Source organism: Emydura macquarii, unplaced genomic scaffold, assembly GCF_026122565.2.
Source record: "Emydura macquarii macquarii isolate MOO-44397 ecotype Brisbane River unplaced genomic scaffold, CSIRO-AGI_Emac_v2 contig_3603, whole genome shotgun sequence".
Taxonomy (NCBI): Eukaryota; Metazoa; Chordata; order Testudines; family Chelidae; genus Emydura; species Emydura macquarii.
In genome coordinates, this window is record NW_027133740.1 from 10,425,991 (window position 1) to 10,570,169 (window position 144,179).

The following is a 144,179-nucleotide window of genomic DNA, read 5'->3' on the forward strand; positions in this document are numbered from 1 at the left end:
GAGCTTCTCATATCAACAAAGCTTCTGCCATTTGTGGAGGTGGCTTTATTATGCCAATGGGAGAGCTCTCTCATCAGCACAGAGCGCCATCACCAGACATACTCCATCGGTACAGCTGCGCCATTACAGCCCTGTACATGTATGTAGACATGGTCTCAGAGTTCACCCATTTTATTTTTTCTCTCTGCCTCCTCCTCTGCTTCTAATTGTTTCTATTATTTCTCCTGCCTTCTTCCCGTTTACTCCTCTAACCTAACCATCTCCCCCTTCACACCCTTTTCTGGTAAAAAGTTTGGGCAGCTAAAGAAGAATGAAAGTGATAAGCAGCAATCAGAGTCTTTCTCTCCTAATGGTTTTAAATTCTCCAGTGACACTTGATTGCTTTTATTGGCCTAAAGCAAGAGGGCACCTAATTACAGTTCTCCAAATAAGGCACAGTGCAAACTGCACATTTAAATGTCTCTGATGTGCTGCCAATGTTCCAACAAGGGGAATCCACAAAAAAAAATCTCCTTTAGGCTAATGTAGACTTCATGTCTAGAGGTGTGTACTCCCAGCAAGGGGTGTGTGATCACTTGGGGAATCGATCCCTTTCTCTCTTCACCGCCCCCCCCCTTTTTTTTTTCCTTTTCACTTAAGCAAACTCTCAGAACCACAACCAAAGAGGACACATACTCCTTTTCTGGGCAAAGAAGTCGAGCTGCATTTTGATACTTGATACTGTGTTCTGACACTTTCCTGAGTATACAGTCAGAGTGTGGACAGCCCAGGACTGGGGGATATGTTTTGAAAATACCACCCCTTTGGTGCAATCGTCTCTGTATAAAAGGGATCGCATTCACTGTTTTGGGAAAGTTCTATGACCTGTGATATACAGGAGGCAAGACTAGATGATCATAATGGTCCCTTTTGGCTTTGAAATCTATGAATTTGGATTTTCAGAAGTGGTTTTTTTTTCCTTTCTTTTTTTTTTTTTTAAATTAACCCAATAAATAAATCCTCTCTGACAGGGATGACTGCACAATGTCAAGAGAGAGGGTGAGTCCATCAGAGACAGCAATATCACCTTCCCATCAATTTGATGTTGGAATTTTATCAAGGGATTCCCAAGATCCTCCTAAGAACCAAGCTGAGTCCTGAACTAGTTTTCTATTTGCATGCATCTGCCTCATTAATTTTCCAACTTGTCATTAAACTCTTTGGACCAAATTCATGCTTAGTATAAGGCCATGTCAGTACATACTGCTCTGTAGCAGTGCAGCTGTACTGATACAGCTACACTGTTGCAGCATGTCTGGTGAAGACACTATATGCCAACAGCAGAAAGCTCTCCCATCAGCATAAAAAACCCCACCTCCATGAGCAGCATAGTGTTGTCCACACAAGCGTGTATGTCAGTGTAATTGTCACTCGGGAGGGGTGTTTTTTCACACCCCTACGAGACATAAATTATGCCAACATAGGCTGTAGTGTAGACATAACCTAAATCAACTTAAAGGCAGTGGGATTACAGCAGGGATGCATCTTTTCCATAGCCAATAATATATGAATTCATACAACATGCAAGTTGAGGTTCCAATAGTAATGTTAATTAGACCCAGTTATCCATCTTGTACATTTAGCATATCTATTTTGTCATGCAGAGTCATTTATTAAGAATGCTATTGAGGCTTACCCGTTCCTTCAAGGCTAGGGATTAAGGGAACTCCCATAGGCATTGAACCTCAGGAAGTTGAAGTGCTTCCTAGAGTTCCAGAGTTTCCAGGGGAAAGGTGGCTGCTGTGCTGGGAATTCAACATGTGCTCCCCTAACACAGAGGACCAACTCTTTTGCCATGTGTGGAGGGTATGACCCATTCATCACCAAAGCAGTTCTTTGTGCTTAAAATGAGTATGCATGAGTGTTTGCAAGATTGGGGCCTTGGATTGTCTCTCTGTCTATAGTGCACAATGGGCTTTCAAACTTGATTGTGTTCTTTGGGTGCTACTGCAATAATAATAATTAGAGCTGAACTAATAATTGGCTTTTTTTTTTTTTTTTTTTTGTTCACGCTGAATGAAAGACCAAAAAAATTTCTGTTTTGAATCAAGTTTTGATTTTCGTTTGCTTGCTTTTTAAGAAAATTGTTATGTTGTCTGATGGTTATTTACCCTTTTTTATTTTTAAACAAATTAGCTAAATTTCGAATGAAACATCTCAAAATGAAAAGTCAAAATGTTTCACTTAGAAAATGTGTAAATGAGCTGTTTTGCCTTTTTTACCCTGGCCCAAAATGGCCCAAATTCATGAGTGACTTTGTTCGCTTAAAAATTTTATTTTTGGCGAAAAAAAAAATTGCCTATATAAATAAAAATTCAACCTGCTCTACTATTACTACTGCAAAAGGTAATAACAGAATAAAAGTGCTTGAAATTATATGCAAAACTTTTCTAGATTTAATTTTTTTTTAAATGACCTATAGACAGACACCAGGCATGAAATACTTCAGTCCAAAGTGTGTGTGTTAGAAAGAAAGAATGTGCATAGGTTCCCCTATATGTCTCCATATAGGAAAACTGAGGCACAGAGAGACAAGGTGTTTCAGCTTAAGTTACATTGCTAGAGCTGGGACTAGAACCCAGGCCTCCCAACTTCCTGCCCCTTGCTGCAAACACAAGTAATCATTGTTTCAGAGTGTTAAATAGGTGACTAGACAATGAACCATCTTCTACTTCTAATTTTAAAATGACATAAGAGGACCAGATTGGTGATGCAGAAAATGGAGGGGGACTAGATTGTGCTGCGGGCCACAGCGTTAATTGTTGCCACATATGCATGCAGTACCCAGACTAAGATTTCTTCTCTTGCCTGTTCTCACTGTGCATAGGGTTCTTCAGGACTGACTGTAGGAAAGTGGTTAACCATCTTCTTTTCTCATAAGCCATGATCCAGACATGATCATGCTCTATCTGCTGAACTAAGCTGCCAATGTTTGTTTCAGTGCTACAAACATTACAACAGTGCGTAAGGGCTCTAGTTGGCACAATGTAAATTAAAGCATATCAGTCATAGGTGCCACATTAGTGATCACATTGGCACTTCAATCTTGATCCAAAAGTGTCACCACACCCAAATAGTCACTGTTGCAGGTACTTGAGTAAATGCAACCATAGGGCTTACCATAGCCGATAACTGGTTTTTAAAGGTGTTAAAGCTGTCTACACTATCTTTTAAAAATGTATTCATTAAAGCATACTAGCTAATAACTTTTGAAACAACCTAGTTTCCTACTTTAGATATACTCATGGAATTCCAACAGTTCCACTCTTAATTTCCTAAAACCAAATTAGGGCACAGCAGCGTCCATGTTGTTCCAGTTCTCAGCTTCATCAATTTCTCAGTTTTTTTTGTTGTCCCAGTTTATCTGTAGCTGTAATCTTCCCATTCCTGCAGCTCAACAGTGCATCTCAACCCGAAATCCTGGCTGCTGCTCTCCTCTCTAGACTTGCAGAAATACTCAGCTGGGGATTCTGAGTGGTTAGCCCTCTTTCAAGTCCTCTTTTTCAACTCCTGCTGTGTTGCTCATGCTGTCAGATGGCACAGACAATGTCGTCTAGGAAATTGATCCTGCAAGGTAATAGCACTGTGCTCCAAGTCAGGAAAGCGCTTTGTCATATGCTTAAATTGAGTGCAGGGAGTATACTGACACGCTTAAAGTTAAGCACAGGCTCGTGTGCTTTGATGGATGGTGACCTAAGTGATAAGTATCTTGCAAGATCAACCCTAGTTCAGCTAAAATTAGCTATACATCCAAACAGCTCTAGGGAGCAAAAATCCAACTTTTAGGCCCCAGAGTAGAGCGGCCAGTGACGGACAGGGGACAAAAACCGGCCCTGGCATTTAAAGCACATGGGCTCAAGTTCAGGCTCTGCCCTCTATACTCCCCCTCCGCCAAACACACAGCAGCCCGACCTGCAAAGTTAATTCAGTGCCAAGACTGCGACCCTCGGTGCCGGCTCGGGGCAGCCCAGTGGGGGGTGAGCAGATGGCCCGCCAAGGGACGGGCGCATGGGTCTCTGGCTGACTCCTGGGCAGGGAGCAGTGGCTGGGGCGGGGGCGAGGAGGCACACGGCGGGGGGGGGAGGAGGAACCTGTCTGGCAAACAGCAGCAGTGAGGAGGGAGGGGCGCTGGGAGCAGTGGTGGGGGAGGAGAAGAGGAACGGCAAGCAGCGAGGAGGGAGGCAGGGAGCAGGGGCGAGGAAGGAAGCGGCAAAGCAGAGCGCTGCTGCAGCAGCAGCGAGCGACGAGTCTCGTCTCTCCACACGGCTTGGGAGCGGGCAGGCTCCGGAGCAGGCGGCAGGGCAGTCACACAGGCCGAGAGGCGGAGCATGCGGGGTGGCCAGGCGCACGCTGCATGCATGCCTGCCCGGCGTGCTGCACTTTGTCTTTGCTCCGCGCAGGGCCCTGGGCGGCTCGGGAGGCGGTGTCTGTTACTCCTCAGCCACTCCCTGGGAAGGAGCCCGAGCAGGGAAGCTGAATAGCAGACACCACCGGGCGCTTCTGCCTTCCCAGCGGCGAGGGCAGGGCAAGGGGCCGGGCCACCATGGTCCCTACTTTCGGCGGGGGTGGCCCTTAGGGTAGGCTCAGCCTGCCCCCGCCTTTAGTGGCGGCTCTTTTCCGGGCCTGTGATGCAGGCTCCCATGCGGCCCAGCTGCCCTTGTGGCATTTGCCAGATGGCCAGTCTGCCCCTGAGAGCAGCAGGTTACACTATTTACTAATCCAAACAAAGCTACTTTGAAAGGCCATCTTGTGATGTGGAGAGGTACATGTTAGAAGCACCTTTATAGAGCTCATACAACTAACACACTGGAAGTGTGTTACAATAGTCCACACAGACCGCAAGTCAGCTTCCAATGTGTTACATGTACTGCATGCAGCATGCAGTGTGTGGTGTGTTTTAACCGAATGGAGCAGGAGTTTCTGTCTGAAATTTGATTTCAAAGTGAGACTCTGTAGATGGGAAAACAAACAAACAAAAAACTTCACTTTTCTTCTCAGTAAGAAAAACAGGTAAAACTGTTTCCCCTACAACCATTTTAGTGCATTGCCCCCAGTAAACTTTCATCTTTTTCCTCACTCTTTGGGTATATACTGTGTCTTATTACTGCTATTATATTAATAGTAATGTCAATAATTTACAGGTGATTCCTAAAAAAAAGTTTTAATGGTCAACATCTTAGTAGTCACAGTGTTGTTGCAGCTGTGTTGGCTCCAGGCTATTAGAGAGACCAGGTGGATGAGGTAATATCTTTTATTGGACCAGCTTCCCTTGATCTGAGAGAGAAGCTTTTCAGTTATGCAGAAGCTCTTCCTCAGGTCTGCAGAAGGTAGTCTGATGGTACAGCTAAATACAAGATCAAACAGATAGATTAGCATAAATAGATTAACTTGCATGTTAACCTGCACAATACTTTCGAAAGATGAACCTTGGAACTTAAATTTATAACTTTTCTCAACACTAAAAATCATGGTCTTAATAAAAATGCTGGATTTATGGCTTATTACAACAATCTGTAACCCACTAATCCCCCTTTTGTCCTATGACTATAGTGGTGTTAACTGGCCACTTCATCTTGAATGGCCCCTTAGCATGTATGCTAACTACTTATGCAAAACTATCTGATCTTGCTTTTAACTGTGACACTCTTGAGTATCTTTCCGGGACCCGAGGAAGAACTCTGTAGCTTGAAAGCTTGTCTGTCTCACCAAATTGATCCAATTAAAGATACTACCTCAGCTCACCCACTTTTACAGTGTGATTTTGAAATAGCTCCTTTGCCACTTACGGAACATTAAGTGGTTTATACTGTAATTAAGGTGAAATGATTGATAAGAAAAATGAAGTTTAGATAAAAACGAATTGAATGGTGCAGCAAAAAACTGCAGGAATGTCAGTCACCTGGCAAAATGTCTTGTCATCAGGTTGTTGCTACTCTTCTACTTGTGTATGGTGACATGAGTGATATCTCAGAGAAAATGATTATTAATTAACTAGCCATTTCCTGGCTGCAATGTTCATGCAATATCCATGGCAACCATTTTCAGTGCAGAGATTTTACAATTTGTTTGTGAATATGTATGTACCTTCCACTGATATACTAGTTAACAAATAATGAAATACACTGATAGGGGCTCAGTATAAAGCTGGAGTTTTCAAGTTTGAACCTTCAGTGCTACAGGACCAACCAAGAGCAATGCACGGATGGTGAAACAAAGGGGTATTGAGGTAAGTGCTTTTATTCATGGTTTTCAAGTTTCATGAGATTCAAGAGATATATACCAACGAGTATATATCACCCAATAGGATTTGTACTGTAAATCCTCATTTTCAACTTCAAGTTCTTCAGACGTTCAGAGCTGCAATATCGTGTTTCGTTTTGTTTTCTTTGACAAAATCTTTAACAGTACTCTAGATTTCAAAATGCTGAATGTTGCTTTGCAATGTTCCTGATTGACATGTTTGCAGAAAGGGTTAACTGAGAACTTCAGACAAGAACATTTGGATTATAAATTCTTTGTTGTATTGAAGAATATTTTAAATATATGGTTTTCAATATAATAAAACAGTTGTAAGCTGAAAATCCAATATTCCCTGGGAAGCCAACAATGGTTATGATATAGAAAATGTCTGGGAAACCTTAGGTAAAAGTGTAAAATATTAATATATTGTGGAGTTTATAAAAGTATCTTTGTTTGATTAATCACCACACTGAAAATTATATATTGAATTTTATCCTAGCTTTTATTTCCCTTGAAGACTGCTTGTGTTTTGAGACTGGTGTTTCTAAATGAGTTAATAAACTCTCTCTTCGTTCCTATGACTGTGAGGTTTTTGAGTAGCAGGGGAAGGGCAGGGCAGGTTATGTGGATTGGAGGCTGCTGCAGGGAGGGGAAGAGCATCAAATTTAAACTGTTCTGATGTCAGAAAGCTTTTCCCCAGTACTGCTGATTATTGAAACACCTATATAAGTGTTTTAGCATAATGAGCAGTACTATGCTATTTCCACTGGCAAAACAGCATTTTGTTCTTATTTTAACTAAATAAAATTAAGTTATTTCTCTGTATTTAAGCCAGTTTTGTCAGGTAAAATGCTTTTAATCAAATGAAAAATGCAGTTACTGTTGCTGGTGTATTGTTCTGGAGTCTGAAGATTGGTTTTAATGAGTTTTATTGCTGGCATACAGTTAAACATTAATGGTACCATGTTCTTCACATGAGATTAAGCAGTTGGTTGTGCAGCCTGAACACTTCAACAGTAAGGTCTGGTCTACACTACAGAGTGTCCACTGCATTTTCTCAGAATTACACCAGTTATCTATAGACACTGGCTTCATTCACAAATGTCCCCTGACATACTGATATGTAACTTACACCACCTTTTATGTCACCGTTGAGCCATTATCATTATTATTTCCACTATATGTGGCAGTATATAATAGAGCTCTTCAGCATTTTTTGCTGATAATTTTTACAATAAAACTTCAATTTTTGTGGAATGTTGGGTGTTTTTGTCCAAAACAAAAAAAAAAAGTCGAAAACCAAAATTTGATGGGATTTGTTTGCTGAAAACTAACAACAACAAAAGTTTCTGGTTTTTCAAGGAAGAGCTGAAAAGTTTAACAGAAAAACGTGGATGAATTTTTTAAATTTTTTTTTTTTTGTTTCCTAGAAATTTTTCACAGAAAATTAAATACACTTCCCAACCAGCTTTTATAACTTATTCTGTTTAATGGATTTGAACATCAGAATATTACACTTTGTACGTGAAGTACAGTTATATTTTAACACCTTTGGGCAAAGGACACATTTTTAAAGCAAACATTTGCTAGCTCCTTACAAAAAAGCACATTCCTGAACCTATCTTCATTTGATTTTTTTTTTTTTACCATGGTGTTTACCTGTGTCTAGATGGGAAAGAAGAAGTTCAGTGGATTAGAAATCTCCCTGATTGTCTTGTTCTGTTTGGTGGTGATTGTAGCCTGCATTCTGGTTGCACTTGTAGCAACAGGACATCCTGGACTCCAAGGTAACAGATTTTATTTATCATGATTATTGTAGAACTCAAAGTCCAAGCCAGGAATAGTTCCTGAATTTGAGTTGCTCGAAGAGGGGATGGATTAGATTTGACTGATAAAACGAACCATGACATTGACTCTTAGGTCAGTCCCACTGAAGTCAATAGGAGTCTTTCCAGTGGGCAGTGGATCAAATAGACCAAATTCAAGCATGAGAGAGCATGTAAAAATGTGTTTATATGGTGGCCTTCAGAAAATCAGTGCTTTTATGAATAAACTGTAAACTCTTTGAGCTCCAGATTGCGTCTTCCTGTGTGTTGGTCATGTCTAGCACAATGGGGCCCTGATGCTGACCTAAGCACAGTGGTTTCTCCCTTTTTACAGATAATGTAAATATTTATAATGAATTAAAAAAACCTAGAAAGATTAAGGATTTAAGACAGTTAAAAGTAAATGCAATTCCTCTCCTCCCAACACCCTAACCTGTGTATTCTTTCAAGTTACTTTTTTAATGAAGAAAAAGGGGTATTTCAGTATTTTGAATAATAACTAATACTCTCCAAAAGAGGGAGAAAATTCAAGAGCTCTTCATAGTTATATCAGCGAACCACTCCATGGAATTGCTCCAGCCCATATTCTCTATGAATATGTACTATGTAGGAATGAAACATACTTCAAAGATTTTGACCCATTCGATAACTGTATTGATAAGATGCATTAATATCATATCAGATGATTAAGTAAAGTTTGGGCCTTTGATGTAAGTCCCAAAGCTTTATACTTGTAATTAATTAGTTATACTATTTAGAATGACTTGTAAACCCTAATTTGTAACTAAGTCCCAACTGATTTATTTTTTCAGTGAGATTCTGTTAAGAGTGGAAGAAAACTTTTGTCTTTCATCATACTTTATTTCAATGCACCAATAAATTAGAAGAAAATTTGGTTTATAGGGAGGCTGGTACTCAGAGCCAAATGTGCAAAAAAAGAGCTTCCATTTTGACCTGGTAACATTTTGCATGCACAATCACGTGCATGTGCATATCGGGTAATAAAGCCCACAGTTTGTACGTGCAAATGGCGGTGTGTATAAAAGGAATCTGATGAGTCCTAACACAGAGTGAATATGTTCAGGTATCAGGCGTAGAGCTGCTCAGAGAGGCAAATATTTGCATTTATTTTTATCAGCTTTTGGACCTGAACATATCAACCTGGCTCCACAATTAAAAAAAGAAATAAACAAACAACCCCTCCTTCCACATGTAAGGCTCAAGCTGGGGTAATATTTGCAGGCCTCTATGTTTTGGTTCCAAAATAAATAAATAAACTGAAAATAAAGCCACAATTTCCAATGGGAATTTGCAATGCTCCTTCTAGGACCATCTGACAGTTGAGGCTCCTGGACTCCCGAAGTTAACAAATGACTAGAGCTCCACAAAGTTAGTTATAAAAATCTTTGTGGAATATCTTCATACCCCTAGAATATTCTTGTCTCTGAGGATGCCTAAACTCTGGATACTGTGTAAGGAAGCATACACAGGATAGGGAGCACATATAAAAGCAGCAGAACAATATCATGAAAAAGTCCCTCTATTTTTAATACTGGGTGAATTTTAAGTGAAGTGATGTGTGATAAGAGTTAGAAGACTTCTTTGAAATTTCATCACGTTCTGCCTTTTCGTTTGCGGCCATAACATTTAAAAATGTCAGGCATACTTAGAAGAATTCTGTGCTATCTTACACCTCGTGTAGTTATAGACACCTGAAAAAAGTTGGTCCCAAATACAATTAAATCATAATGGCAGTGTTTTATATCTACTTTGGTTAGATGTACATGACTGCAGAAGTTTTAAGGTAATGGGGAATCAGGCCTTTAGATATAAATTATTTTAAAATTGTAATTAAGCTATTTCTATAATTCAACACTATTAATAATAACAATCCATTCATTTTTTTAACAGACTTTTCTCCAGACTGTCCAGCATTAAGCTTATCAGAGAGAATTGACTGCATTCCAAATCAAGTGGCAACAAAGGTCTGAAACACATACATCATGTTAATTTAGAAAATGGGCCATATACAATGAAACTTGAGATATGACTGCAAAACAACCTTGTGGATACAAAGAAAACTCAAGCCTGTAACATAGAAGCTGAAGGGTGGGATTTTCAAAAGCTCTCAGTGATGACTTAACTCTGCTCCCTTTGAAATCTGGGAGTTTTGCTACTGATGTCAGTGGGAGCAAAGGTAGATCAACAATGGGTGCTTTGGAAAATCCCACCCATAATAAATAATACATAATAACAAAGATGCTCTGCTGAAACCATTCATTCCTTCCTTATCTGACATTTACATATTAATATTTATAATGGCACAGTCCCTGGGTTGGCTGCCCCACTGGAAAGTAAAACCCTCTTTCAGTCCCCCGCTCTCTCCCCTTCCCCGAGTGCAGCCCTTTCAAGTGGCAGGCCACTTCTCTTTGGGATGGGATTCCACAATCCAATCACTCTCCAACAGGGCGTCCAGTTTACACCCCTGCCTGACAACTGTGATACCTAGAAAACCCAATGGACTTGGCACTGGCAAGAGGTTCCCCTCCAGGAGCCTGTAATCAGTAGCAGTATGCAATGGTACAGAAGCAGCTTCTCCAAAACAAAGCATGATTTATTTTGCCAGTGGTCAGATAAAGGGTGTAAAGATAACTCAGACCTATGTGAATAGTGTCTTACATACTCTTGGCATTCTTCTCCAGGCCCCTCTTGACTTAGCCTTGGTATCTCCCTGTTCTCTTGGGGGCCAAGTTACAGCCTTGTTGCTGCAGAACCTGGCTCTCAGTCAGTCTGAGTCAGCCTGTAGCAGCTGACAGCTTCCCTCACCCTCTCTGTAAGGCAGATCTTTTCACAGATCAGGGTCTTTGATCTCCCTCTTCTCACCCTTGACAAAACAATCCTATCTCCAGGTTGGAACTGAGGAGTTCAGGCTGATATTCAGGACTATAAATCTGGCTAATGTGATTTGAGGGGAGACTCCTTATCTAGGCCATTGTTTTACCTTTCCCCGCCTCTCTTTTTAACAATGCTTTGATCTCACTCTGCATTCAGACACAGTAGTGTCACACAGATACAATGAGGGGCATGTGAAATTTATAAAGAATAATGCAAATATTTCCCAGTTCTCCACAAGCTACATATGAAATTTCTGAATCTTTCCCGGTCATCAGATATCACGCAGGGCACGAACAAAGCTTTTCCCTCCCTGTTTATCATGCTGCTGCTTGCCAGAATAGTTACCTTGTTATGTTTCTATAACTTAGCTTCTTTATGAGAGTAGGTTGTTGGCCTATCGCTGAACTCCCAGCCTGGAGGACCAATGAGCTGTTTTTCATCTAGTTCCTACCCTTTGACCTATCTGGCTTGGGTGGCCCTACCAGGAGCTAAACCTCCCACTCCCCTAGCTCTGAGCCATTGGAACATACCATCTTCCCTCTGTGTGCTGGCACAGTCCCCAGGGAAGAATATTAACATCTGATTAACTGTTAATCTTCTCTCAAGACGCATCAGATCTGCATCTTGTGTGCCACAGTACAGACAGCCAGGCATGAGGTAAAGAGGAAAATACTATTTTAAAGAAAGAGAAGAGACTTGGTGGCTCAGAGATGCTAATGGTAGAATTGGAATGGTGTTTCCAGATAGGGTGACACAAGTAAAATCATAACTGGAGACTTATGAGGGGAGGGGAGACAGGAAAAGGTAAGACTGGAGAACCAAGGTTAGGAAGAAAGGATTAGGCTTGATTTATATTACAAATGTATGTTGGCATAACTATGTCGCTCAGCGATGTAGCTACGTCGACCAAATTCCTGGTGTAGACCGCACTATGTCAACGGGAGGGCTTCTCTCATCGACATAGCTACCACCTCTCAGGGAAGTAGAATGCCTGTGCTGGGAGAAGCTCTCCCATCAGCATAGGTAGCATCTTCAGTAAGCACTCCAGCAGCTCAGCTTCACTGGTGCGGCAGCACTCCTGCAGCGCTGTAAGTTTGGACAAGCCTTAGTCAGTAACTGCATTTAAATGAAGCAAGCTCAGGGAGAGTTTGAAAACCAACAGAGCAATTTAGATTTAGAGATGGATGGGAAGCTGGAAAGCCAGTGAAAGCAATGGAGCACTAGGTGATATAATCTCTGTTCTGTGGAATCAGATCTATTGGTCATAATGCTGCAGAGCTCTACAGTCACTGTTGAAAAGTATTCTAAAAGGATTTGTTAGATCTGGCTGGGAAACCGAGAAAAAGCACTTTCATACAATTGTTTCCAATTTTTTAATTGAAATTTCATTTTTGTCAAAACTTTTTCATCAGCTCTAACATTTGTTAGGGTAGATGGGCTATCTAATTCTGCTGCTAGTTTCCACTGATATTAGTTTACAATATCACTAGTGCACTATGACCCAAGTGGTCAGTTATTTCTGTAGTAAGAGAAAAGATGTAGATCAGAAACTATATGAAGTTGCCCAAAACTGCTTGTACTTACAAATACATAGCTCTTGGGAGACTATCTGTAAAGAAATTAATTTCTAACAGAGAAGCTATGATATTCGGGCTTATATGCACATGGAGCTAGAGTGTAGGTTTATGCCACTGCATTTTTTTTGAGTTAAATGAAAACATTACTTCACTGTAAAACATGATTATTGTTTTTGTTTTGGGTTACCTGAAACATTTTTTTTTAATTCAGCCACCAAACTGAAAAATTGGTTATTCACACAACCCTACTCATGATTCAGATCAAAAGAGCAGAGTAAAAAGCCTTATTAGTTCACAATTTACTATAAGATTTGGGCTGGTGGCTATTCACCCACATCTTATAGTAAATTGTGAACTAATAAGTCCGTTATTTGGTTTCCTGCCAAGAGTTTGCTTGTGATTGGTCCGTGAACAGATGAGAAAATTTGCCAATTGTCTGAATTATTTATACATTTTTTAAATTTTTTGGAAAAGACCACTGAATTAATAGAAAGCAGATGAACAGTGAAATATTCTGAAGTCAGTGAGTATTTCCTCATTTATGTGGATATCACTGTGTTATTTTGCACAAATTAAACAACAGAAAGTGCTACCTTTTTGTGAACTCTCCATTTAAAAAGTACATTCCACATTTAATTATTAAATTATTAGTGGGGGAAGGTCAAAAAGGTTGGGAGTTAATTTTGGTCCAGAAGTGCATCCAGGTGTTTTGATACTTATCTTGACCATGAGTTAAACTATTGAATCTTCCTAAAAGGGCTAGAAATCTGATAAGAATAAGCTTACTTGAAGTATTTCAGTATGTCCACTTCTGGTCCCAGCTGAAATTTGGAAATGAATACAAAGAATAAAAAAAAAAAAAAAGTACCCAAACGTTTCAGAACCCTAAAAATGATTCCCTTGCAATGTTGTTTTCAGAATGGGTGAAAAGTCCTGATTTTTCTGAACTAATTCACTCATTTCTACCTTGAATCTAGAAAAGCCACTCTTTGCTTCTATCATGTTCTTATCCATTCAGACATCATTATGGACTTCCCCAAAGGGGAGCGTTTATGAATGTTATAACAAAGATTGCTGGTATTTGAACACACATGATGCATGCTTTTTCATCCAGACTGTTGTTTGATGCTAATCAGTGCTGTTTATATAATAAAGTTCTTCTTGCCCCTGTAACAGAGTTTATGTACACTGCGTGGCTGTTGCTGGAGTCCACAGAATGAAACAAGCATACCCTGGTGCTTCTTCTCCAAGAATCATGGGTACAAAGTACAGGGAGATATAAAGCAAACAAAGACAGGTAAGCAGCTGCGTGTGCTCAAGCAGTAAAGTGTCCAAGCAATTGTCAATGTATAGCTTTTAACAATATTTCTATGTATAAACTTTTCCTCCATTGGATGTGATACATTTCCAAAAAATCTGGTATTTTTGTTCTTCTGGCTGGGACTGATTTTTGCCTGTGCTTTGATCTATCTTCAATGGTGTTATTGCAACTCTGACTCCTATCCACCTAGGAAGTTAGGTTCCAAAAAATAAGGGATATATAAAGCATTAGCATGTGTATTAATTTATAAACAACAAATGTAATGGTATCTTCAAGATGTTCATGTAGTCCATTCTGCTTGTCTGCATCAGTTAGCTGCATCATGTAGAGCTAGCCACCGAGGCAGAATCAAGCTGGTCCAGGATACTTCCCATCTATCTTGAACAGGGGGAACTGGGAGGTAGATTGTGCCCTGTTCCTGGGGCTCTGCAATAACACATTGTCCCATATGCCACAGGGTTTGTGGCAAAGCCATAATTTAGCCCTGAGTAACTGCATGACATTGTAGAAACTGTTGTCCTTTCTTACCCAACCCCACTTTGTTATTCTCACTTTTTGCATCATGTGTAAAGTTAAATAGAAAGCTCTCTGGAGCAGGGGCCATCTCTTGGCATTTGTGCTGTAAAGTGCCCTGCACCCTTTTGAGGTTTGTATAAACAAATATTTTTTATATATGAACCTACCATGTAGATCTTTATAGTACATGTAATGATTTTTATAATAAATCTTTCAAAGAATGCATACCAAATTCATTAATCCTTAGGGATTCTATAGCAACTATGAGACATAGATCTTGTTTATGATAAAAGGTTTAGAAATCCTGACCTGAGGAAAGTTTAAAAAAAAAACCCAAAAAACAAATAAACAAAGCATGTTTAGTCTTGGGAAAAGAAGACTTGGAGGGGTGGGAGTTCGGTTCGGGGGGAACCTGATAACAGTCTTAAAATATGTTAAGGGCTGTTCTAAAAGAAGATTGTGATCAATTATTCTTCATGTCCAGGTAGGACAAGAAGTAATGGGCTTAATCTGCAGCAAGGGAGATGTAGGTTAAATATTGGGAAAAACTTTCTAACTACAGGGATAGTTAAGCACTGGAACAGGCTTCCAAGGGAGGTTGTGGAATCCCCATCACTGGAAGATTTTAAGAACAGGCTAGCAAACACTAGACGGTGATGATATAGTTGGCTCTGCCTCAGGACACTTCTAGCTCTATATATTTCTGTGATTCTATGGTGCAATAAAGCAACATTGTAATATTATTCTTTTTTCTTGTTAAGGTTTTGAAGCTAAGCTAACGAGGCTGCCTTCACCTTCCCTATTTGGAAATGATATTAACACTGTCCTCCTCACAGGAGAATATCAGACAACAAATCGCTTCCGGTTCAAGGTTAAATTGTTTCTGATGCTGTTTAAGATTAGTGTTATGCATAAGATTTTTACACTGCCTCGTAACATTGGAGAAGTGAATGGCAGAGGACATTGGTAGTGGGAACATGAAGAGTTTCCTTTTCTCTCTAGTCTCAACTTATTCCAATTCATCATGAAGCCTGTGAGAGTGCTTTTCATACTCAGATGGGGTGCTCTAGTAGTGTCACAGCACCTAACAACACTACAGTAATGTAGGACATGATGGGAAGAACAATACCATATCCGATTGGAATTTGAATAGTCAGTATGTAATTATCCAACCCTGTTTGATAGGGCATTGAAGCTGACACTCCTACATTTGAACAACTTCCACTCCCCCCATTCCACTTCCAAAAAAGCATGGGATCTATAGTCATCACAGGTCATCAGCAGCTTGGATTTCCATCTAATTTGAAATGAAGAACTGGTCAGTGGATCAAAAACAAATGTCTGAGTAATACAGATAGAAACTCCCCATTTATTCCTAAAGCAAAATTCCAGTGTTGTTAAGATTTAATATGGTCTAAGAGATAAATATAAACAGAGCCAATGAAATGATCTGTTAAGAACTGCATCATCTTCAGTTGTACAGGGTCAAGCCTGGTTAGTACTTAGATGGGAGACTTCCAAAGAAAAACTGGGGAACTGTAGTAAGCACATTCTTAGCCCCTTTTTCTTGGGGTCAATACTGAACCAGTGCCCTGACCAGGTATTAGAAGCCAATGAGTTTCTAGAACTGTCATCTTTTGGATGAGATATTGAATCCAGTTCTTGACTACTTGTAGTCATTAATGATCCCATGGCACCATTGAAATACTAAGAAGAGTTATCCATGTAGTCTTAGGCAAACTTCTGGCTAAAGTTCCCTTTGATAGTTTCAATCAGATACAAGTCATTTTTAATTTTTGTCCCAACAATTGCAGACCTGCACCTACACTAGGGTTTCCAGACCATTCTAGAGATCTGCAGGGAAAATCCATCAGCACATGTGGAAAACTGACTCCTCCCACCTCTTGGGGAAGCAATTGGAGATGGCAGTTAGAGCGCTCCCTAATCCCCTCATGAGGGGATCAGGGGAACGGAGGAGAGGGAGCTACTGATACCATTTTTACAAGAGGAGAAAGAGCTCAGCAGCTTAGGGCATCTCTGCTCTCTCTGCTCCTCCTTTCCTGTGAAAAATGGCTTGGCTCCCCTCTGCTCCTGACTCCCCTTTCCTCTTCACTGCAACTCCAGGACTAGGAAAAGGATGAAGAGCCCTTGGTGCTGTGCCCCCCAGGTGCCGTGCCACCCTGCTGCTTCCCATTTGGGCCCACGAGGAAGATGAAGAGCCCCTTAAGTTGCACTTCCCCCGCAGACTGAGGAGGGGGCTTAAAATCCCCTGGGTGGATTCAAGGGAAAGGCATGCTAGGGGGCAAGATGTGTGACTGGGGTGAAGCAGAGACAATGGGGAGCACAAACTTAATTGGTTTGGGACTGGGGGCACAAAAATAATTGATTTGGGGTTGATGGGGCCAGAATTAATTGATATGGAGCTGGGAGGCACATAATCAATTGATATTAGAGTCCTAGGGGTGCATAATTAATTGATGTGGGGCGGGGGCGCAGCATATATAGTGTTAGAGGAGCACTTAATTACTTAATTGGGGTTTGGGGAGAAGCTAGACCCTTTGCACTACCTTGCTTTATGCCAGTGGGTGTGATTTTTTTTTAATGCAGATTTGTGTAATTCTATGCGATTTTTTTTAAAAAAAAGCTGTATTTTTGTCAGAAGTTGGATTCAAATATGCAACTGGGCAGCAGTGTTACAACTGTTTGTTTTTATTTCTGTTGGGTTGTATCTCTTCTGCCTGGTTTCCAAATACTAGAGGACCCATCTCTCTGGGTTACACCAGCTCAGGAGAGAATCAAGCCCAAGGTCATTCCGGTACCATATATTCTAGAACTGTTGCAAAATTGATTGTTGGGTATCTGCAGGAGAGTCTTGTAAACAAAAGACTTTTTCTATTCATTAATAAACCATGGAGGCCCCCAGAATGATAACTTGACCTTACTGTGTTAACCTCAGCCCCTTTAGGATTACAGGCCAGTTTTGTATCAGACTGACTAGGAACAATATGAAAAGTGAAATCATTTTAGAATGAATGCTGCATTCAAAAATATTCCCAGAAGACCATCCTGCATATAAATTTGGATTTTATATAACGGATTGAAAAAAAAATCTGTGGTAGGAACTGGAGCAGGCCTTTTACTTAAAACAGAATCGTAGCTGAAGTCTGCCCTCTGTTGCTCTCACATGACTTCCTCTGAAGTGCATGCATGCATGTAGTCGTGTGCATCCAGAGGCAGAATCTGGACCATAGTGAACAAGATAAACATTTTCCAAGCCATGCAACTTTAAATCCATATAAAGGCTATGGCTGAGATTTTCAAAGCTGCTAAGGGGCTATAAAGGCATAATCCCATTAATTTCAATGGGCTAGATCATCACTCTGCAATCTACCAGGATGGACACATTTAACCTCCTGGTCTTCCCACTACTCCAGGGATTAAGTAAACTGTACCAGGCTGATACTTGGCATGGCATAGGTCACCTGCTGTAGTCATGTGATTATATTGGTTGGCATATTTAGGGGATAGAGCCTAGACTCCTTACCCCCTCCTATCCACCTGCACCATGTGGGCATATAGCACCTCTTCAGAGCCCACTTCCCCTCCAACATTGCACTGCATGGGTAGTCCATGCAAGGGCGTAATGGGGAGCTTTATGGGGCCATATTGGACAATGTAGCCCAATGGGAGTTGTGCCTCCAAGTCTTGTAGGTGTGTTTGAAAATCTCAGCTTTACTATCAATGAATTATTTGTGCAAATTTTCCCTGGACAAATTTAATTATGCTTTGAAATGGCCTTTTAGTATACGTGAGGAGGCCAAAAATTATATTTAATTTCAATTCAGAGTAATGATCTATAATACTGGTAAAATATGATTTTAATTATTCCAGAGAATGCATAGACAATCCAGAAAGATGTATGCATTCAGGTGCTACTGCTACCGAGATTTACTAATGAATATAGACCGATGTTGAATTAACACCAACATAATTAATTACATTAATAAAATCTGTACCATTATAGGCAGAGTTGGTAGTGTGTCCTATAGTTTGCTAGAATCTTCCCAATTATTTGTATCTGCTTATAATTTTACCTTTTCAGTTGTTTCTGAGAATAAGGTTAGAGAGAAATGCATTGTTTTGCCCTTGTTAAAAAAAGTTAGACTTTTTGCTCATACACTCTAGTACCTCCATGGGCTTGAAATTGTCTTTGTGTCAGGGATGTGCTGCCTATTGCTGTTTCTGTGAAATCACCCAAATGTAGCCAAATAATATACCTTTGAAAAATCTTAGTTTTGTATCTACCTAATACAGAATTGCTTAGAGTTTGACAGCTAAATTCTCTGTAGATACCATTTGTATTTAGTATGCTCCATCCCAAGACTTTAGGGACTGAGCAGAACTTTCCCTGCAATTGCTGCTGTCCAGAACTGAGATCCGGGAGACCCTCTGGGCTGTGCTCTTAATGTTCACCTTGCTGGAACCAGCAGTGTGAATGGGGTATAGCCAGATTCAAATGTAGACGGTAAAAGAACTGGCTGGGGAGTGAAGGTGCTAGTGCAGCAGCAGCAGAGACAGAGAGAGTAAATTGGGACAAGAAACCTGGTGGGGCTGGGAATGGAACATTGGCATTGAGAGCTGGTGGGGCAAAGGGCAGGAATTGACTATCTGGGCAAGACACTAGGAGCTGGCGTGGGGGAAGAGTTAAGGCTGTGCATTGGGAACCAGTGCTCGTTCGCTCTCTCTCTCTTTGTCTGTGTGTTGGGAGTAGAGTGCGGTGCGGTGGGGTGGGGTGGGAAAACAAGTAAAGGAGCAGGATGAGACTGGCTGCACAAGGAGACTGGGACAGTAAGCTACTGAATGAGAAAGTGGAATGAACAGTATATGATCATATAGTTAAATGCTGTATCAAATCTATTCATATGAGATCACAAATTAAGGTTGGACAGGCAGTCTTCTCTCTGGCATTTCTTAATTTTTGGGTGCTTGACGTTTTAACTTTAACATTCTTTTAACATAGTTTTTGTGTTTATATATAGTGAATTCACATATATAGTGTGATTCAGGAAAATGTTTTAGTAAGTAAGTAGCAGTTTATATTTGGACCTCTAATAATTTTAATGTGATTGTTTAATCTGTGCAGATCACTGATCCTAATAATCAAAGATTTGAAGTTCCACATGAGAATGTAAAAGCTTTTGGTGGACCTGCAGAATCCAATTTAAAGTATGAAGTCAATATCCTTCAGAACCCTTTTGGTATCACCGTGATGAGAAAGAGCAATGGCAAAATGCTGTAAGTCATTTTTGTGCTTTTTATAGTTAACACTGCAGTAAGGTGTTCACCCAGAAAGCTCAGATCATGTCATAAAATAATACCTGTTAGAGATGGAATGAAGACTCCAATTAGGCCAGCTGTTTCCCTGCCACTGTAGGTTTATTCCCAGTTTGTAGTAGTACTGTGTCCAGTTTAACTAAGGGTCAAATGCCCAGATAAGGAGGTCTGAGGTCTTTGTTCAAAAATATCCACACAACTGCACGTTGCTGACATTCATGTGCATAATGACATTCAATCACACACACAATCTGCGTATTCAGTTGAGTGATTTGAATGGGGAAAGGTAATCATGTATTTTTGCATAGTGATTTCAAGCCTTCCTTTGAGATATGTAGCTATATTATTCCACATTCATCTTTTTTTTTTTTTTTAAATCCAGCCAAAGAATTTTCAGATTTGACCACAAATCTGAACCAGAAAATGTAGGAACAATTTTATGCAACTTCCCATAGCTTTCTGAGCTATATTAGCCTTGGTAGAAAGAATAGTCTGGGCGAAGGTGGTCTCACTGTGCAAAGGTAATGGCTTCTCCCTATGGAGCTGTTCTAGGTTTAAGTGGTCAAGGAATCAAGCTTTTTGTCTCTTGTATATTGTGGCTCCCTATCTAGAGTCAGGTCATCTCTTATTGTTGTCCCTCTTTTGGAGTATCCCCATGAGCTGCTGCCAGAGACAATTAAGAACAGATTCAGCACTAAAAGGAAAATATACTTGTCTGATGGGAGGCCTTCAGAAGGTGAAGTGGACAGGGGCATCTTCTGCCACAGTTGTTCAAATGAAGATGGATGGAGAACTCTTGCCTACAAATGACAGAGTGCCAGTACTGAAAGTAAAATATATTAATTCGTGGGTCAAAGCACCAGTTTCTGTTAAGTGAATGATCAAATAATTCTGTTACAGAGCTCAGCCTAGGAGATCTCCTGAGGGCTTGTCTACACTTAAAATGCTGCAGTGGCACTGCTGTAGCACTTCAGGGTAGATTCTACCTGCACTGATGGGATGGCTTCTGCCATTGACATAGGTAATCCATCTCCCTTTGAGGTGGAAGCCAGGTCAGTGGGAGAATTCTTCCATGGACCTAGTGCTGTCTACATCAAAGGTTAAGTCGGTTTTACTGTGTCATTTGGGGTGTGGGTTTTTCACATGACATAGTTACATCAGCCTAATTTCCTAGCGTTGGCCAGGCCTGAGACCCATTTAAAATTTCTCTCCTGGATGACATTCAGCCAGACAGAGAAGAAGCTTCCTGCCACTTCAGGACATAGGGTTGTAATCAGAATTGATGGAGTTGTTGGGGCAGGAGGTAGGATAGGGTAAGTGGGTAATGCAGGTTACATCCCCTTGTTACAGGGTGTTTTTTCTGTATAGTGAGGGCCGGCAGATATGATGGCTTTTTCTGGCTAGATAGAGTCCTAACTTGGATGCTGTGGTGATGAAGGCTGTATAAGTATCCACAGAAAGTAAGAATTCCTCAAATCTCTTTTAAAAAATACATATAAGATTATAGGCTGGATTGTGACAGTCTTTTATGTCTGTTTGCATACGTCTATCACCATAGTAGTCCCTGACCTCAGGAGATTAGAGATATTAACTAATTACTTGCCTGGGCCCCAAGCACTAAGGCGTGTGGTTTGTTTTAAGTATGTGAGTTATCCACCTGGCTTCAGCAGAGATTACTCACGTGCTTAACTTTAAGCATATGCTTTAGTGCTTTGCTAGATCAGGGCCTGGTTGGACCAACAGGAGACAAGGAAGGGTAGAGGATCATGCCACATTCCACATCAGCCTGCAGAGCAGGCTTCCACACTGGAGTGAGAATTTCTTTTGCACGCAAAGCCATGGGGAAGGGATTTAAAAAAAATGTCAGTCCTTCATTATCTGTCATACAGAACTAAAAAAGGGCAGGAACACAATTTTGTTTCCTTTTCAGGTCACCCTTAAAGTGTCAGAGGATGAGACATCTCTTCTGCCTTTTGTGTTATCTGATATTCAATTGATCTTTAACTATTTTGAGTTGGGTAAAGGCAAATTAAGAGTGGCGGGGGGGGGGGGGGAAGGGGAAGAGGGAGGGGAGACAGAAAGACAAAGATGGAAGCTGCAGAGTTCTAAGTGGTGCTGCAACAGCCTCAATATTTCAGAAGAAGCTATTAGAGCAGAAGCCAGATATGTGCAACCAGCAAAAGTAGGAAATACACTACAAAATATAATATTCATGAAAACATAGCTATTCCCTCAAAAGTTCCACAGTTTTATCTTCAGGAGGAACTAAATGGCCCTGTTTTATATTTTGACAGGTTCATTCAATTTGCAAACCCCTTTCCAGAGTTTTCTGGTTCAACAGTATTACTCGTTTGCTCAGAGAAATATTTTGTCCAATATGTCAAAGGTGCAGGTCCAGCACCATGGAACTTCCGCAGGCAAAACTCCCAGTCAGGAAAGGAATTTTGTTTCCGTAAGGTTTCTGGGACCACATCCTTTGTTTTACATCCACGTTAATTCATTTAATTCTCATTTATTGATTTACTTGGTTTTTTTTATGTTAAAATATTTCACAGAAGATCTGAACAGATAGAAGCCACTAATATACTTGGATTCAGCAAAGCTGCGCTTGGTGCAGGACACAAGAGATGAACATGAAAAGATAACTGCAAACCACTTTTGCACTCCTCTTTTTGTGTTCCTGGCAGTGGACTTGCCCTTGATGTAAATTTTGTACTGTTAAAGGCCAGAAGGGACCATTAGATCATCTAGCCCAGTGTTTCTCAATTATATTTCGCCTCGGCACCCTTGCACGGCTATGTCATACCCTCTGCTGACAAGTCCAGGAAATCTTCCCCTTTTCGGTGGCGCAGTGTAGGCTGGTTTCGGCAGCGTGCTCTCTAAGCTGTTTTCTGCGGCGCCATCAGCTGTTCGGCGGTGCAATCACAGCTGTTCCGCGGCACCATCAGCTGTTCGGCGGCGCGCTCGCGGCTTTTCAGCGGTGCCTGACAGCTGTTCGGCGGCGCGCAATTTCTGTTAATTTCGGCGGCGTGGTTCCGCTTTTTCACGGAACCCTTCAACTCAACACTATTTGAGAAACACTGATCTAGTCTGACCTCCTGTATACCACAGACTATTACATTTCACCCAGATACCCCTATATTGAGCCAAATGATTTGAGTTAAACTGTTGTGTGCCACAGGCAGAGAACAGGAGAGACCAAGCTACCACCAATGCCTGAGGCCTGTGCAATGGCAGAGACTGAATTAGGTGAGATATGCCCAGATGATCCATGCTCTATCCTGCAGAAATAGGTAAAAAATGCCCAAGGTCCCTGCCAATCTGTCCTAGGGGAAAATTCTTTCCTGACCCCAAATCCAGTGATCAATTTGACCCTGAGCATGTGAGCAAGACACACCAAACAAACATCTTAGGCTACATCTACACTACACACCAGTGGCAGTGGTATGTAAGATATGCATAGCTACACACTGCAGTAAAAAGCAAGCTGTGTCCATGCTGTGATATGTAGCTATAAATGTTAGCGAAAGGCTCTGGCAGGGGGGAAGTCAGAGTTCCTTGTTACCTTCCTTGTTACCTCCCCCTTGCCGTACCCTTTCCCTGCTACCTGAATCTCTTCCTGTGGCAGGGAATGGTTCCAGCAGAGGGGAGACAGCTGGATACTACCCTGCTAAAAGTGTAGATGGAGAGGCTCTGTTTGGGTCAGTTGAAATCCATGCAGGGTATATACTTGGGTACATATCCATAGGCTTCAGGAATGTCTTCACTCCACTAGCCTAAGCAGTCCCTCACTGTCTACGTTGCTATTTATGCCCATGCAGTCCCTCACTGTCTACGTTGCTATTTATGCCCATGCTACTTGTGTACCTATTCTACATGCCGCCGAAAGAAGTGTGCATTGAGATGTACCTTAAAGAGGATTCACAGTATCACCCCAGAGCACTGGTTCACTTGTCTGGTGTCCAGCCTTCAGCTGTGTAGCTTCAGGAGCTCAGGACTGCTCTAAACTGTACCTGCTAATCATTGTTCCCAAAAGAATCTGCCCATGTCTTCTCTCCCTCAACATAACCTGTGTGCTGTGGGGAGGTGCACAACTGGCTATGCCAGCCCTATGCCATCAGGGGATTTTCCAAAACCAGGGAACCCTCATCTGCCCGGGTAGGGGAGCTTCCCAGCCCATTTGTGCCACCAGTGAGAGAGGGCTACATCAGGGGCCAGTCCAGCGCTTAATACAATCACATGTGAACCCTGGTAACTGAATATTATGGAAAGTGCTTGTTACAAATAGTTTGAAGCTCTGAATTACTGACTTAGATTGCTGCTTGGCATCTGATATCTAGGAAAAAGCTGGTGCCAGTTAAAATTGACTAGGTGATATACAAATGTAGATAAAATGTTAGAGTTCTTAAGCCTATAAACACATTAAATATTTTCATCCCCCTTATTTTCTGAAAATGAAATTTACTGCCTAACTCTGAAATCCAGTAGTAAGTGTCATGGCTAATGTGCTTAATAAATCAATCAAAGAATGATTACCTGTCAAAACTGGGATGAGTTGGGGTTATCATCAGTTCTTCAACTTTAATTCATTGGCTATTAATCTTAAGCGATTAGTAGTATTGTTTACCCAAGTGAGGTTAAAATCCTCCAAAATGATCAATTCACCACTCTTAAGTGCACAATAGATGGATTTAATATTCGATGAATGGTCCATGACTGCTTGAATGGGGACATGGAGGGGACCATAAATTTAGTAAAGGGGACCAGTTTGGAAAAATCACATGAATTAAACTAGAAGACTGCATACATTTTTCTTTCACTCCTTTTTAATACAAACCACTGCATTTATCAGAAATACCCACAAAAGGCAGGAAAGGCAGTTAAATTTGACTCCTGTACATGATTATCTAAACACAAGCCATTGTTAAAAAAGGGGCAGCTTCTCAGCTAGTGTCAATTGCTGTAAATCCATTGAAATCAATGGAGCTCAGTTAAATTACACCAGATGAGGATCTGACTCAAAATGAAAAAGAAAAAGAAAAATCTTCTTCCCAAAAGGAGGAGGATTAGGAAGGACCAACACTTGTGACTTGTAATTTACTTTTAAAATAAAAATCATTTCAGCCAGTAACTTCCATCATCCTTCATTACGGTAATAAGTCCCACCAATTAAGAACTGAAACTTCATAGGCAAATAACTACCACTGTGGTCCAAGAGGAAATCCACAAGTCACTGGGATAATTTCATTAAAAGTACATATTTTGTTCCTGTGGAATAATTAGTTTACAATGATTTATAAATAAATGGAGTAGATTCTCACTAAAATCATGGAAGCTATGCCAAATTGCACCAGCTAAGAATCTGGTCCATAATGCCCTATATTACTGCTCAGTATTGTTATATTACTATTATTATTATTTTTACTGACAAAATAGAGTAGAGGACAGTCTATCCATTGTACTGACTTATTTATGCATCACTTGTTCTTAACTGCTAATACAAAGCTTAATATGCTTAAGGGGCTGTTAATACCCAAAAAGTACTGCTTTAACTATACCAGTACTCTTAAAGCAGTACAATACCTCTAGTGTGCAAGCAGTTATACTGATATGAATTACTTGACTTATACCTCTTTTTATTACATGCGGAATATAGGGCCTTCAGCACTCCTTATATCTTAAGGCAGGTCTACACTACAAATGCTGTATCGGTGCAGCTGCACTGCTGCGTCGGTGGGAGAGCTTCTTATAGCGTTATCTAAGGTCGATATAACTGCGTCACTCAGGGGTGTGTATTTTTCACGCTCTGGAGTGACCTAGTTATACTGAAGTAAAGGCGGAAGTCTCTTGATGCAGTTGTAGGTTCTTCCTATGTCATTTTGATAGCTGTCAATTCTGCTTTTGTTGTGCATTTCAGTGTTATGCTTGGTCTACGTCATCACCCTGAGGTTTGTTATATTAGTCAGGTCTTTCCTCAATGTATGTCCTAGCCATCTTCACTGAGAGAGATTTTTGACCTTCTGATATTAAGGATTTGTCTAAGGCAGCTATTTATGAAAACTTGGAGTTTAACAGGTCTCCAAGTTTCTGTGCCACGTAATAAGACAGACTTTACGATGGCGTTAAATATTTAAAGCAGTCTCTCATTTTGCCAACTATGTCCCAACAGCTCCCCAATTTTGTTAATGTTATTTTAGAAATAAGGAGGCAAATTGAATTGCTTAGCGGCTGCTTTGTCCAAAAATTGCTAATGGGATTTGGAGCATTTAAATATTAAGGAGAAAATTTTCATTTCATAGTCTGCCCTGAGTAAGGAGCACACCAGGGAGGGACTTCTAACTCTTAGAGCCGTAACTCTGACACCTCACCTGCTCCAAGTTTGTACCCGTAGCCAATCATTTCCCCCTCCATGACAGTTTGGCTGTGCTGGCCAGCACATCGGGGCAGACCCATAGGTCAGCCCATTCCATAGCCCTTGCTGCTCATTCCATGCCCATCTGTGCAGGAAGGCGAATAGCAGCCCATACAGGCTGCTGTCCTTGTTCTTTACTTGGACCTCCTAGGTACATAGTCCATAGAGGGGAATAGGTTCTCTTAACCTCAGTAAGTTAGTTTGTTCCTGGGGCAGCACAAAAACACGCTGCTCTATGCACTGGGCTTATGGCAAACCCCCTAGTTACTGCTAATTTAAGCCTGAGGGGCAGTACTCTTTGTTTCAGATTGTTTTTGTTTGTGTTAACATGTCAATTACATGGGGGGGAAGAACCCTAGAAGGAACAAATAATAAAACTGGCAGGTAATATATGTGTATTAATGGAAACAGCCTGTAGCATTGCCACAGCAGCGCTTCTATGTATTGGTAAGATAATTGTTTTTTTTTTTTTTTTTTTTTTTATTTACGTTGTTTAATCAGGTTCAATACTAGCATAGGACCACTTCAGTATGCTGATCAGTATTTACAGCTCTCAATCAAACTACCCAGCAGCAACATTTATGGAGTCGGAGAACACGTCCACACGCAATACCGTCATGATGTTAACTGGAAAACGTGGCCCATCTTTACCAGAGATGCTTTCCCCAATGGCGTAAGGAAAGATTAATTTTCTTATGTTCTAGGTTTAGCAAGTGGTTTCTGAGAATTAAGAGAGATTATGCATTTCACAGATTTTAAAATTTTGTTAGTTTTTGCTCTCCATGATGGATTGGATATTTCTTAAAAGGCAGTCATTAACAAGGTCTAGTTCAGTTTTTGTCTAGAGACTTGTCAGCCACTCAGTGTGGTTGCTAAATGCTAGGGGTTACTGATGGAAAAAAATACTTGCAAGGAACAGTTAGAAATTTATTTATTTATTTTATTTATTTTTTAAATCTTGAGAATCCGTTGGTAAGTTGATAAACATTAATATGGGTCTTCAGGTTCAACTCCTAAACTAAACAGATAAAAATATGTTCAAATTAGGTGCTCTGTGCAAATAAAGACAATGCATTCTCAGTTTAATGGCAACAAAGCTAAACACATAATAGTAAAGTTGCATTTAGTGACTAAATCTTTGCAAGGTAAGTCATGGATGTCAACAACTATTTGTATTTGTACTTCCAATCTTGATTACTGTCTGTCCTGAAACTTGATTTCCTGAGTACCCATTTTCTAATAATTATAAAAGAAGATTCTTGCTAGCAGCTTTGAAGACCTTCTAGGCTTTGTTCCAGGCTTTATTGACACTGGCACACAAAAGATTAACTGTATTGCATTTTCAGTTTCCTGACCACAATGACTTATTAACTAAAAGACAACCGAATATCAGTGGTGTAAAGTCACTTGTGCCAAACAAGAGGTGTAGATTTTAAAGAAATGATATTCATTTTTTGATTGTCGCTTTTTCTGACCATATATTCCTATGCTCAATCTCTTCTATTCTTTTGTGGATGTAGATAATCACATCTCACTGCGGTGGTGGTAGTTTTTGTTGGTGTGTGTGTTCTCATTACCAAAAAACTTTAAAAAAGGGAAATGTCTGTTAAGGTTTGTAAGCACTCTAATGAACTACAGTTACAAACAAGCAGATTAAGGAGGAGATAGGTGTTGGTATATAGACAGCTTTTAGACATTATGGATCAACAAAACAATATCTATTATTAATGGACTGTTTTTAATAACAAACATATTGATTGCCATATATAAAATCTTTTAGGGACCATAAACTAGGTTATTAATAACTAACCAATGTAACTTTTAATGAAGACCATCAGTCATTATGGCCCCTGTTCATCAAAGTTCTCAGGAAGGTGCTTAATTTTAAGCACGTGCTTTACTGAATCAGGGCCTCTATCGAGTATCCAAACCCATCTCTTTGACCAACAGCCTTTAAGAAAACCTGACCTGTTCGCAATTAGTTCAGATTTTGAAAACTGTGGGCCTGATTCAGCAGTTCTTTTTCAGGCAGAGCTCCCAGTTGACTTCAGTAAAAGTGTCCCTTCCCCCTCTGCACTGTACAAATGGCAGCCATTATTTTGTCACTTAGGCCTGGATCCACAAAGGGACTTAAGCGTTGCAATGTTGAGCAACCCTTTAGCCTGGTGGTTAGGATACTCCCCCAAGATATGGGAGATGCCAGTTCAATTATCTGTGCCAGGTGAATAGAAGGGAGATGAGTGCCATAACTCCTGGACTTTAGTCACACTCACTCTTTCTCTGGCCCAATAAACATTTAAATATTTATTTAATACAAAGTGGGACAACAAGAGAGGCTGAGAAGGGCCCACCTCAGAATATCGCATAGTCCACAGGTGAGGGCACTCATCTAGAAGTGAGTAACCTACCCAGTGGGCTAATGGTTATAAGTGAGATTACTCTTCCCCTTACCTCCAGCTGCTTTTGTGTCGTGAGGTGTGCTCTGAACACATCTACTAGATTGGCCCCCACAGGCAAGATTGGCAGAGCAATCCCTATCTCCAGCTGGTTTGGGAATTGTATTAGGGTTTAGGCAGGAGAGAGAATCTGGATGCCTGTCTGAGGCAGTAGAGCGTCTGCCCATAGGGAGAAACTTAGGTATCTAGGGGACTTCTACAGAGGAAATGTAAGTGCCTAGTGAGTTTAGTCACCTAAAGGGTTAGGTTTTTTCTAGATTACGGTAGTACCTAAATTTGGGCCTCGGGCAACTAAATCCCTTTGTGGATCTGTCTTAAAGGCCAGATTGTTAAGCTGGTTAGGCACCTAAACATGCAAAGAAGTGCCTAGAGAGGGGTTTCCAAAGCACCAATGGGAGTTAGGGACCTAGTGTGATTTTCAAAAGTACCTATCTGAATATTTAGGCACCTAAATACCATAAAAAACATCTGGCTGCAATTCTCAAGCAGAGGCAAGGGAAGGCCAACCAGCGCTGGTTGCAGCAAACCAGGGCATATTGGTGTGTCCATGGCCCATCTCCCACTATCCTATAGGCTACATCAGTAGAACAAATGTAGCAACTGCTGCTTCTAAGCAATGCCTAGGACCAGCTCCGAGGCATGCCTGTTCCTCTACTGGCCTGGTATAATTTCCCAAGGGGTTTGGCTGAATTGTCTTTTGTAGGAAGGGAGAAAAGGAGATTGATGACCAGACTAATAATGTATTGGTAATGATATATGTTACAGGACTTCCTGCCCCCATCCTACCTTTAACACAACCTTTCTGCCTCCTCACTTTTTCCATTAGCTGCTTCCTTTGGAAGCTGGTCAGCCTGGGGGAATTTGGTAGGAGGAGCTAATTACACACATGCAAGGTAGAAGTACTAGAGAGGGGCAAAAACAGAAGTCTTGATATTGTTTTGCAAAACCAAAACCAAGGATAGGGCACATCTCTGCCCCATTACACATTTCAGCGGCAGGTGGATAAATTATTCTGTTTTGGTCCATCTCTACTAATTACACAGCCTGTGATTTGCTTCTCTTGGATTCTTCGTGGGTGGCTCTAGAGGTGTGTGGGAGTCAGATCTTTACTTGTGTTAATCAGCATAAATCCATTGAAATCAATGCAATTACATTGATTTACAATAGCTGGGGATCTGATCCATAGTGTCATTTGTGCTGAGTATTCTTTTGCAGGAGAGATGGAGGATTATAACAAAATATGTTATCAATTCAAAATCTCTTCTTGTTGCTAATGATAGAAGACACAATATTGATAGTAATGTAATCAAAAAGACACAAAGCTCTATTTACATAGAACACATGTAAATACGTATGCCATGTATTGGCATATGAAGTATATGGTCCTCTTGATGTGCACATGTAGCTCACGAAAACATTATTGTGATGCATGCATACTCATCAAAAGGTCTGTCATGTCTGTTTACTTATTTTATCTGCAAGTTTTAAGCGACTGTCTGTGTACTAAATTTCCATTTACTGGTGAATAGAAAACATCCCTGTAAAGGAGAAAAATGCAAGAAAATAGGAAACAAAAATATAGGAACACTTTGGGGGTTTTGTTTGTTTCTTAACACATATGATTAGCAGTTTCAATTTGTATTTTTCAAGGAAACTTCCAAAATGTATCAGTGTTCGCCTATTGGGTTTTAATTTACTTCCTTTCTTTTTCTTTTCTTTTAAGGGCACGCATAACTTATATGGAGCTCAGACATTCTTCTTGTGCTTGGAAGATAACAGTGGAGCCTCTTTTGGGGTGTTCTTAATGAACAGTAATGCCATGGGTGAGGAAGACTTCTCTGTAACTATTTCCAATTGCTACAGTTTAACATTTTTAAAAATTATCTGCTGGATTGCTACACTGTGAACCAAGAGTGAGCAGAATTAATGGTCAGAATCAGGCATGTGTTCTTAGCACAATCACACAAGTAAAACTTGACAAGAAGTTGTCTCATTAAAAGGATCAGGCAGCAGCTATTTATATAATAAAGACAAGGCTGTCAAACGATTAAAAAATGATTGTAATAAATTGCGAGATTATAGTACTCTGTGCAGGTGTCTGCCTATGCGCAGAGCATGGCAGGATCAAGGCCTAAATTGGTAATAGACAGTTCATGAAAGGATCATAGTGTTGCTTTTCATTAGATCACCATATACAAATGTGTCTGCTTATCAGAACTAGCTAAGCCTCTTGAGATTGTGAAGATGCACTGAAAATCTCATGAGAAAAGGCTACTTCACTGGATTTCTAGTGATTCTCTTTTCTTTGCAAAAGCATGTCAAATAAAATAAAATCTGAACATGTCACAACCTCCTTTTGATTTCAAGTGATGTTTTAGGATGTCCTTTTTTCCCCTCCCTGAACTTATTTGCTTATCCTTAATGTGAACATTTCATTGATACTCTGACTGTTTAGCTAATGTTTAAAATTTCCTCTGTAATTCCTTTTCTGGCAGAATTTGCTATCCAGCCTGCCCCGGCAGTGACTTACAGAACAATTGGTGGAATTCTAGATTTTTATGTCTTCTTAGGAGACACTCCAGAGCAAGTTGTTCAAGAGTATGTAAAGGTATGTTGATATCAGATGAGGCAGTACTATAAATAATGTAGGTGCTGATATATTGTAATTATGCTAGAAAAATATCTGTAGCAGTCATTTCACATTTGTTCTGATTATACGCCAATTAAATGTTTTCAGTGCATGCTTAAAGACAGCACGTATCCGTTTGAAAAGAGAGTGCTGCCCTTTGTTCCCTTGCCTTTTTCCCTATGGTGTAGAGATTCCATTAGCAGTGACAAACCACCAGTGCTACTCTAAACCTCTTGTAATGCTAATGTATTTTTTGGTCAAACAATGTTAGCCATTATTTTCAAGGAATGTTCACATATAACATAAAATGTCTTTTGAAAACTCAGTGTAGTTTTAGCCATGTCGCTCCCAGGATATTAGAGGTGGGTGAGGTAAAACACCTTGTCTCTTTTGAAAACTTATTGAGGCAGTGTAGCCTAGTGGATAGAGCTCTGGAACTGGAACTCAAGAGTGCTGGGTGACAATGGGCAAAGTACTGGACTATATAGTCATTCTCCCTGTTTCTGTGGCTCAATTAATGTTTAATTCAATTATTTAATTAAGGTCGAGCACTTCCATAGGAGAGAGAGCGGGAGACCCATATCGAAATATCCCATAGCCAAGTGGTTACAGTACTCACCTGAGAGGTGGCAGATTCCCATTCAAATATCTTCTCATCAAGCAGAGGGGGGATTTGAACTGGTGGCTTCCACATCTCCAGTGTGTACCCTAATCCTTGGAATAAAGGTTATAAGGGAGGGCTGCCTCCTTCTCTTCCCCAACACTGTTTTATGTTGAGCTAGGTGATCTCTGAGCATATGTACTGGATTGTTTGGTCCCAGATGCAAGTTAGGCTAAGGAGCACCTATCTTCCCCTGGTTCATGGGTTGCTATATATATATATATAATATGTGCTCGATATAGACATCTCCCTGCAGCCTGACTAAGGCAATCATCTCTGTGAGAGGGTTGGGGCTTGAGATACACCCCTCCCCTTGACATCTCCTACTGGCTACCTTAGGCGGCTCCTCCCCTACTGTGCTGACTTTGCGGATCACATTCTAAGGCACCTACCACTTCCCATGCGTTGCATAGGGAGCCTAGGTGCTTAACTCAAGCTTTGTGTATTGCAGTACTGTTCCTTGGTGCTGAGTATTGCAGCTCCTAAGTCCCTTTGTGGATCTGGGCCCAAGTTCTATTAACATTACTTATCCACAGTAACACAGTCCTAGAATCCTGACTTCTCATTGGCTTCAGTATTTTTATGTACACTTGTTGCCCTTTCCAGAGTGATATTTCTTCCTTTGTAGTTTGTCTTTATGACTATAGATCTGATATCCCTCTTCAATAATTCAGTGGTTGTTTCTCAAATCATAGTTATTATTGTTATAATTTGTACTGTGATAGTGCCCAAAGGCATAATTCAGGATCAAAGCTCCTACATACTAGGTGCTGTGTAACTACATAATAACAGACATTCTACCCAGAAGAGTTTACAGTCTAGTTTAAGATAGGAAAGAACAAGTGAATGTAAAATAGACTAAAGGCTAGAAGAGGGAGAGGGAAGATGAATACTAGCTATAAGGATTATGTGGTCCCATAGTGCTAGCAATATGCACAACTTCATTGATCCAGATAATTGGGTTTGTTGTTTTAAAAAATAATTATGGAAAAACTTTACAGTTGTAACTGCATAATATCCATTATGGTTTCATGTGCTAGAACTGAATGTATATCAGGGTAATTTATAAGCAGTTTCAGAAAAGTTAAGAACTAGGGAGTCTTGCATTGACAAATGACATATACTAATTGCAAATGCAATGCCCCTATTTTTTACTTAATTTTCATTTCTTAACTTTCAGTTGATAGGAATGCCTGCAATGCAGTCATACTGGAGTCTTGGATTCCAACTCAGTCGCTGGAATTATGGCTCTCTCGATGAGTTGAAAGTTGTGGTAGAAAGAAACAGAGCAATTGATATACCTTATGTAAGTAAAAGATTTTGTTTGGGGATATGGGGTGGTGCTGAAGCAGCTCAGGAATAACTCATAGATTAGGATCTATTTTACTGTCCTGGGATAGTTTATTAAAAGTCTGTTCTGGTTAGCACATAGAAACTGCTGTTAATAGATCTTCTATAGACTTCAGTGTCAAAAACCTTTTAAGACTTTTAATGTTAGATTGATAGTCAAAATGGGGGAGGTTACAGTTGTTGTTCTTTTTATTGCAGTAGCTCAAAAGGTATGTCTATACAGTCTCCCAAGCTGGATCAACAGACTCAGGCTCGCAGGGCTTGTGCTAAAAATAGCTGTGTACATATTTCGGATTGGGCTTTGAAGCTAGGGAGGCGGGTGGACTTCAGAACCTGAGCCACATCTTCAAAGCACTGTCTACACAGCTATTTTTAATGCTGTGACATGAGTCTCTCCCTCCCATGGGGACCTGACCTGGGAGGCTCAGCTGTGTAGACGTACCCTTAGAGGCCCCAGTTGAAATCAGTACCCTTTTGTGCTATTGTAACACACATTAAGTGACAGTGCCTCAAGAGTTTACGATCTCAATGTATGAGTTAGACAAAGTAAGCACTGTTATCTCCATTTTGCAGATGGGAAAGTGAGCCACATGCTGTAGGTAGTGCTTAGTGTACTTGCTGCTCCTTTCTAGAGCAACACAGAAGTGTGTTCCACAACACTTTCCCCATGACCACCATGACCTCGAGATGTCCAACCCTGCAGTGGAAGACACACAGCCTTTACAGTGGCATACTGTTTTGCAGGATACTATTATAAGGGGAAATCTTGAAAGAAAGTGATGGCAGCTAGGCACCTAACTCCCATTAACTTTCTACGGTAGATGGGTGCATAACTATCTTTTGTGCCTTTGAAAATCTCTCCTACACATTTCATAGTTTACATGATCTCTGTGCTGCTTCACAGTCAGTATGAAAATTATCCTAAATTCTTACTGTCTGTTTGTAATAAAATAACAAAAATAGGTTTGCTCCAGAGAAACAGAACAAAATCATATCCAAATACTCAGGCTATTGCTTCTAATTTACAAAATGAACTACATTATATTTCAGGAAATTCAATACACTGATATTGACTATATGGAGGAGAAAAAAGACTTTACTTATGACCAAGTAAAATTTAAGGACCTTCCTAACTTCGCTGTGGACCTACATAACCATGGACAAAAATACATTATTATACTGGTAATGAACTATTTAACTTTAGTGCTGAAACAATGTTATCAGAATTACTTTTATACAGTAATGATTGTATATTATTATATTTTGTGTACATTGTATGTACTGTAATATATCTTTCCTAATTCTGCCCTGCTTCACAAAAATGGAAGATCTTACTATTTCTCTCTTGTGTTTATTTTTATTAGGACCCTGCCATTGCCATAACCCATCTCCTTAATAATAATCCATATCATTCTTATGAAAGAGGAGAAAGCAAGAAAGTGTGGGTAAATGAATCAGATGGAGAAACGAAACTCATTGGAGAGGTAACTAGCTATTTATGCAAGTTACAAATCCTTTTGTCCGTATTATGTGTTGTCACAGCAGTTAAGGTTGGCTCACTGTGTTTGTTATAAACTCCATTTTTTAAGATTTCTTTTTGTAAAATTAGCTGTTGGAGGAAATCTGTTTTACAAAGATGTATCTAAGAGTGTAACTTATTAGTTTTTGTTGATTTTTTTAACACTTTTATGTACACTGTTATGTATTAGGAAAAGAAACTGGGTGCAGGGGAGATTTTTCCGAGGCACAAAGGACAGTTCGGCAGTCTGTTCCTATTGATTTTCAATGGTATCCGGACACCTAATTCCCATTTTGTGCCTTTTGAAAATCTCCCCCCTAACATTTACCTATTTTAATTGCTTATTTTGTACTTGTATAACTCAAAAATGACTTTGACTTAAAGATGATGAAAAATTGGGAAGTAATTAACGAGGTCAGATTCATTCTGTACCCATGTGAATGCAATTTATTGTTACTATGTATTATTTATAGGCAGAACCACCCAGAAGCCCCATTCGGATCAGGACTTCAGTGTGCTAGTTGCCATATAAACATTAATATGTGGCAGTCCCTTGCCCTGAAGAGCTTACAGTCTAAGGCTCCAAACCTTTGTCCAATTCAAAGCGTATCTAAGACAAAGTTTGTTGAAGTAAATTTGAGTCTTTTCATTGACTTTAACAGGCTGATGATCAGGCCCCATGTGTCCATATATATTCCAACATATCTACACACAAGTAAACTTATATACATGCAGGATAGGGGCCAGAGTTTAAAGCCAGACCCAACAAATGGATGTAACAAACAAGTAGGATGGGGGTTAAGCAGGACCAGGGGTAACACTGATAGGAACATGTTGGTACATGAACCTCTGACCCTGCATGAGTAAACCCCCAGTTAGCCTGCTTTAATCCCTCTGCTTGCTTTTCTTCAGCGGTGAAGAAGTTTAGGGAGGTGTCTGGGTGGAAAGGGGCATCCTTGGGTTGGCAGAAAGGTCTCCAAGGGACCATTCCAACAAACTTGAGGTAGAGGAATCCTGTGGCTGCTCTAACTTGAGCTTGGAACTGGTATAGTCTGTGGTGAGCCCCAGAATCAGGGAAGGGAAAAAGTCACTTAGAACTACCTTTGCCTCTCTCTTTCCAACCTATCTCAAGCTCATGCTTAGTGCAACTGAAGATTGAGCCCACTGTGTGCATGGTTCCAACTCATTACATTTTTTGCTTTAAGTTAATAGTAAGCAACTAAATCAGCTACATATCAGACACATCAACATATTTTAAATAGTCTAAAGAAAAAATAACACAACAAACCTTCACAGTTGTTGCACATTCTTTTTGAGAAAGAGGCTATTTTTAAATTGCCCACATAACTATTTACTTGATAGATGGGCCATTACACTCTATCAAGTTGATAATCTGGGTTTTAAAAACTCCCTAAATAGGTATTTATATTACAGACCCTAGTAATTTTGAGAGCTCTTTGAAGCAGTTGAACTAATGAATCACATTTAAAACACCTAACTGGGCATTTACATGAGCCCATAACAGCTATGACATGACGACTCGTATGTTTCTGTGAAACATTTTCATTACTTTGATGAAAAGACAAATATCACTGAAAAAAAATCAAAGAAAATTAAAACTACCTTTCCCCCCAGCAGTTTAAAATATAAATAATATTAATGTTGTGATATAGGCTAGTGACAAGTGTGATGTGAAATAAAGGATTGAATATCAGATTAAACTTGAATTTTTTTTTATTTTGTACTGATTGTGTACTAAACCTTAAAATAAAGTAACTGGAACATTAATTTAGGAGAAATCCTTAATTTAGATGGGTGAAATATATGCTAAAATGTTAAGGAGGAAAAAATTTGAAGTGAGTTTTTCTTGGTTATATAAAATAGTGTAGGGCCTGATCTTGTTCCCATTGGACTCTTGCCATTGATTTCAATGGAAGCAGGATTGAAGGCCAGATATCCAGATTTTGCCTAGAGGTGTAAAACTGGCTAATCAGATTGGTGCCTAACTCCCATTAAAATTGATGTGTTAGGTGCCTAATTTACTTAAGTATTTTGAAAATCCCACTAGGTAACTATCTACACCTTTTGGGTACCTAAATACCTTTGCAAATTTGGCCCGAAGTCCTTGGGATGTACGCTATTCTTATTCTTCCTTATTCTTTGGGAGTTCCACATGCACAGAGTAAAAGTAGAGTATGACTTATAGCAGGCGTGGTCAATTATTTTTTGTGAAGGTCCAAATTTCTTGGTCAAGGTATTGTCAAGGTCCAGACTCTAGAGAAAATAATAATAATAAAAAAACCCAATAATGATAATAAGTAAATAAAAAGAATTTGGGGTCCGTTCAAAAGCATCTGGCGGTCTGGATTTGGCTCTTGATCCATCTATTGACTACCTCTGGTTTATGGTAAGGAAAAACAATTAGCTCAACATCCACATTTAAACTAATGCAAGAACATGGATATTCTTAGATGCTAACATTCTCCCTCACCAACTTAATTCTTGACTCTTGTATTTTAGGAATCTGCTCACAGAGACCAGCACAAAGCAGGTTCAAGTGTTTTTGCACTATTAGAAGTGTACTTCACTGGAAGTGGATTGCCAGGCAAATGAGGCTGAAAAAATATATGTGCACACAGGACATTTACTCTAAACTTCAGTTATGGCACCCATTATAGTTGCTTTGAAATAAGGACTGAGAAAACAAATGCAAACTACTAATCATTGAGTGTAGAGCTTGAAACATTTTTGAAGATTGCAGGGTAATTTTCCCCCCACCTCTTTTGGAGAAGAAAATATTCCATTGATTTTTCTGAGATTCTTTCAAAACTAGATCCAAACATGGTTCAAAATATATACTGGAGAGAATTATTAGAAACTAATGGAAATGTTTGTTATCAAACTAAATCTTTCCTAATGGAAAATCCTGTTTAACCAATTGCTCTCTGCTTTCTTACACTGTAGGTGTGGCCAGGACTGACTGTGTTCCCTGACTACACCAATCCAGAATGTACCAACTGGTGGGTGGAAGAATGTAAGCTTTTTTACGAGAAAGTGGAGTATGATGGGATTTGGATTGTAAGTTTTTTCACACTTTTTTAAAAATGAAGCTATTGAGAGTTTAAGATGAAATATATTTTCTTTCTCATCTCTTTCCATTGTAGGGATGTTCCTTATTAAAAACTAAAATCAAAATAAGATTTATGTCCTAATCTTTTAGCTGGAGAACCAAACGTATTGGGTGAAATCCTGGCTCCACTGATGGCATTGACTTTTGATGGGGTCAGGATTTCATCCAATGTTTTTGGTCTATTTCTATTTACGGATGTTGTCGTGGTGCATATAAAGTCACTTGACTCACCTCATAACTGTATACATGGGAGAGGAAACTTCAATGTTTGCAAAAAACAACTAACCCCCCACAAATATTAACATCATAAATGAGGGAGAGAGAAGGAGATTTCTTGCCCATTTAACAATGCTTCTGAACCTGTGTTATAAGTGTTACAATGCTAACCACTCTTGTTTAATGGTGAACAATAACACTGCATAGAAACATTCTCACCTCTCATGAAAAATGTGGAAGGCTAGTGAAAAATAACCTTTAACTGACCAAACTTGTGTTTTTATACTTACAGTCTAGGAATGAGCAAACCAAGGTCTAAAGAAGTCAATGGAATCTTTCCATTGGCGCCAATGGGTTTTGAATTAGGCCCCAGTTGAGATACAGTACAATTCTCTTTCTCTCACACACACTGAGCCAGCAAAGCACTTCATCATGTGCTTAATTTCAAATTTGTGAATAGGTAAACTGAAGTGTTTTGCTGGAATTGGGGGCCCAGCCGCCAAACTTCGCCTCCAAAATAACCCCTCACTTTGTTTGACATTCAGAAATATTTGATTAATCTGTCTTTGATTATTTCACATTCTTGCATCCTGTTTTATGGTCACAAATGCAAGCAGAAGTTATTACTGGTTATATTGCAGCACCCAAAATGGTGCTAGGTGTTTAGAGGCGCTTATAGTCTCATTTCATGCATGACCCAATGAAAGGACAAAGAAGAAAGAGTGGAAGTAAAAAGCAATCATGCTGACTGTTAACATGTCTGTAGATATGGTACAGAATAGCAGTGCTAGTCAATCCTCTGTCTAAAGAGGAAAATCCTTTTATCTGTTTTTGTTACTCCCAGATTCAGGTATCACTGGAAAGTGGGTTCTTGGAAAAACATTAAGCAACAACTTTAATCTTTCTTTTCCTTCCCCATAACAAACTTGTACACTTCAGAGAAAAGAGTCTGACACATTGCAGTTATGACTAAAGACCTTAAACTGCTGATTTCAAATTAGAATGGTTAATATTGTCTAAATCAGCAGGTGCTATTTCAATTTTTTTGTAAATCAGTTTTTAGCTAAATTTCTACCTGGCAAATGATATAGTTGTTCAAACTGTGAATAGTGTATTTATTTGTGGAGATTCACTGAAAGTTAACACACTGCCATGTTTACAAAGCCCAGAGCTAGACTGACTGGATAATTGCCTATATAATCACTGGGCAAATTCTGGAAACCTATTTATGTCTTGCGTAATTGGGCAATACAGACCTGTCCTACGTGGTACTGAAGGGTTAAAATTCACACGTTCCAAATCCAGATAGGTCAGGGAGTTTCAACTCAGTCCTTCTGCAGTTACTATTTTAGATGTGGAGCTGCAAAAGTAGCTGAGGACCCTGGTGCTCTCCCTGGAGGGGTTCCCCAGACACAGAATCCATGTAAGCACAGGTCCAGTTGTCCTTAGGCAAAACTTACTGAAGTCAGTTAGATCTGGACAAGGTTTGCCAGATTTGACCCCCTGCGTTAGCCTACTGTAGATAAACACCATAGCAAACTTTTCAAACCTTAAACTTCTAACGCTATATTTAAGTTCCTAAACAAAATTGGCTTCATTTTGAAAAATGATGAGCACCTAAGGCTCCCAGTGATGTCAGAGAGACCTGTGGGTGCTCTGCAGAACTGAAAATAAGCCAAAAGCTATATTTAGGTGCTTAAATATGGATGTGGGAGACTAACTTTAGGCTCTTTAGGGTTGAAAATGTTGGCCTATATATCTATCTTAATTAAAAATGGTAATGTGTATGTTCTCTATTCCTCCCCCAGTCTTTATTCAGGTCTCACTTTGACAGGTTATAAAGCCATAGAATGAGATGAGTTCTGGGGGCCCCTAGGCTTGCTAAGTATGATGTTCTCTCTTCTCCTTACATTGCAGCTCAATTCATGTTCTAAGACTCAGGAATTCACAATCTAAAATGTGTTTAATAGAAAATAGATATCTGAGACCATCATCATTCTAATATAATATATAATAGTTTCTGATCATCTAAGACCAAGGTTTTCAAACAGGGGCACGGGTACCCCTGGGAGTGCTTCAGAGTATCGTAGGGGGTATGCAAGAGGATCGGGGTGACCAGCCTGGGCCCTGTGCTTTGGGCTTCACTCCGGAGCTGGCGGGTGGCTGCAGCCTGCCTCCCGGCTGTGCGCCAGATCGGGTGGGAGTCAGGCAATCATGCACCACAGGGGCCAGGCCCCCAGGTGCTGGCCTGCGGGGGGGCACTGGGTCAGCCCTTCACAACGTGGAGCTGGAAGCCTCCTGTGCCCCCCGTCCCTGCTGCGCGTCGTGAAGGGTAGACTTGGCCCCTGGGCGCCGGAGACCCAGGATATGCAACTGGAGTTGGATAGGAAAAACCATGAAGGAGTACTTCAGGTAAAACCTTGAGACCATAGTGGTACAGTTTCTAAAAAAGGTTGAAAACCCCTGATCTAAGATGATTAGGAAAACTACTCTACTTTCATAATTGGAATCAAATTTGCTGGAGATCAAGCTTTGGTGAGTTCCATGAATGGAAAAGACTGGGTAGAAACTGAAGAGGGAAGGATTGAACTATATTTCAGTGTGGGAAGTCGAATCCCATTTGTTTTGGGGCCAATAATTTTTCAGATCCAGGGAGTCATGAGGCAAAATGAAAGAGAACCATGCTGGACAGGCTTGGACAGAAAAAAAGGGTCTTCTGAGCATGACAAAACCAAACTGAACACTTGGCAGCAGCAGCATCGAAAGCTAACTGATTACTGTACTTCATGCGTGTGAGCACATGCGCGCACACACACACAGGTTTCTAGTGTTTCAAGTTTTAATCTGATGCTTTTTATTCTGAAAATGATTTTTCTCCCTTTGGCACTCTATACTATCTTGCTAGTTGGCATTTAATGAGGGAATCGCAATGTGGAGCTGTTGGCAGCCTTTTGGTAGTTCATGGAGAGCACTTGCAATACTTCAAATAATCCACTACTAATGCTGGTGTAAGAAAAGCTGTTTTTATCGGAACATTTCTGTTCTATAAACAGCTGAACTGTTTTTCTGGAAAGCGATACCTGTTCTCTGTAGTAGGACAACAGGACCCAGGCATCTCTCAGTGACTTATTTAGAAATAAAAAGGATTGAGGGACCATTTTCTTTTTCTTTCTTACTTTCAAAATAAGCAAAATTTAATTTCAGGGAAAAAACCCAAACAAACAAAAAAACAAACACGGAACATTTTGCTTTGCATTTCAAAAAGCTATTACAATTTTAAAGTACTTGCTCTTAACCACTACAGGAAACATCCTTTTCTGCTTCTAGGTAACTATATTTTTCTTATTTATTTTTGCTGACTCTGTGGTTACATTGCTCATTTGGGTCAAGTTAGCAAGTATAAATTGTGTTGCTCTTTTCTTGAGAGTACAGACTTTCTATAAAGGATTTGGCCACCAGAATAAAGTTGCTCCAGCATACATTTGCTGTGTTTTTCCATGTATACCTTTTACATAGTGCATTTAGGGGTACATACAAAAACACACAGTGCCTGATGTCACCTAAAAATCATATCAGTCACTAGTTGTAGGAAGTGTTACTGAGGTCATCTTAAACGATCTCTAGATACACTGCAGAATTTAACAGACAATCTCAAAATATCTCTCCTGATCCTGCATCTTTCTCAGACTGTATGGCAGGGAGCCAACACGTGTTGAAGGCACTATACAGATCTGTATATGAAAGGAAAAGATCATATTTCGACTTTGTTTGTTCTTTCGTGTTTCTGCCTCAGGGTTCAATTGTGCCACCTTTATTTGCCATATGTAGTTCTCATGGCTAGATTCTAGTTAGTCTTTATGCAGGCAGAGTGAAGAGACAGGGCAAGGAGCTGTTTCTCAATCCTGATGCAGCTTCAGTAGGGCCATCTAGAATTATACCCTATGCACACCAATGAGAACAGGGCTGTTTGTGGGATGTTCCTCCCAGGTAGGCACTCTGCAATGCATCCATAGATGGGTGGGGAAGGGAGCTGCTGGAGTCACGTCTCTACTCTGTGTGTGGGCCTGTGAAGCTGGCTGGCCGCATAGGTGGGGGAAGAATGCTGTGCCTTCACAGGGGATAGCAATTCGTGATCCAGCCCCAGCACACCAGCACAGGGGGAAAACTGTCATCTGACCCCAGTGGACCTCCTGGAGTAGTGAGATTCCATTCTGTGTGCCAGTGCAAAGCTCTGCTTTAGTTTTATGCATGTAGCTCAATTGATTAAATAGAACTATTGACCTAGTAAAGTGGTCATCAAGGGGTTACCAGGGTTCTTCAAAGTATTATGGGTTGCAGCCATACTCTGTCAGTACCTTGCTTCCTATTAGTGGGTGCGCTGCTTTCCCTGCTCTGTTATGTAGCTGAATAAAGCAGCATGTTCCCAGATTGCAATACTGCAAGTAGAGCGAGCACTGAGCAGTCCTGGTACAAAACAGAATAAAACAATACCCCCTCCCCCTCCAACCCTTGTTAGAATGTGTGTAACTGCACCATCTTCTGGTGACTACTACCATGATTGATTTGTAGTAAACAGAAGGTTGATATGGAGGCAAATTGTTCCCAGTGTAAACTGGACTGTACTGCTTTATGCTCCTTCAGTATTGTGGAGCAGTCCCCAGTGGTTCAGTATCTGTAACATCTTTGTATTCTGTCATCCCTTGAAACCGAGAGATGTTGCTTTTGAGCAGTTTATGAAAAACAGACACTTATTGATAATATACCTTTAAGTGTATGTGTGAAACTATTTAAAGTCACTATCAGGCCCCTAGGCACTGCCAGAATGGTGATGAGAATCAGGCCCTCTATGTTTGCAAAATTGAGCCCTTTTCTCACTTCTTGGATAAGAAAATAAATTGAAGGGGGATGGGCTCAAGAGATAAACCTTACAAAATTGACCTGTTCATTTAAAAGAAAAAGTACAAATCTAAAGGCAATTAACCTGCACACTATTTAACGATTCACAGAAATCTTTCCTTAACATACAGGAACATGTTAATATTTGATCTGGCCACAGTTTTTGTATCTCCAGTTAATGTCATAGGATAGCATAAGATAAGATTGTACATGGCCTGATTTTGACATTGTAGGCACTCCTTTCACACTGGGGTTACTTTATTGACATTAGGTGAGTTGCTTTGTATTTATATCGGCATGTATGTCATATCAGAGTCAGGCCCACTATCTTTTGTATGTTGCAGAACAATGGGGTATATATAAAAAACTTGATACAGTTTGATTCTGAATACTACTTACATAGAAAAAAAAAATTCCTTCTGAATGCCTCTAGTTCACACCCATTAGGTAAGTTGGTGCTCGATTCTTTCAACTGTCTTGTGGGAGGCACTGGAATATAAAGTGTCATTGTGGGACTGGATTTGTCACATCTTGAAGTGAAATATGATATATACATACTGTTTATACCATTAAAAACAACAAGAGTCCTGTAGCACCTTAAAGACTAACAAATTTCTGTGGGCATAAGTTTTTATGGGCTGCAACCCACTTCGTCAGATGCATCTTACAATGCAGTCCACGAAAGCTTATGCTTGCAGAAATTTGTTAATCTTTAAGGTGCTACAGGACTCTCATTGTTTTTGCTGTATACAGACTAACATGGCTACACCTCTGGAACTTTTCACCATGGAAAGCACTGTTTATACCATTGGTATTCAACCTATGGCCCACAGACTGTCTAAGATTTCCAAAGGGGTCCACACCTACATTTAAAACTTTTAAGAGGCCCTCAAATGAAAAAAGATTGAAAACCACTGGTTTATGCCAATCATGTATGCAGTCCTGCAAATAAACAGGTAAGTAAATTTGCACAAAGTACTATGAAAGGGCTCGGAGGATAAGTATGCAAGATCTATATTAAATTATTATGTGGATAGGGGGTATAATATCCTACCTAAACTATCTATTCCTTAGGTTGTGAGACTTTAGTTAAACTTTTCTTTCCTAAATGATCCGATGAATAAAATATAAGGATTTCATTAGGGAAACCATAGTCTGACTCTCAATTTTCTTTCTCTTCAGGACATGAATGAAATATCCAGTTTTATAAAAGGTTCAACTAATGGCTGTCAGCAAAACAACTTCAACTATCCTCCTTTCACTCCCAGTAAGTCTATAGTCTTTAATCACATGGCAAAAATCCAAATGTGTGTGAGAGAGGAGTAATCAATTATGAGATAAAGGAAATTTTTACCATTTTTTTAATGAGCATGTTCTCAACATTCCTAATGACAGAAAAGATGAGTATGTAGTATGTTATCCTGAGTGTCTTACGTACTGTTTCCAGAACTCCTGAAGGCGAATGGCTTTTTCCAGTAAAATGTTTCATCATTCTTCAAATTATTAGCTGCATTTGCTAAAGTAAATGTTGCCATCACCTTAATTAAGTCTAGCAATATTATTGATTTTCCTTTATCATTAATAGCTTTAGGCACATAAGCATAACTAAACTGGAATTCTAATGCTTTATCAAGCAATAACTTACGTAACCTTGTCTTAGTATCTTGCCAGATCCAGTAGTTTAATAATTTAGGATGAAGTTGTGCAATCCTTCCACATGCTGGTGAGCAGTTGCTCACAGGAGTAGTCTCTTTGGCATCTGTGCATCTGCTTGTGCAAAGAAGTGCTCAGCAAAGTGATGAAGGGCTGCACCATCTAGTACTTTAGTGCAGCATTTTAGACTCTATTGAAAGTAAAAATGTCTTTTTTCTGATCACACATAGATGTCAGGCTCCAATGAAGAGTGGAATGTTTTCCCCGTCACAGATACAGTTGTAATCTGTGTTGTCATTTTTCCAGTGCAGGATTTAGGAGGTGGGAAAATGGGAAAGAATCAAGGAGCAGGGAATGTTTATACAGAGCTGATTAGCACTTTGAACTCTAGCCAAAGCAAGGGGCAGTGCATGGCTGTGCTATGATGATATTAGATGCAGATGAGACTGCATCTCTGAGATCTTATTTCTCCCTCCACACTGAGCTGGCCACCCACCTGTGCTGGGTAACAGTGCAGCAGTAACAGTGCAGAGAGTAACAGTGCAGCAGTGGCTCTTCCCCTCTTTGCAGGATTTAACAAAGCAGGTAACCCATGCAGGGAAATAAGGCAGCTCATTGTGCCCCCTTGATTTTCTACACAGGCATACAATCAGGGTGACAGTTAAACCCATGCTGAGCTACAGTTCTGCAAAATAAACAAAGATTTAGTAAGAGAAGTACTGGAAGGCAATGGCACTGAAGAAAGCTGGTGTCTGCTATTTAATCTCACCTATACAAATATGATATAAGATTTAATAATTGTATGTCCTGAACTGAATCAGATTATATGTCAAGACACTAAACTCCACACAGATATAAAAGCTGCATTTATAGAAGCATTAAAGGTAATGGGTGAATTCTTATTGATTACTGCAAGGTATAGGGAGCTCCAAAGCAAAAAACTATCACAATTGAAACACAGATGAATAAAGCCAGTGTTCCTCAATCTAGTTTAACCTACTGTCATATGACGTGATATTGATGAGCATCCTTTGTTTCATTTTTGAAGCACTGTGATTACTGTAAATACTAAACAAAAAGGGCCCCTGCATTTTGTTATTACATATTGAGAGAAATGATTGGAAATATTCAAAATAAAGGTGTACTTAATTGTCATCATATCATTTTCTGAAGGTATTCTCGATGGACTCATGTATTCAAAGACACTTTGCATGGATGCAGTGCAATCCTGGGGAAAACACTACGATGTTCACAGTCTATATGGATATTCCATGACCCTATCTACTGACAAGTAGGAACTGCTTTCTAATAACTGTTACATAAAGGTGCACTAGAGAATGTGGCCTACATTTGCAAAAGCGATTAGTAATTTTTAGGTATCCACCTTGAAACTCTTTAAAGGAGCCTGATTTTCAGAGATTGTTGAACCACCTGCCCTTTGGAAATCAGATCCTTCTATGGTTTTTGGGCATCCAACTCTGAAGCACCAGAAATCATTAGCTTGTTATAAAATTTAGAACTACGTGGCCAGCTTACATGTAGAATCAGTTAATGGAAGGAAGACCCTGCATTACTATTTAAAGTTCAACTAAATGAAAGTCTTTAAATGTGTGGGGTTCTTTTGTTATATAATTAACACAGAATGAAGTATTGAGTTTTTAAAAGTGCTAGTGAACTGCCAACCATGTTTGAATAATTTTCAAAGTTGGTGTAATTTAAAGACCATTTAAATCAAGTTTATTTCAATTTGAAGAAGAAATAAAACCATGGTTTCCTCCAAGGGTCGAAGGGACCAATATCCAGGTAGATAAGTGTCTTTACCTCATCCTGTTTTTATTTAAAGTTTCCAGTAAGTCATGTGTGTCCTGTATGACAGGTTCTGAATTGTGGAGTGTTGGAATAGAGGAGCTCTCGCTGTGCTTTATTCTCTAGCTAGGCAGAGAGTGGTTTAAAAAAATCATAGTTTTCATCATTTCCTTTCTTCCTTGGAATTCCCCACACTCAAACTGACAACAAGTTGATGTGTCGGACCCTCAGCTGATGTGAATCGGGGTAGCTCCAATTGTGTATCTGGCTCAAAGTTTAGTGGGCAAAGAAGTTTCAGAAGGAAAGCTTCCTTCGCGTTAACATCAGGAGCGCAGCTAAAATACATCGGGCTAATTGGAAATGAGACAACATCCCTGGGCCTTATTATTTTTACGAATTAATGAATCTGAAATAGCATTGTGGAAAATAGATGATCGGTCAGCGCTCAGGTACACTTAACATGTGGCAGTAATTCTAGTTTCGTTTAATTTTCAGAGCTATACAAGCTGTTTTCCCTGGCAAAAGAAGCTTAAGTATTTCTAGATCTACCTTTGCTGGATCAGGAAAATACACAGGACATTGGCTAGGAGATAACGCTGCTACCTGGAACGATCTGAAATGGGCGATACCAGGAATGCTGGAGTTTAACCTCTTTGGGATACCTTATGTATGGCATATTTAGTTGTGATAATTCTTCAAAGCAACCGATTAGGAATTAATAATGGAATCTTTTCATACAGTTGCTTGTTATCTCCTCAAAACCAATATAAATAATATTGTTCTTTAAAACATAAATTAATCCTCTTTAGGAGTCTAGGAAAAAAACCCTCATCCCCTATGTACAACTTTACGCAATTGGCTGAATTAATTATGGAGATGTTGTTACTCATTTTTTGCCTTCTTCTGAAGTATCAGGTTTAGGCCACACCCATAGCTGGATTTCTGAACTAGATGGGTCTATGATGTAATCTAGCGTACCATTTCCTATGTTTTGAGCCGTCTGTCACCTTTTATTATTGTTTTATCATTAGTGATTAGCTCTACGAGCTGACATTATACAGTGTTTTGCCACTGCATTGACGGTGAGATAGGATTGCTTCTGTATAAATGAAGGAAATGGCCAGATTCCATCTTCAAGATTTGCATTTCTCTGATCATATTGTGCTGCCATCTTGTAAACTGTTTATTGTTGTTTGTTTATTTCTTAATAATTTATTATGGTAATACCCCCTGTGTGCTACATGTTTTCCAAACATGCAAGAGAGGTGCTTCAAGGAGCTCGTGATCTAAGGACAATGAGATGGAGGTTAGGGAGAAGGGGAACCATAATAGCCAATTAAATACAACTCAACTTCATTCGCTCTAAGCTGACCAATGTGACTATGGGTTGCACACTAAAGCCCTATATGTGCAGTTATAAAAAGACTCATAGGAATGTATTTAACATTAACTACCCCTACTTCTTTCGCTGTCATGCCACTCTTTTCCCTTTTAACTTCCTATTAGTCCCTTCTCATGCACCTTTCTCATTGAAATAGGAAAGAAGGTGTTTTTTAAAATGATGGACTAATTTCAGATGTGAGGTGCAAGATAGAGTCCTTTACATTCAGTTGGACTCCATCAGAGCTACTTGGAAAAATACTATATAAGGTCTAGGTATTATTGCTACCAATATGCAAAGGAGTGTAAGGGTTCGTCTACATGGCCCTGGAAGTGGTATGATTGCAGTGTGCACTAAAATGTTGCGCTGTGAGTGCCTAATATAGACTGCGAGAACTGAAAAGTACCTACTTTGTGTTAACATGGTCTTGTTTGAAGTAGGACTTAAGTTTCTGTATTACATTATAACATTTGGGGTATAAACTTAAAATCAAATTAAAAAGAAACTTTGAAAATTATTACAGCATATTTTTTAAAAGGGAATATACCTGAGGTCCCCTCTTCAAATAATCTTTGATAATGGCTGTCTCATTCAGAACAGACGTCATTTACAGCTTTGGGTCTGGGTGAGATCAGAATTGAAAGAAGAAAGGTGTCGGGTGGAAATATGCTGAATGCCTCTCTCAGGCTGGCTATTGTGGCAGTTAAGGATAAGTTGATTATTCACTGGAAATTATTCCTTTCACTTTGCGCACCATCTTTTCAAGAGTGATAGTATGCCAATTAAAAATACGTGTACAGGCATCTGTATAGAGATGTAGTATTCCATATAACATTAATAAATGGTACATACAGCATTTTGACACACATACTATTTGTGTATAACTCTTTAGATTGGTGCAGATATTTGTGGTTTCTTTGATAATGTCACAGAAGAACTTTGCAGACGATGGATGCAAGTTGGAGCATTTTATCCATTTTCCAGAAACCACAATGCTGAAAATTATGAGGTAGGTTAAGAATACTCTTACAAAATTCCTTTAAGACATCATTAAATTACCAAATTTCCTACTACTGTAGTACCACTGAACTTACAAGTAGAATATGAGCATTCTGTATCTCCACTAGCACATCAGAACTAGAAAAAATCCACTGTGATGTAATTGTTTCCTTTGTCCTTAATTAATATTTACTCAGTCATTACTCCTATTGAAACAACTCCTGTCCTACTAGTATACTGTTTAATTAGGTTTTCTTGCTGAAGAGAACTATACAGTTCACTGGATTGTAGTTGGCATTTTACATTCTTAGGCTGTCTTAATGAAATTCTAACTCCAAAAGGTTCACCTCCATTGGAAATAATTTTATATGTTGTGCCAAGTTCACCACTGGCATTAGCAGCTGCAGCCTCATTGAGCGACAGTTCCTGTGGACTCCGATGGAGTTGCAGCTGGTTTGTGGTTTACAGTGTTCTCTAAAACGTGATTCCTTCTTCATGACGACAATAATAATCTAACCTTTTATTTTCAGCCTCAGGATCCTGCTGTATTTGGGGCAGATTCTGTTTTAGTGAGATCCTCAAAACACTACTTGAACATTCGATACACTTTACTGCCCTACCTCTATACTCTCTTTTACAAAGCTCATACACAAGGAGACACAGTAGTGAGACCACTTCTTCATGAGTAAGTTCACTGATCAAAATACGCATAAACAATTGTTTTTGTTGGGAAGAGGGAATTCAACGGGGCAGGGTTTGATGCTATTATATAAATCATATTTATACCCATTTATAATACAGAAACAGAGAGCATTCCAAAATATTTTTAAATTCATTAACTACCTTTCAAGATTAATCAGAAATCACCTCTAACTTCCCCAGGTATGCATAAATTATTGTCATGTGCTCTAACACTTGCTATGAACTATATGAAATATCAGTGGTAGATAAGGAAATGACTTTTTGGCATGGTGCACATTCTAGAAGTTCTGTTTCCTATCTCAGAAACTCTTGAACAAACTATTTCTAAACAGAAAATATATGAAAAATATAATTATAAACTAAGTTAGGAAACATGGGAACATATTTCTGGTGTTTTCAGATTTTCTTCATATGGAGATAAAAACAAGCTATAAAGTTATCCAGCGTTGCCATTCTTCTGTGCTTATTCTGGGCAACATAAAGTTATCCATGGCAATCATCAACAACAAAATTAATGCTGCTATTTTCTCCATCATTTAGGTTCTATTCAGATGAAGCAACGTGGGCTATTGATCGGCAGTTCTTGTGGGGTCCAGGCCTGCTTATCACACCTGTATTGGACCCAGTATGTTTGATTATATATTAAAATCTATCTTATCAACTCTTTGTTCAGCATGGGAATTCATATTATTTAGGACTGAACTTTGCCCTTGAACCTCACTGCAGAGCTCTAAAATTTGTAACAGCTAATACAGTGAAGGGCAGCTTAGCCCTGTTGTCTTTACATTAGACCCTTTATCTGCTTGGATTCTTCCATACTGCAAAGAATACATCTGATATCAGGCTGTTCTCCTTGTAGCTGATGGGAGAGCATCCAAAAAGATGTTTTAACCATAGTGGGTCAGTTTACCAACATACACATGTTGATCAGATAGTTTCATCAAGCAACTTGTGAACCGTGACCTAGTGGAGTGAACACAAGTTATAGCTAGGGGTTCTCAAACTATCTTGCTGGGACCCCCTTTGAAAATATTTCAGGCAATGACGACACCTCCACAAAAGTTATGATCCTCCCCCCCCAATAACCTCACAATCCCCTGAGGGGTCACGAGAACCGCTGAAATGCAAAAACGTATGTAACTATGCACAAGCGTGTGGATAACAGGAACTGGACATGATATAATTATTTGTCAAGCCATGTTTCTAAAATTCACAAGCAGCTTCTCTTCATCTCTTTGTAATATCACTGGAAAACACCTAGATCATGGATGGTTTCTGTTGCAGAATCCTGTTGATGACCCTCATTAGTTCAAAATTTCCCTTTGGCCCTCAATATCTCATATGCAATCATATTTTTCCAAGCTGTAGCATGGTACATTTGTTAAATGTACAAAACAAGGCGTATCTGAAAATAAAGAAATCTGGAACAAAATAATAATAAAGGAGACTTTGGGGTTATTGTGAATATCAAATAAGGCATGAGTTTGCCACGTGATATGATATCAAAATGATCCAGGGTGATATTTGGATTGCATACCACACAGAGGTATCATGTCATGGAGCAGTGATGTAAATCCCTCTATGGTTCTGATGTGATTGTGGTAGGATTATTGTATGCATTTATGGGTACCTCCTTTCTAGTAACATTTTAACAAGTTGGTGGGATTCAACTGATTTATGAAGAAAAGTGAAAAGCAGGAGCTATGCACAGTTTGGCCAAACAATGTTTAAAAGGAGCTATGATAACAGTCCACAAACACCTAAAGGTGTAGATACTAAGATGAATTAGTTTGGTACAAGGGCATGAGACAGGAGAAACTGGATAAAAGAAAAAGAGAATTGAGGTTAAATATGAGGAAAATTTTCTTATCGTGACACCTAGTGGATTGTGGGATAGTCTCCAAGGAAAGTGATGCCTCATTGCATGACACATTTAAAATTAGACCAGATTGATCAGTAATAAGCCTATTTTAGGGCATAAATCTGTATTGCATATGGATGGACATGAACATTTTTTTTCTATTCTAACTTCTGTGGTACTTTGAAAAAGTCCCATACTTTGACCAGATCACTATAGAGAAAGGTCCTCTTTAGAAAACACAAATCAGAACAAATACCATTGAAATTCTCTTCTCAGCCTGAAATTGTCACCTTGGAAATGTTGCTGTAGTTGCTATTTGATTTATTTGTCTTCAAATATGAAAGATGTTTCTTTATTCTCATTTCAGGGTGTGGAAAAAGTGACAGCATATATTCCTGATGCAGTATGGTATGACTATGAAACAGTAAGTAAATACATAGAATAGTGCAGGGCTGGGAGTCCTTGTCTGTGTGTACTTCTCAACCCTGTCCTCTCCAGGATGGGTTTTGATTATCACACCTGCTCCAGTATGTGAGACCAGGTAGAGGAGGCAAACCTGAAGGAAGCAGAATGTTGAGGGAGAAGGGAGGAATGGAAGAGAAGATGGAGGAGAGATAATTAAAGGAAGGAGAAGGAATAGAGAGAAAGGGGAAGAGAGAGATCATAAGCGTAAGGCAAGGTTCATGTTTCTTCTTTTGCATTCTGTATAGTGCTGTGAACGCTGACCTCAGTAATCAAATAGCAATATATAATAATAATTGCAGTCTCTTCTGTGCATTCGGACACTTTATTTTTATTGCTAAAGAAATTAAGTTCATCACTTCTGTGTTCATTCTTTTGCTTGTTGGCTAGAAAAGGAAGGGTAAAATTCTAACTCCAGGCCTGACACAGGGCAATGTCTACTTTGAGCCTTCTAGGCTGAACTGGCCTTTCTTTGTAGTTTTGGTTTGGTGTTGTTTAATCTAGGGTGATTTTTGGTGGTAGTAGGCAGACAGTGTCTGAACAGACATTCATACATCATAGCTGTTGTGATAATCAGGAGGAACTGGAATGGAAGCTCAGGATGTGAGAATACATTCTATGTAGTGAGTAATATAAAATAACCATTCTCTGTTCCGGTCCCATAAATTAGGGTGGAAGAGTACCATGGAGAAAGCAACAAGCAGAGATGTATCTCCCAGCAGACAAACTAGGTCTTCATCTGAGAGGAGGCTACATTTTTCCTACTCAGCAACCAGCTAATACAACATTTTACAGGTATGTTTTAAGGCGGAGCGCTCTCATCATACTACTCTGTACGTGATTTCAGGAGTGGGCTCAGAATTGTCAGATATCAAACCAGTGGGAGTATGTGGTATATGTCTGAAGTCCATTGCATCCTGAGCACTTTACTCAAGCTAAAGTCCCACTGCAGCCAGGAGTGCAGGATCAGATACTTCAGTGGTATTTGGATCAGGTCCTGAAACTCTACAATCAAATATATGGCTTCACACAGGGTAAAATTGTAGCTTTGTCACAAGTTTTGAGTAAGTGTCCATGTGTAGCTGACCAGAAACCAGACTAAGAATCACAATCTGGTGTCTGGGTCGCCCTTTGCTCCAGAGAAGTGGGGGTAAGTTGTCTGTGCCAGTTTGTCTCACTCCCTGCCCCATCAGCCCATTTGTGTGAGTAGAAGGAGCAGATCTGTGGAGGATACTGTTGTCCATCTCCACTGCTAAAGAAAGGGATGCCCCCTTGTTTCCCTATGTGAAGGGTGAGTTGCAGTCATGCTCTGGCTGGTTATTGCTACTGGGAGACAAAGTGCGGATGTTAGACCAAATTCCTTTCTAAGTATATGCCTGGAATAAAAGATGGATACCAATGTAATTAAGAGGAAAAAATGGCCTATTGGATTTATCATTTAAACTTTGAAACTGGTAATAGCTGAGACCATTGACATACTTTCAAGATTAATGAAATAATATGATTACTGGTTAATCACATGCTAATTTTGTGTAACAATTTTTAGTCCTGCCACATATTTTCATCCATTTCCATGAAAATGAAGGGCAGTTTCTCTAGGTGAAAAGTAGTTTAGAGAAAATTTGTTCTACTGTGAAATTATTAAAATCTCTCAGCCAAAAAATGGTGAAAGGAAATTTGCAAAATTTTGCTAACACTTAATTTTTTAACACGAACGTTTTGGAAGCAAAACTTGGTAGCATCAATAGTTTTTCAAGACATCTCAATATAAACAATGTCAGGATAGCATTTATACTCTTCAGAGAAAGTCTTTCATTTTACAGCCGCAAGAATCCGATGGGACTTATAATTGCATTAGATGATAGTGGTCAAGCAGCTGGAGATTTATTCTGGGATGACGGAGAATCTAGAGGTAGGCGCATTAGATTCCTGTAACATCTGAAGTATTAGTATATTTGAAAATAATGATCTTAATCTTTTTCACTGGTTTCATTGATCAAGAATATTATATTATGCAAATTAGTGGTATAATTTGCAAATTATAAATGTTACAATCAGGAGGCCAAGTCCTGCAAATTCTTACTCATCTCATTAGTTCAGAGGGACATGAGTAAGCATTTGGCTTTGCAATCTTAAGTGGAGGAAATGCAATGGTTCTAGTAACAATGAAGAGACTGAAAGGTTTGTTAGAATTTTTGTTTGCTTGTTAATATAAAAAAGTTTCATATTAACCTTAGAAAAAATCCAAAGGTTCTGTACCACATTACTGAGATATTTTTAATACACTAAGAAGTGGATTCTACTCTCAAATACACTAGTGTATATCCAGGTTAACTCTAGTATATGCAAAGCTAGCTCAGGTATGTCTAAAAGTGAAGCACCTAAATTCATCTTTGATTGAAAATGGCCTTGTTTTCAGATGTACTGAGTACCCGTTGGCTCACTAAAGCAAATATTGTGGCCTGTACATTGAACTTTATGCTTGTGCTGTCAGAAACAATTATTTCATCATTGATAATGTTAATAAAACTTGATGCCTTCTAGTATAGTTGCAGTAGCACCTTACCAATCAGAGATGAGGGTTCAGTTGCTCTTGGTACTGTATGTACGTGTACACACACACACACAAGCAGGAGGATCTAAGTGCACCTAAGTAGTAGGATTTTGTTTAATATATTTAATCAAATTAATAATTTATAAATGTATGATTTGAGGACTTTAATAACTCAGTCATAGGTTGGAGGTTTATTACAGGAGTGGGTGGATGAGGTTCTGTGGCCTGCATTGTGCAGGAGGTCAGACTAGATGATCATATTGTCTCTTCTGACCTTAGAGTCTATGAGTCTATTTATTTATATTAAATGTCCAATGTAGCCAAATAAAATATTTGAGGTTTATCCCTTTAAAAATACCATAATTTGTCATGGTCCTTTTGAGATTAAGGCTATTTCAGAAAATAAAGGGAGTTTGGATTTTGAACTGTAAAATAAGTGGCTTTGATTTTCAGAGGAGTCTAAGATGTTAGGCACCCAAATTCCATTAAAATTTAATGGCATTTGGGCACCTAAATCCTTTAAATTGCTTTGACAATCCCAGCCTTTGTCCTTTTTATTATACTTTTGTTAGACAAACCAGGAAGTCATTTTGGAATAAATGTTTAAAATGCTTGCTGAAGACCTTTTATTACACTCAGGCTTTTATTAAAAAGAAAAAGATTTAAGGACCTATATGTGATAGTTTTTATTGTTTGTTTTGTAACCAGTTCTAGCACCTTATAAAAAAAGTTAAGGCTTTGGTTTGACATATGCTCATTAAAACTAATGTCTTCCAAGAAAACCTGGTCCTCAGGAGTTCTGACCTTACATTTTTAATGCAACAGTTCATGCTATCCACAGAGACAACTGAATAGAAAAAGAATTTGAGCATGGTTTAGCCATACTGGATAAGTTTCAGAAGCAATTTTAGGAAAAATGTCTCAACAATAAGGGCTTATGCATAATGGAGATGGTCTAAGCACCACTGTGGTGGTCAAAAACAGATTACGTTACATCATTCCACTAATGTTTCACCTCTAGTCCTGCAAAATATGGCCCTGATCCTGCAAACAGTTGTTTATTTGAGTATTTTTATACACAATTCTTGCTGAGTGAAATGGAATTTCTCTTGGGCATAAATGTTTTCAGGACTATGATTTAAAGGTGGTGGGAAGGTTATATAGGATTACTCATGTGAATTATTCTGATTTCTGTCTGATTCTATCAAGTACTGATTGTCTAGTACTAAAATTCATTCTAACCTCTATGTTCACTACTTTTTGATCTGTAAAACTGTTAAATAAATCATCTTTGACCTCTATAAAGGTGCTTAAGTTGGAGAACTCAGAGCAAAGTTTGATATAGTCCCCCCCAATAAACCTATCTGCCAAAAGATTCTGGGACTCTGCCACTGTTTCCCTGCCATCAACTCACATATTCACACACTAGTTTTTCATTGGGAGGGAGATGGGAGAGGTCCCAAAATGGTTCCCAATAACCCTAAACATCTCACTGAGTAGCAGACCTAATTGTGGGAAAAGACCAAAAGGCTGCTGCCCATCTGATTCCCCTGTTGGGGGATACCTGTTTGGCTCCATCTCCCTAACTCCTCTCTCAACGCCAATTCCAAAATGCTGCAATCGTCATAGGGGGTCTGCCTTCATCCACATTCTTTAGCTGTGAAGACTCAAACCCACATTATGTTCACACTGATGCTAATTTGAATTAACAAATTCAAATTAGGCCCTACGCCACTTGCAGAGGTGGTCTTATTAATTTGATTTTACAGGCACCTTGATTTGAATTAACAGTGGCGCCAGTGTGAACGCGGGAGTAATTAATTCGAATTAAGGGACTTTAAATCAAATTAAGTCCCCATTGTGAACCAGCCCACAGTCTACAATTTCCTACGATCACATTGTACTCAGTAAATCTTTTAAGCCCAGAATATTATATAGCTTAGCTATGAGTCTGTGTGTCCTTAAATTGAAGAACTGGGGTGGTAAGGGGAAGTTATTTCATTACTTCAAGTAGGAGAACACCAAGCTAGCGGGATGCCAAAAAGTGGGGCTGCTTATCCTCAGAAGAATTATGCTATGGTAATTTTACTTTACATTGTTGAAAGTTTTTTTTTAAAAGGTCTCTGCAATAATAGTTATCTATCCAACTTCTAGAATCCAGTTCTTACTGTTTTGACTCCACCAGTCCTGAGTCATGCACAACTTTTCAAACTGTCTATGCTCTTTAAGTTTCATGAAATTCTGGGCTGCCTTAAAGAAAAGGTGCTGTGGTTTGGCTGATAATTGCTGCAATAAATATTGAATGCCCTGGGCAGTTGCTAATAATTCTACAGTGGGAGTGTGTTCATCTTCAAGACCTAAAATAACTAATATTTTATTGTACTAATGTTGAGAAACAAAACGATATATAATTTTATGATTTTCTTTATTATTTTCTAAAACAAGCCTTCCTAAAAGCTTATGGGTTGCAATCTTCCTGTTGAAATTGATCACAATTTACTAGCAACCACAACGTCTTTATGTGTCTTTCCTTATTTTTAAATCCCACACTGCAGTGTTTAGTAGTCAACTTACATTTGCTGCCAGTGAGGTATTTTATTTCCTGTTTTATAACTATATTACATAGATTATAAGTGTAATAGAAACTCTTTTGCATAATAGATAATTGTCCAAAATATTTCAAAGGGTTAGCTTTGAAATATATATATATATTAGGTTAAAAGAGAATGTATAGACAATCCATCTGTCAAGTAGCATTTTACTTACAGCGCAGGTGAATATCAAGTTTAGGCTCTCTTTATGTCAATTGCATGGCAAAGAGCTATGTTAAAATATTATTACTGTTGCAAAGTCATACATGCAAAAGTTAGAAAATGTCAGAATTGAGATTGAACACACACAGTTGGGGAGAATGCAGGCTGCTCGGGCAAAGTACATAATGTTTTTTCCACAGGACCCCTGCCTTGTTTATCCCAGTTTCAGTAAAGCACTTAAGCACAGGAAGATAATGAGCTATTCATATGCTTAAAGTTAAACATGTGCCAACCGCTTTGCCTTAGTGCATGGGGACTTTACAGCATATTTCCACAAGTTTGCCTCTACAATAGCTTTGACTGTAATAAGTCTTTAATATTCTGATCTTTGAAAGGAATAGAAAAGAGCAGCAGTTAAAACCAGGTAAATATCCCCATAATGTAGGATCAGTTACATGGACATCAGGGTGTGCAAAAGAATTTAGTAAATCCTCATTTTTTCCCCCTCATTGGAAGCTATGCAAGACAGGAATTATGTCTTTGTATCAGTTTGCACAGCACCTAGCACAGTGGTGTCCCTGTCCTTATTCAGGCCTCTGGGTGTTACCATAATAATAATTTAGCAATCTGTTGGTTTCTAATTGTGACACAATCCTTTGTCGGTAATGCTGTGTAATTTCTGCATTGTGCTTAGAAAGTGTATATTTCTCTCTCAATATTTTAGGTACTGTGGAAAATAAAAGCTATGTTTATTACCAGTTTTCAGTTTCCAATGTAAGTAATTTTTCATAATCTTATTTTCATTGTGTTCATTTTAATCCTTAATGTTTTCAGTTAATCAGAGCATCATGTTCTTTTTTATTCATTTACTAACTTTTAGATATCATAAAAGCACGCGTATTTCCTGACAGATAATAAATTGACAGAAAATTATTTCTCAAGCAGTAGAAGAGCAAGGTAATGATTGCCTTTCGCTCTCATAATACCAAGTTTTGCCTGAGTGAGAGAGGGGATGCAGTTCTATTAAAATATATGAATGGGCCCTATAAAATTTATTTTAATTTTATTTCTGCACACATTTTTGGGGTTTTAGGCTCTAGACAGATATTCTGTCAGTAGAAGTAAATGTAACTATCCCATACATATTTGCTAACAAATAATCCTTTTTTAGGCTAGCAGTGCTATCGTTTCTTACATATTAAAAACAGTCGTAAGGGCCGCAAATTGGCTGAATGTGTCCGATCTATGGGGATGAAGAACTAGGATGGTGAAGGAGTGTTACATCTACTGCGTCATTCAGTCTTTCCTTTGACCCATAGAAGCCCTTTCCTGGTGATTGAGTAGTTCAGAGGACTGGTGATAGGAGTAAAAGGCTCCATATCCTATGCCATCTGTTTGATACTAGCAGAGCTTCGTTGTGACTGAAAGCTATTGTCTGATGGCAGGGTGATCATGTAAATGTCTTAATGTTGGTCCATGACATGAGTGTGGAAAAGGTTTCCCCCATAAAAAATCACCCCTAGTGCACTAAATGGTAGCCCTGTCCTCCTCCTTAGCGGAGAGGCCAAGGACCTGATGTGTGCAGAGAATCCTCAGTTATGTAGCTGGCTTCTCCAGATCATAGTTGAGATGCACTTGTTGGGTGCTGTGGGGAAAATTGCTCAGTTGCTACCTGTGGTGCACCTGGGGATCTCTGTGTATCCACAGGCTTTTATTCAGGTCTATCAGTTTCCATTAGCATTGAATCCACACACAAATATTGCTGTGTTTGATAAGTAATCAAATGCTTATTTGTAATTAATTTATTTTATAATCATTTACTGTTTGTGGTTACAAAAACATAGTAATTAAGGCCATATTTCTGGCTCTGATTGAAAGTCTATAAAGAGAGACATGAGTCATTGCACAAACTGCCATGTATCAATTCAATCAATAATGGAGAACATCTATTTTTAACCAAAAAAAAAAAAAAAAAAGCTGTCATTTTATTGAACAGGTAAATTGGTAAGAAAATATAGTGCCATGTTCAAGAATGGAAAAAAATATTGCATCAGCTGTCTTCATTTCCCTAGTACATTTGTGCTGCAGACCATAAACTGAGTATGAAATCCTGGCCCCGCTGAAGTCAGTGAGAGTTTTGCCATTGACTTCAGTGAGACCAGGATTTCTCCCTATGTAGGCTAGATAAATACATCTGAACCAGAAATGCTCTCCTACTCTTTCCCAAAGTTAGCATGAAGCTTGAAGTAAATGGAGCTATGTGGAAATTTGGTCCTATAACGTTTTAATAATTGTTTTTGAACAGTCAAAGAATAGAGAACCTTTTATTGATGGCTTTTCCCTCCCTTCTTAATCTATACAGTTGGCTATACTCTGGATCTGATATTTGGGTTAGGATTGAACCTGGGGGGGTTGGGTGTTATAGCCAAGCAATGGACAGATAGATCATGGTGGTGTTGGAGATGCTGAGGTTCATTGTGCATGTTGATTTCAACCTTCACATGAATGATGATTTTTCTGAGTGCATTTATGATGTCATGGTTGTGGTGACAGTCACACTGCTATAAATCAGAGTGGTACCTTATAGAAGACACTTAATACTTCACTGGATCATGCTCCTAGTTTGCCCTTTCTTTATTTCTAAGAAAATAAAATTAAAAAACCCCACAAAAAGTAAAGGATAAGACTGAAGTACATTGTACAAAGTTCAAATATGAAACATAGTGTAATATTTATTTGTGTAAACATATGATGACCTGATTGATAGATCAAGGCCTTTGAGAAAATATCTTCTTTAACTGGATGATTAATATTCTAAGGGGAAGGAAAAAGAGAATGTTCATTTCCTACTGTATTGTAAAGAATTGTTTAGAAAAACAGAAAGTAACTCTTTTTCCAGTAAATCAGGCAGACAATTTGTGACAATATAATCTGAATATCTTGTCTTTCAGAATAATTTAAAAATGAATGTCTTGCACATGAACTACAAAGATCCAAACAACTTAGTGTTTGAGGAAATCAAAATCTTTGGATTGTCCCTTCAACCTACAATTCTTAATGTGACTGAAAATGGTGTGGTGCAAAATTCTCTTCATAATATCAGCTATAATCCTTCAAATAAGGTAAATAATATTTGAATTCAGAGATTGAATCTTCAGAACTCTATAATCTTTCTTTCAGGTGCTCAGTAAATTCGGATCATGGATGTAATCATATATATGACATACATTTTGTTGAAGAATAAAGGCACTTAAAGATATAATTGTGTTATGTTCAGTTGTATAAAACTGCATGCCAGTTTTGCCTTCAGAGAGACATTCACAGTAGAAGTTGTGCATGAACCCTAGATGTCTGGATTTGACTTAGTGTCATATTTGCAGAAGGCTAAACAGCATTTGATATTAACTTCACTGCTCAAATTGTCCCTTTTAAAACTGAAATGTGTGTGTGGCTTTTAAAGCTTCTCATGCATCAGTGCCACAAACATTCCTCATCAGGGTGAGTTCCAAGTGACAGCCACATGGCATATGTATGTGCTCAATAAGGAAAAAGTCACTTTACCCCATTTAGCTGCCATTCATGACTAATCTCATGAAGGAACTTGAGGATCCTGTCACTCCTGTGTATCTGGTTTCTGTACCATCTTTTAACTATTACATGTGATTGCATTAAATTAAGATGATAGAAATAAGACAGAGATAGACACAATTACTATAATAAATTTTGGGTAAGATTAGTCACCATAAATCCATATTTAGGCACCTAAATAACAGTGATCTGATTTTCATTCATTATAAACTTCAGTGGAAACTGTGGGTACTCAGCCACTTTTATTTAGTTGCCTAAATATTAACTTAGGTGCCTCAGTTGTAGAATTTAAGTCTGAAAATTTTAGCTTTCATGCGTTTTAAAAAATATGAATAAAACTATGGGGTATGAATAAAATTATGGGGTAGATCATCAGATGGAGTAAATCATCATAGTCCTGTTAACATCAATAGAGCTATGACAGTTTACACTTGCTGAGGATCTGCCTCAAGTGGGTTGAAGACAACTTTGACTTGAGGTCAGTTTGAATAATTGTTTTTTGTTTAACTTTTTATAGATTACCCACATAACAGGGCTTCAGCTTGAACTAGGAAAATCGTACTCACTGGAATGGAATCAAGTGTTCAGTAATACTGAAAAATTTGATTGTCATCCTGATCCCAACGCAACACAACAGAATTGTGAAGCCTTGGGCTGTATGTGGGAGGTGAGCAAAAATGATTTCTCTAACAGGCAAGAGGAGTCAAACATTTAAAAAACTTTAGTCTTTTTTCTTATGATTTGTTATGGCAAAAAACACAGATGTATCAAGGTAATTTCAGAATGGAATTTAGTCTGACAATTTTTTTCTTTTACAAGACTTCTTGAGAGCAAGGGGCTTTGTCAGCTAGTGCATGGTAACATAGCACTGTTGACTTCAATGGAACCAGGACAATTTGGAACAGCTAAAGATCAGGCCAACAAATATTAAAAATAGAAAATGTGGTATTATTAAAAGATAGGGACAAATAATACTTATAATTATGCAGAATAGATCAGACTTTATACAAGCTTCCATATGCAGCTCTTCCCCTGCAAATCATTTCAGAGTGCTTTTTGCAGGTAAATCTGCCTTGGTCAGCATTCCATACTCTCAATAAAACAGTTTCTAATTAAAAATGAACTGTACTGGAACGTGAAATCTGAAGAAACCCATGAATGCTAGGGAAGTTTTCATCAGTTTTTAACTTTATGACCGGGATCTGTCTCTATAAAATAGATCGAGGCAGGAACACCTGATCTGATCAAATTTGGATGACTTTCTTTCCTGGATCCAAATATAAACTTTAAAGTTTTGGTACGTCTGTAGTTCTGAAGTCTAAGATTCTGTAGAAGCCACTTCTGAGAACATAACAGTGAAAATGGCTGATGTGTTTACCTCCACTCGCTGTACTACAAATATCCAGTATATCGCTATGTGAAATGCTCTGGGATGCTGAACATTTGAAAAGAGCTGTCAGTCTCTATATGTAAAATGAAATTCTATTCCAGTTCTGAGCTGGGCCTTTATTAAAACAGAGAGACTTTATCATCAAATTGTGCACTGTGCAAGTGAATAAATCTCCAATGGGAACTGATATGTGCCCAGCAAACTTATTTTCACTTGAGAACAACTAGACAGAGTTTGAAGCTAGGTATCCTGAGGTGAAAGTTCAGTGCATTAGGCCACATGAACAGATCCAACCACAGACGGATTATTTTTGGATGTTCATTTTCTGTTAGAGCAGGAGCCTGGAAGTCATTCTGATGTTGCTGTCGGTTCTCAGATAAACAGAGACTATAACCCTGGATGGGAATTTTAAACATTATTCTAGAGAATATTAATAGTAATAAATGCCTATTGAGAGCAGCCACCTGATATGCTCCCGAAGACCTAAATAAGATGGGAAGGACACTAGTCCTCTTGAAGACATCCAGTAGTAAGGATAGAGATCCTAGCACCATGTGGTGGAATGGGGTGTCAGTTTTAGGAACAGCAGCTTCCGAAGGCTGCATATCTTTTCTGGAATTAGGCTGAAATTGAAAGGGTGAGGGAGAACCATCTCGTCTTAATTTTGAATGGATTCAGGTTTCTCCCCAAATTGTTCATACAACCTTGCCTGAAAGGATGTATGCATTTTTAATAGATGCATTATGCTATGAAGTTTAAAGGATTGAAAGCTGCTTCTTTGCTGAACACTCTAGTAACATTAATCTTTTCAAGGAGCTCTACATGAAATAGCTGCATGTTAAAAATAGGAGTCCTGTGGAATTATCTTTAATAAGATTTAATATTCAGGCTCCCAGATATGTTTACTGATCTACAATATATTTTAATTTTCAGCCTGTCTCCGTTAATAATGTTCCACAATGTTACTACCCTCCTAACTATGGTTATTCTGTCAGTCAAATTACATACACCTCTTCAGGTTTAACAGTGAACCTCAACAGAAATGTTAATTACAGTAGCCGTTCTGAGGCTCCTATCAATACACTTCGCTTGGATGTGAAATATCATGACAACAACATGCTGCAATTTAAGGTAAATTCATTCTGAAATTGTTATGAACTGAGACTGTGTTCCACTGGTTACAAACATTTATCTTATATACATTTTTTTTTTAAATCAGTTGTGTGCTTTTTGTACATTAGTTAACCACCCTGACTTTTCCACTGCACCATTGACTAGATGGGTTTCTTCATTTAGCTAAATAGTTGTTATTGGATTTAAGCCAAATCCACTCTTCTTACAAGTATCTCCTATTTCTTATAAATTAATCACATGTAATAGCATAGATGTACCCGAACAGCCAATCAGAATTTGGTGTATCTTGAGGAACTTTATCGTTAGGATGTAAGTACTATTCATTAACAGTAAATATTACTGTAGTTAGGATAACTTTTATGTTAATGACACATAAAACTATATTCTAAAAATAACTTTAATAAATTATTAGTGATCATATTGCACATCTTTAATTCACCTATTAAGACAGACTATAGACTAAAGGAAACATAGACCTGGTGTATAAGCATTGCAGTAAACATAAAACATTAACAAAAAGCTTATAAAGGTGGCTTAAAAGTGTGCAAAAGAGTGAAAATCCTCTTTACTATGTATAAAAATAAATCAGGGCCATATTAACCAACAGTTATCTCTTGGCTAAAACTAAAGATTCTTCCATCTTCGTGCTTCTTGTTTATCAGCACATATATGTATTATTTTAATTGTAGTGATATAACTAAGAAAATGCGTATTGAAAGAGAATGCCTCAGCCAACATATTCACACTACAATTCTTTATCTGTTTTAGCTAATTGTTTGTTCAAGTCTTATAGCTATATTGGTTGCACTTGAAAAAGTTTCTGTTTGTCAGAAATCTTCCTCTGTTTAAGGTTGAACCAGTCTGAGAGATGTTCCCTGTAATTAATATTGGGAATAGTAATATTTCTTTAAAGGGATTGAAATTTTAAATGCCACCAATGTATAAATCTTTTGAATATTTTATGTACACTCAAACTGATTTCTGCTTCATAGATTTATGATGACAATAATAAAAGATATGAGGTTCCAATACCACTAAATATCCCTAGCAGTCCTGTAAGTACATATGAGAATCGACTCTATGAAGTAGCCATTCAGAACAATCCATTTGGCATCCAGATTCGACGCAAAAGCACAGGGACAGTTATGTAAGTGAATCCTTTTTTTTGCTTTGTTTTGTTATGTGTAACGTATTTTATTTTAGGCTGCAGTCAGCCAATGACAGCCTCTCCTTTTGGGGTCTGCCTAATCATTGACCACTTGCCTCAGTTAATAACCTAATAATTGTTAATGGACTGAACTTCTGTAAAGCTAGTTGCATTGAGAAAGATCTTTTTCTCACCAAATGTCAAGAGGTTCCCCACATCATCAGCTATTGCAAGTTTTGGATCTTGTGGTAGAGTGACTTTAATGACAGTATTTTTTCCCCCTCTCTCCAATCCCATGTTTCAATTGGATAAAACAGTTTGCTTTTGTCTTTGGCATGGATAATTGTTGGTTATCACAAAAGGTATTCAGCAAATCTTATTGCTTGCCTGGTGCTGTGATTTACTTTTTCCCTTAGTATCATGTGTATGATTGTAAGGTATTTTTATTTGTGACTTACGTTACTTGGCATGGTTTATGATTGATTTTTGTTTGTTCTGTTTCTTTTTGTAAATGGATATCTGTTTGCTTATTTTCTGTCTGTTATGGGTTATGTGCCTTTGGGGTTTTGAGCTACATATTTCTTCAGCATGTGGTTTTCTTCTCTGCCACCTTTCCTTCAGTATTGCGATTTAGAGACCAAAGGGCAAGTGGACCTGACAGCAGTGGTCAACATTGCCTCTTCAAATGAGTGTACATTCTGCCTTTCTATCCGTCTGCATGTTAATACCAGTCACTAGGGTATTTTAACTTCTCTCAGGAAATTTGGTGTGGTCTCTTAGCACCTGCAGCAGTTCAGAAATGGAGAGATACCCGTCCAGCGGAAAGGTATCTACATAAACATAGGCCAGAACTGATAGGGATTGGTCTGTGGAAAGACCAGACCCCATCTTTCCAAACGGGAAGAAGACAGTGATTGATGGGGGTATGTGTGGTTGTTTTGTGGCCCTTGTTACAGGCAAGGTCTTCAGACGGAGCGTAGAATTTGCTTGAATCTCCCAGGTATGAAAGAAAGATGAAGTAGCCTTTGAGAACATGTGAGCTCTCTCACTTTTTACCACTGCAGGACTTCCTGCCCTAAGATTAGGAGTAGTGACCTGATGAGCTCTTGCAATATCGAGTCAGTCAGTGTCATTGTTTGAGTGTGTACTCTTTCATCATATGTACTAGGTGGAAATGTTGGCTTATATCTGAGTAAACTGCCTTCTCCTAAAGTACCATAGCTCCTTCTACTGAATTTTTTTTAAAATTTTGGTTGTAGGGTTGGTTTTTTTAAACTTAATTTTGTGTTTTGTTGAAATCCTTTATTGTAGGGGGACCATTAGTATATCTGAGAGATGAACTTCAGGTACTTCTCCAGAAATTCATTTGCACTTTGAATGCAATTGATTCCACTGCAAAATGTTGGACTCAGTCTTCTAATGAAATTCAGGGGGAAAAAAGAAATTAGACTTTCATCCTGAGTAATTTTTGCTAATATCATCTATCCTTTGAGTCTGGATTGCTTAAATCTTTTGGATTCTAGATCCTGATACAACTGTTCAAAGCTGATACACACTTAAATGGAGAGATCTTTCACCTGAGACTGAGAGAGTGAGACAAACCTAGAAGTGTAAAACCTGAGAGGAGACATTTTCTATGCAATGTTGCTTCTAGGACTGTTTTCTGGAAGATGCACATAAGTGTGACAACTAAGGACTTAGTCTAATGCTGTATAGGTGTAATGGAGTGCACTGGTACTATATAGCAGGGGAGTGGAACCCTCCTGGTCGTTGTCATGTCCCGTGTCCGTCGTCCGTCCCCCCCCGTCCCCCTCCGCATTGAACAATTTTTCCCAGGGACGTACCTGGGGGGACAGGGATTACCTTTGGTCGTCAAGGGGAGGAAAACATCTCCGGAAAGCACCAGCAAGTGTGGAAGCAGCCCCAAATGCTGCCTCTGTTCATGGTCTGAAGCTGGAGTTCCAAAATGAGAGAGTGAATTTCAGATCCCCCCCATTAGCACTGAAGAATGTCTGTGAGTTTGCTGCTTGAGACTGTAGTTCAGAACCTGGCAGGGGTCTAAGAAAAAGGAACTCCCTTCTGTCCCATCAAACAGAGACTCTCCTCCTTGTTTCTCACTGCTGCATTGCATTAAAGCGAAAATACATTAAAATACTATTATTTTAATGTAAAACATTTTCATAGTTGCTACAGGGATGTAATATGATTTAAAAGGGGAATAAAGAGGACCCTAGGAATTATAGGCCTGTCAGCCTAACTTCAATGCCTGGAAAGATATGGGAACAAATTATTAAATAGTCAGTTTATGAACACCTAGAGGATAATAGGTTTATAAGGAATAGCCAGCATAGATTTGTCAAGAACAAATCCTACCTAATTTCCTTCTATGACTGGAAAACTGGCCTACTGGATAGGGGAAATTAGTAGACGTGATATATAGTGACTTTTAGTAAGGCTTTTGACAGTCCTGCATAATGTTCTCATAAGCAAACTAGGGAAATGCCATCTAGATGAAATTATTATAAAGTGGGTGCACAGCCAGTTGAAAGATCATATTCAAGGAGTAGTTATCAATGGTACATTTTCAAACTGGGAGGGCATATCTAGTGGAGTTCCACAGGGGTAAGTCCTGGGTCTGATACTTCTCAGTATGACCTTTAATGACTTGGATAATGGAGAGGAAAGTATGCTCATAAGATTTGCAGATGACACCAAGTTGGGAGGGGTTGCAAACACTTTGGAGGACAGGATAAAAATTCAATACAATCTTGTCAAATTGGAGACTTGATCTGAAATCAAGACAAAATTTAGTAAAGACAAGTGCAGAGTATTTCATGTAGGAAGGACAAAGTCAAATGCACAACTGTTAAATGGGGAATAACTGGCTAGGCAGTAGTACTGCTGAAAAAATCTGGTGGTTATGGTGGGCCAAAAGTTGAATGTGATTCAGCAATGTGATGCAGTTGCGAAAATGGCTAATATAATTCTGGGCGTATTAACAGGCGTCTTGTATTTAAGACATGGAAGTTGTTTGTCTTGCTGTCGTTGGCACTGGTGAGGTTTCAGCTGGAGATACTGTAACCAATTCTAGACACCATACTTTAAGAAAAATGTGGACAAATTGGAGAGAGTGCAGTGGAGAGCAACAAAAATGATAAAAGGTTGGGAAAAGGTTAAAAAACAAACCAACTAGGGATGTTTAGTCTTGAGAGAAGAAGAGGGGACCTGATAAAAACAAATATGTTAAGGTCTGTTATAAAAAAAAGATTGTAATCAGTTGTTCTCCATGTTCTTTGAAGGTGGGATAAGAATAATTGGCTTAATCTGCAGCAAGGGAGATTTAAGTTAGTAGGAAAAACTCTATAATTATAAGGATGGGTAAGCTCTGGAATGGACTTCCAAAGGGGGTTCTGAGATCCCCATCATTGGAGGTTTTTAAGAACAAATTGGACAAACATTTGTCAGGTATGCACTAGGTTGATCCTGCCTCAGTGCAGGGGGTTGGACTTGATGATGACTTGAGGTCTCTTCCAGTCCTGAATTTGTATGATTTGTATGATTCTTTGATTTTTGAGTTGGAAGGGATATGGTCAGCATAATTGTGATTGGAATTGGAAGTGTCCGTTGGATAGCCTTCATGCTAAAATGTGGTCCACTTTATTAAAAAGTTAGATGTTTTCTATATTAGGAGTTCTCAATCTATATATCTATATTTATTTTATAAAAGGCATGGTAGGTCCCTACAGAACAGATAGTTAAAAAGGTCTCTGACACAGAGAGCTTACTATTTATAATTTGGACAATGTGGAGGACCAGCAAATACAGATTAGAGCAGGATGGGGAGGGGCTGGACTGACTTGCATAGTTTGAATAATAGATTCATTTCCTGTACACTTCTTAGTGAACAGGGTTTTTTTTTTTTTTTTTTTTTTTTTTTTTGTTTGTTTTTTTTTTTTTTTTTGGGGGGGGGGGGGGGGGAGGGTTTTAGAAAAATAAATAGGAGTTTCACAGCTAAAACCCTTGGAAAACTTTGGTATGTCTTTAAACTTGTAAGGGCATGCTTTATGAATTGAAGTGTTTATTCTGTTTGTTTTATGATCAGCAAGTAATATGCTAAGCTTAGCTTAGTTAGGTGATCAGATCCCATGATGAAAAAATATATTTATACAAAAGTAGATAGGCAGAAAGGTAGATAATATTTATATCTCTCATTGCTGTGGTTTCTAAGGTCAAACTAATTCTTCTTACTCCTTCAGTTTTAAACCTTTTGCTTATCCCTAATGATTAAAGAGAATATTTGCATGAAAGAGAAAAGCGTAAAGAAAAAGCAGTGCAAAGCACCAGGTATTTATTAGGGAATGGAGATAACTAAAGACTTCAAGAAAAACCTAAGGTGCCCCATGTGAAAATTGCCATTCATGGCTAATATGTTACAGATTGACCATACAGAATCTGTATGACTACTATGTTTTTCCTTACCAGAATATCATTTTAAATACAAAACCAACATTCATTGTGGGTTTTTTGTTACTTTGGAAGTTGTTAAAATTGCAGGTGCAGAAAAAATATTTAATGGATTTAATGTCACAATTAATTTGCTGACAGATCTCAGTAACATGACAATAAACACTTTTTGTGGGTGCTTCCCCTCCTCCTACAATGACACATAAGTGAGGAATAAAAGAGAACAATGATGTAAGCAGTTATATTACTTAAAATATATTTTACTTTCTCATTTCTGAAAACCTATTTTATAATACAATTTGTTCTTTAAAGGTACTTAAAATTGAATTGTACAGTGAACGCTTTGCCAGCCAGAAAAAACATTCATATCCACAGTTTGCTGTCCTGGAACTGCATAATTATTCAGAAAATCTATTATCAGATCTTAATGAGGTTAACAATAAAGAATGAATTGAATTGCACTTTATTTGCAACAAATGAGATTCAGAGGTAGACTTTCAACACTGTGGGCAAAAATTTGTTATAAGCAGTAATGACAACTCCTTGTTTACTAAATCACATGTGGCACCAGGATTTGGATTGTGGAGGGTAGGAGGTGGGGGAAGGTGATTATACTGTTTCAGGCACCTCCATCAAAATAAACTCTACCCATACATGTTGCCAAAATGTGAGGACATTTGCAATAAATTGTTCAAACACCTCATTGAGATGGATGGCCCATCAGAGCTGTTGTTTCAGACAATTTGCAAACTAGTGTACACATCTCTGCATTAGTTACACTTGGTTCACATTTTTTAATGTTTTCTTTGCAACTGTAAAGTCAGAGACATCCTTTTCTGGTAAATGAAAGATGTGTTATGGGAGGATAAGTTGGTAATTTCAGTACAGAGGTGGTGCAGTATTGGGCATGCACTGGTTGTTTCTGAACCCTGCATGACATTAGAAACCTCTATTCCTTAATATTCTCTGCTTTGAATGCCTTTTTATTTATTCTTTCTACCCTTTACTGATGATAATGAGATAACTCTCATCCTTTTTCAGCTGGGATTCTCAGGTACCTGGCTTCACCTTTAGCGACATGTTCATTCAGATTTCTACCCGTCTACCATCACAGTACGTCTACGGATTTGGTGAAACTGAACACACTTCATTTCGGCAAGAAATGAACTGGCACACCTGGGGAATGTTCGCCAAAGACCAGCCTCCTGGTGTAAGTAGAAACAGATTTTGATTTTTCTCTAAGTAGCTACTCTTTCTTTGCTTTATTGTATATCAGTCCAGGTCTTTGTAGCGGGCTATTCACTTAAACAGAACCAAGGCAGACACTTTGAAAACTTAATATACAATCAGCTACATTTTGCCTATGGACTGTAGGCCAGCTCCGCAAGTGTAAATGAGCTATGCTTGGCACAGAAACTGAGGAGTGGGCAAAGGTGGCATTACATTATGTTTACATTCCCCTGGTTTGGTGTGGAATGATAAAAAGGGTGACTAAATATGCAGGCAGGCCCAGCATTAAGATCCCACATAGCCCTGTCAGTCCTGATTTGCAGACTTCATATCTCAGTCCTAGACCTTTGTTGAGTATAGAGACTAATATTAGTGCTCAGCCAAAGTCAACGTAAAAGTCCCACTGGACACTAGATCAGGCCCAGTAAGTACTATAGTTCATGATGTGGAAAAATGTGTTTGAGAGAATAGGCTATGGCCATCTCTAGTCCTGTCTTTTTCGTTATGATCAAAGACCCCAACTGGAACTCACATCCTGAGGAAGAACTGAACAGAGGCAAACGCAAAATATGCAATAGTGCATTGCTGCTTTTCAGCTAATTGTTTAGTTACAAATGATAGTTTTAGAAAAGCTAAACAGGTTTGATGCCAATTTGTATGTTTCAGGATGTTGCAGTGTATAATACAGATAGTCAAATTTCCAAACAACATAAGGTTGCAACCACAGTAATGCCCACATGACAGTTCTACAGGCAAAACCCCATATCTGTGTGAGAAAACTTGTATCTGTTAACACGTAAATCAGTGTTAAAGTATGCTTGCGTATGCATATGTTATCTTCTGCATGATGATGGGAGGTTTGCAGCTCCTATAAAGTTAATAATGAAAGTGGTGCCATATTTCTCTTAGAGCTGCGTGCATAATGGATATTTTGGTTTCCTGGAAATTTTGAAAATTAAGAAAAAAAATTGTTTCTCATAGGAATTTAAAATAATATTTTTCAAAATTTCTAGCAAGTCCAAGTGTGTTTGATGATTTTCTTGAATTTTATTTAAAACAATAAAAGTGTTCACCATCACGCTGAAAAGTTTTGTTTCAGATCGAACAAAACATTTACTTTGACTTAAATTAAAAAAAAAAAAAAAAAAGTGTTGCAGACTGAAAAATTAAAAGGTTTTGTTTTAAAAATGTTGAAACAAATATTTCAGTTTTTTTAACTAAAACAATTCAATGAAGCTGTCATGAAACTGTGAAACTTTTTGGCATTGCTGAATCTGCATTTTTGCCACCCTTCCCTCTCCCCCAAATCAGCCAATAATTTTTGCCTAGCTCTAATTGCCCTATACTATTTTTCTCCTTTATATGCTGCTTCTCCATCACTCCAGTCATCAAATTATAGTCTCCTGATCTTTAAAGTTTCAGCTCTAATACCTTTCAAATCAGAGAGTTACCAATGTGGATATTGATTACAAAATATTGTTTGAAAACAGGAAGGCTTTGTACTGGGGAAGGTGTTTCATATTAGCAGGAATTTATCAATACTTATTCAGGGATCCAAAGTGGTACAGTTATTTTCTTCGTACTTGAATGCTTTCAAACATATTGAGTTCAAAAATGTCAAACTGTTGAAAACAATCTTTCTGTAGGAAACTTTAATATTTATCTCAGTCTGTTTTAGAAGAGTGTGTGTTTGTTTGTTTGTTTGTTTGGAGGGAAGAGAAGAGTTTCTCTCACAATTCTCTTGATGTTATTTCTCCAATAATTTATTACTATAAGTAAATGGAAAACGTGGTAGTATTTTGGGTATTTCTACAGTATAAAATTAATGTATTTTTATTTATTTTGCAGTACAAACTGAATTCTTATGGTTTCCATCCATTTTACATGGGCTTAGAAAATGATGGAAATGCTCATGGAGTTCTGTTGCTTAACAGCAATGCAATGGGTAAAAAAAATTACATTTTTTTAAAATTCCTGAATTGTTTTAATATATTGTGTCCTTTTCCTTAACAGCGGATTATCTAAACATTCTCTTCCTGCTTTCACCCTCTGTGTTTTCAGATGTTACGTTTCAACCAACTCCTGCTCTGACATATCGCACTATTGGAGGAATTCTGGATTTTTACATGATGTTGGGACCAACGCCAGAGCTCGTCGTTCAGGAATACACGGCAGTAGGATTGATATGATGTCACAGACTATAACCAATTAATTACATGTTTTGTCCTCATATATTTTGTCATCATATTTCAATATTATATTTTCCCTCTATTTTGTTGTTGTTAGCTGATTGGACGACCAGTCATGCCACCATACTGGGCTTTGGGATTCCAGTTATGCCGTTATGGATACAAAAATGACACAGAAGTCTCTGACTTGTATGCGGCAATGAAGGCAGCTCAGATACCTTACGTATGTTCTTCCAGTTAAAGTGTATGCTATTGTTTGAACTCTGATTTCTCAGACTGTCCCCTAATGAAAAAACAACTGCTGTAGAATAGAAACTATTGTATGCATTATACTATAATTAAACTTCTTTGTATACTCTGAGAGAAATAATAATAGTGCTTCTTTTGCTTTTTATTAGCTAGACTTTATTAGTTGAAGCTATTTTGTATTGTTGTATTACATGTTTTAAAATCTCATTATCTTATATATAGCATGGTTGCAATTAGAGAGCTGAAATTATTGAAATGTTTGTATGTTCCTGGAATATGGACCCGAACATTGCACCCTCTTTGGGCTCAATCCTGCACTCTGTGTCCTCATAAAAGTCTTATTGAGTGAGTGGGAATATTAGAGGTGCAAGGAATGCAGGACTGGTTCATGGTGCAGGCAGATTGGGGCACTAATTATGGGCCAGAATCAGCATTTTGAAGGCAGGATTGTCTTGGGGTGGGGAGTGGTGCAGCTGGAGTCCCTGATAGGAATCCTTGTTGACTCCCCTGGAAGTGCCACAGATTGAGACTTTGTTGATGCCATTGTGAAAATTATTCTGTACCTCCCACACAGACATTGTTTATAACATTGAGACAAACCGTTTCGGTTCATAACTTCTATCCCAGCACCCTAACATTTTCTCATATACTTATCATTTGCATGACAGTAACACCTGCAGAACCCTTGTTGTGCTAGGCACAATGGTATAATGTTCTAGAAATTAGTAGGAAGGATCAGGAGGAAGAGGGAAAATGCAAAATGTATTCTGCGTTACATTGCTCCATCCTGAAGTATCATTGAAGGGCTATGGTGGGGGCAGTCACCCAAGGGAAACTTCAAAAGCACATGGACTCACCATAATGTTACATCATCACTTTATGATGCAGATCAATACATCCATGAAATGGAAGCATCTCAGTATGTTATAAACTGATGTGAATATCCATTTTCCTCCGTATTTCATGGAATTGACACACACACAGATAACAATGGGAATTCATTCTTCTCTAGTGTGTAGAAAATTTACTATCTTCAGAATGATTTTAGCGGATAAAAGGGCTAATTTCATAGTGATCTTGATTTTTGGCATGTGTAAGTATATTCATTTGATATCCTTTGCTTTAAGATGCCACAGCTTCCAATTTTACTTAGAGAAAATCAGCAGTTCTCTTAATTTGACTGCTATGTTATGAATATGCACTTAGCAAAAATGATTCTGACTTTACATACGCTGTTTTTGTGTACTGCAGGATGTACAATACACAGATATTGATTACATGGAACGGCAATTAGACTTTACGCTCAGCCCAAACTTTGCTGGATTACCAGCTTTGGTTGACAAAATGAAAAAGGAAGGAATGAGATTCATCATTATCCTGGTCAGTGTTGAGGTCTCCTCCTTTTTTTATTTTCTTTGCCATAGATCATCAAGTTATGTACTTCACCTAATACTCTATATGTATTACGTCATTCTCCATATAAATACAAAATTGTATTGTCTTTAATTTTAGGATCCAGCCATTTCAGGCAATGAAACCAATTATCAAGCGTACACAAGAGGTGTCCAGGAAAATGTCTTTATTCAATGGCCTAATAGCAGTGATATTGTATGGGGAAAGGTACTGTTTTCAGATCACTTGATAACATTAGAGATGTTATTTCCAAATATGAATCACATTATCATGGTTAAGAGGTAACGTGATCGTAGTTTGTGTGTTCCTACCTGGAGAAGGGATTTCTGTTAGTAAATAGCTCTTTAATCTTCCATAAAAATGCATAAGATGATGCAGTAATTGGAATCTGAAGCTATACAAATTCAGATTAGAAGTGAAGTGCACATTTTCAACAGTGAGGGTAATTAACAAGTGGTATAACTTACTTTGGGACATGGTAGATTCTCACTTGAAGTCCTTAATTCAAGACTGGATATCTTTGTAAAAGATATGCTATAGCAGACACAGAAGTTATGGTCTTGATGCAGAAATTGTTGGGTGAGATTCTTTGGCCTGCGTTATGCAGGAGGTCAGACTAGATGATCATAATGATTCCCTTTGGCCTTAAAAGTCTAAGAATCTGATCTTGGCAGTAACAAAGCAAGGAGAACATTAAGCTATTCCATAAGTAGGGGACACCAGTGTTTTCTTTCATTAAAAGTATTCCTTTTAAAACGAAATTCCTATAGCAAATCAAATAGCCATTTGTATGTCTTGTGCATGTTCTCACCCCACAAGCGCAACAGCAAAAATAAAGTCCTCTTGGGAAAATATCTCCAAATAGTCACTACATTCACTGACTGGATTCTGTTGGTGGAAGCTAGTCTGAAGCGTCCAGCAGCAGTAAGCCCACGTGTAGCATAATTGCACTGGAACAAGTTGTGAGCACCGCTGAAGCAACTGGAGGGCCCAGAGTTGGCCAGTGTAACCCAGAAAGTGGATAGAACCACCCAGTGGCAGATTGGGGCTAGTCAATAGAATTCAGTCAGTAGAATTGGGGCTGCTATTTAAAGTTGCCATCCTGTTAGGGAGGTTAGTGACAGTACTATTTGCCCTCCTACAGGGTTAATCTTCGTCTGGTGCAGCTACACATGGGGGGAGTGCAAATGTCACCTCCATGTGTCTGTGACTCAATTTGTTCCCTCCATTTTGTGGATAGAGGGCACAGCAGCAGATCTCTCTGGAGAAAAACATGCAAGGCAAAGGGGGCACTCCATGGGGGTCATCATGGCTGGCTTTTGAAGGCCAAGCATAGGAGGAAATGTCTGGGTGGATGGACAGTCTTCTGTGGGTATGTTCCACTCTGTAGCCACAGTGATTTCTTTCCTATTTATAGCCAGCTGCCTCAATATCCACATATGCACTTTTTGCTGCCACACTGGAATTATCCTATTGACAGAAACTTTCCAGGGCCATTGGCTGATTAAGAAGCCCTTGAGGCTGTCAGGGAACTGGAGGGTGTAGGGTAGGAAAGCTGAGAGGCAGTATGGAACTATATTGTTTTCACAAAGATAGACATGATGTCTGGTGATTTTCTTGAGATCTGCATGGGTCTTGAAGGATATGTGGGCTTGAGTGAGTTTTGGGGCTGAGCCCTTAGTTGTTCTGAAGGGGGGCAGACCATTTTCCTGTATCCTCTGTGAGATTTCCTCTGTAGGAGGCAGAATGGCAATCAGTATGCCTTGATTACTAGTTTTTCTATATATTAGCACAATTGAGCCTATGCCATGCTCCATGTAGAGCCATTTACATATTAAACAGCCTATGAGCTCCTTTCTAAATTCAGTGTAAACATAGTCTGTAATAAGCAAAATAGAAATAGCTGTGTCTTCTAAGGAAGTCCAAGTCTTCAGTGGTGGAAATAGAGTACAGAACACAAATCTTGTTAATTATATACAATACTATGTTTCAAGTTTGAGTTTGGTTCAAATAAGGTTTATGTTTTTCTGATGAAAATTGGTGTGTCATTTGCAGCAGAACAGTCAAAAAGTGAATCTGGTTTTTCATCAGCTTTAGCGATGGTCTCTGTGGAATGGGTCATGTGATAGGGCATAGTGTCCATGAAAGCAATTAGAGACAAAGGGAGGATCAGGAAATCTTAGAGCAAGATCTCATGGCATCATACTCTCTGGCGGCAGTGCACGACTCTGCAAGATCTCATGGCATCATACTCTCTGGCGGCACTGCGCGACGCTGCGAGAACTCGCGGCTGCGCGCGGTGCCACCAGGGGCCGGATCAAAAAGGTTGGTGGGCCGTATCCGGCCCATGGGCTGGATGTTTGACACCCCTGTCTTAGAGAGAGAGTGATCAGGGTATTACTTTTGAGGAACAGCTGCTTTGTTTTTTAGGATTCCATCATAGTGCCTAAAACATAGTGTGTGTCATAAATTTTGTATCAACCTGTGTAATTTAGAATGATTGTTTTTTAAATGTCTTTTCCTCCTATTAGGTTTGGCCAGATCTTCCAAATGTAACTGTTAATGAATCATTAGACTGGGAGATTCAAGTTCAGGTAAGTGTATCGCAGTGCTACAGTTATATATTTTGATTGGTTACTGACACCTATTGGCAAAAACAGAGGGGGCATCACAATTGTTCAAGAAAAATAGTAAAGCAGTTATCAAATGTAATCTATTTTAATGATATGTGAGGTAGAACCATAGAAAATGGGAAGCTAAGTCTACTATATCATCTAATGAAAAAAATAAGACAATTTGAAGCCTTTTACAGGCCCTCCAAAACATTTTAAAATTAGCAATGCTTCCTGTTCTAATGACAATCTTAGCCATGTATTTTAAAAGGGACAAATGTTGTGTCTCTTTTTTTCTTGTTTCTTTCTACGTCATTAGAAAAAAATAAGTCTCTGCCTTGAAAATCTTCATGCAGTTTATAAAAGTCAGTGTCCTGATGCAGTGATTGTTTCATTTAAATATTTTATAAAACTTATCCTACTCCATCATGTGCTGAAGGCTCAACCCTGAAAGCTGTTGAACACCCTTAATTCTCATTGACTTCAATAGGAGTTCAGGGCAAAAAACTTCTTGTAGGATTGGAACCCATGCAAAATTAAGATGTATACTCAATTAAGAATAAAATGGTGAACTAGTCAAAATATTAAAAATTTATATGATAAGCACATAATTGCAAAGATCATATCAAGTATTTGCTGTGAAATGCACCAGTTACACGGCTAGATTATAATCCCCTATTGGCCTCACATTCACTGAAAACAATCTTTTTCCTACTCAAAAATAGTCTCACTGATTTCAAGTTTTGCCTCTCCAGGCAAATTATGACTCTGATAGTTTCTGTCTTGTATAAGGAATGTAGGATTGGCCCTAAGTAGCTAGTATGATCAGATACAAACTGATAAAAAGGTATGTGTTAACTACAAGTTAGAGCAGAAGGTAAATGCCTGATTTTCATTAAGATTAGTTATGCCATTCTATTTCTGGGGGTTTATACTGCTGCCCATCACTATAGTATCTGAGCCACTGATGTTCTTTATGCTCTGGCACTGTGAAGGGACCTTAAAGTGAGTATAAATTTCTGATCTGAGCCTGATTTTTGCAGTTAGAGCATTGTAAAGAGGTTATAGGGTAAATGAAAACCAGATTCTGAGAGTCAGAACTTTTGAGGTTCATTTCCTGGCGCAGTCCTGATTTGAAGTGGTGTTCTGAACAATTTGCTCTGCCTTTCTGGGCCTCATTTTACCCATTCTGAAAAGTGGTTAAACTGTGCTACAGAATACCTATCTGCATGCATTTATTTTTAAAGAAAAACCTAAAATGCACCTTGACATATAACCCTTCTTATTTTTTTATGTTCCTATTATAGCTCAAAAGAAACCACACCATTTCTCCAAGTATAATCCATATAAAATTAAAATCTCTTTTAGTCTGTCAGCATGTTAAGAATCCCAGAAAATAGCATTTATAGTTACAACTGAGCAAACCACTAGTTAGGAAATCAGAAACCATGCAAAATTTGCCTGGCTGGAAATCCAGTAGTTCCCTCTCAATAATTTGTATGTTTCTCTCTGTGTTATTCGTTACATTTACAGCTATACAGAGCATATGCAGCTTTCCCAGATTTCTTCCGCAACACCACAGTTCAGTGGTGGCAAAGAGAAATAAGAGAATTCCACACTAACCCAGAACAACCAGCGAAAAGTGTGAAGTTTGATGGCCTGTGGATTGTAAGTATATATATTTTCTCTGTTTTATAGCTAGGATTTTTGGTTTTGTTTACCTTTGATTTTAATAATTATAGGAAATTCCAGCTGAAGTAAAAAGTATTTTTAAGTTACTGAAACGCTTTTTTCAGTGTTTATATGAGTCCGGTTCTAAGTATTGAAGAATGTGGAGATGTGCCTGAGTCACAAAGCTCATGGCCAGTTCTGGATCAGAACTTCTCTGAAGTTTGGCCTGTCCGTATCCAGGATTGAAGGCTCTACTTATTATAGAGACAGAGGCCAAGCACAGTGTTTATACTTCAAGTCTACACTCCCTCCAATTTGGTAGCGTTCATGTCCAGGATTTTTGTTTGGAACCATTGTAAAATTACATGTTGTCTTGATATAGCTCTATAATCTCAGTGACAGAGCTCAAATTACCCTGGAAAACTGCATGTTAATCCCACCTGCAAATTCAGTGGATTCACTTACTTGCTGCTATGTGTTAAGGACTGTGGGGTTGGAGAATCCCCATAAGCTTGTCATAGATCTGCACCTGCCTCTCCCAGCTCCACTACAATGTTATTTCATTGCCAGGATCTGATGCATTTGCTGCATGTTGCATATTTTGCTCTGTTTCTCTCCCTCCTCTTCTTTCTGTCCTTGTTCCTTTTTTAATGTCATTTTAGGATTTTGCCCTCCTTTTTACTATTATTTCTCTAATGATCACTGTCACCCCCAGTTCCTGATTTTCTTCTCTAGCTGTCTTCTCATCACCTCCTGGTTTTGTTATTTCTTTTTTCTCTTCTCTTTTTTTCCTGCCAGCTGCCTTTCTCTGCCAATACTTTCCAGATTTTTTTTCCTTTATCATTTTAACTCTCCAAGTGTTGTTAATTCTGGAGCTCTATTTTCCAAAGTAGGAATACGTTATTCTCCAGAACTAACGTTAAAGCTTCCTAGCACAGGCATACATCATTTTTATCCTGAGGTGGTTAACCATACAATACTCCCTTTTTGATGTACCAGTTTTCAGTTAGTCTAAGAATTAAAACTTCTGAACCATTGTTTGAACCAATCTCTTTAATGATAGATCAATGAATGTGTATATTGATACATTTTATTTTCATGTGTATATTGATACATTTTATTTTCATGACCAAATTAACAGCTTGATTTTTTTGCATGTTTAAATATCACCTTTAGGATGATTTTGCTCTTAGGTTAGTGTCTAGATTCAACACTTGTCCACAGTACAAGTCTACTGAACAGTTTGCTACAACTGCCATCTCTGCAGGACAGTTGCAGAACTACGCTAGATGGAGTGTTTTGTTTGTTTCTAAAATGGAATAGACATGCAATAGCTGTGGGCGATATTTAATATTAATATATTTTTGTCTCAGAGAAGAGAAATGCCTAGCCATCCAGTAAAATGTTTGATACCTTTTGATAAGGCAACCTGTATTGTTTCATTTTAACCAGTGGACCACATAATATAGCAACCAAGGCCACACAAAACTGTTACACATTTTGAAGGTCAGAGATGAATAACGTATCTATCCATCCATCCACCTACCCACCCACCCATTTCAGTGAATATGGTGATAAATAAGGGTTTGTTAAACATTAGTCCAGTATCTTCAGTAATCACCATGGACCATGTCTCAAGGATCCCACCACAGAATTTATTTCCCTGCAGACTTTCTATCTATATCTATGCTTTCATTTATAGGGAGCAGGCTATTAAGGAAATTTCCCATCAGAGACTTCTTAGTTGGTGTATGCATTTGTATGATGGGGACTGGGATATTCATCATCAATAGCAATGAGGTGTCAAATAGTGAAAATCAAGGTTGTTTTGCTCAGTTAATTGGCTCTCTGAAAAAGAAAATGAAAAACATTTAGGCTATGATTTCCCAAAACACATAAGAGAGTTAGGTGCCCAAATTTCAATAGGATTTGACCACCCAAATCCATTAGACTCTTTTAAAAATCACAGCATTAAACTTTATGGGCTGGGTTCGCGTTGGGCTCTATACCAGTTTCTGCTGGGATAAACTCTTCCGCAAGTTCCTGAAGGAAGAAAGTCCATCACTGCAGAACTTGCCACAAAGGAATGTGACTGTAATGTCTGCTCTGCCAGAGGCATGTAGAAAGGGCAACATAGACCAAAAAGTATGCATTTCTTGCCAGGAAGAGAGGTGTCTGTGTTCATTGGAGGATGCACTGATTCACTCTATTGGATCATCAATCTCTGCAGGCAGCATTCTTGTGCAGTCCCAGTGACAAACCATGGCCCAGTTCTGGAAAATACTTAAGCACATGTTTAAATTTAAGCCCTTTCTCACGATAGCTGAGTGGTCAAAGCATTCACCTGAGATGTTGCAGACCCAGGTTTATTTCACCTCTCCCTGATGTGGAACAGGGATTTGAACCCCCATCTGCCACTTCTCAGGAGGCGTGCCCTAACCACTGGCTATGGGTTAGGTTCTTCTCCAGCTTTCCTTTTGAAACTGTTCCATGGTGTATAAATAATGAAATAGACATTGGGTCAGAGAAAGAGTCACTCTCACTCTATAACCAGGCGACTGGTAAGGTCACTTACCTAGCAGGTGGGAAACCCCAGTTCAAGTCCTTGTTCCAATGACTAAGAAGGAGTTTCCCAAATCTCTAAATGAATTCAGAGGATCTGCCATGAAGGAAACTATTCTGTCAGTGTCTTGGTAGCTAGTCATCTGGCTTTATCAGTAGAGCCATTGTAATTTTGCATTTTCAGGGGTTTATAAATCAAGCATAAACAAACTGTTGCGAGCTAGAATCTTGCTTACTAGATCTCAGGCGGGTGCATTGTTTTTCCTTTCCATTTTTTTTTCTTTTTTACAAATATAAATTTTGATCACTATCATGTGAAGAAAAGGTAAATTGGCTGAAATACTAATGTTAAAATGCAACTGTAAATGCTCTTGAAGGAGTTTTATTATGCACCTCTTTGCAATATGGGATTTAATGTGTTATATCACTGAAACAAACAAAATTCATTTAAAAACGTTTAGTTTTTTTCTTTACCTTTTTAGGACATGAATGAACCAGCAAGCTTTGTTAATGGAGCAGTTGAAGGCTGCAGAGACCAAAAGCTAAACAATCCTCCCTATATGCCTAGTAAGGATAGTAACTATCTTGTACTTCCTTAAGTGACCCTGGTTATCATGTCATTCACCTAGGCTATGTACACACCAATGGCGGCAAATTTGGCTGAGTGGTAGTGAAGACATGCTCAATCGAGTAAGAAGTCGATCTAATAAAACCACCTCATCAAGAAGTGTAGTGCTGCGTAGACTGGAATGCATTTCCCTTTGGTGCAGTGCAGTGGAAATGGCGCACTAAAGTGAAGTTACGAAGTCGACGGGAGTTACGCAAGCTACTCTGCATAGCTTGTGTAACTCTCGTCGACTGGCACCGAATTTTGCCGGCACTGTAGACCTGCCCTTAGACTTCATCTGGGGCCAAAATTGTCAAACTCTGGTGCCTTATTTAGCGCCTAAATAAAAGTGGCTCGATTTTTTTTTTTTTTTTTCCCAGAGCTTCCCTGAATACCCAACTCCTTCTGATTGTAGTGAGGAGCTGTGCTTGCTCAGGATTTCTGAAAATAAAGCACTTTTAATTAGGTGCTACATAATATGGATTTAGGTGCCTAACTCTAGGTGTATTTGAAAATATAGCTTCAAGCATTTTGCTCAGTTTGGCTGTACATTACTTTGTTTCTTCACATGAACAATTCAGTCCAGTTTCAAGTTTTTAGAAAATATTTTTCCTACCTTTAGCAATAGGCTCATTTTAAAGAATTCAGTTTAAAAACCACAAAGCATAGCTTGGGGAAAACACTGAATTCATAACCAAATACAAATTGTCTTTGTATCACAATTTAGAGACTTTAGGGGCCATAGCTTGTACACGATTGGCTGAGTTTGTGCTAGAACCATTATAAAATATGGGGCGTAAGCAGTGACTAACAAGTAGTTATCCATGAGGATATTTTCAAAGGCACAAAAAGTAGTTGGGGCCCAACTTCCTTTGAAAGTCCTTTGTGGTGTTGAAAATTTTCCTCCTAATGTTCTATTCATGTAGATTACTATCATGTGTTTACTTCTTTCTTTAAATCTCATGCAGTTTCTCAATATTAATTTGTGAAGTTGTCCCCAGCTTAATACTTACTGCTCAGACATTTTTCCATTTTCTAGGTTTATAGACGATGTGCAGAGTTGCTTCCAGAGATCGGCAGCATCTTCTGAGTAAAGAGATCCTGTTCAGACAGGCTAAGAACAGTGTCTGTAATGAGATTATTATAACAGTTTTGTAGTTCCAAATTAGCATACCGGATTATTGGGAACAGCCAATATTCAAAATCTAAGTTGTCAGAAAATTTAGAATGATATTCTTACCAAAAAACCCCACAAAACTTAACAAAATCCCACTGCACAGGAGGAGAATTGAAATAAAGGGAAACCGTAAGATTTAACAAGAAATGTCGCATCTGGTTTATTAAATATGGTAAATGATTTTATTATACAAATACTTAAACTTCCTTCTCATTAGATTTGGAATCACGATCACTTGGGTTGAGTCACAAAACCTTATGCATGGAAAGTCAGCAGATCCTGCCAGATGGAAGCCCTGTTAGACACTATGATGTCCATAATCTCTATGGATGGTCACATACAAAACCTACCTATGAGTAAGTTTTTTTTTTTTTTTTCTTCTCTCCTCTTGAGAATCTAGTCTCTTTGTTGTGTAGTTCCACAATAATTCAGTCACCTCTTTACAGATAGTAATAGTTGGAAACAGCAACTGGAAAATTTTAAAAATGTGACTGTCTCTGTAAGATTTACAAACTGCTAATATTTTATTAACCAAGTTTGCAAGGGAATACACTCAGCCCAATGGCATTTCTCTGCCTGTCTGTCTATATGTACTCAATAACTTTTGAAAGCTGCATCTAATCAATTCCAAAATTTCAAGGAACATTTTAGGCATTGGTGAGAAGTACCTATTAATTCTGGGGAAACTGGAAAATCAAAAGAGGGAAAATGGAGGGCACGAGGAGCCCCTTTTTCTGTTTAGCAGAGCCACAGCTTCAGGCACCTCTACAAATATCTGTAGACCAAAGAACTGGTTGATGACACCCATTAATGCCTTCTAGCATAACAATATACCTATCTCATCTGCCTATCCTCCTAGTAAATCTTTCAGGGTGTCAACATGTTCATCTCTATCTCCCAGGCAGAATGAAGACAACTAATAATGATATGAGGTGAAGAGGTTGTGGGGGTGTGAAATGCAGGTGTGCATATATGGCATGGAGTGGAGAGAACAGGGGGTCCTGCTGTCATATGGAGGGAAGGAGGGAATGGTGGATTCACCCAGAGCTCATGCCATGTGGCAGGGGACAATGGGGACACACTGAGCCCTTGACATGGGGGATTGAGTGACCCTGGTATGGGGAGAAAGGGAGAATAAGGGCACACTCAGAGCTGCAGGCACTGGGGACTCTGGCATGTGGTGGAAAGGGGTAGTGAGGGAACATAGAGCCCCTGCCATAGAGGGACGGAATTGGGCACTCAGAGCCCCAGGCATGAGGGAGGGGGGCAGAGGAAGTTGCAGGGACTCCCTGCAGTAGAGAGGGATGGGAGGAAGGCACAGAGGAAGCTTGTGAGGGGAAATGGAGTGATGCAAGGAGCCCCTGCTGTGTGCAACGAGCTCAGCCTACAGAGGCTATGAAGTGTGTGACCCTCTGGTTTTACTTTGACTTGGGCAAAATATGCTCCAAAGTAATGTTTTGTGTCCAGCTATTGATATCTCTGACCCACCTTATCACATTTAATTGATAAGCTCTTCTTTTTGGTCTGCTCCTCTTTGTTTGTTCCCGATTTGAAAGATGAATGGTTTCAAATATATAAGGAGCATGGTTGATTGGTGGCATTGAGTTTAGCGGTAACCTGGAGACAGTTGCGTCTCTGGCTTTAGTTGTGTCACCAGCACGATATATTATGAGCTCAATCTTCAGTTCTGCGGAACTCATCCTTCCTACAGCTGAATCCTCGCTGTAGAGGAGGAACAGATTGCTTTAAGTCACTTTTATGCCTCCCTGCTCCTGGCCCTGTTTGGGGTCCAAACTAGCTCCGGTGCAATTTACAGCCACAGGGATGCTCTGATTTATTCTGGCTGGAACAGTCTCCTAGGGACTGTGATCCAGCCCTGCCCTCAATATAACCTCTTGCCACCCTGAAATGCTCTCTTCCCACTCTAGCTCTACTCTGATTCATAACTTGCATGTTTTCTTTTGTATGCAAGAGGGACTGTCCCACAGGAGGGGCTGGCATAAAGCTACTATGGCAGCTTTACATTGCTGAGGATTTTTCCATTCCAGGAGAAACTTTAGTTGTGCAAAGCAGCCATAAATTTGAGTTAGCTGACCCCCCTTCAGAAGGGAACCCTCAGGCCGTGTGTAGTTGCTGTACCCTTATGTAACCTTTTACACTACCCTCAGTGTGGTGACCTTGGCAAAGTGAAAGAGGGTGCCCCTAAGTCTGGCTATCCCCAACTGCTAGAACAGCCTTTTAAGTGTAAGTGTAAGTTTCAGCCATGCATCAAGATGCATCATTCCTTCTTTAATTTTAAAGTTGAGACCAGCATGGTGTTTGAATGGGTGTAGGATCAGGGTATTGCGAATGTGAATTAAAGCCACTTTTGTATTCCTTACTCCCATGGTGGGTTGAGTTCAGTATCTGCAGGGATATTAGCAATTGTTCTACAGGGGGGATGGGAAAGAACTGAGAAGGTAGCCCTATAAAGGAAGAGAGGGGGGAAATACCTAACAAATCACTGTCTGCATTCTACACCCATTTTCAAGTTAATACCATGCATGTACTGAGGATGAAGAATTCACATTCATATATGGCTGATTCTCTCACCACAAAAAGAAACTCAGTCTAACGTGTAATGAGGCTTGCTTTGTTTTGTATTTCTCTCTTTTCTCTCTCCATAGTTTCCTTTATTGTATTTCTCATATCTTTCTATTTGTCACACATCACACTTCTGAAGTTTCTTGTTTGGCACTACGCTCCTCATCTAACATGAGGTTTACACAAAGGGCAGACTGAAAGGATCCAGAAACAGCTTGTAAGAGCACAGTTAATTGGAGTCAGAAGTGGGAAAATGTAGCACGTTTTTAATGCAAGTCCCATACATATCAAGGACAAAAGGACTAGGTTTATGTACTTGTCTCACAATAGTGTTTGCCTAATGCTAATAGTTTAGTGAAGAGGAAAAAGCTGTAGGTTTTCGAGAAATTGGGATCTCTTTCTTCTGAGCACAATTTGAAGTGACACTATTTTTGCTTATTTACATTGCTTGTTGGAAGAAAAGAGTGTTCATCCAAAGCAGGTATTTAAATAGAAAACCAAAACAAACCTCTTTCAGTATCTTATGTTTCTGTGCTCACCTGTGCCTTTAAATAAAATCTAGTCCTTTCCCACACACTTTATTTTGCTATTGCTGGTGTTACATCAGTGGGAAACAGTGTCGTGTGTGTATGTATGGGCGGGTACTGCATGAAAGCTGTTTATAAATGGAAAATGTATCTGAGAGATTAGGAGCACAGTAAAGTAGCTTTGTATTTCAGTATGCATAACAGGAAGTTGAAAACAAAAGATCAGTTGTCATGAATAAAAATAGATATGTACACAAGATTTACAGCATCTAAGTTCTGATCTATACTAGAAAAATGACGTGTATTCCCAAACTACATCCAGATCACTTGAGTCAGTGACCAACAATTTTAGGTCTTTTTTTTCTTCTGGCCATTTGACAGGTTGGCTTCTTTCCTAGAGCTTTTTACAAAACATCCAGTCATACCATTTCCTTGGACAAACCTCTCTATAGCCTTTGTGTTCTCTTTCTAATTTTGTCCAGTCCATGATAGACCTTCTCTGAAGTAGCTGGATATCTTCCAACAGAAAGCAAGATCTACTAAAAATATCTCCCTGGGAGATGTCGTCTGTTATCTCCCTATCTTAGGCTATGTCTACACTGACGGGGGCAAAGTCTGTGCCGTCAGATTGACTCATCTGGATCGACTGAGCGGACAGTGAAGACCTGCTCAGTCAATTCAGAAGTCGACGCACTAAAACCACCTCCTCAAGTGGTGTAGCACTGCATCAGCAGGAACGCAGTTCCTGTCAGTGCAGTGCAGTGAAGATGGCGCGCAGAAGAGAAACACAGAAGTCGACAGGAGTTACGCAAGTTCTTTGCGTACTTTGCGTAACTCCGGTCGACTGCTGCCGAATCGCCAAGGTAAATGTAGACAAGCCCTGTGTCAGCCTCTCACAGCCAGGTTGATGACTCATCAGACCTCTCCAGCTCTCCATAGGAAGGTGGGAATGGTGCTACTCTTTCTTCTCTCTGTAGTGACCACACCTGAGAGATCCTGTCTCCTTGACAGTCTGGCTAAAAAGGTTTTCTCCTCCTGTCAGGTGACCTCTGAAAGGTCATCAGGAAGAGTAACAGAAAAAGTGGCACTTTCTGTACCAGAGGGAAAGGACAGCAGCCAGAGCATTGCCTTTGCTTCTAGCCATGGAGGGAACCAGCTGCACCACTAAATACCTCCCTATCATCCACTCACTTCTGAAACTCCTAGGACTCTCCTTCCCTTCCACCAACTCAACAACCTCCTTATCTAGGTCTTGTGTTCTGATAGACACATCTGATCTGTAAAATGGGCACAATGGCACTTCTTTATCTCACAGGTCTGTTGTGAGAATAAATACATTAAAGATTATAAGGCATTCAGCTACTACAGTAATAGAGGTCATATGAGTACCTAAGATAGATGAATGGTATTCATCCTCCAACCCACAGAGGTCAATAGATACCTTTTCCTGCCACAAAGAGTTTTTTGTTAGTGGTAAAGGAGAAGCAGTCCCCCATTTTGCTACGCTAAGCTACAGACTTCAACCATGGAGTGATGTGGTTACTCAAGAACCTCAGCATTCTAGTACTCATGGTTGCAGAGAACATGAGAAAACATTAAAGCTTAAAAAAAGGGCAAATCAGAGCTCAAACATATTGTTTTTCATAGATATTGGGATTTTAAAATAATTGTGTTTTCAAAATATTTTTTAAGTGCAAGCTTTAGTCTAGCCTTGCCAGAACAGCTAAGCAGAAGATAGTAGCAAGATTTTTTTGTGCTATCTCTAGCTACTGTCTCTTTCTCACAGCCAGCACAGCTTTTCTTAGCAGGGTGTGCTGTGTCACTAGTAATACTTACAAGAATGCCCAACTCTTGTCTAGCTATCTTGGAGCAGCTGGGGGAGCAGAGGGCAATGGCTGACACAAGGCCTTGGCTGGTGAGTGGGTATGTCTACATTGCAACATTTCCCTCCTCAACCCTGTGGGAGTGAATCTCAAAGCCTGGGCTCCAGCCCTAATGGGAATGTCTACACTGCTATTTTTATCCCCATAGTGTGAGCCCAAGTCAATTGACCCAGGCCCTGAAACTCGTTGCTGTGGGTTTTTTTCTGCACTGTACACATACCTGGTATGTGTGGTGATCTCCTCCATGTCCAATCTACGCAGGGTATAGGTCTGTTAGAGCTTTCTGCTAATGAACTTGGCTCTTTGTCTCAAGCTGTAGAGACTTCTGCTTGTTATCTCAGGAGATCCCTGGTTCAATCCCTGATGTTGGCCAAGAAGGCAACTGTCATATTTGCTAACTGAGGATTAAAGGGGTCAGGAGCTGTCAGAAGAAATGAGCTGGGGAATCAAAGGAGACAGGCTGAGGAGGGGGCAGTGACAGAATGGGAAACTCTAGGTGGCAGGAGCCTGTGATCTCCTTGGAGAGGTTTGCAGATCTCTTTATTTTTCAGTTTGTCAGTTCTTCCACACTTGGATAAGTTGCATACACAGAAACAAGGAAATCCTTCTCACTGAAACGTGAGAGTGTGTAGCTGTTACGAGTGTATGTACTTTAGTGTGCCAATATTTTATTAATCGCTGATTGTATATGAATATTGTCTCTAGTACAAGTGAAGATGGAGACTGAACTCATTTGGACTGACAAAAGTGGAGCCTGATGTTATAAAAGTTTGAGAACCATTGATATATTCTACTTGTTGGACTCTTGATTGCTTTTATTCACTCATATTTTATTACTCAGTTACAGTGATGATTGCACCAAATAGATAATACTGATCATCCCTTCTTTTGCTTGCACCAACCAATTAATCGAAATAGGATGCCCATGAGTATGTCCTACCAAAGAGGATTCTGCCCTAATAATTGGTATCTGAAGAAGCAAAATTGTTTTGTGTTCTTCAGATTCTATTTTTTTTCAATTGCTTGCTTAATTCTTCAAAAGAAACCCAATGTCTTGGTTTGAGTCCAGCAGTTTCACAATCACCTGCACTGAGCAGAGATGCAATTTTCTAGCCACATTTCAAAAAAGAGTTTATCCAAGTCTGTTATTAAAGAAGCTTATTTTCTCACCTACCTGGCAGCAATTAGCTGTACACAGATTCTAATGACTTAATCCATATAATTTTTATATTGTACAACCTTAATTGCTTTAGCAGAAGATGGTCATGTTGCTATTTCTAGTATAGTTTAATTTAGATTCCATCAAATGTTTTCTTGTCCCAACACATTCAGACACTACATGCTGCATTTTCAACAGAGATTTCTATTATAAGACAGCTACCAAGGCCATCTTCGGACAATGCTCTGCATTGTAAACAATATCAGTCAATCATAAGAGTGCGCACTCTGCTGCTCATTTACAAGACAGAACTATCCTCAGCATTTTGATCAGCTGATAAGAACAGTAATTACCTAACAATAACCTCAAGTAATTAAAGTAATTAAAATATGAAATACCTTTTGCTTCCAGGTATAGCTATGATGGACTGTTTTAATTATACTACTGATATTGTTTTGGTATTATGGTATATATATCAGGTTAAGATATGTGAATTTGTTATTTTAAATGCAGAGCCCTGTATATTCATTCTTGAATTAACATCCTTAACAAAAAAAAAAAAGAAGACTTAATGTTAAACAGGGAAAATAGTGAGCTTTTTATGTAAATGATATGCATAAGCCTTTCTCTTTAACAATTTATTTTCTCAGTTCCAAGATGAACTTTATTATATGTTAATTACTTACTGAGTAATATCCTATCCTATTTTAGATAATGTCTGATCCAATGATAATATATCTAGGTTGTTTCATTTCCAATTCAATGAGCAAGCAAAGAACAGCAGTTTTCTATGGGCCTTAATGACCTTAAAGACCTTGGTAACTTTGATATTACCATAAAGAAAGAAAATATCAAGGCCACTTGAATTTTTGACTGAGTGGATGTTATATTTGGCAGCATGCCAGTGCATCACTGTCAATCAGGGCACTCACAGAATTGCTGACAGGACAGTAAGGAATTTCTGATTCTTATACTGTCAGCCAAATCAAAGTACGATTTGGAAATTGTCTGTAGACAATAATTTAACACTGAGGGGAATATTATCATTGCTTCTGAGTATTAAGGATAAAATTAAATCTTGTGAAATATTTTTTTCTGTTTTTAAAAGGTTCAACTGAATGGCAGAAATGACTAAGATAAATGATACCGTTTGTTCAAACACTTCTTATACTAGAAAAAATGGTCAAAACATATATTTAAAAATCTGAAATGTTCCCAAATTATCTTCTATGCCACCATTAAGATGGTATAATGCCATTATTGAAGAAGTGCCATAGTACACACGGGAACAATCAGAAATAATGATGAAAACTATGATTTTCTTATCAGGAGGTGCAATATAGCTTACATATATGAACCTAGTGAATGATGTTTTCTGGGCATCATTTTGGAATGGCTTTGAGTTAGACTGTATCATATAGTACCCACACAATCCAGGGGCAAAATTCTGACATATTCCTAGGGAAAAGAATGGGATGGGGACTGGATATATTCCTGGAGCATTTTGCCAGCACAGACCCAGGGGGAGCATGCTTACTGCTGTTTCAGAAATTTGAGGGCATTTGCTCCCCGAGACCTTCTGCTTGATCCCACCAGGTGCACAGATGGATCATGACCCCTCTTCCCCCAAATCATGATACTGTCTTAAAAGTTGGTTCTTTTTATTTGTCTTCTGGTTTTTAAACTTTTGCAGTTCACTCAGGTCACATTTTTAAAGCTTTACTTTACAACCACGAGGTCTACAAATTTACTTATTTTTTTAACAAAAGCAGAGATTCTCACATAAACACTTGTTTGTCAGAATTGGATCTTTAAATAAAATATCAAATATTATGAAAGTCTCAGTAAAATCATGAGAGTTGGCAACACTGGCGTGTACTTATTGAATGGAGCAACAATTTTGTAGTCCGTTTTCCCAAAAGATGCGAGAAAGCTGATGATATTCTCTGGATATCTGAATCTTGCATTTTTAGTCACAAAGAAATAATTCCTGTTATGTTAATGGAAGAAGGTGCTGGTACGTTGTTATTTAGGGATTAGAAAAATAATAGTATTATGGACATATGTATATCACCTTTTTAGTCTGAGAAACGAAAGCATTTTGTGAATGATATATCTACTACACCTATGAAATCCAGCCACTTTTGGTATGGAAAGCTGTAAGATCAATTGATACATAGAGCAGTGCACAAAATTTGGGTGGCAACAGAGATGAAGGGGAAAATTTAATCCAGGATACCTAGGCAAACCTTTACCCTGATGAAAGTGCAATGGGCTCATCAGGGTCCCCACGGGAGGGAGGAGGGGGAGGGCAGCGGCGGCAGTGGCGGCGGAAAAAGGGTACACTTTACTGTGGCCCAGAGGCCCTGGGGGCCCGGCTCAGGCTGCAACCCCCATTACCATGAGGAAAAAATTGAGGCTAAGTTGTAGATCATGCCTGAGGATATTTATAGAAACTTATTTCCCTGTCTCTAGGTATCTATTTTCCAGATCTTGTGAGATTTGCTTATTAAATGAGATTTACAAAAAACAACTGCAACTAATTTTCAATGAAGTGTGCATAACCCTACGGATTTTTTGCACACTGCCAGTGTCTGTGGCAGAAGCTGAAAGAAGTTTCAGCAAGTTAGCACTCATCAAAAACTGCAGAAGTTCTACAATGGGACAAGAACGGTTAAGCCACCTAGCTATCTTGTCTATTGAGTGTGAACTTGCAAGAGAAATTGAGTTTGGGGTGCTAATTCATGATTTTGCAATGAAAAGGGCCAGAAAATAAAGCTTTAAAGTTAATTTGCTTAATTATAAAATGTTTGCAGTCACATCGTTGGTCCATTAGAATTAAAAAGATCAAGACATTGACAGGATATAATACCTTTATAATGACCAAAAAGTTACAAAATAGTCAGCAAACTTGTAGGAATCTCAGGCTGAGTGTTATGTTAAACAAAAATAGCAAAGGGTGTGTGTGTGCGTTTTTCAGAAATGTAGAATATGTAGCAGTAATTGCAGAATTCAAACTTTTTTCATGGCTCGAGATTGTATGTGTGGGATGAAGGATTATGGTATGTGTGTGGGAGGGGGCCCGTGTTACAAGTTGTACTGGGCCTGAAAAAATTATGCTTGGGCCGGGGGGCTCATCAGGATCTGTGAAGAACAGCCGAGATTTCTTTTTATACTCTCATCTAAATGTCCTGCATAAACTGTAAATTGTATGGATCTCTCTCTTTCTCTCTTTCTCTCTCTCTCTCTCAGAAGGATAAAGGGCTGAGCTGGCCCTTCTAGAAAGTTTAGGTATTTCAAATCTGCATCTTAGACCACCAATTCATCACCAAAAAAGGCTCTAACTCTTGAAAAAAAATTGAAGACAAGTATGCCTGCCTTCTACTTCACTCTTCTTCTCTGCAACATGAGCTCTGATGCCATCCAGCTGCCAAACTCTTCCCTTTTTCATCCCAAGTCAGACTAACTTCCTCCCAGGACCTTAGGGTGAGCAGATAGCAAGTGTAAAAAATCAGGACGGGTGGGGAGTAATAAATGCCTATATAAGAAAAAGCCCTGAATATTGAATACTAGCTCTATGAAATCGGGACATCTGGTCACCCTACAGGGAAACAGACCCTCTTGATAATGATTCCCTGTATAGAATTACTTTTTTGAGACCTGTCAGTTTGCCAGTTTTTAATCCATTTAATGTGCGCCATGTTAATTTTATATTATTCTATTTTTCAATCAAAATGTCATGCAGTACCAAGTTAAACGTCTTACAGAACTCTAAGTATATTTCATTAACGCTCTTACCTTTATCAACCAAACTTGTAATCTTATTTTAAAAATGTTACGTTAGTTTGACAGGATCTATTTTGCAAAAACCCATGTTGGTTTGCATTAATTACATTACTCTCTTTTAGTTCTTCATTAATCAAGTTCCGATTCAGCCACTCTATTATCTTGTCTGGGATTGATGTCAGGCTGACAGGCCTATGATTACCCAGATCATCCTGCCTATCCTTCTTAAATATTAGCACAGCATTAACTTTCTTTCAGTCTTCTGGAACTTTCCCGCTGCTCCAAGGCTTATTGAAAATCAGCATTAATGGACCAATGAACTCCTCAGCCTTCTCTTTTAAAACTCTTGAATGCAAGTGATCTAGACCTGCTGATTTAAAAATGCCTAATTTTAGTAGTTTCTGTTTAACATCCTCCAGAGATACTAGTGGAATGGAAAGAATGTTATCACCATATGATGAGATTATATCATCTGTCTTTTCCCCATATATAGAACAGATATATTTATTGGATATTTCTGCCTTTTCTGCATTATTATTGATAATTCTACCATGTCCATCTAATAAAGGACAAATACCATTATCAAGGTTATTTTTGTTCTTAATATATTTGATATACTCCCTTTTGTCCTTAATTCTGCTGGCTATATATATTTGTCCCTGTGTTCCTAGGCTTTTTTCTTTTTTTTAATCATTTTTCTACAGTACTAACTTCTAGTTTATATTCATTACTATCAGCTTCCACTTTCTCCATTTGTTATCTATTATTGTGTTTTATTTTATTTATTTAATTTTTACAGTTGCCTTCACGAGTACTCTAAACCACTTTGAAAAAAAAATAGAGCATAGCCTTCTTCTCAATCATGGGATTATGGCCTTTTTTTAGGCATCTAGTAAGGTGTTCTTAAGTGAATCCCAATTATCATTCACATTTTTCTGATTAAATTTTCACCCCAGCTGATTTGATATATATTTTGTTCAACTTTCTGAAAATGGCCACCTTAAAGCACCAAGTAGATAATATTAGTAGTCACTCTGAACTTAATTCTGCTTACACATTATAAATACGATCAAGTCAAGATCACTTGTATCTAAGCTACTGTTGACATAACCTCAATATGAACATTAGCTTTTTATATTATTTGCCCTCCCTAACCTGTTTTGAGGATGTTGGATAATATGGTAATGTCTTGGCTGCCCTTTGTTACCTCCATGTTCTTTTACTGCTGTCCTCTATTAACTAGACTTTCAGGCAGACTTAAAAACCAGAGTCTTTAAAAGGAAAGTGTAGTAGCCAGTCATAGAATTTCAGGTTAAATTAGATTTTTGTTACATCATGTAATTAATGTTCAGGTGTGTATCAGGGCCAATCTTGCAAGATGCTGAGGACTCTGAACCTGATCCAGCAAAGTACTTAAGCACACACTTAACTTTACACGTTTGTAAGCCATAAACACTTTTACTTGACACATACTTTCTTTATGTTTACAGCACCATGTGCAATTTCCAAAGCACTGTACAAATAGAATAATACAAGCAGAGTATGAAAGTGTTTGATAATACATGACAAAGAAATAGAAGATACTAGAAAACTTACTGTTTATCTTGGAAGAAATAATTACAATGCATTAGTCTAGTTTAATTACTATGGTAATTTAAGTGACTTGTGTGTTTTTACTGTAATTATAGTGTCACTAAAGCTGTAAATCCTGTAGAAGAAAAAAATATATAGTTCCTTATTGAAGCAGCTGTTCAGGCTATTATTGTGCAGTTAGCATTAGAAAGCAATGCGCTTTCATCAATGTAGCATTTAAATTAGTACTTTATTATTTTTGTATAATGATTCACAGTATGTGTGTGTTCACAATGTTATGTAGGATCATAGGAATTGTCCAAGCAGGTCAGACCAGTGGCCCATCTACTTTATCAAAACAGAGGCCAAAATCTGAGATTTCAGAGGAATCCTCAAAATGGACAGTTATGCAATAACCAGCCCTAGGAGAAATTTCTTCCTAACCTTGTCAGCTAGTAATTGGTTTGCCCGAATGCATCTGCATTGAACACTGCAGCTGCTTGCACTCTGTGTTATCTTGTGGCAATGGCCATAGGTTATAAAGCATTGTGTTTAAAAGGGAAAAAAAATCCTTTGTTTTGCATGCTAAGGACTACACATCCATTACAATGGGTATACTACTGTATGGAGGCAGAACCAGACCTGTCAGTCACTGGCAGCAGGGAATTCCCCACCCCCTGAAGTATCCACCAGGTTTCTTTGCTTCCCCAGCAGCTGGTTGGCTCTGCCAGGCTTCCCTGCTGCAAAGCTTTTCTGGGGGAAATGCCAAACACTATTTAAAATTTCCGACTAGCAAATCGACTCAGTAATGTGTCCATCAAACTTTACATAGTTTTGTGTTTGCCTTTTGGCAGCTCTGCTTCCCCTTCTAGGCATTTGCATAGGCTGGTGTCCATGCGAGGCTCTGTAGGAGAGTGCAGTTTCCCCCTCAGCTCAGTCGGAGTGACATTACCTCCGACGTGGTGGGAGAGGAGGGAGGCAGGATGGGACAGGCTGCCTCTGCTGGGCATCGTCTTAACAGCCCAGGCTGGGCAGGATCACCTCAGCCCATCTCTCCCAACTGGAAAGGAGGCAGGCAAGACTGGAAAACTGACTCCCAGGGCTAGCAGCTCTCCTCGCCTATCTGCATGCAGTGAGTGATGCCAGAAGGGCAGCATACCAGATGGAAGATTGTGCCTAAATCTCTATAGCCTGCATCATTGATTGCGAGCTCAGCCACCTGTGGATGGAGACCGCTGAGCACAGCTGAGAGGCTGCCAACACTGGAGAGAGCCGTTAGTGGCCTTCAGACCCAACGCCCTCCCCCTGCTGTCACCTCTATAACAGGACCCAACAGAGGTTTCCTACTCATATCTGAGGCTAAGATCTCCAGGGGGAATACAGACCAGTCTGGTTCCCATGCAGTAGAGAGGGGTTGAGCTTCTGGGGAGCCCATCCTTGAGACCCAGGCCACTACCTTCCTGAGAGACTCTGAAGGAGCGCCCGTGAGTGAAGAGAGACAAATAAGACCAGCCTCTCTGAGGATAAGGAGGTTGCTGGCCACCAGAAATATTTTTGAAGCACTCTCTGAGCCCAATTTCGCTCCCCTTTCTGAAGCAGAATTATGGTGACAAACTGCCAAAGGGAAACAAATGAATAAATAAAATCAGTGCAGTTTCTTCTGCTCACTTTCATGGAGTGCAGCAAGATGGTTAATGCTCAGCACCTGGTTCTCATGTTTGCTTTCACAGAATGCAGTGTGGTAGATTAGTGGAGAAAACACCAGGCCACATGTGCTAATTCCTCTAGATATACACAAACACACAAAGGGAATTCTTCCTCTTTATGGGAGGAAGGCTGGCACTCCATATCAGAGTCAGAGGATCAAATAAACATATACATATACAAATCAAAAGGATAAAATCTTTCTGTTAGAGTGTAAAAAGTAGTATTAAACTATGTCTAGCACATCTGCAGCTAATATGGACAATCTATAGCTATATCTCCCTGTTCAGGCACCCTGGAAAGAATGTAAGAGAAATAGAGAAACAGGGATTTCCTGTCACTCCTAAAAGACTGGGACTGTATTGAGATTGCAAATAGAATGCCCTATTGTCTCTGTATGGATCTGAAATATGAGGTGGTGAATGAGCACTTACAAAGGTAGGCAAGGTTACTATTATATGTCTTCCCACTGCTCCTTAAGAGAACACCATTGGGCTTTATGAGACAGATATCCTAGAGGACATCTGCTCTTCCAAATCAATACTCCATCTGGGACCAGACAGGTTTAAAATGAATACTAGGAGGAAGTGATTCTTATTCTTATGGGTCCTAAGAAGAGAACAACCAATAGAATTTATTCCACTGGCCAGTGCAAAGTCCATAGTTTAAATTCCATATTAAATGAAACACAGGTATGAGTTTCTCCAGACGGGCTGTATATTTTTGTATGTGCATGTGTGGGTGCTCAAGCAAAAGGTTATGGCTCTGTAGTATATATTTTTCACCATCTTCAAGAATCCCAGATTAAATGTTGCATTAGGGCATCAACCGTTAGTACAATCCCACAGTTCCCTCGTTCTGGTGCTTACTGAACTATACAGATTGAAGCTCTGCAGAAGGTGTCATTATGCTTTCTAATCATTAGAGTAGACCTTCTGATGGCTATTATTTCCAGTCAGATGGGTTTTCGTATTTGAAATTGGGTGCTTTCTCTTAAGAGACCCATTTATGCACTTTGAATTCAAACTGTTAGTGCTCATAATAATCATAGCATGAATTTCTTAAGTAAATTCAAGAATTCTTCTTTTTTTTTTGGTTAAGTACCAAAATCCAGTCCTTAGAAGCTCTGAGAATCTCAGGGCAGCGTAGACCTGGTAGACTGCCACTTGGCTAGCATAGGTTTGCCAAATTTTGAATATTGGTCATGCAAGCTAAGACAATGCAATTTGTTTTGTGAGAAGAGTCCTCCACACATTAATGACCAAGAAAAGATGGAGGATATTCACTGCCTAGCTACCTACCTACCTCATTTTGGATATTCACTTTTAAAGGATGATCCTTCACACTGAAGGCTCATTGCTATGAGAATGCCATTGTAGCGGATCTGTGGACTTCAGCACAAAGAATAGGAAACTTCATCTGTGCTTACCTGAAAATATCCTTTTTTCATGTAATGTTGTCCATAGATCTGGCCCATCTAGAATGCAAATAGAAACTGATATCCAAGGATTTGTGATTGTTGTGAGGGGGAATTTCCAATGCTCTGAAGCAGGAGAATTGTGTTTTTTCCTCAAAGTATAGTTAACACACTGAAAAACTTTAAAAAATATATTTGAATTATCTTGGCTGATATTTGCCAATGAAGCCATATTTACTGAAGGGAATGTCAAGAGGTTGACCTGCTGTATGAGACTGACAGGTCTGGTTCCGCCCCCAACCTGAAAGTAGGTTCAAGTTCCCAGTGTAACAGATCTTTCAAATGTATTACTCGAAGGAAATATTCAGGCAAGCACAGATATATGTTCTTATATATCTTCTTACCTATTTCTTTCAAATTATTCGTCTTTTAATTTCTTTAATGAGTGACACTGTCAGAAGTTTATTGAAAATCTAAATATTTTATATTTACTAATTCTTTTACTCATTTTTTAAACCCCTAAAGAATTTTAGTAGAGTAGATTGCAGGGGCAGGAGACTTTCTTTTACAGACATGTTGCTCCTTTCCAGAAAGAGTTGTCAAATTTCAGGGCCCTGAATATGTTCCGGTTGGAAGTGGAAGTCTGGTGTTCTCTTTGATGTAATCTTGTTTATTTACAATAAATGTATGAAGTTCTGTTTCTCCAAATGCAGGAGGAACCAAGAACAAAAGGAGCAGTTCCTTAGCTTATATCTCCAAGATTCCTTAGCCAACAGATCCAAAAGCTCACTCTCGCTTTTCCTGGGTCACATTGTGCTCACAGGCTACTGCTTGGCTTTCTTGCATTCCCCCCGGTTGTCTGTTCTGAGTTTCCTCTCACCCACCTACACACCCAGTAGAACATCTGCCCCCTGCCCATGGTGCAAGTTTCTAGGTAGACGCTTAATAGGCCTTGTTTTAGGTGTGACACCTTAACCATCTCTTACAACTGTTTTAAATAAAGGGTGTATTCACACATCAGTTTGAGCAAGGCTTTAATAGTCCATCCATAATAGGTTTCACCCAGCTCCTGTCCTTATGCCATGTTCATTGTGTACGTTTTCAAAGTTGTCTTTAATTATTGTTTCCAGTTTGCCTGATGCTAGGTCACTGGTATATATTTTTGTAGGATAACCTTATGCATCCCATTTTAAAGATATTCACAAGACAATTCTCCTGAATTTTGGCTGATTTTAATGTGAAATTCCATATGCTAGCATCCTCATTTTTGGCACTTGGGTTTCTGATGGTACCGCAGTTTTATTTGCAATGGATTTGCAGTTTTAAAATGTGTACAAGTACATCATTCTGAACCATAGTGTATTCCAATGCAAAAGTGACTCCTTACAACTTCCAAAAAATTATTTTAATCAGGTTCTTATATATAATTTATAACCAGTAACTGCCTGGTTGTAACGTAGATATCAAAATATAAGAAAATACTTTTCTTTTCAAAGGCAACATTATGGGTAAGATTTTTTTTTTTTAGAACAATTTCTTCCACATCTCATTTACTATTCTTTGTATTTTCAATGTAAGTGCTTTACAGAACATCACAAACGAACGTGGGATTGTCATCACCCGTTCAACGTATCCCTCTAGTGGAAAATGGTCAGGACACTGGCTTGGCGATAACACCGCAGCTTGGGATCAACTTTATAAATCTGTAATTGGTATGTGGAAGCAACAGGATTTACAGTCAGTTGATCCTATGGAGTAACTTACTTCTGGACCCTTTTGTGTCTTTTACTTGCTTTTACTAGGCTTAGATCAGAAGAAATGTAATTTGTAGGCAATTCAAGCTGCTCAGTTTAGCGATCAGCTTTCATGTTTTAATTGCTTATTTTTAACCCTCTCCTAATGGCTGCTAAGCAATTCTTTAGAATTGCTCTGCTAACAAAATAGACATTGGGCTTGATCCTGTGGGTTGTTGAATGTGCTCAACTCCCACTGAAGTCAACTTCCCTTTTCCTCTACAAAATGCCCACCCATTACTTTTAGCCTTTCCCTGTTAACCCCCTGGTCCCAATGGTTCTCTCTCCCTGCCTCCCCTTCCCCCTCTCTCTCCCTCCTGCCCCATGCCCAACTGCCTTTCCCTGCTCCTGCAGAGCCAGCTGCCAGGAAGATCCTGCAGGGGTGAAGAATAACAATATATTAGAGAAACCATAGAAATATATTTATTTTCATTCGTTTCTGCTAAATGAATATTGCCGAAGATGACTATTAGAATACCAAAGAAAATAGCAATCAATAAAATTGCCTTACTTTTCTTGCAGGTATGTTGGAGTTTAGCCTCTTTGGAATATCCTATGTAAGTTAGTGTTGTCACTACATATTTGAAAGATTACCACCTAGCTGCAATCATCTACAGAATTAAAACTGATTCTTTTAAAACTTTCAGACGGGAGCAGATATTTGTGGCTTCTTCAAAGATGCAGAGTATGTCATGTGCGTCCGTTGGATGCAGCTGGGAGCATTTTACCCATTTGCCAGAAATCATAATGGCAAAGGCACAATGGTGGGTCATAGATTATTTTTATTATTTACTATGCATCAGTAATGTGCTTGGGCCTACCTAAGACATGAAGAGCCCCAGATTTGAAGAGTTCACAATCCAAAGAAAACAGATAAAAAAAAAAAAAAGTAGAGGGGACACTGTGAAAAGAATTTTTTTTAAAAATGTTGTCATTATTATCTCACTTATCAGAGAAGAAGTAATTCTAGCTACTGCTAGTATTTGCATTCTGTTTGCTGGTGCATTTCATTTTCAAAATGTCTATCTGGGAAGTTGAAGCTAGACAAATTCAAACTGGAAATAAGGTGCACATTTTTAACAATGAATGTAATAAACCATTGGAACAACTTACCAAGTGGTATGATGGATTATTTATTACTGGCAATTTTTAAATCAAGATTATATATATTTTTAAAAACAATATACTCTAGTTCAAAGAGGAAGTCCTATGGCCCGAGTTATACAGGATGTCTAACTACATGATCACAGTAGTCCCTTCTGGCCTTGAATCTGTGATCACGGAGAACAAATTCCACGGCATTCTCAGATATGGCCTATTGTCCCACTTTTGGTTCCAGTGAACTCTTGTGACCATTCATGAAGCTATTAAACCTATATTTTGGGTATGGTTTACAACAAGATTTAACTAGAAAAAGCTAAGTCCATTTGAACACAAACCTTTTGAAAATTCATGTTTTGCAGACTGGTTCTGACCCAGTATATTTATGACCTGGCTTTCAACTGAGGTTGGAACATTTTGTGCAACTCTACTGTCTTAATTAATCTAGTGCTCTTTTTCTCCCTCCCAGTAGTGACCCACAAAAAATCAGTGCCTCTGGCAACCAGTACATTGGTGTTTAATGTTCACTGTGACTGACATTGAGCAATGCAAATGGTGCCTTCGTATGCCAGCTGGTGCTACTGTACTCATAGACTGACTGAACCTCAGGGCTGGTATATGGTGTTTACACTGTCACCTTTCATGGGGGATTTGCCAAGGAAGGATAGGTTTAAACTGCTACTGAGCGAGCTGCCAAAATGGAGCTGCGCACAGTGGATATGCCTATCCTGACTCCCTAGTCATGATCTTCCTTATTGCCAATTATTACATCTGTGGGAGTCCTGTGTGCATGACATGACTGCTTACACTATCAAAGGGCCTGCATCCTGAGTTATGACAATGGAAACCAGCATATTCTAGGACTGAAGCAGGCTCATACATTATTTTACTTGCATGCCTTTTAAAAAATAAAAAAAAAATTCTGCACCTACAATGCTCAAGTAAGGTTTACTTTAGTTTGTGTTTTCCTCTCTAAAGTAGACTTAATGCAGTAAGAATGACCTTTTATGTCCTCATCCCCTAGTAACTCACAGTTAGAGGACAAATCAGAAAATGGAATAGTTTAATAAGATTGTAGAAAGAGTGTGCAAAGTTATTCTACTTTGCATATTCTACATCTATCAGCTACTGTATTTCATTAAAGAATAAAAAACAAAATAATTGTCTAACTGTAAGACTGTACCAGCTGAGGAATGTATTGTTGAGAGCTGTAAAACAAGATAACTGCAAAACCAAAAAATAGAAACAGCACTTATGTTCAAGTTAGAGCTTCAGGTTTAGCCAAGTACCGCTATTTATATGGCATATATCTAATGGATTAAAGTCTCCTTTTTAAAAACAGTGTGCTTTATCTTGCAGCAGCACACCTTTCAATAGGACTTTTAAAGCCTTTAAAAATGCAGATTCAGGGTTATCATGTTGCTTCCATTCTTACCCAATTTGCCAAGGTATTGTTCAGTACATTTAATAAAGATTGAAAGTATTCCCTGACATCACTCATTAGTGCTCTTTTTACTTTCTGAAAGTCCTGAGTGCGGCCCTGCAGGAAAGAAGGATAATAAATTATGTACAACACAATGTCTCATATACTCAGTAGAGTTTGCATTAAACTCCCCACCCCCCAAAAAATCCCCCTAGGTTTTTCAAGCCTTCTTTCTAAGCTCCCCTACATAGGGCCCACAGTGACACCTACTGTTGTTTAATGTAACTTTGTCCTGAAGAGACAAAAGCACTGCAGTTGAGAGAGAAAGAGTTTACATTACATAGTCCCAGAAAAATCTTTTCAGCTAGGAATAGTTCATTATGTGAACTTTGATTCATATGCTCAATTATTGATGCTTCTACCACACAGATAATAGGAATTTACAGTAAAAATATAATATAAAAAGATAGCAAACATGCATATTAGTCCATATGTAAATATTACCAATTATCTCAAATCATTTTATTTCTTCAATTTAAAAAAAAAATTTACTAGTCTTAAATCAGGGAATAGCTGAAAAAGGTAAGATTTTTGAAAAATCATTTAATATTACTCTTTGGCAGGGAACTTCTCAACCAGATATCAAGTTGGTGGCAAGTTTTTAATAGCTGATTTACAGCTCCCTCCAACAAAAAAAAGTTATCAGCCATTCGCTCAATATAGCCATTCTCTCAGGTTCTTCCACAATAAAAACACTACTAATATCATTGTAGATGTTTTTATTCATAAGTGTGCTTTTGATGCAAAAACTGCATATCAATCAATATAGATATAACAAGAGATTATAATAATTTTAATTTATATGTAATACATTCCATGAGGAATTAGTTTCTCTCACTCCCTTGTGAAAGTCATTGCAGCCACTTCCATCATTTAGGGTCAAACTTTCCGGCTGGTAGCTGAAAAAGGTTTATACCCCCAAAATGTATATACATATGTAAAAAGGAACTTCCATGTGCAAATCAGGTAATCAATCATGTATTTTTCAGGATTTTTCAGGAAATGCTAAAGTACCTTGGAGGATAAGATCCTTAATGTGCTCCTAAAATTAATTAAATAAATAAAATTAAATAAATAAATAAAAACAAAGAAGACGTGAAAGGGGTATGAAAGAGATTCTGCCGTTTGAGTAACAGTTTCTTTCCGTTTCTAGAGGCAAGATCCTGTTGCCTTTGATGAAAAATTTCAAAATATTTCCAGAGATGTGCTCAATACAAGATACACACTGTTACCTTATCTCTACACTTTAATGTACGAAGCCCACGTTCATGGTAGCACTGTCGTGCGTCCTGTCCTCCATGAGTAAGTACGAAGTATTTCATCAGTTTGACAACAATTTGTTTTTTAACTTAAACTCATAGATATCCATAAAATTACCTCAAACTGTATTCTTCAGCTTTTTTTGCTTTTTTTTTTTATGTAGTATGTAGGGATATTTGGGAACAATAACAGAAAGTGTACAAATGGCAGAAGAGCTAAATAACATTTTTGTTTCAGTTTTCACCAAGAAGGTTAGTAGTGATTGAATGTCTAACATAGTGAATGCCAGTGAAAATGAGGTAGGATATGAGGCTAAAATAGGGAAATAACAAGTTACAAATTATTTTAAAAAGTTAGATGTCTTTAAGACACCAAGGCCTGTTGAAATATATCCTAGAATACTCAAGGAGCTGACTGAGGCAATATCTGAGCCATTAGCAATTATCTTCAAAAAGTCATGAAAGACAGGAGAGATTCCAGAGAACTGGGAAAGGCCAAATATAAATATAAAAAGGGAAATAAGGGCAACCCACGGATTTATAGACCCGTCAGTTTAACTTCAATACCGGAAAGATAATGGAGTAAATAATAAAGCAATCAATTTGCAAACACCTAGAAGATAATAAAGTGATAAGGAACAGTTGGAATGGATTTGTCAAGAACAGATCTTGTCAAACCAACGTGATAGTTTTCTTTGACAGGGTAACAAGCCTTGTGGATGGGGGAAGCGGTAGATGTGGTATATATTGATATTTTTAAGGCTTTTGATGTCTTGCATGACCTTCTCATAAACAGATTAGGGAAATACAACCTCGATAGAACTACTATAAGGTGGGTGCACAACTGGTTGGAAACCTGTTCCCAAAGAGTAGTTATTCAAGTTGTCAAGTTATTCATGTTGTCAAGGGTCAAGTTGGAAGGGCATATCGAGTGGGGTCCCACAGGGATTAGTTCTGGGTCTGGTTCTGTTCAATATCTTCATCAATGATTTAGATAATGGCATAGAGAGTATACTTATAAAGTTTTCGGATGATACCAAGCTTGGAGGGATTGCAAGTGTTTTGGAGGATAGGATTAAAATTCAAAATGATTTGGACAAACTGGAGAAATCGTCTAAAGTAATCAGGATGAAATTCAATAAGGACAAATGCAAAATACTCCACTTAGGAAGGAACGATCAGTTGCACACACACAAAATGTGAAATGACTGCCTAGGAAAGCGTATTGCAAAAAGAGATCTGGGAGTCATAGTGGATCACAAGCTAAATATGAGTCAACAGTGTCACAGTGTTGCAAAAAAACCAAAAAACAACCAAACATCATTCTGGGATGTATTGGCAGGAGTGTTGTAAGCAAGACTCAGTTGGAGTACTGTGTCCAGGTCTGGGCACCACATTTCAGGAAAGATGAGGAGAAAGTCCAGAGAAGAGCAACAAAAATAATTAAAGGTCTAGAAAACGTAATCTGTGAGGGAAGATTGAAAAAATTGGGTTTGTTTAACAAACAGTTTTTAAGTACATAAGAGGTTGTTACAAGGAGGAGGGAGAAAAGTTGTTCTCCTTAACCTCTGAAGATAGGACAAGAAGTAATGAGCTTAAATTGCAGCAAGGATGGTTTAGGTTGAACATTAGGAAAAACTTCCTGTCAGAGTAGTTAAGTACTGGAATAAATTGCCTAAGGAGGTAGTGGAATCTTCATAATTGGAGATTTTTAAGAGCAGGTTAGATAAACACTTGTCAGGGATGATCTAGATAATGCTTGGTCCTGCCATAAGTGTAGAGGACTAGACTAGATCACCTCTCAAAGTTCCTTCCAGTCCTACGATTCTTATCTCATTCCATAGCAGGAGTATACTCTGTCTCTGAGAGAATGTGAGCGATGTCTTACCATTCGCATTGGTCCTGGCATAGAAATTTTAAAAACTCTTCACTCCTACCCCTCCCCCTCGTCCCCAAAATAAATTAACCTCAAACTTCTTTTTTGGGGGGAACAGCAGATATTTCTTTCTATTTCCTTGCTTTTCTGTACTTTAAGCAGCTTCTCTAGTCTTATTGAATCTACTTAGATGAAATTGGTTATGAAACCTTGAGAATTAGCTTCCTTGTATGGCTTTCAAGCTCCTCCCTGCTCCAGTTGGATTGGCAATACTTCTTTTCTTTCTATTTTAGACAAACCCGCGATTGGTTCCATTCACCAAGAAATTTAAGAATTTAAAAGCCTGGGTTTTTTTCAGTTCAAAAGCAGAAGAAGTTTAATTTTGATTGGAGGTGTGTGCCCGGTTGTGCCTGGAATTAAAAATAAGATTGAAAAGATTAAGTCATAGTTGACAATGTTTTCATTCACTCTTTTAGGTTTGTGGAAGACAAAACAACGTGGGATATATACAAACAGTTTTTATGGGGCCCAGCATTACTGATTAGTCCTGTATTGGATGAAGTAAGCGCTTCAATATTTTTGTTCTTTATGAAATAAACATTTAAAAGCAAATGTATATAAACATTGATTTAAGTTTTAATTCTTATAATAAGTATGTTTTCACATTCCAGAACGCTACAGAGGTGAAAGCTTATATACCCAATGCACGCTGGTATGATTATTACACGGTAAGCAACTTAGGAGTGGTCTCTGTACAATAGAGCTTTTTAAATAATTGGATCTCAGAAGTGCTTAGAGATGTTGTGGACCTTTAATTTCCACTGGCATCAGGGCTTCTCAAAATGCACTCAGTAGCTTGCATGGTCAGGCCCTAATATTATATTGCAGTTATTTTAAAAGATAAGAAACTCTGATTGAGCACTCACAACTAGGAAAGTGTCAAATAATTGTGACAGTCAGCTAGGACTGTTCAATATTATTTGACAATAATTGCCATTTTTAATAGAAGACTTTATTTGATGAATCTATGTTTTGTTTTGACGAGTTCTGCTGTCACCTTTTTAAAATGGAACTGCTGAGTATATGGGGATGCCAGTATACAGAAAGATGTTTTGGAGTGATTGTTTGGTTTCCCTTGGGTAACAATCATAATTTTATTTTGAGTTTCTTCATTTCTTTGCATAATTAACTAGCATGGATACAATGAGATGTGTGCATGTATGCACATTGCATGATAACAGCTAGCTCATGGACCTGGAATATGGACACAAAGTGTACCTCCTCTTTGTCCTGTGGCTCAGGTACCTCACCTCTGAAGTGTTGATATTTTGCAATTAAAGCATCTGAGATGTTAAAAACAAACAAACAAAACCACAGAAAGGAAAACCAACTTGTAGCCAAAGTAGACCACTTCATATGGTGTAGCAAATGAATTAAATCTTTACTTAAAACTATAGCACAGTTTGTTAACATTGCTTCACAGAGGGATTTGGAAATGGCCATATTTATAGTTTTCAATTAATGTTTCTGTGAGTTAATTGTTAAAATCATGTGTATTTGCATCACTACTTGACTTCTTAGGGAAAGGAAAGATGTATTGAACATTTGCGAGTAAAATTGCATTTAACACAATTTTCATGCCGCCCTACTCAAAAAAATCTTTCTTTTATAGGGAAAATATCTTGGAGTGAGGGGACAGTTCCAGAATTTGTCAGCACCTCTTGAGCATATCAATCTCCATATCCGGGGTGGTTACATCATCCCCTGGCAAGAACCTGGTCTTAATACCTATCTCAGGTAAGTGAAATAAATTGGTGTTCCCTTTAAAACAATTTTACAGTAATTTATGTAAAACAATGCCAATATTTTGCCCAATTTTGACAATTGTCTACATGGGAATTGGAACTGATCTGGTAATTTGTAACTTGGAAAGTTAGTGATGTTTATTTATTCAGCTTTTGAGACCTCAGTGAAATGGATGAGATTTTTATCCTCTATAGGACCAATTATTGGTGGTAATAATACAGAAAGAAAAATATATTTGTTTGTTTCTTTATTTTACAGTATGTTTTCCTCTTTAAAGGACACACATTGCACTCACCTGCTTCCAGCCATGTACATTCCACCGATGTTTAAGGAAGTTAAGCATGCAGAATAAAGGCTGCATGAGCTCCCAGTTTGTTTGTTTTTATTGTCTTCCGCCATAATTCTGAGCTGGGAAATAATGGCCATGATCCTGCTGTTTTTGAGTGAACAGTGCTGATATTAATGAGTAGTCCATTGGCTTTACTCACATGTATAAGGAGTACTCAGATGAACAGGGGTTGACAAAAATAATTTAAAAATTAAGAATCTTATTGCAACTTCTCTTTAAGTACGTGATGCCTGCTCAGTTTGATGATGTAATGGAAAATATCACTGATAATCATGTATATACGTGTAATGGAAAAGTATATTGACACCAAGAATCATATGCATATATCTGTGATTGTGTGTCAGGGAATTCAGAAGTCAACTTCCAATTATCACAATATGTACTGTTGTGACTCCAATGAAAGGAGGAAAATGAATGCGCTTTCTAGCTTCCTTTTTTTGTTTTTGTAGCCGACAAAACTTTATGGGACTTACTGTTGCTTTGGATGATAATGGGGTCGCTGAAGGTCAGCTTTTCTGGGATGATGGAAAAGGCATTGGTAAGTGTGATCACTTTTGGTATAATGATGGGCTCCTCTCCTGCAAGTGGGTGAAACAGGATCTGGACCATGCTGGTTTAAACAGTTAAAAGTTTTTAAACTAAGATGTTTGATGTATTAGGGGACATCTCCTCAAGAGTGTCTGAAGGTGGGAGTAGAGGTGGCTTTGTGCTCCCTTCTTCCATGGCTGTTGTAACATGTACCAGCTGGAACAGCCTCCAGGCTATTTTGCTGACCTGAAATGGTCAGAGAACACAGTGTGCTTCAGCCACACTCCTTTCTGTTCTTTGCATTATCCATTATCTAATGCATTATCTTTGCATTAACTATTCACGGATTGGGGTGCCCGGCCAGGAGTATGTTGCTTAGGTCTGGTATAAACATAGGGCTAGTTTGTACCCAGCCTTACACGGATACCTAAGGCAGGCCAAGTGCAAGTAGCCATCCACCCACCTCCCAATTATCTCCTGTGTTTGTACATTATTCTTACATAGTGGACCATGAGGTCATTTCATTTAATTTGAAATAATTAATTGCCAAAAATTCCAAAAGACACTTGTCATTATTTCCTTATTTAAAAATCTACAAAGAAGTTCCTTTTGAAAATGTGTGCAGAATTCTAGGTCTGTGAGCTGAGATACTGTAATTCAAACTTGGAACAAATTTGTACAGTAAGTGCATAACACTAATTAACTGTTATTTAGGGGAATATGAGAATAGTGGCAGGTGATATGTGATCATTTGATTGTAACGTTGAAACTGAAACAGCAAACCAAAATTTGGGAAAGGGATTGATTTCCTAAAAGTTTAGCTTCATTAATGTTGTTTTATCTTTTTTGGTAGTGGAATAGATTTCATTCTACGTATTGTTTTCTTCCATTATAGATACGTATGAAAATGGTAATTATTTCTTAGCAACATTTGCAGCAAACCAGGTATGTATTTATATATTTTTGTCATTTTTAAGTTTTTTCTACCTCCCAATGAAAATTTTTCAAGACTCAATAGCTGTATTTAAAATTATATTTACAATCATTCTTATTTTTCCTATTCAATTATTTCCCATTGTATCCATACTATTCATTGGAAAATTCCTGCATCGAAACGTAGGGCTGGAAGGAACCTTGAGAGTCCAGTCCAGTCCCTCGTGCTGAGGCAGAACCAAATATATGTAGAACATCCCTGACAGATGTTGGTTTAACCTGTTTTTAAAAACCTCCACAAATGGGGATTACACATCCTTGTTTGGAAGCCTATTCCAGTACTTATGTTAGAATTGTTTTCCTAATATCTGCCCTACATCAGCTTGCTGCAGATTAAGCCCATTACGTGTCGTACTTTTAGTGGGCATGGAGAACAATTGATTACTGTCCTCTTTATAACAGCCTTTAATATAGTTGAAAACTGTTATCAGATCCCTCCTCAGTTGTCTTTTCTCAAGACTAAACATGCCAAGTTTTTTTAACCTTTCCTCATAGGTCCACTTTTCTAATCCTTTTATCATTTTTGTTGCTCTTCTCTGGACTCCCTCCAATTTGTCCACATCTTAAACTATGGCACCCAGAAACCATACACATTAGGCCAGCTGAGGTCACATCAGTGCCAAGCAGAAAAGTACAATTACCTTCTGTGTTTTACATACGACACTCCTTTTAATATGCCCCAGACTGATTTAGGCTTTTTGCAACTGCATCATACTGTTCAACTTTTGATCCACTATTACGCCCAGATTGTTTTCAGCAGTACTACTGCCTAGCCAGTTATTCCCCATTTTAGATTTGTGTGATTCGTTTTCTTCCTTTCTTAATGTAGTACTTTGCACTTGTCTTCATTGAATTTCATCTTGTTGAATACAAAGCAATACTCCAATGTGTCAAGATCACTTTGAATCCTAATCCTGTCCCCAAACGTACTTTCAACCCTGACCAACTTGGTGTCATCCACAAATTTTATAAGCATACTCTCCACTACATTATCCAAGTTATTAATGAAAATGTTGAATGGGACTGCGCCCAAGACAGACCCCTGCAGGACTCCAGCAGATATATCCTCCCAGTTTGACAGCAAAATATTGATAACTACTCTTTGAATAAGGTCTTAACAAATTTTGCATCCACATTACAATGTTTCATCCAGACCACATTTTCCTAGCTTACTTACAAGACTACCATGAGTGAGTGTTTCAAAAGCCTTATTAAAATCAAGATGCATTACTTCTACTGCTTCCCTCCATCCACAAAGCCAGAAACCCTGTCAAAGAAGGAAATTAGATTGGTTTGGCATGATTTGTTCTTGACAGGTATTGAAGTTAGGCTAAGAGGTCTATAATTCTCCAAGTCCTTCTTGTTCCCTTTTTTAAAGATAGGCACTACATTTTTCCTTCTCCAGTCCTCTGGCACCTCACTTGTCCTCTGAGTTCTTGAAGATAATTTCTGAGGATTCCAAGATTGCTTCAGTTAGTTTCTTAAGCACCCTGTGATGAATTTTGTCGGGTCTTGGTGACTTGAATATTTCTAATTATCTTGTGATCTGTGCTGGGAAGTTTGGATTAGAACATTCAGAAAGAGCAGCTCAGTCCTGTTAGAACAAATATTTTATGTTCCCTTTGTACAAACATGATGAATCCCATGTGGGTTGGAATAAATGCTCCCTAGCCCCCCATCAGGTTTTTGCAGGAGTTCCCTTATGGGACTATGAGTGGTCCCAATGAGGAACTTGCACAGTAGCTCCTGTTCTTGAAGTTCAACAACTTGAGGATAAAGCTATCAGAGTCAGATAAAGGACAGGGAGAATTGCCAAGGATAATACCATGCCTGTATCCTGTCTTAAACTTGCTTGGGATAATGAAAAACAACAGTAATCAGGTGAATGTAACGTTTTTGCAAACTGCAGCAGAAGCAATGTTTTTGTTGTATGCCTGGAACAAAGAACTAAAAAGGTTGCCTCTCCTATAAGATATTTTTATCACCTGGACACAAAAGATGTTTACGTGCGATAAGCACCCTTCAAGTGAATAAAGCAAGACTGGAAGGCAACCTTGGTCCTTCCACTTTATTAAAGCATCTATTGAAAAAATATCCAGATAATAAGAAAAGAAGAATCAGAAGAGGATGGAATGGTGATGACTCTGATCGCTGAGATACTCAATTCCTTTTCAAATTCTGTCATTAGCCAAGAAAAAAAGGAGAATTAAGCATTAGGAATTAATTATGGGATTGTAAACGTATCTGTCAGCTTCTGTTTCTGCAGGTTACATAAGGGTTTGTGCTACAGAGTATTTGAGGACTAAATCAGAAATAAAGTTAGTAAATCCTACTTTATTAGCAATGTATTTGGCCCATGCTCCTTGGATTAAAATGCTGTACATTACTCTATTTGAAATATGGCATGTATTACTCTTTTGATATTATTGCATTTGATTTTTCTCCTGAATTTTTGTCAATTTTTTCAGAATATTTTTAATATCAAAGTGGTGCACAACAACTTTCTAACTAACTCAAATCCATTGAAATTTGGCTATGTGTACATCTGGGGAATAGGAAGCCAACCGATTACAAACGTTACTGTCACTTATGATGGGCAGACAGACATGATTACTAACTTCATCAGTTACCAAGGAAATCAGGTAGGTGAAAATTTAAAGGTTTTGGTTACCATAAAAATTCTAAAGTCTATTAATCTGAGTTATACTGAGTTAAACTGTTATAATAAACCTTTTCTTTTTAGTATATACATCTCTGGATAGTCTTAATTTATGCATCTTAATGTATGTTCCAATAATGTAAAGTGCTGGATATAAATCGAAGACATAAAAATAATCATTTTAGATTGAAACTGCATTGTTAAATCTCCCAGTTATGCCTAGGAAGTGCAGGGACTGTCTGTTTGCATTTTGCACACTCCTAAGCATAGCATCAAGACTTAAATAATAATTTAAATCTCAAAAAAATTGCATTAAAAGAATGTTAACAGAAATGCTGGAATTAAGGCTGACCCTGCAACCTTAATTTGGCCCCCTTGTTCATTTGCATTATGGTAGTCTTTAATTATAGAATCACATACTGGTTTTTTTTACAGGACCTCTGCCTCATTCACTGAATGGTTTGTTATTCAATATTTCTCTTTAATCCACACATTCAGTGTGTGCCCTGAGGAATATATAATGCACACCACCCAAACTCTGCACTGAATGCAATAATATTTATTTCCTCATGGCATTTCTAAGGTGCTCTCACCATGGTATCTCAATGCCCAGCATTACATAAAAAATTTGCAGCAGACAGGGATAGACTTCAATTCTTCAGGGAGGCAGTTGCAGTTGTGAGTGTCCAACATTTCTCCAAATCTGGCCCCAGGTATCTCATAGTGGACACCCAAAAATGGAGGAATACACGCTCAGTACATCACTCAAAATGTTTGTTTAGGTGATGACCAGAATCACACAGGAATTTGGTGGCAGAGGCAGGGGTGGAATTCAGTATCCAGGATGACATTCAGCTACCTGAACCATCTTTTCCTTCCTGAATACCTTCAAACTTCAGCATTTCTGCAACAAATGATGCAATGATCCTATAGACAACAACCTCATTCAGTATATAACCCTGATTAATTCCAATAGTACCATGTATCGTGTGCACTGAACGATGCCGAGTCCATGGAAAAAATATGTGATGATATCATTAAAGACTACACTATATCATAATGCATATTTACAAGTGGGCTGAATTAAGGCAGCCTTAATTCTGGCATTCCCTAACATTTTATTGCTGGACTTTGCAACTTTAAGGTTTTGGTGTAATATTATATAAAGAAGGTTAACATGGTTCTTTGGACATAATTTACTAATTTCAAGCAGACAAACCAATGGGAAAAATAGAAATTCCATTATGTGGTGCTATATGGCCTACAATTTGGATCATCAGCAGGACTTAGACCTTTTGATCAACAGCACAGACCTCTACCATTTGACCTAATGGGGTAGTTGTGGCAGCAATGGGCTGTGCCCTCTTTTGTCAACCAGTCACTAGAGGGGGTTGTAGCAAGAGGGCATGGCTCCCTCTGAGACAGACAGGGAGGGCACCCTTCCCACCCGCTGATGGGTTACCCCAGAACAGCCATGCCTGGCTTGCTGGAAGCAGAAGGGCGGGACAGGAAGTATAAAGGGAAAGCCCAACAGCTCAGTTGGGCTAGAGATGCTGGAGGAGAAGGACGTCTTCCCGCCACCGTGGGAGCTGGAGCCTGAGTGCTACAGCATCAAGACCAAGGAGGAGCCATTGGAGCTGCTTGCTGCTGGGACCCCGAGGAGTGCCATAGGTGCCTGCTGCCTGTGACACTGAGGAACTGCTGGGGCTGCTGCTAGCCATCTAGCACAGTGATCCCAATGATGATCCCAAAAGCCCGGTACCCTGTGATGAATTATTAAGTAGAAGCTCAGGGAAAGCAGACAGTTTGATTTGGGTTGTGGCCTGATACTTGGCCAGCATGTTTTGTACGGGACCCAGCTGACCCAGTGGCGGAAGGTTCCACTACTGTTAGGACCCAGGGTTGGGACGTGGTGGAGTTGGGCCTCCCTTCCTCCCACTCCTCAGGGGTGGCACCTACCCCACTGTAGGCCAGGAGGCCTGCTTACTCACCCCAACCCTGCTGGAGGACCTGAGACCATAGATTGCTTATTTGCCCTGCCCCACCGGAGGGCCTGAGACCATAGACTGCCTTGTGCTCTGCCCCTGGGCTGAGGGTCCTGAGCCCATAGACTGCTTGCCAGCTCTGCCCCCACCCCACCCCCGTCACCTGAGGGCCAGGGGTGATAGATTGCTTCTTGTCCTGCCCTGCCTAAGAGCTAAGTCCCCAAGACAGCGAATTCCCCGTTTTTGAGCCTCTCTCTTTTGGTGCAACAGTGAGCGGGCATGGCCTCCCCTCCTCCCACTCATACGGACAGAGAGAGGTGGCCCCAACCTCTTAGATGTAGTGGAAAATGTGGGTAACGCCTGACCCCCTGGGAAAGAGGGGGATTGCAATGATTTTGGCCTGCCACCAGACGAATGCCACCAGGACCCTGGGACAGCTGGTGAAATGGTGGACCAAGAGCCAACAGCAGCAACAAGCAGCCCAGCTCCAGCAGTAACAGCTGATTCGGAAGCTGGGGGCCCATCTGTATGAACAGTAGGGGCAGTATCACTGGCAGTTCTCCGTGTTGCGGTCCCATGGCCACGCTCGTGATCCAGGAGGACCCAGCCGAGGCAGGACCCTGCTTTGTGAGCACCCAGTTTGGATGGCCTCAGTGTCAGAATCAAATTTGGGATTGCTCTTTCTGCCATATGTATCTCAGAGAGACTTGCGCCCGCCGACACACACTGCCCCAGTCACGATCCCTGTGGACCTTGATAGGAGATAAGTCCACACTCTGGTGGACTCCGGGTGTGGGAAAGTGTTAATATGTCAGTGACTTGCCCCGGCGAGGGATCAGACCCTGGGCCAGGTCCACCTACGCTGTATCCATGGGGATGTGAAGGCATACCCTATAGCCCAAGTGTCAATAACCATGGATGGCGTCACCCAACTAGTGACCATTGGGGTTGCCTCGAAGTTGCTATACCCCATTATCCTAGGCTGAGACTGGCCAGGATTTCCCCAAGTCCTGCAGAACGTGGGTATCTGGGGCCCATTGGCCCAGGTAGCTCTCGAAGGGGACCCAGTCAGTCGCCCGGATGGGCAACAAGAGAAGACTGATTTAGACGACTCACCAACTGCACCTTGCGAGCACAGTGGCCCTGAATGGAACGCACCACCCCTGCCTGATGAAGAGGCAGCCCCCCACCTTCCCCAGACCTGGGAGGGAGACTTCAGTCAGGACCAAAGAAAAGACCGCACTCTCAGCTGTGCCTACGAACAAATAGCATCCATTGACGGCACCGTGACGGACCCGTGGTGGGCCATGTCTTGGCCCCCGTTTGAATTAAAATAGGATTGGCTGTATCACGTCAACTGGGACACTTGAACCCATGAGCCCTGAAGCCAGCTGGTTGTGCCCCAATGTCATTGGCGGGCCATGTTGAAACTGGACCATGACATCCTTGCCGCAAGCCACCTGGATCAATAAAAGACCCTATCTCAGGATTTGATACACTTAAAGGATTATTGTGCCTCCTGCCTGGAGTGCCAGTTGGCAGCAGCCCCAGGAAGAGCCCCTCTGGTCCCTTGGACGCCCTTCAAGAGAGAAGCAATGGAGCTAGTGGGACCACTCGAGAGAAGTGCAGTGGGCTTCCGGTACATCCTGGTGGTAGTGGACTACATACATTACTCAGCTCCCCAAGGCAGTTCCCCTACGGAATGCCACCACCCAGAATATTGCTGCAGAGCTCCTAAAGATCTTAGCCCAGATGGGTTTGCCCTGGAAGATTTTGACAGACCAGGGAACAAACTTCACCTCCCGACTTCTCTGTGAAGTGTGCAGTCTCCTGAGGGTTAAGAAATTACGGACATTGGTTTGTCACCCACAGATGGATGGCTTGGTTGAATGCTTTAACCAAACACTAAGGGAGATGCTGCAAAAGTTTCCCTCAAAGGAATTGTGCCACGGTGACCAGCAGATACCCACCTTGTTGCTCACTATCCCAGAGGTACCCCGGCTACCATCAAGTTCTCCCTGTTTGAAATTTTTTATGAATACAAATCTCACGGACTACTTGATTTAATGCACAAGATATGGGAGCAGACCCCATCCCAGGCCCAGGGATTCCTCCAGTATGTAATAGTTACAAGAGCGTCTGGCCCAGGTGGGGGATCCAGCAAGGGAAAGCCTCCAGGCCACCCATCCCTAGACCTCTACCCACCCCCTGGTGGGCAGAACCAGGGCAGCCACGCCCACTCTGCCAAAAGCAGAAGGCAGCTCAGTTGGACTAGAGCTGCCAAAAGCAGAAGGATGTCTCTCTGCCATCCCTGGAGCTGGAGCCCGGGCGCTACAGCATCAAGACTGAGGAGGAGCTGCTGGAGCTGCCTGCCACCTGGGACACCGAGGAACTGTCGGGGCTGCCACAAGCCCTCTACCCTGAGGAGACCATCATAGGGTACTGGACTTACAGTACCCTATGATGAAGTGCTAGGTAGTAGCCCAGGGAAAGCAGACTATTGTCTGATTGTGTAGTGACCTGATACTTGGTCAGTGTGCTCCGGATGGGATCCCGCTGACTAAGCCACTATCAGGGCCCTGAGCTGGGGCGTGGTGGAGTTGGGCGGGCCTGTGTCCCCCTGCATCTCCTCCCCAGGAGGGGCAGCTACCCCAGTGTAGGCGAGGAGGCGTGCTTGCTCAACCCTGCCTTGCCTGAGGTCCTGGGTCCATAGAATGCTTAGTTGCCCTGCCCTGCCTGAGAACCTGGAGCTATAGACTGCCTCGTGCTCTGCCCCTGGCCTGAGTATCCAGAGCCCATAGATTGTTTGCCAGCCCTGTCCCCTTCCTGAGGGCCAGGGGCGATATAGTGCCACTTGGCAATAGACTGCTTTTTGTTCTGCCCTGCCCGAAAACTAGGGCCCCCATATAGTTAAATTCCTATTTTCGGACCTGTCTCTTTAGATGCAAGAGGGCATGGCCGCCCCCCCCAGACGGACGGGGTGGTGATGGTCCCGACCTCCTATAGGGGGATGATACATATGCTTTGCCAGTTGATTTCACAGCTATTTGCTGATAGCAAAGAAATGTGGATACTCAAGAATCCTGGGTTCAGTTCCAGGTTCTGTAGGGATGTGTGTCATAGTGGTTATAAAGTCTTCTGCCTCTATGCCCATAGTCTCTCTCTCTCTCTCTCTCTGCTTCTGTTCACCCCAACTCTGGACTCTATCTCCCTATCCTCCTGTCAACTCCCAGTGCTGGTTCCTGACTGCCTCCATCCCCTCTGTGTCTGTCCACTGTTTCTGCCTCTCTCCTCACTGCTCCGGTCTGTGTCCCCTCCTTTTTGGCTCCTTCCGCTCGGCTCCTTATCCATTCCCCCTTCAGCTCCTGCAGAGGCTCAGATATTAACACACACATTCAGGGTTGGTAGGTGCCCCTTATTTGGATTTGTGTACAAACCACTTCTATTTGTTTTTCCTTAAAAAACCCAACTTTCCTTATATTAAGATATTAATAAAAAAAGAAAATGAATTCCATGCATTCTAGATATGAACCCATAGTTTAATTTGTTTGTCTAGCATTCACCAACCCAGTTTTTATGCAGTGGCTGTTAGGTAGCATGTTTTGTTGTTTATTTATACCAGGCTGCACTTACTTCCTCTACAAGTTTTCATTTGATTCCTTTAATCTAATACCTCTCACAACTGAGCTAAGCTCTTTCAGCTCCTTCTTTTCTCATTTTCACTGACAGCCTTTGCCACCTTCTGTTTATCCTGTGCTGCTATCAGTCTTGATAAAATGCTTTTAAGGGTTCTACCCCTTCCATCTCTTGAACTACCTTTAGAAAACAAAATATTTTCATGCCACAGCTATACATTGCAATTTAAAAAGGATCTAATCTTTCCTGCTCTCTACTTTTTTTTTTTGGTTATAACTAGAGACATTTTCAAATGAAAATTGAGATATTCCATCCTTTAGGGATAACCTAATCTCTCTCTCTTCCCATATAACATTTCAAGCAATGAATAAAGTTCTCCTGACTTTGAAAACTTACCCACAGCGCAGAGGCTGTTTCCAACAGTTTTAATTAAAGCTAAACAGTTATTTAGGTTACAGTGTCCTATCTTCAACTTGAATAGAATCATTTCTTTTCTTGTATTTAAACTTTGATCATCTACCTACCTTTGAACTTGGATGACTATCCTTTCCTTGTCCCATATCTGCTATCACTCTTGCATAACTTTAACCTTATAAGACACAATAGAATTCCAGGTGGGATATCCTTTTTCAAACAGGGGTGTTTTTACTTGCTGTGTTTGCTCTTTTGTTATTAAATATAGCCACTGATACAGGAGCCTGGAATACAGTGGTGCACTAAATATATAAATTTTCAAATTAAAATACCTTAAGGAGAAAGAGAGAGAACTTCTGAACCTAACTCTGATCTTCCAAGCTGCTTATCACTTAAAATGAGAAGTCATTTAGACTGCTATTGCATACTTGGTTTTCTAGCTAAAATTGAGTATTATTCCATAACTAATACTGTTTGCAATGTTGCTGAAGCCGTGTTGGTCCCAGGCTATTAGAGAGAAAAGGTGAGTGGTGAAAAAGACAACTTTTTGAGCAACAAAGAGCTCTTCAGGTCAAGAGAAGAGCTCCGTATAGCTTGAAAGCTTATCTGTTTCACCAATAAAAGATATTACTTCACTCACCTTAAACTAATACTGACAGTTTAAAGGGAAATATGTTTAAATTATTAGTTATCCTGTGTAATTTTGAAGTATGTAAACTCTAAAACAAAAAATGCTTTTGAAAACTTAGCCTTTTTGGTTCATTTGAAATCTGTATCCTTTCCTAGACTCTTCCATTATCATGATTTTTTACACACCATATAATACTCAGACATATATTTTAGGCCAAGGTCCTGCAATGAACTCCACCTGGGTGATAACCTCTGAGTGAAATACATGCCAGTGACCAAGAACTGGTTCCACAAAGGGGACTGAGACTCAATGTTGCAATGCCTGACATTTAGGCAGCCTAGTGGAATCCATAGCCCCGAGTTAGGTACCTATGCGTCTTACACAATGCAGAGGTAGGCACTGAAGAATGGGACCTACAAAAGCCAGCAAACTGTGTGGAAAGCCACCTAAGCTAGGCAGTAGGAAATGCTGAGGAGAAGGGTGAACATTTAGCCTCCCTCTCCCCTCAGGAAGGGACCTAGCTGCTTACCTCCAGGAGGAAGGTGCCACCCTCTGCCTAGGATTCTCAGCTGTGAACTCTCTCCTGGAATTAGCTGCCTAAGCCATTTCTCACCAAAATGGAGGAGGAAGTAGTGGTGCCCCCTCCCGTATGTTTAGCCAGTGATTAGGGCACTCACCTAGGATGAGGGAGACTCCAGTTCAATTCCATTCTCTGCTAGAGCAAGGAATTGAATTTTGGGTCTCCCCCCCCGCCAGTTGAATGCCCCAACCACTGGTCTATGGGATATTCTAGGGTGGGTTTCTCCCGATCTCTCCTGCTGAAGTTGTTCCACTGTGTATAATAGAGTCTCTGGGCTAGAGAAAGTGTGAGAATGACTAGGGCACTCATGTGAGATGTGGGAGACCAAGGTGCAAGTGAACCAGGCAGAGAAATGCCTAGGTTAAGAATCCTGCTGGGACTTAGATGTGAGCTGGAAGCCAGGTACCTAGGCTGTGCATATGCTCACTGGTAGATTTTTAAATACTTAAGAGACTTTACTAATGGAAATGTAGGCACTGAAGGGAGCTTACCAATGGAAATTTAGGTGCATAGGGACTTCAGGCAACTACAGACTTAAGTGGCAGCTGAGTGGGTGTTTTGAAGATCTAAAATTTAGATTTTGTTGCCTAAAGTGGCAGTTTGATCACCTAAATCCCTTTATGGATCTAGCCCGAAATCCCTAAGAATGATTGAACATAAGAATGGCCATAGTGGATCAGACCAATGGTCTATCTAGCCCTGTATCCTGTTTTCCGGTGCTTCAGAGGAATGAACAGAACAGGTAATCATCAAGTGATGCATCTCGTTGGCCATTCCCAGCCTCTGGCAATCAGCAATCCCTGCCTATACTGGCTAATAGCCATTGATGGACCTATCCTCCATGAACTTATCTAGTTCTTTTTTTGAACCCCATTATAGTCTTGGTCTTCAGAACAACCTCGGGCAAGGAGATCCACAGGTTGATTGTGTATTGTGTGAAGAAATACTTCCTTTTTAAACCTGTTGCCTCTTAATTTCATTTGTTGACCCCTAGTTTTTGTGTTATGAGGAGGAGTAAATAACAGTGACGTGGAGAAAGTAAATGTTTTAGACTTCTATCATATCCCATCTTAATGTCTCTTTTCCAAGCTGAAAAATCCCAGTCTTCTTATTAATCTCTCCTCATATGGAAGCTTTTCTAATCATTTTAGTTGCCCTTTTCTGTACCTTTTCCAATTCCCTCCACTTTGACTTGTTATTATATATTCATACCTATTTTCTTTCTTTGGCCTCTTCTCTACTTTCAGGTGCTACAAGTTAATTTTACTGAGAAAATATTCAGCATTGAAAAATTTACACAACTTAAATGGACAACAAGCAATTAACCATCTGTGGACAAGAGACAGTTTTAAAAGCATATCCAGAGGCATATTTTCATCAACTGCTGTATTTGTTCAGCTATCCTAGTAAAGAAGAAAAAAAGAGGTCCTATTGTGGATAATACTGCACTAATGCCTGTGCCCCTTAATTAGTAGGTATGTTTGCTTAGCTTGTATACATGGGTAGGAGCTGTTTTTTGAACATTCACATAATATTGATGGAAATGTGTGTTGTTAAAATTTGTCTGAGATCTTTTGCTGAGTAATAAAGAGAGCTTAATTTTTACAGGTTATTTAGGTGGAGTGAAAGAGCCAGTGCAATTTAATGTAATAGACACTATGAAAATGTTCTTTCCATTGCCATTTTAAAATTTCTGTATGCACTGTGTTTTATACAATAAGCTATAGCTTTATAGTAATTTATCTTACTGTGTGCAAAAGAACTGAAGTCATGAAGTTACCGTGCATTGAAAATAAAAACGTACAAATCTCTAAATAATTTTGATTTATTTTGGATATAACTTCAATTATTAGTTGAATTGGGCTCAAACCAGAATGTGCAATCTAAACATCCCATGGAGAGGGATCTAATCAGAACCCAGATCCAGAGCCCATGTTATACTCTGCAGATAGATGCATTTAGTGTGGATCCATTCAACCAAGCAGAGATCTATTGACTCGGCTTGGTCTGACATTGCTGCATCTATTTGCAGGACCTAACATACATCCTCTCTCTATAATGGGCTGAACCAATTTTGGATATCAGGTCCATCTTTAATATTGCAAATATTCAGTTAAATGGGTTATTGCTTTTTCTGTTGCGGTGTCCCCTTTAGTTAAAGCATTGCTTTGATTTGTGCAGGCAAGCCAAGCACCTTTCCCTGATTAATAACTTGGTTCAGACAAACCCCACATCAAAGCTCTTTCTATCACTGGTGTTGAACATTTTGAAATACCAGAAGAACAGTTCTCATGGTGTTTCTGGTAAGAAAACACCAGGGAGGAGACATGTAAAGAGAAGTGCATGAAACACTCTTTAATATAAAACAAACAAAAAAACCTGAGTCTGTAGCCATTAAAGAAAAATCTCAGAAATGAGCACCGAGTGTAATTGATGCAGGAATATCTGTGGCATTCATCACTGAAAAAAATGGTGAGCTTTTACACTGAAATGGTTATATCATGTTAGCTGTCCTGCTGTAAAATCCTAGTGGAGACAATACACTGTAGTTTTTAACTTGATTCAGTGAGTCAGCAGAGAGCATGGAATCATAGTTCTGAAAGGTGGGAACTGCTATATTCAGCTCAGCCCCTTGCTGATCACTTTAAACTGTTTCGTTCCTCACATAAAAATGGAGGGTTACAGAGCTGCACGGCTGACTGAGAGTGACATCTCATTTTGAATGACATTTGGCTGAGCTCCATTGCTGCTTTATTTCCCTCAGCTCAAGAAGAGCAAGCCAAAGGAACTTAACACAGCCCGTGGGCATGTTCAAACAGCATCACTAGGAGTCAAAGTCAAGGAGCCTAGAGAGCATTTTGGGTGGAGCTTGCTTTGGGCAGAGCTTGGAAGAATGCTGCCATCTTTTTTCCCACCTTCTTTTCTCCTCCCCCTCCCCCCAGTGAGGAGTCAAGAAGGAAGGAGGATGAAGTGTGTTTATGGTAGAGGTGCAGGGGACTTGAGAGAGAGAAGAGCACCTTTTATAAGATTTCATCAGAGACATAAACATTAAAGAGCAACAGATAATCATTGAATGATTATTAATAAAGACATTTCACAAAAAGATGGTTGAAAGCAGAGGGAGTGCACTGTCTAACGTGGCTAAGTTCACAACAGGGACTTAATCTTTGCAATGTGTAGCTTTTAGGAGCATTGCCAGCTAGTGGAATTCATAACTCTGAGTTAGCTGTGCAGGTTCTCTATATAATGCACGGGAAGAGTTAGGCACCTAAGAATGAGATTTCCGGAAGCCAGCCGAAGCTAGACAGTAGAAAAGAGGGGTGTGAGCTAAACCCCATCCCTCGGGGAATTAGGTGCTTATTACTTTGTGGAATCCAGTCTCCAGCAGTTAGTTGCTAAAGGCATCACAGCAGCTAGCAGCCACGGCTGGGGGGAGAAACTAGCATCAGTTGCTTCCCTTATAACCTTTAGTGCATGGGGTGGACCACCGGTTCAGTTCTCCCCTGCTGCCTGCTCAGGAGCAGGAGTTTGAATGTGGGTGGCGTACCTTTCAGGTGAATCTCCTAAACACAGGGCTGTCAGCTGTCCTAGTATGCACTGCTCTTTAATCTCTCTCCTGTTAAAACTGTGCAGAAATACTTTCTGGGCCAATGCATAGTTAAGTGAGAATCGCTGTAATGGTTAAAGTGCTCATATAAGAGGCAGGGAAGCCAGATTTAAAGCCCTTCACCTCATCAGAGGAATTGTGTGAGGGGTCTCCCATGTGAGTGCCCTAACCACGGAGCTCGCTAAAGATTGTAAGAGAGAGCCCCTCCTACCACTGGGCTGGAGGTTTGGGATCCGCAATTGTGAACCATGACCTGAAGTTAGGTGCCAGTGGTGTTAGCTCCACGCAGCCGAGCAGGTGGAGAGGCAGCAGCCTTCCATATAAACTTTAGCTCAGCGGTGAAAGCACACACACGGGATGCGGTAAATATCCCCACACCACTTCACAGATGAGGCAAAGGGATTTGAACTTGTTTCCCCTGCCCACCTTCCCTCTCCTGAGTGCTTTAACCATTGGCTTTTAGCATCATTCACACTCTGTGTGGTCCTAGGCATAGTTGATTATTTAAACATAGGAACAGCATCAACAGGTGAGACAGAGCCCTCCCATGATATCATGTAGCCCAGTGGTTAGGGTACTCATGGGTGAGATTAGAAACCCGTGTTCAAAGCCCTGTTCCTCATCAAGCAGAGAGGAGAAATGAATTGGTACCTCTCACCTCGCCTGTTGAGTGCTCTAAAACCTGACCATACATTTATAAGGGACACTGCCTCACCCCTGTAGTGTGTAGAGTCGGGGGTGCTTTGAAATTACCTACCAAATGAAGTCCAGAAGGCAAGCTATGCTTGTTTCAGGCTCCTACTGGGGCTTAGGTAACCACGCACCAACTGAGGCAGCAGTGTGCATGCCCGGAGGCAGGAACTCAGGAGACTTTAACAGTGAAAACATAGACCCCCTCCAAGGTTAACAAACAGCTCCTTGGGAGGTTTTGTGAATGTCAATGGTGCCTGCACTTTGGATTTGGGGTCCTGAAGTGGGTGGGAGACACCTCAGTTATTCTGTGAATCTGGCCCAACACACAACGTATGGACAAATGGGTGCTTAGACACCTATGGTATTAAGAGCTACTTTGTGGCAAAATTACAAAAAGAATATTTCAAAAAACTTTTTCAAAAAATTGGCATATTCTGGAAAGGTGGAAACCTACCAAATAATGAACCCTCCTCCTGTCATCCGGCAACCAATTGAGCCTACTTGGTGGAGAGTAGCTAAGCCCTGTTAGGGGCTGTAGCCTAGGGTAAAACAGAGTGCTTCTACTGTTTTTACAAAATCGCTTTATGCACCACCTGCAGTGGAATAGAAGAGTGGCAATGTACCATAAGCCTATAGCCATTACCCCGCCTGTCCCCATGCCTGCACTCCACATGGGTGTGGAGCATGGAGATCCCTGGTAATCCCTTCCCACACTGGAGTGAGTGAGGGGAAAGCTCAGCCTTGCTAGCACTCCTTCCCCACAATACTCTCCTCCTTGCAGCTCTGTAAAAGGAGAGAAGCCCTCCAGATGTTTCTGACAGCAAATTCAAAAATAGTTGGCTCAAAAAAAATCTGACCCTACAATCCTAGCAGCAAAGAAAGAAAGCAAAATCATCTCCTGGGAGAAAGAAAAATATATTAGGGAAAACTTGGGCCTGTTTGTCTTAGGTGCTAGTCCAGGTGCCACTGAACCAGGCTTGTATAAATGGAAACTGTGTGTTAGGTCAGAGGACAGCAGCACAAAAGGTCCATAAAGATTTAAATAAATGGCCCCTTTGCCTGCAGGCTCAGAGGTTGGGAGACTTTGTCTCGGTCAGCAGGGTGATAAGGCGGGAATTAAGCGCTCTCATTTGTGAGAACATCCATTTGACAAGTGGGTGGGCCAGGTGTACTGAGGTAAGCCATTGGCCCCTAGGCATCTGGAGGAGAAAATATAACTCTTGTCCTGCCAGCCTGAGCCACCTCCCACCCCCAAAGTGAGTGTCCACTGCAGGTCCTTGGGATGGGATAGGGTCAGGCCAGCAGTGCCCTAATAAACCAACGTCAGCCATGGACAGCTGGAAAGGCATTTCCTAAAAGAAGGTGGAAAATGGGATCTGAGATCCTAATGTCTGATGAGACATTCCTTTCTTTCCCCACCCCGTTAATCCTCATGCAAAGGGAGATGGGACGAGGTCCCAGCAATAGGCTTGGATCAGTTGTGGATAGGGTGACTTGCACTGTACAAGTTATTGCCTAATAGTTCTCCAGTAAGTGAAGGTAATAAAGTTGCAGCCTTCCTTGCACCTTGTCTTTCTGCCTGCATGTCAGGGACAAAAAGAATATTTGGGCTAGATAGCAAGAAAAGCTTCCTAACAGTAATAGCTGTTTGTTACACTGAGGTAAAGGCTCCCAAGAAAAGTGGTAGGTGCCCTGGCCTATGAGAAATTTTAAACAAGCTCCAAAAGAACACTAGAAAATATGCAAGAGAGCAGAGTCTTGCTGAACTATATGATCGCCTGACTTGTATGATTCTACGTTATTGTTCCCAGGTGATGACACATTATTAAGGGGGCTCGGCTCTCCAGCTAGGCATTAGAAACCTCAAAATAAAAAAAGAAACAAACATAAAAAGATTGCATGTTGCCAATTTGATTGACATTTCCATTCTGGGAGTTTCAAGTGCCTTTCCCCTTCTTCAGCAGCTACTGGTAACTCAAACTCCCCTGTAAGGGGGGGGAAATGCCAATCACACAGTTTCAGAAATCTTTTTTTTTTCAAATCCCAACTATGAGCTGGGTAGGCAGAAACAGCTGGTTGAGTGATGCTACACTAAAGGCCCCAAATATAAACACAGCTAGCCATTTGCTGCTGTTTTTAACAGACACAGTAGTTAATAAGACACCAACCTCTGGCACTTCGCTATCTAGCTTTAAACAATGAATTTAGAGATGAAGCCAACAGTGCTTATCCAGCACAGCTTCACAATGGACTTACTTTGGTGTCCTGCTGCCTAGGGAAATTTACAACCCCAAGTTAGGTACCCAAGTCCCCTGTACAGTCCATAGAAAGGCACCTAAGAAATGAAAGTGGGGGGAAGCTGATATTACGATGTATAACTCTGACGCTCAGAATTGAAGAAAAGAGAGTGGGATCGTAAAGGGACAAAGTTATGGCCACAGAATAAAGGACAGGTTTGGGCGGGGGGGCCTCAGGAAGAGCAAGATTGGAGGGAACGGCTCACGCAGAAGTCACTGATGCTGTTTGGCTGCTGTCAGGGTCAAAGCGGGGCGGGATGGAGGTATCAGTAAAGGACTACCTTGCAGCTGTGTGTGTGGGGGTGTCAATGAGATTGAATAGCAAGTTACTGTGGTCAGATGGGATACGTACATGGTGAACAAGGCTGAATGTATTAGGGCACATACAGGGGTCAGTGATGGCCAGTAGCAAGGCAATGGGGGTGGTGGCCACTCAGAGTCAAAGTGAGCAAGGCTGTGGGGGGGAGTAGCGGCCAATTGGGGGGGGGGAGGGGAGTGTCGTCTCAGATGATAAGTTTCGATGCCAACCCGCGGGGGGGCACAGCGGGGACAATGAGGGAATGCTGAAGACAGTGGGATCAGCAAGTTCACGGCATGATGGAGAGCAAGGCTAGTCTGTGGCGGTTGGGGGGGGGGGGGCAATGACACCAAATATCATGGTCAAGTGGTTAGTTGTGACAGTGATGAGTAACACACAGGCATTGATACGGCTGGAGGCAGCCAGGGGTTAATGTGGGCATGTCCGGCGAAGGTGGGCGGGGTGGGGTCTGCCGGAGTCCCTGAGGCTATCATGTAAATGGCGTCACACAGGGTAATGGAGCGCAAGGCTGGCTGCAGTAAGGTGTCACTGATGATAAATTTGTAGGCTGTTGGGGGGGGGGGGGGTGTCAGTAGAGGACTACCTTGCGGATGTGGCATCATGCAAGGGTAGTGTCAGTGCAGTCATGGTATTAGGGGGCATGCAGTTATCAGCGATATCCAATTGCAGCTCACACAGGGTCAAGGAGAGACAGCCTGGAGGGAGTGGGGGGGGGGTTAAATGGGGTGTGTGTGTGTGGGGGGGGAGTTGTTAGTGAACTGATTCTATGCTGACGGCGTCACGGCGTGGGCAATATGGGCATGGCTGGAGCAAGCCGGAGGGGAAGGGGTCAATGACACTGATTAGCACATAAGTGCGGTCACAAGGTATGCCAGAGCGCAAGGCTGTAGGGGAGTGCATGCAGGGAGTCAATGAGGATGAGTATCACAGTAGCATGGTCAAGCCGAGGTCATGGAGAGCAGCAGTTGGTTGACTGATTAATGAATCGTCACTGATAAGTTTGGTGGCCTATGGGGGGGGCGGGTCACAGTGGGGTTAATACGAGAATGCCAGGTCATGCAGGGATCAAGGAGTCTGCGTAGTGTCATGGAGCGCAAGGCTGACGCTAGTAGGGGACATATAGGTCTCAGTGATGGTTAGGTGCAAGGCAGTTGGGGGAGGGCACATGGCAGGAGGCAGTGGTCAAGCAGTGGTCATTGCTGGTTTGGATGCCATGGGGGACTAAGTGGAGTCATGTAGCAATCATAGAGGCTCAGTATTGTCAGAATAGCTAGGCAGTGGGCTCTCACAGGGATCACCACGTGCGGTACACAGGATGACGCAGGGGTCACTAATGATCACATCAGAGGCAGCCGGGGACACGGGGTCAATAAGGGAGTGTCTGGAGGAAGCGAGAGTATGAAGGCTGTTAATGAGGCTGAGGCTCAAGTCAGTTGCCGGGGGGGGGGGGGGGGGGGAACGACACCAGCTTGTGTAGAGCAAGGCGGACCATAGTGCCCGGGGTCAATGGGACTGTGTCTCAAGGCAATGGGGCTGAAACGAGGCTATGGGTTGCAACGCTTGTATCAGACAGCAGTCACTGATAAGTTTGGAGGCAGACTGCGTTTGGGGGGGGGAGGGTCAATAAGGGAGTATCTGGAGGAAGAACATTGATGCAGGGCTCAATGAGACTGAGTATATCAAGGCGGTGGGGTCATATCAGGCTGAAGGAGTGGGGGGGGGGTCACTGAAACTACATTTAGAGGCAGTCAGGATCACAGAGGCAGTAAATAAGGGAATGGCTGGAGAAAATGGGGCCATTTAGGTGTCAATGAGGCTCAAGGGGTCACACAACATCATGGAGTCCAAGGCTGAAGGTAGTATGTGTGTGTGTGTGGGGGGGGGGGGGTCAATAAAGGAATGTTTGGTGAAAGTGGGGTCATTGGGGCTGCATAGCAAGGCAGTGGGGGGGGGGGTCACGTAGAGACCACGGGGGCAGTGAGTGTCACACAGGGCTGACTGATGATAATTTTGGAGGCAGTCAGGCTCATAGAGGGGTCAATTAGGGAATGTCAGGCTGAATAAGCATCAATAAGGCTGAATATCAAGGTACTGGAGTCACCCAGGGTCATGGAGCGCAAGGCTGAACATAGAAGGTGGGCATGCAGGGGTCAACGAACCTCAGTATCAAGGCAGTGGGGGGGGGGGTGGTCACAAAAAACATGGCTGAAAGTAGTGTGTGGGGGGGTCATGCAGAGGTCAATGATGCTAAGTTTGGAGGTAGTGAGGGTCACATAGGGTCCTATTAAGGAATAGCTGTGGGATGAGGGGTCAGGTGGTCAATGGGTCTGAGTATGAAGTCAGTGGGATCACATCAGGTTACAGAGAGCAAAGCTGCAGCTTGTGTGAATTTCATTGAATTCCTTTAAATTAGTCTGACGATCTCTTCGGTGTTCTTTAAAATATTGATTTCCTTCTTTGAAATCAAGTTAATTAATTCATTCTTTGACAAGGTTACTAGTTTGGTGGACAGAGGGAAATGAGGTGGACAAAAGCAAGGCTTTTGCCACAGTTCCACATGACATTCTGCTAAGTAATCTGGAGAAATGCCGCTGTGGTGGAACTGCCATTTAGTGGATACATAATTGGTTAAACAAACAACCACAGTTAGCATAACTATTAATGGAATGCTGTCTGATTGGAAGGATATCAGGTGGCATTCCATATGGATCTGCTCTGGGTCCACTGTTGTCTAAAATCTTTATTAATGACCTGGATGTAGGAATAGAGAACACGATGATCAAATTTGTAGGTGACATAAAGGTAGAGGGCATTGACGACAGTTTAGAGGATAGAGCTAAAATGCAAAGGAATCTTGATAAATTAGAGAATGGGGCTATACCCAACAAAATGAAATTCAACAAAGCCAAATGTACAGTGCTACACATAGCGAAGAAAAACCAAATGCACAAATACAGAAAAGTGGGGGGAAGGGGGTTGATAACTGGTTTGGCAACAGCACTGGTGAGAAGGATCTTGGAATTGTGGTGGATCACAGCATCAACAAGCACCAACACGTCAAGGCTGTTGCAAAAAATGCATATACAATTTTAGGGTGTATTAACGAAGGCATAGACTGAAAAGGAGATGGATAGTATTGTTCTATTGGTTGCTAGTTAGGCCTCACCTGGAGTAGTGTGTCCAATTTTGGACACCAGTTATGGTGACAAGATGTCCCGATTTTATGGGGATAGTCCCGATATTCAAAGCTTTGTCTTATATGGGCAGCTATTACCCATCACCCCATCCCAATTTTTCACACTTGCACTTTGATCACTCTATCACCAATGTACAGAAATGAAGTGGAGAAACTGAAAAGGCTCTGGTGGTCAATGGAACAGACTGCCTAGGGAGGTTGGGGTAGCTTCTTCACTGGAGGTTTTCAAAAGGAGCCTGGATAGCCCCTGTCTTGGATGGTATAGACACAACAATCCTGCATCTTGGCAGGGGGATAGACTACATGACCCTTGTGGTCCCTTTTGGCCCTATCAGGGCCGGTGTTAGAGGATAGCAAGCAAGGCAATTCCCTACGCCTCAGGGGGCCCTGCACAGTAGGGCTTGGATTTCTGCTCCAGAAATGTTGCAGAAATCCAATGTGTGAGCAGGTAACGGAGGCAAGTTGGGAGCCTATTTAATTTCAGACTCGCTGGCAACCACTCTCCCTGAACTTTATGGTTCTATCTTCGAGTGATTGCTCATATGCATTCCAATGTAGGTGTGCGCGCCCCGTGCACAGATTCCCGGAACTTTTTCCCTAGCAAGCCCCGCATGGCCAGCTCAGGAGCCCCCTGGAGTGCCGCGCTCATATCGCGGTATAAAGGGCGCTGCTGGCACCGCAGGTCCCCAGTTCCTTCTTTCCGCCTGTGACGGTTGCTGGAACTATCGCCTCTTGCTGCGTGCAAGTAGCTCATTCCCTAGTTTTTTCTTACTGTTTCAGAGTTGTTGTTCAATTAGTTGTTATATAGTTAGTTATAGTGATAAGGTTAGAACCCCGGACGGGGTTCCTTCTACGAGGAAGTCATGCCGGGTTCCACAGGCTTTAAGAACTGTGACTTGTGTGGTAAAGCCTTCCCGATCAGTGACCCGCATGACCGCTGTCTCCGGTGCCTTGGAGAAGAACACCGTCGAGACAAGTGCAAAATTTGTAAGTCCTTTAAGCCTCGGACCCAGAAAGAAAGGGACGCGAGGCTAAAGGCAATTCTGATGGAGTCGGCGCTCCGTCCAGCCTCCGAGCCGTCCCGGTCTCCGTCGGCACCGAGTGTGTCGTCGGTGCGGAGCGCCCCCCCACCGGCACCGCTTTCGGCACCGCCGCGGGCCTCGAAAGTGGCCAAGAAGACACGGCCTTTGGCCGCACCCAAGATCTCCCCCCGGCCCGCGCAGGGCGGAAGGAGTACAGCGACGCCCCAGCCAAGAGCCGTAGAGATTACTCCGGCACCGGGGTCTCCGCGCGGGCTGCCTCCCCTGACTCCTGGGGGTGGGGGAGTGCACCTGCAAGGGCCGTCGACGCCGGAGGCGTTTACTGCGGCACGAGCCCTCATGGCCTTGCCTACGCCTCCGTCCCCCCCTCGGCCGAGGGACAAGGGACCTGCGTCTCGGGGCAAACCCGCGCTGGGTGGTCCCGGTGGTTGGAGACGCTCCCAATCCAAGTCTCCTTCCAGACGGTCACGGAGGGTGGAGAGCGTCGGCTCCCCTCCGAGCTCCGACTCTAGGTCGTCGAGCGACTCCGCACCGCGGCACCGTGGGCGGTCCCGAGTCCATCGCCGGAGCCGCAGATCCAGCTCCGATGTGAGCGGGGACCGGAATTCGGGCTCACAATCTTCGGTGCGGAGCCCATCCCGGCACCGATCGAGGTCACTGTCGGTCGTTTCGCGAGGCAGCGACTCACATCTGGCGGCACCGCTTACTCCAGCACCGATGCCTGCTCCGGCACCGATGATGGCCCCGGCACCGATGGGCCCGGCACCGATGGGCCCGGCACCGACATCGGGGCGACTGGACTCCCCAGGGCTCGGTGTCACTACAATCGGTGGTGGCCCCCCCAGTACCCCGGCCCCTAAGGCTCAAGAGCAGGGTTCGGAGGATTCGGACCCAGGGGAGGGACCCTCTTCTGCACCCTTACCCTTCTCTTCCTCATCCTCGCCTGATGAGGCAGCAGCAAGGGACCGTAAGGGGCCCCTGTTCGATTTCAGGGCCCATCAAGACCTTCTGAAGAGGGCTGCTGAGAACTTGGGCATGGAGTTTAAACTCATGTCCGAGGAGGAGGACTCCCTCTTTGGCCCCTCGAGCTCTCTGGGACCCTCCCGGGCGACCTTGCCAGTACATGACAATGTCATGAAGATAGCAAGGAAACTTTGGCAGACCCCCCTCCTCCCTGCCTTCCACTTCCAAGGGGGTGGAACGAAAATATTACCATTTGAGTTCCTTTACAACCACCCTGCGCCCAGCTCCCTGGTGGTCGATGCGGCCAACCAGAGGGACCGTCAGGGGAATCAGGGTAGCACCCCTAAGGACAAGGAGGGCCGTAAACTGGACTTATTCGGGAGGAAAGTCTACTCTACTGCGGCGCTGCAGTTTAGAGTAGCGAACCACCAGGCCCTGTTTGGGAAATACAATAAAAACCTGTGGGCCTTGATGCAGAGGTTTGCCTCCCAGCTGCCCCCTGACCAGGAGGCAGATTTCTCCACTGGCCTACAGGAGGGGGCTGCAGTGGCTACCGCTGCGCTGCAAGTGGCTAGCGACGCGGCGGACACAGCCAGTAGGGCAATGGCCTCAGCGGTCGTGATGCGCCGCTGTTCGTGGCTTCAGGCCTCTGGCCTCACCCAGGAGGTTCAGCAGGCCATTCAGGACTTGCCGTTTGATGGCCTGGGTCCGTTCTCGGAGAAGACAGACGACAAGCTCCACGCACTCAAGGACTCTCGGGCCACCCTGAAGTCACTTGGGTTGTATACGCCTCAGGCCTCCAGGCAGCAGTCCAGACCGCAGGCCCAGAGGCAACCACCACCCCCGCCCAGGCCGGCTCCTCGACCCGCCCAGCAGAGGAGGGGTCGTGAGTGCTACCGCGGTCCCAGCAGAGGAGGCCGCCAGGGGTCCTCTGCGGGGGCCAGCAGGGGCCTGCAAAAGGGGGTAATCAATCTAATAAACGTTTTTGACCCAGAGCAGGAGGGTAGTACTCTTCCTTCTCTCTGGGATCTTGGCCGGCCGTTTGCGGACAGGCTCCGCCCTTTCCTTATAGAATGGGAAGCCATTACTACGGACCGGTGGGTCCTGGAGGTGATTGCCAAGGGGTACACCCTCCAGCTTACAACCTCCCCTCCCAACACCCCTCCAAGGCCGTCCCCCATTGGGGATCTAGCCTCGGTCCGCCTCCTAGTGCAGGAGATCGAGTCACTCCTCGGGCTGGGGGTGGTGGAGGAAGTCCCAGTGCCCGAGCAGGGCCGGGGATTTTATTCTAAATATTTCTTAATCCCCAAGGCGAAGGGAGGCCTTTGGACCTACGTCGCTTAAATAAGTATATTAGGCGGGTTACGTTTCGTATGGTCTCCCTCGCCACAATTATTCCGGTCCTTGACCCAGGGGATTGGTATGCCGCCCTTGACTTGAAGGATGCATACTTCCACATCTCTATATTACCGGCCCATAGGCGGTTTTTGAGATTTGAGGTAACGGGACGCCATTATCAGTTTCGGTCCCTACCCTTTGGGCTCTCCTCAGCACCCAGGGTGTTTACTAAATGTATGGCCGTGGTGGTGGCCCACCTGCGCCGTAGAGGTGTTCAAGTCTTCCCCTATTTGGATGACTGGTTGATCAGGGGAGGTCGAGTTCACATGTGCGGCATAGCCTGCTTCTCACATGCGAATTGTGTGCTAGACTGGGGTTGCTTATTAATGAGCAGAAGTCCACACTTACTCCGGTGCAATGTATAGAATTTATTGGAGCCAGGCTGGATGCGGTACAAGCCAGAACCTTCCTCCCGCAAGCGAGGTTTGAGGCGATGGCAGCCATCATATCTGATCTCCACCTGTCCCCCATGACGACAGCCAGGCACTGCCTGCAGCTGTTGGGACATATGGCAGCTTCTACATATGTTGTAAGACTGGCACGATTGAGGCTTAGACCTCTCCAGAGCTGGTTGGCTTCGGTGTACGTACCACACAGGCATTCTCTAACTAGAATGGTCCTGGTTCCCCCACAGGTTCTGTCGTCCCTCGATTGGTGGAGGGACCCAAGGGAAGTGATGACGGGCGTTCCCGTCAGAGAGTTTACCCCATCTGTGACGCTCATCACAGACGCATCCGATGGGGAGCCCACATTTCTCACAACCAGGGCACCCAAGGGCTTTGGTCACCGGAGGAGAGAGCTCTGCACATCAACGTACGCGAGCTCAGAGCGGTCTGATTAGCCTGCAAGGCTTTCCTCCAATTCCTGAGGGGCAGGGTAGTCCAAGTCCTCACAGACAATACGGCAGCCATGTTCTATGTGAACAGGCAGGGAGGGGCACGCTCCTCGGCACTCTGCCAGGAAGCTCTTCGCCTCTGGGACTTCGCGGTGAGACACGGGTTTCATTTATCTGCCTCTCACCTCCCGGGGGTGCGAAACAATGAGGCGGACCGCCTCAGCAGATCCTTTTCTCCCCGCCACGAATGGTCCTTACACCAGGACGTGGTGGCTTTCATCTTCCAGCGGTGGGGTACTCCCCGTCTGGACCTGTTCGCTACAGCGGAAAACAGGAAGTGCCCCAGGTTCTGCTCACTCAGGGGTCGCGAGCCGGGCTCTCTGTCCGATGCCTTTTTGGTTCCCCGGACAGGGGAGTTAATGTATGCATTCCCCCCCATCCCGCTCCTGCCCCAAGTTCTCCTCAAGATCAAGAGGGACAGGGCGAACATCATCCTGATCGCCCCAGCGTGGCCGAGACAGCACTGGTACAGCGTGCTGCTCGACCTCTCCACCACCGAACCGATTCCACTACCCAGACGGTGCGATCTGATCTTCCAGGACCATGGGAGATTGTTGCACCCCGACCTGGACTCCCTCCACCTCACTGCCTGGAGACTTTGTGGCTGACGGAGGGAGAGAGAGCCTGTTCCATGCAGGTTCAACAGGTCCTCCTGGGCAGCAGGAAGCCGTCCACGCAACTCACATATAAAGCTAAGTGGCGGAGGTTCTCGGGGTGGGCGGAAGAGAGAGGGCTGCACCCAAGCCTATCCCCTATACAGGCTATCTTGGAGTACTTGCTGCAGCTTAAACTGCAGGGCCTGGCTTTGGCCTCCCTCAAGGTACACCTAGCGGCCATCTCGGCCTTCCACCAACCCATGGAGGGCCGCTCCCTATTCTCTCACCCCATGTCAGTAAGGTTCCTTAAGGGGGTGGAGAGGACTTTCCCTCAGGTGCGGGACCCGGTGCCACCCTGGGACCTTAACTTGGTCCTCAACGGGCTGATGGGCCACCCCTTCGAGCCCTTAGCTACATGCTCCCTTCTCCTTTTATCATGGAAGGTAGCCTTCCTGGTGGCTATCACCTCGGCTAGAAGAGTCTCCGAACTGAGGGCGTTAACATCGGAGCCCCCTTACACGGTTTTTTATAAGGATAAGGTCCGGCTGAGGCCTCACCCGGCTTTTATGCCTAAGGTGGTGTCTCAGTTCCACTGTAACCAGGACATTTTCCTTCCTGTGTTCTTTCCAAAACCCCATGGGTCGGAGGAGGAAAGGAGAGGACATTCGCTGGATGTCAGGCGAGCCTTGGCCTTCTATCTGGAGAGGACCAAGCCTTTCCGGAAGTCGACACAGCTCTTCGTAGCAGTGGCGGACAGGATGAAGGGCTCACCTGTCTCCACCCAGCGTATCTCCAAGTGGATTACTGCCTGCATTAAGGCATGCTATGAGCAGGCAGGGGTACCCCTCCCAGGTGCGGTAAGAGCACACTCCACTAGGGCCCAGGCCTCTTCCGCAGCCTTTTTGGAGCGGGTTCCCCTGCAGGACATCTGCAGGGCAGCGACCTGGTCGTCAGTCCATACGTTCACATCGCATTACGCCATCGTGGAACAAGCAAGGGAGGACGCAGGGTTCGGCAGAGCCGTGCTGTCAAGAGCAGGTCACCGATAACTCCTACCCTCCTCCAAGGTACGGCTACGCAATCACCTACATTGGAATGCATATGAGCAATCACTCGAAGATAGAAAACAAGGTTACTTACCAGTAACTGTTGTTCTTCGAGATGTGTTGCTCATATCCATTCCAAACCCACCCCCCGTCCCCACTGTCGGAGTTGGCAGAAAGAAGGGGCTGGGGACCCGCGCAGCCAGCAGCGCCCTTTATACCGCGATATGAGCGCGGCACTCCAGGGGGCGCCTGAGCTGGCCCTGTGGGGCTTGCTAGGGAAAAAGTTCCGGGAATCTGTGCACGGGGCGTGCACACCTACATTGGAATGGATATGAGCAACACATCTCGAAGAACAACAGTTACTGGTAAGTAACCTTGTTTTCTCTGATTCTATGAGCAATCCATAATTAAGCAACAGCATGAAGGAGTTATTTAAAAAGTTTTTGGTTACTAAATATTTGGTAATCTGAAACACCATTAGAAACAAAAAACATTTTAAAACATTCATGCTTAATTATGGATTATTTAAGTGTCCTTGTCTAGTTCTATATGCACAAAACTCACAATTGCACACAATTACATATAGGATTGTTAAAAATAATACCTATCACATCTGAGAAAGGATAGTTTGCACTATTTTGATAATCAGGATTGACTATTATATTCACAAGGAGAGTTTGTAAAATAATAGGTTTCAAGAAAATGGTTCTTTTATCCAGACACAACTAACATGGACACTGACTTATAAAATTCTGGTAATAAAAATAATAGAGATGCTATAGTAAATGACTGAATCATATAGCTCTACACTTCGTTCTTCCCACCTGCTTCAGTAATGTATTTACCTCCCAAATAATAAATTCCATAAAGACCATATTTGTGGTTTAGTAAGATGCTCCCTTGGCTGAGTGCTTTCATCTTCATATGCTGTGAATCCATAATTAGGCCCCAATCCTGTAAATATTTTTGCACATCCTTAATTTTGCTTACCTTTAGCTAATCTCAAGATAGGACTACTCCTGATACATAGTACAATTAAGCACTTGTGTAAGTGTTTGCAGGATCAGGGACTCAGAGTGTCTCCATACACCAGAATACAAGATATCAAATCTTTCTATCAAGGTTAGTATAATACAAAAAGCCTTTCCCGCACCGACCTTTCACTCTGTATTTTTGCCTGGAAGCATGAGCTACAGCCACATATTTCAGCTACCTCTCTATATTCCTTCTAGAAAATGAAAAGAAGGCTATTTAAAGAGGAATAAAGATGTGTTTGGGGGGGGGAGGAGGAGGGAAAAGATGTGCATCATTTGCCCTCCAGTCAATAGCAAATTTATCATGAATTTACCCAAAGAGAGCTCAGGAACTCTCCTGCTGTTCTCTGCTTTGGAAGAGTGATCTGTAATTCACGCTAACCGGTTGTCTTGTATCTACAGGAGACTTACAGATAAAGGGATGAATGGGGCGGGGGAGGGGGGGGTCTCTCTCCATAAGGATGCCACTGCAGCTGGCAAAGTCAGAAAGTGGTTTCTTGGTAGAAATCATGTGATAATCATATTGTCACATGGCCTCAGTACCAACCCAAAGGAAATTTGGTAGTTTCTGATTACCTTTGATTTGAAATATTGATTTCATTTAAACAAACTTGAAATAACATTTAAGAAAGTTTATAGGGAAGCTAACACACACTGATTAGAAATATTGACAGAAACCTCAGCAAAGCAAAATTATCAGTTTTACAGGTTTGAGTTTTAAGCTGTAGTAATACACGAGATTTTTCATAGGTTTAATAAAAATCTATGAGTATTTTTAAAGAGAAGATTTTTGTATTAATTTGTAGTGGTTGATTTTCTTATCGCAGAATAAATAAGGACGGACTCCACTAAAGTCAATAAAATTATACTAACATAAAACCATCATGAAAGGAAACTCAGGCTGTTTATTTCCTTCTTTACTGTGAAGTATCTTAACTTTGTCCAAGAGTAGGCATGATCTCACCTATATACGGATTAATCTTCTCCCTAAGATCAATATTTTTGTTACTGAATCCGTGCTATATCATGTAAATCGATATTTGAAGCTTTTCATTTTCTTCAGTCATTTCTGTATCTCTCTAACTTTCGAAAAATAAATAACACTAGCCAGATGACCCAGTATGGTCTCAAATTTCCTTTGCTAGCAGAATCACATGGAAAAACGGAGTGACTTCTAAATACTTTCAGAGTATCTTGAAGAGAGAACCCTTCATCAAAATTGGCATTGTAAACGCAGGAGAGACTGGGATTTTCTTTATTTATTGCCTTTCACCATTACCTTGTAATTTACTTGCAACTGAGTCTTTCATTGCTGTTAAGTAGGAGTAGTTCCTCCTTTCCCTGAGACTAAGTAGGTCCTTACAAGACAAGAGCAAAACTGGAATATTCTGTTTACTACTGACGGCATTTTATGGTTTTGTTTAATTTCAATTATTAGAATTACATATTCACTAACTACAATGTATGTGGCAAAGAGTAAATATAAATACACAAATTATATATCTACCAAAAGGGAAGATGATAGCTTTGTGTGTGTATTGACTTCGTGCCCCATATATGTGAATTCTTTCCTTCTGTAATTAGAAAGAGAAAGAACAGATATAACCATTCTGTGGTGAACGCATATGGAGGAATTACCCTTTGGAGACAGTATTCCAACCTACTTTACTAAAAGCTCTTTTGTAGGCAGATTCATACCATGCTATATGTGGATTTAAACCAGTTATGATGAAGACACTCAGCAAAGGAAATAGTTTTCTTCTTCTGTATATTTATAAACTACAAATTTGGCCTTCATAGGCTACACATATGTATGTAAAGGATTGTACATATGTATGTAATCATCTATCATCCATACACTTTCATCACAGCATGAAAGTGTTTACCTTCCCCCGCCCCCATTCTCATTACTGAAGCGAAGATGTCACTTCCCTTTTGATCCATATATACAAATGATGCATATCTAATCTTTAACTCAGCAGCTAGGAAGAGAGGGGGGGGGGGGGGGGAAACCTAATTACAAACATTTTCATGCTTATGGTAAAAGAGCATGGATGTTTAATTCTTTGGAGAATGTGGATAATTGAGAAGAGGGTTGACTACATTATTTTGTTCCTATCTCTCAACATAGTGAACTTTAGCTAGAGAAGAAATTGTTACTTGTGAGGGCACAAAAGACGCAGAAAATCACAAGCGATAAGTTGGTCCACTATTAATGGCAAAATTTTAGAGGAAAAAAACAGCTCTGCACCCAGATGTTCCAAAGCTACTCAGCAGGAAAGGTGGTAACAGGAAAAAGTTCCCTACCTTCTGAGTTCTCCAACTCTTATCTTTCATAGCCCCCACTGAACCACTGACAGGAATTGCTACAGTCACACTGGAGGGGAGACAGAGGGCGCCTAGCCAAATCCTATTCTTTATTTTTTAAAAATTACTTTTATATGAGGATGAAGATGGAGGGAGGAGTTAAGTCAAATTACCAGGCACCTGTTCCCTTATTATTGTGGATGTTTGGATTTCTTGCTGATTGAATGCTGAACATGACAGGGGTTCTCTGTGTGTTGTAAGTCATTGGCCTTATGCTTTCTTATTTTTATTGCTGATTGAAGTTTATTTTGCATGCATTGGGCAAGGAAAGTGTCCTCTTTGGAAAGGTCATGCAGACCTTTTTTATTTTCCCCCTGTTGGATATCTTGTACCAGTAGAAAAAAGGTGGTCTTGGAGTGTAAAACCCATGACTGGGCATTAGGGGAGCTTCTCTCTATCCCTGGCTTTGGAACAAGCTGGTATCTGCCATTGAACAAAACACTCAGACTGGGACTCTTAAAAGCAACTGGGAGCAGAATTAAGCATTCAGTATTGGCCTTTGAAAACCGCACTCTTTGCACTTCTGTACCTGTACCATAAGATCAGTAGAGTATTATTACTTGCCTATCTTACTGAAGCATTGCCAGACTGATGTCTGTAAAATGTATACAGAACTTCAGATGAAAGGAATGTCTTAAATACATTATTTCAGTGTTTCATACCATACTTACTGTTGAATAAAATATCTGTAGCTTTTGTTTGTTTGTATGGCTACAGTGTAAGAGGAGGCAAAATAGGGATTCTTTTTAGCCATTTATAGGTGATACTCAGAAGAGAAGGCACTGTACAAATGTAAAATTTTATATGTACACATTACTTATTATTATAAGGACCACAGATAATTTTAAAATTTCTTATAAAATAAAACCATTGGGGACACATGTGTTTCTTATTGATCAGATACAATTTTCAAGCATTCTACATCCAGAGATAAAAGAAAAGCTGTTGTATAGTAATAGAAAATACCTAAGAAAGCATAGTCCCTTAATCCTTGACTAGTAGAATCATACCTATGGTTGACTAAGTTATTTTTATTTAATTTGTTCTTGTCCAATAAAGTAATTTATAAATATTTCACAGTTACATGATCACTGAAATAAAACAACATGTGAGCTTTTAGTGGTGGATGACTAACAGTATATTTGGTTTAACTTTGAAACACAATTAAATTAAAGTTTTTAGTGCCATTCCACAGTAAGATTAAAAATCTCTACTATAGTTTGATTTCTGTAATCCATAAAAGAGAATTTTCTATACAACAAAGCTGGAGGGCAAGAGGACAAAAAAGAAATTTTGAACTATATATATTTTTTAAAAGATAAAGTATTTACTGTTATAACAAAATAATTTCATCTATTCCACAGTCTTTTTCAGTGTCAACTTTAGAAGTTTTCTAAAGCTTAACATTATTTCAAAGGCAATGGGTTTAAATGTACACTAGATAATGAAAGCACACCTTTTCAGAATATGTTCAGACACGCAAAAAAGATTACATAGCTGACATTTTGACAAATGATGCCCCAGACAAGTTCTGGTCATGGAAATAAAGACGCCGGCAAGCGTGACAGTTTCTCTTCAGCTAATTGACAACTTGGGAAACAAATACATCCGAGGAAGTATGTTATGATATTGCTCTTGTGAATACAGTCTGTCAAAAATGTAGCCTATTTATTAGTTAGAACTAAGCATTCATTTAAATCTTCGGCATCATACAGACACACATTTGAGAAGGAAATGGAAATGGAGCTTTAGGTCCTAACAGCAAGAAGTGTTTACAGAAAAAATGAACACTCTTTTGAAGAGCCCTTAGACAGCAGCGATAAGATCTGAAAAGACAGCAATTTAAATATTTTTAGCGCTCTGCAGCTTCCATATTTAACAGACAAATTTAAACAGCATATATTACAGGCAAACGGACTAAGGGCATATCGACACTACAACCTTCATTTGACTTAAGTTGACATACAGCCACTGTAGCAATTAAGTCGATTGTGCATGTCCACACTACACCTTGTGTTGGTGGAGCATGTCTAAACTAGCAGCGCTTGCATCGATGCAGGAACATTGTGCAACTCACGACAGGGTGTTTTGGAAAGGGTTTGCAATGCCTCATGGCAGCAAACCAAACATGCTCACCAAGGTAACTGGGAATATGGCATGAACATCCCATCATGCAGTTTTAGCGCGACCCTGATTGCATCTGTATCCCATCATATGTCACACTTGTTTTCGCAAGCCCGTTTGACCACCATCTCTAGCGAAGCATGGATCTCACCCAACTCTGCACTATTGTGGTGAGCGTTACTTTAGCCTGAAATATTTCCAGCGCCACCAGAGGCGCCATTATGCAGAACATAATTCCCTTCAAGTAGCCCATCTGGAAGCCATGGAAAGAAACAATTCCTGGTTACTGTTGGTGCAGTCGTGCAGCAGCTGAACATCGTGACGCACCATGTCTGGGGTCCCAAACAGTGATTGGTGGGATGATGAGCAGTGGCTGAAGAACTTTTGTATGTGCAAGCCCACTTTCCTGGACCTGTGTGGGGCGTTCGTCCCAGCCCTACAGTGCAGCGACACCAAAATAAGAGCTGTGCTGACAGTAGAGCAGCTAGTGCGATCGCTGTGTGGAAGCTTGCAATGCCAGACCGCTACCAGTCAGTTGGGAATCAATTTGGAGGCAGGAAATCCACCGTGGGTGTTGCTGTGATCCAAGTATGCAGGGCCATTAAGTGCCTGCTGTTAAGAGGAATTGTGACTCTGGGCAATGTGCAGGAGATACTGGATGGTTTTTATCACAACGGGGCATACTGCAAAGGCAATAGATGGCACGTATATCTCTAGCTTGGCACCAGACCACCTTACCACAGAGTACATAAACAGAAAAGGTTACTTTTGCAAGCACTGGTGGGTCACTGAGGACATTTTACTGACATCAGCATAGGAAGGTCCAGGAAGATACATGACGCGTGCAGCTTTAAGGACACAGACCAGTTCAGAAAGCTGCAAGCAGGGATTTTCTTTCTGGACCAAAAAATCACCATTGGAGATGTTGAAATGTTGACAGTGATCCCGGGAGACCCAGCCTACTCCTTATTCCTGTGGCTTATGAAGCCATACACCGGACACCTGGACAGTAGCGAGGAGCGCTTCAACACTAGGCTCAGCATGTTCAGAATGACGATTGAATGTGCCTTTGGCTGCTTGAAAGGGTGCTGCCATAGTTTACTAACTAGGTTAGACCTCAGTGAAAAAAAACCCCCATGGTTATAGCTGCCTGCTGTGTGCTTCCTAATATTTGTGAAGCAAAAAGGAAAGACATTTCCACAGGGGTGGGGCGTGGAGGTGGATAGCCTGTCTGCTGATTTTGAGCACCCACGTCAGGGCTATAAGAAGAGTTCATTGGGGAGCTGTACGGCTCAGGGAGGCTTTGAAAAACTGTTTTACTAATGACTCACAGTAATGCAAGCTCTTTTCTGTGTTTTGCCCGCTGCTGTGTTTTTGGAACCTTACTCTGACCTTGCTGTGACTTCTTTGTGTAATGTAACCCTGGAAATGCACCTCTGGTTTTGATCAGAGAATGATTTTCTGCCCCCACCTTCTCTATCCCCTAGTCCCTATTCCCCTCCCAGAGCTGGAGGAGAACCCAGGAGGCCTGACTCCCAGCCCCCACCCATTCTAACCCCAATACACGACTCCCCTGCCAGAGCCAGACAAAGCTCTGTCCCACCCGCAATATGAGCTGGAAGGAGGGGGGGAGGGGGCGATGGCCCCATGCTGGGGACACTGTATCCTACTGAGTTGTGGCCTCTGGGTGCTCAGTGTTGGTCTCTTCCTGCTGGGTGGCTGGGGGAGGAGGGCAGCATCCCTGGGATCCCAACTTATCCAGGCACTCCCCTAGAGGGGCAGCCAGTGGGAGCTACCTGCCTAACCTGCTTTCCCCAAGGAAGAAGGGGGATCCCCACACTTCTTCAGCCTCTGGCTCCTCCAATGAGACTCCAATGGGGGTGGGCTGCTTGATGTGACTGTCCCCATAGGGCTTGGTCTGAGACCCAGCAACTCATTCCACACAGGGGCCACCCTACAGGCTGCCTTGCATGAGGGGAATGGGGGCTAGTGGTTAGAGCAGGGATTGGCTAGGAGCCAGGATCTGGCTCTGACTTCTTGTCTGATCTCATTCACATTCCTCCCCCTCTCAGTGTCTGAGTTTCCTTATCACCGCTGCTTTCCCCTGTGCTTTGAACTAATAAAGATGAATTAAGTTTAAAAAAAATGAACTTTTATTGCACACACATTTACAAATAAATACATGTGTGACAGAAGTAAACTTTAAAAATACAGGGGAATAAACTTGGAAGGTGTGAAAGCACATTCTTCTTTTTTAAAAACACATACACCGACCTTGCCTGTCATGTGTCAGTGTATTTGCAGCTCCCCGAGGGTGGAGTGGTAGGGCCAGGGCACCACATGGAATGTGTCCATGTGTGTGTGTGGCAGGGATGAGTAGGGTGGTGCTGGAATGCAGTTCTGGATGGGCTGTAGAGGGAGTTGACCTTCAAGGTGTTTCATCGGAAGGTCAGCCAGATGCCTCAGCATGACTGGTTGGTCCTTCAGAATTGCCGTCATTTCCTGCTGCGTCACACTCTTTCTCCTGAGCTTTTCTCCTCTTTTTAATGTCCGTGTCCATTTTTTTCCAAGAGCGATCCTTCATGTCCTCTGCTCGATGGCCGTTGTTCCGGAGGCGTGTATGCTTTCTACAAACATGTCACTGCTAGTGTGGAGGGAGGGGTGAAGGCCACATTTTCAGCAGCAAAACATACGAAGCACAGAGGCAGCATTGTAAGTGTGTAGTCAAGCTATGGTGTTGACTTGTTATATTGAAATCACTCCCCTGAATCCACGCAAGTATAAAGCAGTACATTTTCATTTTGGCCAGGCTGTCATTGAAGCAGCTGGCTGTCCCAGCCATAGTGAGTACAGCTCAAGGGGGGAAATGAGCTGGCACAAGGGGGAGGGCCACATAGGCACTAGTGTTTGCATTTGGGCAATTGAACTGAATACTGGCAGCATTTCCCACAGGTGACTTCAGCTGGTATCTCACTCCTGAGGGTAACAGAAGCAGAAAGGTAACAGCTGCTGCGTACATCTGGCTACAGAGTGGGTCCATATGCTGCTAGCCTGTGTGCTGCAATGATGCCTGCTGAATTAATACAGGAGTGGCATGGAAAAACATCCTACCACAGTGGAAGAAATAAGGCAGCCCTCCCCAGAAACCTTCTGCAATGGATATCAGGAAAGTTTCCTTGAGATCGCTATGGAGGATTCATGGGCTATCCTGGCGCGCATAAACAAACTAATTCTGTTAATTTTGTTACCTTTGCTTGCCAGAATTTCAAACATATGCTTCCTACACAAGAGATAACTTTGAGAGATGAGAGAGAAGGAAAGGAATGTAGCCTCAGAATCACTTAACTGCCTCTGTAACGTCCATATGATCTGGAGAGTGGATGCTCTGCATCTCTACTCCCATCCTATCAGCAAAAACAACTGTGTTCATGCATCAGTGTCAAATATTAGCAGGTACTCCTGTTATTTTACCAGATAGTTGCAAAATACTGTTTAATATGATAGAAACAAACCTCATGACATCGAAAACAGAAGCAAAACCTCAAGTTGCCATTAGTGGAACAAACCCAGAAAATATAGATGTAGACCTTTTGCCTTGAAAATAATTTTTTTCCTGAGGAAAGAACATGTAATTCCAGACTATATTAATCTATTATGGGTCCTGATTCCAAAAGGCTTCCATTGACTTGCAGTCCAAATCAATTCAAGTTTAAAAGATTTAAATAAAATATATTTCCCTAAGTGAGCCAAACCAGAAACAACAAATAAAAATAAAAAGATCTAAAGAGGAGACAAAGTCCTCTCGCTATCACTGGTAACTTAAATAGAAAAGAACCAGTAACAGATATGTAAAAAAGTAGTGCTACATCAATATTTACCATTATAAATTTCAGATAATTAAACTTACATGATTCTATACTTTAAAAGCTCATTCATACTGGAGCCTTGAGCAAAGGGGCCCCTGCAAACATCTGAAATGTCTATGTAAATAGAGTGAAATGGGCGTGGGTGAAGCCCCAGCAAATGTGATGTACTAGGGCCCTAAATTTCTCGACTGACCTGCACACGCACGCACAGGGAGACAAGACTGCAGCCCTGCACCTTCAGCTCCCAAAGCACAGGCTTCTGCAAGCTGAGCTACCTGTATTCAATTTATGTATATTTCTACAGCATTCACCATCAGTCTCATGAACTTTACTATATGTAGTTTCATGACACCCCTGTGAGTTAGCAAACGATTCCTATTTTACAGCTGGCAA

At 40.6% G+C, this 144,179-nt stretch overlaps 1 protein-coding gene across 1 annotated transcript; it reads left to right on the plus strand.

Moving 5' to 3' along the window:
- The first annotated feature begins 6,131 nt into the window (after nt 1-6,131).
- Nucleotides 6,132-120,154, plus strand: SI (sucrase-isomaltase). Its single transcript, XM_067536648.1, has 48 exons — nt 6,132-6,265; nt 7,949-8,066; nt 10,017-10,090; nt 13,754-13,874; nt 15,176-15,285; nt 19,558-19,709; nt 26,662-26,833; nt 30,340-30,439; nt 31,112-31,224; nt 33,087-33,212; nt 34,307-34,438; nt 34,621-34,740; nt 37,740-37,853; nt 44,200-44,284; nt 45,844-45,961; nt 46,972-47,143; nt 48,750-48,866; nt 49,387-49,541; nt 50,099-50,183; nt 51,787-51,843; nt 52,552-52,676; nt 53,705-53,793; nt 57,913-57,962; nt 60,140-60,310; nt 61,294-61,443; nt 63,100-63,297; nt 64,293-64,447; nt 69,953-70,121; nt 71,990-72,086; nt 72,203-72,315; nt 72,428-72,553; nt 73,831-73,959; nt 74,092-74,199; nt 76,524-76,586; nt 78,138-78,272; nt 81,320-81,404; nt 82,839-82,977; nt 98,831-98,964; nt 99,568-99,602; nt 99,693-99,809; nt 102,783-102,931; nt 105,241-105,325; nt 105,436-105,492; nt 106,437-106,561; nt 107,369-107,457; nt 108,343-108,392; nt 110,909-111,082; nt 119,593-120,154. The coding sequence occupies exons 1-48, from the start codon at nt 6,242-6,244 to the stop codon at nt 119,668-119,670; spliced, it is 5,460 nt and encodes a 1,819-aa protein (XP_067392749.1). The 5' UTR covers nt 6,132-6,241; the 3' UTR covers nt 119,671-120,154.
- Nucleotides 120,155-144,179: the final 24,025 nt, after the last annotated feature.

Excerpts from the sequence above, each read along its gene's own strand:
- SI (XM_067536648.1), top strand. The coding sequence starts at position 6,242 with ATGGTGAAACAAAGGGGTATTGAG. Across the intron at positions 74,200-76,523 it reads GTGATATTGTATGGGGAAAG|GTTTGGCCAGATCTTCCAAA; the intron begins GTACTGTTTTCA and ends TCCTCCTATTAG. Across the intron at positions 102,932-105,240 it reads GTGCGTCCTGTCCTCCATGA|GTTTGTGGAAGACAAAACAA; the intron begins GTAAGTACGAAG and ends TCACTCTTTTAG.